The 131825-nt window shown below is 42.5% G+C and overlaps 2 protein-coding genes and 1 long non-coding RNA gene across 12 annotated transcripts; 2 read left to right on the plus strand and 1 right to left on the minus strand.

The window, feature by feature from the left end:
* The first annotated feature begins 4755 nt into the window (after positions 1-4755).
* HINT3 (histidine triad nucleotide binding protein 3) lies at positions 4756-18124 on the plus strand. Of its 2 annotated transcripts, none has more exons than XM_075126718.1 (5): positions 4756-5006; positions 7282-7395; positions 11119-11192; positions 12349-12475; positions 15726-18124. In XM_075126718.1, the coding sequence occupies exons 1-5, from the start codon at positions 4854-4856 to the stop codon at positions 15771-15773; spliced, it is 516 nt and encodes a 171-aa protein (XP_074982819.1). In that variant the 5' UTR covers positions 4756-4853; the 3' UTR covers positions 15774-18124. The 2 variants fall into 2 exon arrangements, with proteins under 2 accessions (XP_074982819.1, XP_074982820.1); XM_075126719.1 differs by lacking the exon at positions 4756-5006 and adding an exon at positions 5283-5411.
* A 2744-nt stretch (positions 18125-20868) lies between these two features.
* LOC125634201 (uncharacterized) lies at positions 20869-32037 on the minus strand. 6 transcript variants are annotated; one of them, XR_007355827.2, is made up of 4 exons: positions 31837-32037; positions 26458-26607; positions 25151-25253; positions 20869-24608 (listed from the first exon to the last, which is right to left on the minus strand). It is a non-coding gene; the product is annotated as an uncharacterized LOC125634201 (long non-coding RNA). The 6 variants fall into 6 exon arrangements; XR_007355826.2 differs by having other exon boundaries at positions 26458-26586; positions 31837-32036; XR_012667658.1 differs by lacking the exon at positions 31837-32037 and adding an exon at positions 31767-31783 and having other exon boundaries at positions 26458-26586.
* A 106-nt stretch (positions 32038-32143) lies between these two features.
* On the plus strand, positions 32144-97949 carry TRMT11 (tRNA methyltransferase 11). 4 transcript variants are annotated; one of them, XR_007355820.2, is made up of 14 exons: positions 32145-32254; positions 35379-35444; positions 40168-40241; positions 42640-42721; positions 42814-42906; positions 44113-44247; positions 52883-53039; positions 58736-58816; positions 63939-64103; positions 67181-67253; positions 68822-68953; positions 70164-70330; positions 71148-71390; positions 77821-77931. XR_007355820.2 is itself a non-coding variant. In XM_048844614.2 (13 exons), exons 1-13 carry the CDS (start codon positions 32144-32146, stop codon positions 88913-88915), a joined length of 1422 nt encoding a protein of 473 aa, XP_048700571.2. In that variant the 3' UTR covers positions 88916-89364. The 4 variants fall into 4 exon arrangements, 2 of the variants coding, with proteins under 2 accessions (XP_048700571.2, XP_048700572.2); XM_048844614.2 differs by lacking the exons at positions 70164-70330; positions 71148-71390 and adding an exon at positions 88784-89364 and having other exon boundaries at positions 32144-32254; positions 77821-77941; XR_007355821.2 differs by lacking the exon at positions 71148-71390 and having other exon boundaries at positions 77821-77942.
* The last annotated feature ends 33876 nt before the right edge of the window (positions 97950-131825 follow it).

Consider the following 131825-nt stretch of genomic DNA (forward strand, 5'->3'; position numbering starts at 1 on the left):
AGGCGCAAGCTGTTACATGATGCAAAAACTGAGTTTGAAAGACAACAGTGGCGGCTCAAAGACTTTTTTGAATAAACCAGATCAGATTTGAGTGCCTACTTTTAAAGTTGCACTACTTTTGGGGAAAGCAAGAAAACCATTCAGCGATGGAGAACTCCTGAAGAAAATTGTTCTGGCCATAGAACCAGAAAGTAAGCTTTTCAGAGAGATACCACTGAGCAACAACACATTACAGGGGAGCACAAGAGATCTGGTGAATTTTCTACAAAATGAAATAGCTGGAAAACTCGCAGCAAGCCCTTTCTACAGTCTGTGCTTGGATGAGAGCCTTGATGTCATGAGGAATCCCAAGGTAATCGTGTGTTCACTTTTTGGACTGTGATTGCCATTGTTTTTCCGAAGGTATTTTATGTCAGGTGCCTCAGAGATAGGCCTACTGACAAATACATTTTTGAATGTGTTCAGATGAGAATGTAGGCGTGCCATGTTAACTTTGACAATCTCTGTGGTTTGACAATTGATGAGGAAGTAGCTATGCAAAGTGGATGAGTAGGGTGTTGAACTGCTTCCAAGAAAGGTGCACTCAAACATTTTCTGTTTCAATGTTTTGCCCAAGAAGTATTTACCAGCAAAGCTTCAATGGAAAGTATGGATGAGGTTGAATCCATAGTGGAAAAAATGCATCAATGCTGTCAACACCAGCAACGTCAATAAAGGAAGATCCACAACTGTGTGTGAAATGGGCTGTGAGACACACACGATGCTGCTGAACAACAACCCAGTCCACTGGCTCAGTTTTAATGACAGTGTGCAGAGGCTCTTTAAGCTCTGGGAAGAGCTCATTGAGGTTTTGAATAACATTTCACCGTAACTGTCCCAAAAACTACAAGATCCAGAAGTACATGGTTGTCTAAATCGTTTTTACCAAAGCTTGCTTCCTTGAACCTGGAGCTTCAGAAACCTCAGCTAACAATATTTGATGATAATGAAATAATTTAATACATTTAGAATGACAATACCTGACAGTCCAGCACCTACAAGAGGAATGGACTTTTCAGTTTATCAGCTTAGTCGGTTGGAATGTGCAGCAAAAAGTCGACTTAGGTGTAACCAAATACCTGAGTATCCTCTTGGAGGATCTGGAAAATCGTTTCAGTGAGGGAAACTTATTCTGTCAGTTCACCTTTGTCACTGACCCATTCAGCAATTCTGGTTCAGCTTTTTTGGCTGCAAACTGCCTTGCAAGACAGATTTGCTTCCTTTGACTCTTTTTGGATTTAAGTTCCTCATGCTGAAAATGTGCAATGATTCAAGAGTAAAAACATACTTCAGTCAGCCTACTGTTACAGTACAGGAGTTATGGAGTAATGCGTACCTGTTTTGAGGACACCTACAATCCCCTAGTTAAAGTTGCTTTGCTTTTCTTGTGCATTTTCGACGACTGTGCTGTGTGAGAGGGCATTCGGTGCACTTCATTTCCTGAAAAACAAGTACCGAAACCGCCTCACTGATGCTAACTTCTGAGCTTCTTTTCTAATCTCACAGGAGAGCCAAGATCCTGCAGACTTTTTCCTTTCAAAGAGCTGCTGAGTTATTGCAAGTACTCTGATCCACCCAATGGATGTGGTAAAACCCAGAACTTTCATCACACTGTATTTCTAACACAATATATATGTTTGTTGTTAATACAATCATTATTATTGGATTTATTTTTTTGTCAGGTTGAAATTTTTTTTATTTCAGAAACAATTTGCAGATCTGTTTTTTCATTATTATTTGGACTTCTATTACATCAAAACATTTTTAACTTTATTTCAGAATTGTTGTACAACCACTTTTACCAAAAAAGCAAAAGGAAACAATAATAAAGACAAGAATGTGAAAAACACATTATTTCTGTTAGGTCCAGTAAAGAATACAGATAATTGCATGTTTATTATTGAGTCTGTAAAAAACACCCCCAAAACCTTACATAAATAATTAATTTACAATGATTTGGGGTGTGTGTGTATGTGTATATATGTGTATATATATATACACATATTTATTAACTTTAAGAAAAAAATAAATTTTAGGAAAAAATGTCAGTGTGGACACCAGGAAGAGTGGGTGACTACACTCTGAGGGCACCAAAAATTTCAGTGAGATCCCTTGCTTTAGGACCTCACCTGTTCTCAAAAATTAATGTTTCTGAGATTGTTTGTTAGTTTCTAATGGAGCCTAAGATGAATTTCATCAAAGGCTCTCCTGATTTGAATACATCTAACTTATCTAAATATTTATCCTGTTCTTTCCTTATTTTGGCTTACATTCCTTTCCCTTAATTGATCACTTGTATATGGGTCACTATTAACCTTTTTCAGCGATGACTGAAGGAAAATGGGCCTTAAACACTTCAGCCTTCTTGATGGCATCAGTTATTAACTCTCCTTCCCCACCAAGTAACAGACCTACACTTTCTTTCATCTTTCTCTCATTCCTACTATATGTAAAGAACCTCTTCTTACTGCCTTTTATGTCCTTTGCAGGCTGTAACTCATTTTCTACCTTGGCCTTTTTGTTGTTTTCCCTGAGTACTTGTACGTGTCTTTTGTTCTCTTTAGCAATTTGTCCAAGTTCCCAGTCTTGGTAGGATTCATTTTTTGGTTTTCAGAGCATTACGGGCCTGCTGCTACTTCTCCCTTTCCTTGGTATCAGGACCGTTTCCAGTTAAGCCTTTTACGCCCATTAGCCAGTTTTCCTGAACGCCACCTTCCTCGGATTTTTCCAAAGGCGGAGCGTTTATGAAATGGGACATGCAATCCATACTGGATTTACCATGGCACCAGGCCCATGGTCCAAAGGGGGCCTAGACGCTCTTCTCCTTGTGCCTGCCCTCCACCTCCCTGCGCTCTCCTGTGGGGGCAGAAGCTTGGTGCTGCTGGCTCCTGGGGCTCTGTCCTGCTGCAGGGCAGGTTCTGCTGGCAGCCAAGCTCTGCCCCCACCTCTTCCCCCTGCGTTCTGCCCCTCCTCCTCTGGGGGTTTGCTGGCAGTAGGGAGGGGGAAGAGCAGAGCCACAGCAGGTTTGCTGCTCGGGGGGGGGGGAGGAGGAGGAAAAGAGGCAGGGGCAGAGCCTTCGGGAAGGGGCTGGAATCTGGGCATACCCCCTCCAGTGAGCACCCCCATGACCCCAGCTGTCTGCCCACCCCGACTCCTGCACCCCCTCACACACCTCCCCCAGCCTCCTGCCCCGACTCCTACACCCCCACCCCCAAATCCCCACCCCAAGCACCCTAAATGGGAGTTCTTGCACGCACACCCCATTCCCACCTGCACCCCTCACACCAAACAGGAGCTGCCCCAGGTAAGGGCTCCACACCTCAACATCCTGCCCTAACCCTGAGCCCCCTCCCTCACCCTAGCTCCTGGCCAGACCCTGCACTCCAACGGTTGTTTAAATTTTTTAATAAAGTGCTCTTATCTAAAGTGCTTTACAATAGTTAGCTAATGGTACAAACAATATTTGGAAAGATCATTAAGTGGTTCACTGAGACCCTCCGCGATTTTCAAGTGGTCTCTGGAAAAATAAGTTAGACTACAAGAACAATCAAGGTACCTCACTTATTTTCATTTACTTCCTATTACTTAGAGGAGGATGAAGAGAAAAAAAATGAAAAATGGGGACTGGGGGGAGAGGAGAGTGTTCTTTTTCTTGGCTGGGTCCCAAAGAGGGGCCCCAAAAATGAAGCTGAGCACAGGGCTGGGGGCCCCACTAACTCTAAATCCACCACTGGCGGTCACGTCACCTTAGGGTGACCAGATGTCCCGATTTTATTGGGAGAGTCCCAATTTCTGGGTCTTTTTCTATTACCCCCCACCCCTTGCCCCAATTTTTCACACTTGCTGTCTGGTCACCCTACATCACCTGGGCTGGAGATACTGTGTGGACTGTACTCCTTTTCTTTTTGTGAATACAGACTAACACGGCTGCTACTCTGAAGCCTGTGTGGACTGATCCCCACAATCTCCAACCTACCTGGGCAGTACAGCAGACACGGCCCTGCCCACTAGCTAGCTCCTCTCCACTCCCCCCAAGGCTTAGCCCGCTCACTCTTAAAAACGATCGCTTGCCCCTCCCCCAGCCTTTTCTGGCAGCCCTGTATCCAGTTTTAGACTGGAAACTCCAGTAGAAAAGGGACCCGAGCGCCTGGTTAGCAGTGCTGGCTGGAAACGAAAAGTCCGGTTACCAGAGTAACCCCATTAGCTCCGCTTCTCCCACTCCCAACACCCACCCCCCGAGGGCTGGAAGGGAACCCGTCCTGCTGCTGCGGGAGGAGGCGCAGCTGGCTGCAGAGAGGGGAAGAGGCCGGGCTAGAACCAGGTCGGTAGGCGCTGGATGTGGGCAGGGGCCGGGGCTGTTTACCCCCTCCCCAGCCCTGCGGCGCTTGCAGTTTACCCCGGCCCCCCCTTGCTCCAGGGACCAACCCTCGCTCCCGCCCCACTGTGCTTTTGCCCCCGGCCCCTTTTACAGTCATTCCCGAGGGGGGGGGGGCACAGATCTCCGGGCGGCCGAGCCCAGAGATCCCACAGCCCCGCCCCCGCAGAGAGAGAGAGCGAGCGAGAGAGCGAGCGACGACCCGAGCCGCTCGACGCGCGTGCGCCTGCAGTCCTCAGTGCCGTTAGCGTCACGCGCCCGATGCCCCGCCTGCTCACGAGCACGCCTAGAGTCACGTGTCCCTGCCCCCTGCTGTATAGTTTCGGGGCGGTTGAGTCTCTCTCAGGCCGGCAGGGGGCGCGGTACTAGTCGACACGGCGGCTGCGCCGGGCTCCGGGAAGCGGGCGGAGGGAGGCGGTCGTAGCAGCACCGCTGAGCGATGGCCGGGGAGGATGGAGCCGCCCCGGAGGCTGCGCAGCCCCCCGCGGACTCGGGCCCTGCTGCCGGCGGCGGCGGCGGCTACGACGCCAAGTGCGTCTTCTGCAGGATCGGCCGCCGGGAGGAGCCGGGCACCGCGCTGCTGCCCTGCGAGGTGAGGGGAGGCGGGCACCGGCGGGCACCAACCCTTCCCTGCCAGCCCCTCTGGGCCCTGCCGCCGCGCCCCCCGCGCGCTCTCGCCCCTGCCGGCCCCGGCAGCGTTGTGAGGAGCCGGGGCGCCCGGGTATCGCCCTGCAGAGCCGCCCGTCGGGCGCGAGCGGCGCAGGGAGCGGCGGGCAGGCTGAGCGCGGGGGGCGGGGCGGGAGAGGCCTGGCTAGTGCCGGGGGGGCGGGGTGTCCGGTGTCTGCCTCTTTGGCTGGCCCGCGGGAGGAGCGGCCGCAGTTGCTGATCCTGCAGTTGAGAGGAGAATTGTCTCATGGGCCTGGGAAACCGAGCCCAGGGCCTCCCAAGGGCAGTGCAGGGGTGCCCCCGACTCGACTTCGCAAAAACACCGCGAAAGGTGCGGTGATTCACGACTTCCATAGGTTATGTTCCGTTCCCATTATTGAACGGTGACGAGCAAATAGGGACGGTACAGCCTGTGCTGCGGAGCCAGTGTTGGGATTGTCCAAATCTCGGTAGTTCTAGTTAAATGGAATGTAATTCACCCAATCTACTGTCTTTTCTAGATAACTAGTCTGTTCAGGGGATCTCTTCATCTGCTGCTTGTGAGTGGCTTGCTGCTTGGAACAAGATTTAAACTGCTTTAATTTAAATAATTCTTCCATGCCTTGCCCAGAAAGTGGGATGGGTGGGTCCAACAGTAGAGCATGAGGGTAGAACTAAACTTTTTTCCATCTTAACTCTGAGGTTTGGGGCGGTATAAGTAGCTAAAAATGTGTATTTGAATTAAAATATGTCTGGCTTATTCTTTATCATTTCACTTAATCTGTAAGGAAATTTTAATTTCCAAATGTAAGTAAATGACAGGTTCTTAGTTTTATCCATAATCATTAAAGTAGATTAAATGTGGTGGTCCTGGATAATACAATAATTCACAAGTTGAAGCCCTGAATCTGCATGGTGGGGGCTCTGTGTAAACACAGGGGTCTGCCTGTACAGAGTTCCCTGTGTGTTCGGGGCCGGCATGGCTAAAAAACTGGAAGACCTCCTCCACTAATGTGATGGAAGTATTAGTGAAATGTTCATCAGAAAGGCAGGCACTCAAATTTCTCACTATTCTGGGCAGTATCCTTCCAGTAGGAGAGCATCAGAACATTGGGGAGGCCTGGATGGGGAGTGGCTGATGTAACTATTTACAAGAATTATTGCTTTTTGTGGACTAATTCCAATGTACATCACTGAGGCCTTGTCTACACTGGGGGCAGATCAACCTAAGATACAGCTACGAGAATAGCGTAGCTGAAGTTGACGTATCTTAGGTCGACTTACCTCATGTCCTCATGACGTGGGGTCGACCTGCTGCTGCTCCCCTGTCGACTCCACTTCCGCGTCTCGCCACGGTGAAGTACAGGAGTTGACGGCAGAGGGATAGGGGATCTACACTAGACACGATAAATCGATCCTTGATAGATCGATCACTACCCACTGATCCAGTGGGTAGTGTAGACCAATGGTTCTCAAAGCCTGTCCGTCGCTTGTTCAGAGGAAGCCCCTGGCTGGCCAGGCCGCAGGTAGGGCCGATCATGGGCCAGCATATCCCTCTGCCCACGCTGCTTCCTGCAGCCCCCATTGGCCTGGAGCAGTGAACCGTGGCCAGTGGGAGCCGCGATCAGCCAAACCTGCGGAAGCGGCAGGTAAACAAACTAGCCCCGCCCACCTGGGGCTTTCCCTGAACAAGCGGTGGACCAGCTTTGAGAATCACTGGTGTAGACGTATCCTCTGAGAAATACTTGTGAAGCTAATGCTACAATTTATAGTAGAACTATAATGCAGGGGTCAGCAACATTTCAGAGGTGGTGTGCCGAGTCTTCATTTATTCACTCTAATTTAAGGTTTCACGTGCCAGTAATACATTTTAAATGCTTTTAGAAGGTCTTTCTGTAAGTCTTTACATAAAACAATAGTTTAGTTATATATTAAAGTAAATAAGGTTTTTAAAATGTTTAAGAAGCCTTATTTAAAATTAAATTAAAATGCGGAGCCCCCAGGACCTGGGCAGTGTGAGTGCCACTGAAAATCAGCTTGCATGCCTCCTTTGGCACACGTGCCATAGGTTGCCTTCCCCTGCTATAATGTGTTTTGAATAACCATAGAGTGTTCCACTGTTTGAATGCCACTTCAGTTCCAGTAAAAGTGATTTTGTTATCTGCTATTTTCTAATGTGTTAATTTTAATAATAGATTAATATGTTGCTATTGTTCCATTAGTCTGAAGGTCTAGTCTGTTTTAGAGATATCAGACCTGGGGCCCCACACCATTATCTAGTAGTGCCGATAGAGCATATGGGAAACTGCAAGACTCTAAAGAAAGAGCACATTCCACTAGGTAAGACTGTAACTATGGCTATTGCATGAATCAAAAGAAAACAGTTGTGGATCATCCTTTATTCCTGTAGAGATGCATGCTGCAGTATATTGTCAATTGCATTGTAGTTTTGAGCATTGTTTATTTTGTGGCTAACTGTGTCAGGGTAGATTGCTGATTTAAGTCATGATTAAAATCTGATTTAAATCAAACAGGAAGCCTTGATTTTAAGTAATTGATTTAAATCTAGTTTTGCAGGTGTACTTTTGGGAGTTCTTTTCCTAAAGAAAAGTTGGTATGATTTGGTACTTCATGCTAACCAGAAGGATACACTATATCTATACATTTATTCAATTTATGACATCACACATTTATTCACATTCTCAATAATTACATTTTTTTTAATGTTAGAAATAGTGAATGATTCACTTCTTGTTTACTAGATGATACATTTTACTTCTGATTTTTCAAACTATTTGGAAGGAAATTGAAATTTAATAAAAATGCACAAACAATATTTTAAAGTTGTTTTAGTTAAATAAAACTACCTTAACTATGCTGCATTTAAAAAAAAAAAGCCTATTACAACAAAATTTTGTATTTAAAATTAATTTTTTAAACAAAAGACAGATTAGCTATAGTTAGTGCATTGAACTGATTGGGACTGGTCACCATGTCCTTCAGGATTTTAGAACTAGTATCTTTTCACACCTTGTTTTTATTCATAGATTGGAAGAAAACATGCTTTCCTGCTTCTTTCAGCTTCTGATTGGTTTCTCAACTTTTGAATGAACTAGTCCTTGAATTGAACAAATTGAATAAACTGAAATGTAGAAAATACTCTCTCTGCACCTGCAGAGGAGGCAAATGCTGTCAAAAGCTGGTTTAGAACATCTTCAAACCCTGCTTCAAGTGGTTAGCGAGTGTATTCCACCAGTTCAGTGGTTTGATTTTTCTTTAAAACTTTGCTAGTAAATATGTACTGCTTGAATATTTATTTACATAAATTTAACATAATCTGTTAAAATAAGGTCAAGGCCTTGACATAGGTTGTCAAAGTTCAAATGTAATTTTAAAAGGTTTATTAAAATAATTAAATACAAAGGCTGATTTAAATTTAAAAAGTCAATTTTTTTTTTGTTTTCTTTTTTTATTAAGAGATCACTGGTTTTCCTCCGTTCTAGTATCAGAGGATTACCGGTTAGTAGTTTATTAGGGTGTGTTTACACAGGGAATTTGACTGACATAGCTATAGCAGAATAGTTCTAATTATTCTGCTGTGGCTATGCTGGTATAACTCCTTTGTGTGGACACTCTGTTTTGGGTTAATAATTCTGCGGTAGCTATGTCAGTCAATTTGCCTGTGTATACAAGCCCTAAGATCCAAGAATACAGCTATTTCTTCTTGTCTGAAGTTGCAGATGTAGTTTAAATTGGTTGAGAATCTGTTAGTGATTTTCATAAAACTTTGTTTTTCCTTTGGAGACTGGAGAGAAGAAAAATGTATGTGAAAGGTATTTTATTACTATCTTTACTACCTGTGCTAAATTGGGATATTCTTTCTTAATGATGATGGAAAGATAATGCAGTTTCTAAAGGTAGGTTAGCTTGTTTTTTGTTTTTTTTTTAAATCAACTTGTAGCATTCATAAAATGTCAAAGGTTTTGTAGTTTAAAAAAACCTGGCCACGCTCCATGATTGCCTTCGTCTGCAAGAAATGTTCTGATTAGCTGTGTATGTTAAGCGTCAGAGAGAGAGAGACTATGAAATGTTTATCCTTGTTAACGTGAACATTAATTTTTGTCCCGAGTCTCTCATTCAACCTAGTTAAACTTCAAAAAAGTTAAACTCAAGAATTCTAAAAATGAATCTGAAAGATCCTGGATTAACAGTCCTAGTCCTTGTCTATTCTGGCATTTTTTCTTAACATCTCTTACTGTTTCACTAACACCAGTGCAGCTCGGAGTACTAGTGTAGGCTTGCCACCAGTGGCAGCTGCCATTTTTACTACCACCATAAGTAACCCTATTTAGTACAGGATTAGTTTACACAGTGATTAAAAATGCCTTTGTACTGCCTGCTGTAGAAAAATGCTAAATCCTAGAGATTAAAGTCCTGCAGATACATCACTGAGGGCAACAGAACAAACTTCCCACTAATATTCCTCAGCATTGGCTTGGAGGTTTTAGGCATGAAGATAAATCTTTGGCCTTGCCAAAAATGGTGCCAAAATATAGGTGGAAGTTTTGTGATGTGGAAGTTTGACCACTTAAGTGTGTGTGTGTATATACACACACACAGAGAGAGAGAACATGAAAAGGTGGAAGTTGCCACACCAACTGTAAGAGGCTAATTACTTAAGATGGGCTATTATCAGCAGGAGGAAAAAAAAAAAACTTTTGTAGTGATAATCAAGATGGCCCATTTCACACAGTTGACAAGAAGGTGTGAGGATACTTAACATGGGGAAAGAGATTCAATTTGTGTAATGATCCAGCCACTCCAAGTTTCTATTCAAGCCCAAGTTAATGGTATCTAATTTGCAAATTACTTCAAGTTCAGCAGTTTCTCGTTGGAGTCTGTTTTTGAAGCTTTTCTGTAGCAAAATTGCCACCTTTAAGTCTGTTCCTGAGTGACCAGAGAGGTTGAAGTGTTATGATTCCTGATGTCAGATGTGTGTCCATTTATTCTTTTATGTAGAGACTGTCCAGTTTGGCCAATGTACATGGCAGAGGGGTATTGCGGGCACACGATGGCATATATCACATTGGTAGATGTGCAGGTGAATGAGCCCCTGATGGTGTGGCTGATGTGATTAGTTCCTATGATGGTGTCACTTAAATAGATATGTGGACAGAGTTGGCATCAGGCTTTGTTGCAAGGATAAGTTCCTGGGTTGGTGTTTTTGTTGTGTGGCGTGTGGTTGCTGGTGAGTATTTGCTTCAGGTTGGGGGCCTGCCTGTAAGCGAGGACTGGTCTGTCTCCCAAGATCTGTGAGAGTGAGGGATCATCTTTCAGGATAGGCTGTAGATCTGATGATGCACTGGAGAGGTTTTACTTGGAGGCTGAAGGTGACGGCCCGTGGCTTTCTGTTGTTTTCTTTGTTGGGCCCGTCCTGTAGCAGGTAGCTTCTGGGTACTCTTCTGGCTCTGTCAGTCTGTTTTTTCACTTCAGCAGGGGGGTACTGTAGTTTTAAGAATGCTTGATAGAGATCTTGTAGGTGTTTGTCTCTGTCTGAGGGATTGGAGCAAATGCGGTTGTATCTTAGAGCTTGGCTGTAGACAATGGGTTGTCTGGTGTGGTCTGGATGGAAGCTGAAGGCATGTAGGCAAGTATAATGGTCAGTAGGTTTCTGGTATAGGGTGGTGTTTATGCGACCATCGCTTATTAGCACAGTAGTGTCCAGGAAATGGACCGCTTGTGTGGATTGGTCCAGGCTGAGGTTGATGGTGGGATGGAAATTGTTGAAATCATTCCTCAAGGGCTTCTTTTCCATGGGTCCAGATAATGAAGATGTCATCAATGTAGTGCAAGTAGAGTAGGGGCGTTAGGGGACGAGAGCTAAGGAACAGACTGACAGAGGCAGAAGAGTACCCAGAAGCTACCTACTACAGGACAGGCCCAACAAAGAAAATAACAGAACGCCATGGGCCGTACTCACAAGTACTCCTATTCATTATTTAGAGGCATTTTAGTGCACTATATTTAGAGTTCACATTCAATTTAACTTCTTTTTCTACCTAGTGGAGAAAATGATGGAAGCTGGAAAGAACATCCTTCAGCGAAATAATTTTACTGACTTGAATGATATAAGGTATATAACTTGCTTTCTGGATATATCTAATACACTATTGACCTTTTCTGATAACAGTACTTGTCTGATAATGGTAGCAAGGGCAGCATCTTTAATTGTCTGAGAGAAATGGCCTCGAAGTTGATTATATTTTGAAATACAGCAGGAGTTCTCTGGTAGAATGCGCACACCTGGGACCTATAAACTGTTACATTTCTAGTGCAGAGTTAATTTGATTTGACTATTTGGTAAAATGTGGCATGATTCTATATGAAACTAGTTTCCTGTTTGTTTTCTAGAAAATGTTGAATGTAACAAAATAGTGTTGCAGTTTGAAGTTTGTCTATGACCAGGTCTTGGGAAAACTTTAAACAAACTATTCAAAAGGCTGCCCTGACCAGGTGCCAGTAGCATGCTTTGGAGTCCAAAGTAGAGATGAACTTACTGGCCCTGTCCATCTGGAACCCTGGGCCTCTGTTCGAGATGAGTCTGAATGTAGTTGAGCTGAGTCTCAAATGCTGTTTTTAAGAATTTTGTTTGAAATGAGTTCGACCTCTGCCATGCTAGCAAGCAAAAGCATGTTTCAAATCATCTTATACTTAAATGCTTTAAAACCATATTTAAATAATGTGGGGTTGAACCATGTTTCCCAGAATGGATAGGGACATATTTTTGTGGCTGAAGAAATTGGAGGGCACCTTTCATTTGGGAGACAGCTTATTGCTGATTTCAGTGCTAGCGGTGGTGCATTTTTGGCAGTATGTTAAAATCTTTTTTTTTCCTCCCCCCTGCCCAAAATAGGAAAATATATTTAAATGCCAACATTAAGTGAGAAATAAGCCCCTACATTGAGATGTTATCTTGACAGCCTGAGTGAAGGAAGGGGTATTAATGTTACTGTATGAGCCCTTGACTTAAACAAATAAAAATACCCCTTAACTTTTATTGTAGCTTCTGTCATTTCAATTTTATGATTTTGGGGGGAGGAGGAAAGTGGTGAAAATTAAAATTGTTTGGTAACATAAATATTTGCTGCTAGATCTGTGAAGTAATTCTGGTACTCCAGACAAAAAGCTACAGTTCAATACAATCAGCCCTTGACATAGTTTTAAGATGTTCTCGCCTATGTCTGAAATAATGCAGCTGATGTTTTTTCCCCTCCCCCACTCTTCTCAAGGATGGGATTCCACTGGCCTCCATTCTGCTCAATATCCCACTTACATCTTCATGTCCTGGCCCCAGCCAGTCATCTGGGATTCTTGTCCAGGATGATATACAGAACCAATTCCTATTGGTTTATCACAGTAAGTGCAGCGCAGTTGATTTGGTAGGTTTCCAGTTGCAAGCATAAAACGTGAAAGCTTTCAAATGATTTGAAATAGTGATCTGCTCAGGCCTAATTTTAAAGCCTGATCCAAATCCGATGGGCCCCATAGCCAACCTAAACCCTACCCCAGCCTCAGAGGGTTGAGTTGTTTTCAGACCAAGCTCAACTTAAATCCAACACTTCCCCCTGAACCTGAATTATTGTCACCCCACGTCCTGGGGGCTCAGTCTGGTGAGTGCTGCTTTTTCTCCCCACACTTGCAATCCATATGTGGTTTAGTGAAGACAATTGCTGTGCTCTGGAGTGAGTGTACCAACAAGTCGTAGAACTTCCCGCTCCTCCTCATACACAGCAAGGTGTCAGTGGGCAGTATGCAGCTGTTGGTGCACTGACCGCAGGGTAGGAGGAGGAGATTAGAGCCTACTCAACCCAAGCCTGAGATGTTTGGACTGTTTTCAGATCTAACCTGACACTTGTAGTCGGGTCAAACCAGGTTCGTGTTGGGTTAAACTCATAGAGTTTAAGGCCATAAGGGATCATTGTAATCCTCTGACCTGACCTGCAGGTTGTAGGTCTCAGAACCTCATCCACTCACTCCTGTAATAGACCAGGGGTGGGCAAACTTTTTGGCCCTAGGGCCACATTAGATACAGAAATTGTATGGAGGGCCGGATAGGGAAGACTGAGGGATACTATGCCTCCCCAAACAGCTAGGTGTGGCCTGGCCCCTGCCCCCTATCCAGCCCCCGGAATCCCCACCCCCCCGCTCCCCACCCCTGACTGCCGCCCAGGACTCCCGAATCCTATCCAAACACTTCTGCTCTCTGCCCCCTGACCATCCCCCCCAGGACACCTGTCCCCTATCCGATCCCCCCCCGCTCCTCCCCTCTGACTGCGCCGCCCTGGAGCACCAGGTCTGGTGGTGCTATAGGCATGCCGCCTGCTGAGGGAACTGGGACTAGGAGGGAGGAGAGCAGAAGGGGAGGGGCCAGGGACTAGCCTCCGCCCTGCTCACTGCGCTGCCAGGGAGTTGGGCTGGCTCCTCTGCAAGCCTGTCCTGACCCACTCTCTGGCAGGAGCTTGGGGGCCAGTGGGAAGGGTCCTGTGGGCTGGATGTGGCCCACAGGCCATAGTTTGCCCCCCTCTGTAATAGGCCCATAGCCTTTGGGTGAGTTACTGAAGTCCTCAAGTCATAATTCAAAGACTTCAAGTTCCAGAGAATCCACCATTTACTCTAGTTTAACCTGCAAGTGCCCCTTGCTGTGCTGTGCCCCCATGCCCTGTGCTGCAGAGGAAGGGTTGCAGGGTTCTAGTTTAAAATGTATAATACAATGCAAAAATCTTTAGTTAACTGTTCAAACAGTTTTAACATAGATATTTTGAGAGAGACACTTGTATAACTTTTAATTCAGGATTACTTATACTTTCCTTTAGCAAATGTTAAGGTAAAACTCAGTGTGCTTTACTTTTACCTTTTACAGCCTTTTCCTTTTTAAGGAAAATATGGTGGTAAAATATTAGTGCATACTATTGTATAGTTTAGACGCAATATATGGCCTATTTTAAAAATGCAAATACACTAAAACTTGGAAACAACAAAAATACTTGTGAGCAGAAGGTAGCCTAAGATTGTTAATAGGATACATAGCATTTCATCAGTTCAATCCAGCTTGAGTGAAAAGTTACTGCCATTTGATAGCTGCTGTTCAATAGCTTATGTGCTGTTTTGCTGGTCTCAGTCCAGTTCACAAATGTCCACTTCACAAAAAAACATTTTTTTGTTGCAGCAGAAATACCAAATAGTGCCAGCTCTCCACTGAGAGGGGCTAAGAGCAGAATTGGCATGGAGACTGAGTAATTCACTAATCTTGAGAAGTTATCTTTTAGGGTTGAGGCATGCTGTCAGGGCAGGGTGGGGAAGGCTACTGGGCTGCAGCTGTGCTGAATAAACAGAAAAACGTACACTTTTAGTACAGCAGCATTATCCTGTTAAGTGAGACAGACCCTCCACATAAGTGCTAGAAAAATCCCTGCCTTGCCATTGGCTTAAGGGAGTGTTGCTGGGACATGGGATCTGTAAAGGTGAATAAAAAGCCAAGAGAGGGCCCCTTTATATATAATTTTTTTATTTTCTGAAATGAGATAAAGATAAATACAAATAACAAAAAATGGAAAATGTACTTGAATTTTTCTTTATTGTAATATGGCTTAAATATGACACTTGATTTGGAAAGAATGGAAATCAAGATTCAGAATTATATTAAATTGTAGAAGTTATATAACTTTTATATAACTTTAAGAGCAAATGAACTGTAAGGCCATTTAACCTTGTTTAATTGTCGTCAGTAGGTGAGCTTTGTAACATGCTAGAGGTCGGGTGTCCCATAACAGTTAGCAAGTAGTATATTAACAACTTGAAGGCAAGGGTTGAAGCACTTAAGCTGCTTGCGTTTTTAGGTTCCAGTACCTAGTGGGTCCCAGTAAGACCTCAGACACATGTTCAAATGGAAAGGATAACTTAATAGGACTAGCAGAGAAGGTGAGAAATACCCTCGGCTCCCAGTACAATTATCAACCGAGTTGCTCCTAGCTTGGCTCTTAGGGGCCATCTAAAAGAGGCTTAGGGCTCCTCATGCCTAACACCTAGTGTGTCCCAGTTTAGTCCATTCCTCTGCTAAAGGAATTTGGGTATCCCTACAAATTCTCTAGTAAGTTCCACGTTATGTCTCACTTGGGGCCCCTCCACATTATCCTTCCATGTTGATGAGTCACTCGTAGGCTGCCCTACCTTTGCTTGGCTAGGTGTCTGAGTATGAAGTCCACAGCAGTACCAGCTACTTGTGCCCCAGCTTTCAGAACTCGGCTGTTTCCAAGCATACTTCTCCTCTTACGTTCCCAAAACACCCTGCCTGGGTGACCCATGCTTGACCAGCTGTCATCCCAATTGTCTCAAAACTTTCTCCTTCTTCTGCTGACCTACTCTTCCTCCAGTGGTGGAGGGAGAAAACTAGTGAATCTGTTGCTCAAGCAGATTTAACTTCTGGTGTACACCCTGGCTATGTGAAGTAAGGAGCGCTAACTGTTCTGCTTAATGTATCTGGTACATATCCACACTAAACTAAATGTGTTGCTTTCAGTGGGATATTTTGGATTTATGAAAGACCAGTTGTTAAACTGGAGCTCCATTGGTCATAGGGTTAATATATTTCTTCCTTTTTTTCCTGCAGGCTGAACAGCTGATTGAACGACTGCAGACTGAAAATACTGCCAGTTGAAAGCACCTTACCTAGTCTTGGATCACAAATCAATTTAGATTTTGTTCTTTGAACTCTGATTAAGATTATATAGTTTGGTGTAACTATTTGTGAAGTTTTAAAAAAAGGAAAAGATTGAGTTGATTGCCTGTTCCTTCAGAGCAAGAACTTTTTTGATTGTCTACCTAATGCTCAGTGTATGTGTACTCAAGTTTACTGATAATAGATGCAAAATATTTGAATGGAAAATAGAGTAATATATAAAACACTAGTTCTAGTAAAATACATTCAAACCATTACTGTTTATAATGTATTAAAACTAGGCAAATTTTCAACAGTAACCGTTAATAGCATGTACACTGTACCAAGTTGAATGCTTAAAAGTGGAATCTAGCTTTTTATATTAACAAAAAAAAAAATGGGGAATGAAATAGTGTTTAAAACGAACAGGTTTCCTTTAGTACTTGCATGAGTCATGCTGGTGATGTCTAGTTCTTAGTAGGTACAGTGCTAAAGATAGATACTACTGTTTTTTGGTGCTAAACCATTTTAATATATTGCTATCTTGCATGATGATGGTCTGTAGCAAGTGCTAAACATAACATATTGTGCCCAGAATATGATAATGCTTTAGAACATAGAATTTAGTTTAAATTGATTGATTGTTACTTGTCTTGAATATTCTCTAAATACAAGATTTTTAAAACATACAGTTAAATTAAAGCGTTTGGATGGATTGAATTAACACACTTGCCTCTGGGCATCAAATTTAACCTAGAACCTAGATTAAGGACTTGTCTACACAGTGCGTTAGTCAGCACTAGAAGACCGGGGTGTAAATTCTAGTGTGCATTACTCTGTTGCATATAACTGGCCTGTGTGGATCCTGCTGGCATGCACTAAAAGATCGTGTGTGTGAATGTAGTCCTGTTTCACAGTACTACATTAACACACACTAGGGAATTTTTAGTGCATGCCAGTGAGGTCTACGTGGGTATTTAGTGTGCACTAAAAGTTTACATCCTTCTTGTGCAGACGAACACACTGGGTAGACAAGCCCTAACATGTGGTTCTACTAAATGTCACTTTGATTTACTTATGCTATGGCTAAATTTGACTCCTAAATATTTAGAGGTCACAAGATAAATTGTTCACTGATGGTGGGTTTTGTTGTTTTTGAGCTCACCACACACAACTACTATATAACCTGATAGGTCTTGGCATATCTGGGACTCAGGCAAAGCCCAAAACTGGAGTATTCATGTGATGTGGTGTTAAGAGTTGCATGAGGAGGTGTTCAGAGTGTCTATCTGCACTACATATGGCTCTAGTCAGTGCTGTCGCTCCCTCATTTTTATGAGCACCAAATTAATTCAGATCATTTGAAAAGAAGATAAAATTTCAGGGCAATAATTTTATCCCTTGGTTTTTTATTTATTTGTTTTTTGTTTTCCACCAACCATTTTGCATTTACCTAATTGAAACCAGTGCCCTTAGCATCTACATGTTAACAGCCAGGGTGGTGGTTATCCACTGCACCTGTAGGCTTCTCTGAGAAGTCTTAAAGTGCTTTCCACGGATCCTGTTGCCTTAGTGATGCAGTGTTTTGTAATGTTTATTTGTGTATATAGTACTTGAAGTGTTAAGAATATGCTGACCAAAGAACAAGATTCCCTGCCATAAAGAGCTTACTTCTGTCTTTTCTCTGAGACATTGCACTTACACTGTGTCTGCAGTTGGAGCTGAGGGTGTGGTTCCTGGACATACCTGTGCTAGCTTTGCTAAAAATAGCAATGGAATTTACGGTGGCAGGGGCAGGTGTGAGCTGTGGCATGGGCTAGCTGCCTTGAATATATCCCACCCAAACCCGGTGGGTACCTACTCAAGGCAGCTAGCCCATGCTGCCACTTGCTGCTGCCTGTGTGACTCTGGCTATACTGCTATTTTTAGCATGCTAGATTGATCAAAGCTAGCACTGGTACATCTATGGGAGCTGGGAAACACATCTCCAGCTCTAAATATAGATGGAGTGTTAGTGTCTTGATCCTCTTGTTAAGGGGGATTGGCATGTAACTTACAATACTTTGGAGTCTGGTTTAGTTCAGATTGGTGCTAGGAAGACTTTGACTCATTCCTTGCAATAATTAGGGAATCAACTCACACACATCGTAACTTGATTAAAATATTAGGATACCAATATATTAACATCTTTTTTAAAACAGTGATAAAGTACTGCTCATGAATATTGTGGTAGTGAATTAATTTATGTAACTATACTTAACTGTGATCTGCATCATTACAAGCTACTTTTATGAGCCAGTTCTAAAATATTATGGAAAAGCTTAATAAAAACCAGAAATAGTAAATGTTAACCTAGGCTTCTTGGAATGTTTTATAATTCTGTCAGAGTGGCTGCAAAGAGGTAATGTTGAATTTAACTGTTTTATTCTTAGGTGTAATACCGTTGCATACTTTTCTAAAATGTGAAAATGAAAAGTAACGTAATTCTGGTATAGAAAATGTAGACAGGGTCACAATATGTGTTTAGAATGAAAGTCCAGTGAAACAGATGGTACTGGAAACTGTTAATGGAAAACAGAACCTTTCACTTCTGGGTTGCTAATTCCAATTCAGACTAGGCTGGTAATGGCAAAAGAACAACAAAAAAACCACATTGCCATTTAATAGCTGTTCAGTGGTGCTTATAAACAAAATTTTAGTTTTTTAATCAAGTTCATAAGGAATGGGTATTTACATCACAAAACACCATTAGCAATTACTCCCTATTTTTGGTAGGTAATAAGGTCAAAGACTGACCTTTTTCAACAACTAAAGACTAATCCTTTATAACTGAGTCATAGTCAGGTTTGTGTGTGGCAATAGACACTACTGTTATACATGCACTTGCCAATACTGTCATTCTTCCCAAGGAAAAATTAAATTGGGAATTGTTAGTGTACAGCGTATGCCCAACTGTACTTCTAATATGAGACTACTCTGGAAAGAGACTATGTATAAACAGGACAGCCTTACCCAGCTGCTGTGTATATTTAGAATTACCTATTCAATTTTAGTTAAGTTTTTACCTCCTTAACCCTGAAAGATCAACACCTCATATCAAGAGTTAGATTTTATTACATCTTGAGCATCAATGGAATTTTGTAAATTCCAACCAGTTACATGTGTGCAAACGTCACTGGACACAATGGGGTTGTAAAGGTGTAAGGAGGGCTTAATTTAGCCTGCAAAAACCTTTTTGTGATGTGCAAGATTGAAAGAAGCCAACTTGATTCTGAGATTAGATTGTTTACAGGGCTGACTTTACATTTAATTGTAAATGGAGCTACAGAAATTGAGACAAACAGAACCTCACATTGCTTTTCTTAGGCCATATTTACACTAGCACTTATGTCAGCAAAATTTTTATCGCTTGGGGCTGTGAAAAAACACACCCTGAGCAACATAAGTTTACCAGCATAAGCACTTGTGTGTACAGCGCTATGTGGGTGGGACAGCGTTTTCCGCCGACATAGCTACTGCCAATCATTGAGCTGGTTTTCTGTCAACAGGAGAGCTCTCTCCTCTTGGCATAATGTGGTTACATGAGTGATCTGAGTTGCACAGCTGTATCACTACAGCTGGGCTGCTGTAAGCTTGCCAGTGTAGACATGGAGAAGTATTTCTCAGTGTAGATTTTCACTTTGTTTTCTTTGGAGGCTGACAAAGTTCTTGGTGGACCTGTTGGGAGTAGTAAGTTTGCTTCTTGAAAGGGGCACTGTCAGTGTTAGTAACTTTTTTATTTAAGATTTTAAAAAAAAGCTTTGGTAGAACTCTTTAGTCTCCTGATTTCTTAAAGCTTCCTGCTCACTGTGGCTATTTATAAGGGTTTTAGTTTCAGTAAAACAGGGGCCAGGCTTGTTCCTTCTCTTCTCCCACCCTCTTTAATAGTACTGAAATAAAGGCTTCCTCCTGTGCCCTAAGAAATGAACACTACTCTAGCTCCCTCAGCTCCTGGGGATGCTCTAAAGAAAACTAGAAAGTGGTCTCACCTGCCTTAGCCACTGTTCCTTTATGGACCCCTGTGGGAGCCTGGAGGCTGAAGCAGCTTTCCTCATGTTAATTGTTCCACTAATGCCTGCACGGGCCTAGGATGTGAAGGGGTTTCCTAGCCCTGGTCCTAAAAGGAATAAAACCACCCTTCGGGCCACAAACTCAGGAAAATCAAAAGCTCTGCTAGCAATTCAGCAACAACAACTTGCAGGGCCTGTGTCTGAGCATATTTTACACTAGAGCTGGAAGGTGTAAATTCCAGCTCGAGGTGACTGCTGGCACAGCTGGGTGCTAGAGCCCTGCCCCCCTTCTAACTCCTTCCCCAAATCTCTGACCCACCTCCTCCCCTGAACACACACCATGTTCCCACTTCTCCCCTACAGCTGTTTAGCAGCAGCAAGCACTGGGAGGTAGGCGGAGGAGGAGGTGGTGTTGGGTGGGGCTGGCAGCTTAGCAGCCCTAGAGCACCCATGTAGTCAGCGCCTATGGAGGTGACATACTGATGCTACTCTGACTGAGCTAGTGTGCTAAAAAGAGTGGAGGTATAATGGGAGGGGGATGGGATAGCTGCCTGAGTACCCGCTTAGGGTCTCTGTGGGGATCGTAGTTGGTGGAGTAGCCCCTCATCCCACTGTGGCTATATGCTTTAGCCTGTTAATTTGATCATAGCTAGAATGGCTGTCTCCTCTCAAGATGGAATTTACAGATTCCGGTTCCAGTCTAGGCATACCCTTAGGCTGCAATGTAAATTTTCCTTTTCCCCGCACGGAGAGCAGATCTTGAGATTAATGCTAAAGTAAGTACCAGCAACTAAACAGTAATATGGTTTAAACACTGTGCATTTGATAGTACCAAGTAAAAAGAAAATATTTTCTTACACATCTCAGTGACAGGGCTGTTTAGCATCAGAAGTACAAAAACTTCCACTAATGTAATTTGTTGACAATGATCCTTCAAGTTATTTTGAGGTGTATGCCTAGCATGCTAATTATAGATCAACACTTTGTCCACATTATTTTAAACTGGTGTTAACAAAAGGTGCTGCATAAGAAAAACATCTCACATGTTCAGCTGTTGCATGATGACCTTTATTAAACTGCTGGCACTGTGCTCAAAGCTTCACAAGATAAAGCCTGTCCCAAAGAACTTACACTCTCAGCTGAATAGCCACAGAGTAGACAGGTCACAACTGGAAGACAAATGAAGGAATGTTTGTTTTTCTTTTGGTAGGTTATGTTAAGTTATTCACTACTTGTGGGGAAACCAGAAAAAGTGAATCTTTTAGGAGGGATTTGAAGGAAGAAAAGAAAGTGATTTGGCAGAGCGAAAGTAGGAATTTTAAATGATCAAAAACAAGGTTTGCTACCGAATGTGTGGCAATTTCAAATATCAAAAAACAGAACCCAACCCAATAAAAATAAATTGTAAAAATTTTCCTGGTAAACTATAATGTATTCCACATGCTCTCTTATGAGTGGTAGTGGTGGTTGTAATCAATTGAGCTGATCATAATGAATTCTGTACCGTTATGTAGTGCTTTTCAAAGGTGAGTTACCCCATGCTATGCTGGGGTACTTAAGGCAAGAAATATTAAGTATTTGGTCTGCATCATACATACAGCTAGTGAATATCAGAGCTGGGATTAGACACCAGGTCTGCATCCATTTTTTCAAGCGTCTTTTAAGATATTAACCATTGCTGAAAGCAAGCTAGCAGGAGCATGTATGGGAATAAAAATGTGTCCACTTCTGGCAGGGCACTTTCTGTGCCCCCAGGCTGGAGGAGTTGTCAGCTCCAGCCCAGGAGCTTACTCTCCCTGACCTGGCCTCTGAGTTCTGTGCCTCAGTTGACTGGGGGGGCTTGCCCACCCTTGTGCACACCCCTGCAGGCTAGTGAACTCAGAGCTATGGTCTGATCCAGTATGGTGATTCTTACATGCTTAGCTATCCACCGCTATCACTCAGAAGGATTTCAACTAGTCTTTAAGGGACTTGTGTGCATAACTTGTGAACAGGAAACGTCTTATTGCACTTAGAATCCCTGATGACCTTCTAAGTTTTGTCTAGTAACCTATGTATGTATGATAGGACCAGCCAATTGTGCTTTATCTCCACAAGACTAGCCTTTCCTGACTCATTTCATTGGGGCTTAACTGGCCTCTATATGCTATCCCAATGGGGCTGGAGCACTTGGGTACCACTTCTAATAGAGGCAGGCTGTTCCTTGCTTTTCCCCAACAATGCTGATCTGTACCATGGGTCACCCATCAGGGCTTGTCCTACCTAAAAAAACACTTCCTAGTAGGAATGATCCACTACTTTAATGAGAAATCAATGGGATTATGGCATTTAAAACTAAGCATGCTAGCTGTAAATGTATTTTAAGAAACTTGATTCTACTATGTGTCCATCTTCATACAATACACATGCACTATTACAGCTAATGAGAAGCACAAGTTTTGATCAATGGCTGTTTAAATATGAAAATGTTCAAGCTTTCTGTATTTTGATTTTCATCAAAACAAGAAATTGTTTCAACTGAAAATTTTCAATTTTCTTTTCCTCTCTCCTCTTCCAGTAGTAAAAGGAGAGAAGAGGGTAGGGGGAATGAAAATTGAAAACCAAACTTTGCATCAACTCAAACTGAAATGAAGTTTTGTTTCAAAACTTCCATTTTGAAAGCTTTCTGACAAATTTTCATTCCTTTAAAAATTTTCACAGGCTTTGACATTTTTTGACTCTCTAATAGCATGATAATGGTTTGGACTTATCAAGTTTCTTCAGAGTCTATCAGAGCACTCAATTAATCCTCTACATCCCTCTGAAGCAGGCGAATAGTCTTCATTTAACAGATGGAGAAGCTGAGGCACCAGACCCATTAAGACACTTGGTCAATATCACACAAGGAGTTGAATCTACAGTGTCAAAAATGGAATATGTTATTCCCAAAGGATGCAAATGCATTGATGGAAAGTGTAGTGTAAATAGGGCTCCTGAGTATATTACAGGTTCCAGGGGTATTGATGCATTGATTTGAATTACAGATTCTAATTTTTCTAGTGTAAAAAAGTCCAGGAACTCCATAGCAGAACCAAAAGTAGAATCCATATCTATTAGTTCCCATTCTTTAACCACAAGACCATTCTTTCTCCCTTTTTTGAAGAATTCTGAACATGCATAGAGTTTAAATCACTGTCTTTCAGCATCTGCCAAATGAGGTATATGATTGTGTTGCATAATTAGCAATTTGGCACTCTACTGTCTGTCACCTCCTCTCCCCCAGGGCTCTTCCTTCCAAAAGTTGCACAATATTGCTATATATTTTTTCAAGTGAATCATCCTCTTTATTCAGTGCCATGAGCATTAGCCTAGTTTACGTTTTCTGCCCTCCAAGGCCCTATGTTATGTGGCAGCCTTCCCTGTGAGGTGGGCTAGATAGAATCCCCTTTACAAGGGCACTTCTAGGTTTCCTGGAAAGGGCATAGAAGAGACTGCCATGTAAACCTCTTGGGAAAGAAGTTAGTTCGAGGAGAACAGAACAGAGACACACACAAAAATTTAAAATAAATGAAGCATAGAGACACTGAAAAGGATAGTGGGAAAGACAGCAAAGACATTTTTCTACACATCAAAAAAATTTGGCTTCCAAAAAATACATAAAGTGGAACACATAACTTGTGAAATCACCAAATGCTCTTACTGGACTTGCAGAATATTTAAGTAAGGAGTATTTCATTAAGTTGGTAGGTTTTGAATTTTTCCAAGTACCTTGTGAAGTTAAGGCTAATTTGCATGTATTTTGTTACAATTTCAATATGTGAAAATAATTAAAGTTGTACCATAGGTACAGCTTTTTTTTTTTTAAATGAAACTGAAGTTTATTAATTCATCTCCAAGCATTTAACTGTGGTTCATTAGCAAGATACCACATTCTGAGATGGATTTTACTCTGCTTATTTCTAAACTCACTGCTACAAGACCCAGTGCAGACTGGTAGTAATTTTAACTTCAGTTATGCAGAGCTGTAAGAGAAGCCCTCTCGCTTGAGACATTTAGAAGTAAACAAGTCCAGGCTGTGGAGGAAAAGGGCACAGGGATAGATTAGTTGACCCATTACATCATTTCTATCTCCAACTTCTAGGACTCCATGAAAATATTTTTCATCCTCTTCATTGGTTTTCCATTCCACCCCTGTGCTGTATAAACCTTTATCAAGCTGACACTTAGATGGTTTATTTTCCTAAATGGAAACATTCATCAGTATTATTCAAGTAAGGTGATGATGACATTGTCATCTTTTCCTTGCCAAAGCATTTCACCTTCAAACTGAACCAGCCCATATTTTCTTGCTCTCAGCAGGATCCCCACTACTTTATTGGAAATAGTCACATATGTTTCAAACAGCTGTCGGAATGTCACTCTTACATTTCCATCTTCTCCTTTCTCACCAATATTTCTCATGATCAAGCATAGCTCTTCCACTTCCTTTCCCACATGTGTGTGGGCAGCTTTCCCTCTTTGCTCTGTTTTAGACCCTTCAGGCGGTCTTCCATAGATGGGATCTCCTCTCTGGGGATGCACAGGCTTGCTATCATTGCTGAATGGATTTTGTCTCTGATAATCAATGTGATCTTCTGCCCAGCTCTGCCAGCTTCTCCTCAGGTCACCTACAGCAGTGAGTTGGGTTCTGGTGGCTCCAGCACTCTGCCCTTTGTTTTCCTCCATCTCTCAAGAATGTTTTGTGGCATCCAAGCAGGAGTCAAAGCAATGCACTGCTGGAATAGCAGCTTCCTGTATGCACTCACAGCTGTGGAGGAAAATAGCACTTTACATTCATACAGCTCTTATCTAAAGGTCCTTAAGTGCTTATATAAAATATAATAAAAAAATGAAATAATAGTTTCTGGGTCTTTTCATCTTCTTATAAACCCATTCATATCTTGTAGCAGATGTAGCACACAAAGCCCCCCTACCTTCACTTCTTTCAATTGTACAACTGCATGAACTGAGAATAATGGTCCTTACTCGGGCAAAAGTCCTGGTATTTCTATGGGAGTTTTGCCTGAGTTAGGGCTGGAGGCTTAGGCCAAAGAATACAGCAAAAATCTGGGCATGTCATTATACCTGCACCTAACTCAACAACAATCAAGAACATAGAAGAAACCTAATTAAATAACTGAAGTCACTGAAATAATGTAGGTCAATAAATTAAACATATTAAACTTTAAGTCTGTTACAGGACATACATTTCCTTCAGTTTCCAGACAGAAATACCATATATCCCAGCAGGCTTGGGATCAATACAGTATAGCCTTTGTGAAATAAAAATGCAGTATAATATTTACTTACTTTTTCATGCAATTACACCTTTTATAAAGCGCTCACCCTTTGTAGCACAGACCATACCCAAATAATCTGTTCCGATATTTGTTGACCGGTTCAGTGGAGCTGCCTGCTGACAGACAACAAAACAAACCAGTCATCAAGCAACAGCCCACCAATAAGTGCTAAGGGGTGGGGATTTTCTCTTCTACTTATACACTTAAGGTGGACACACGAACCATGCTTTGAAGATTCCCAGAGCTGATGTTAGTTACTCTTTATAGAAAACATTATTCCCTCATCTGTGATATGCTATACACTGATGCACAGTGTATTAAGAGGGGTTTCAGTGGTCACACAGGCTGAAAAGGAAACGGAATCCCAACAAATTTTGATATCTACAGCTATGCACTTCAGCTAACACTGAAGCATGTAAGACTAGAGTAGATGGCACTCCCTTAATATGCTTTTGCTGTACAGCAAAGTCACGGATGCCTGCTAAGGAAAATGTGCATTGCAGCACTGCAGTCAAAAGTGTTGCATGTGGGAAATGATATACATGGGCTGTCCTAGATTTCATTTAAAAGAAAAAAGATACATGGAACCAGCTCTTGTGCAGCTATAATTATTTGATATACAGAAAGATAATGTGTAGTTGTACCAATTATAGAGATGGATTAGTCTTTTCTTTATACCAGCCTTATACTTCGGCTGTTAAAATTAACATACTAGGTCCATATAATACAAGAGAAAAGCTGTAGGTGTTTTCCCCCCAGATGGGGTTGGGGTGGATGGATTAATTACTGTTTTTAAATTACAGTAACACAAACCCGATCAGTTTGATAACAATGCATGGGAGGATGTATTGTATGTTCTCCTATAACTTAAAAGTTAAAATTTCATGGCAATTTGTCCACGAACGGACTGCAGTGCGGCTTCTAGCAAACTCCGATACAGAAACACTCCATTAATAATAAGTAAGAATGGCATTCCCAAATTGCTCCAGTGCATTGTAATGTGTAAACTTCAATATCAATTATATTGAATTTATGCTCATAATGAAGTATTTCTGGGTGCAAAAAGAATGACTTCACTAAAATGTTTTTACTATAAATGTTTTTGGAATTATGCATAACACAATGGTTATGAAATATATTTCAGAAAAACAACAGCATGAGTTCAATCATTGTTCATCAGAAGTGTTTTGAGGATTTCTCCCACCCCCATTCAAACTCGTGATCATTATAAGATCCCATGACACTTGCTGCAGGAGAAGGGGTGTTAACTCCAGTGTACTGGTCAAATTCCAAGTTGGGTAATTACATACTGCTTACCTAAAATTCGCCCCAAAGGCTGAAATGAGGGATTGTTCTTCATTTCCCCTCCTAAAATCAATTATGCAATGTTGTTGGTCTAATATGGCTGTCATATTCCATCCTCAAAACAGCTACTTTTCAATAGCACTGTGGGGAAATGGTTTATATCTGAAATATAATATACAATCTAAAATTGTTTGGATTCTTTCAAGATCAAACATTCTGTATAAACCATAGCTACCTTATTGAGGTCAGAATATGTAGGGATAAAGTGAGACAGGCTAAAAGTCAAGTAGAGTTGGACCTTGCAAAGGGAATTAAAACCAATAGTAAAAGGTTCTATAGTCATATAAATAGGAAGAAAACAAAGAAAGAAGAAGTGGGACCGCTAAAAACTGAGGATGGAGTGGAGGTCAAGGATAATCTAGGCATGGCCCAATATCTAAACAAATACTTTGCCTCAGTCTTTAATAAGACTAAAGAGGATCTTAGGGATAATGGTAGCATGATAAATGGGAATGAGGATATGGAGGTAGACATCACCATATCTGAGGTAGAAGCGAAACTCAAACAGCTTAATGGGACTAAATCGGGGGGCCCAGATAATCTTCATCCAAGAATATTAAAAGAATTGGCACAAGAAATTGCAAGCCCATTAGCAAGAATTTTTAAAGAATCTGTAAATTCAGGGGTTGTACCGTATGATTGGAGAATTGCTAACATAGTTCCTATTTTTAAGAAAGGGAAAAAAAGTGATCCAAGTAATTATAGGCCTGTTAGTTTGACATCTGTAGTATGCAAGGTCTTGGAAAAAATTTTGAAGGAGAAGGTAGTTAAGGACATTGAAGTCAATGGTAAATGGGACAAATTACAACATGGTTTTACAAAAGGTAGATCGTGCCAAACCAACCTGATCTCCTTCTTTGAGAGAGTAACAGATTTTTTAGATAAAGGAAACGCAGTGGATCTAATTTACTTAGATTTTAGTAAGGCGTTTGATACTGTGCCACATGGGGAATTATTAGTTAAATTGGATAAGATGGGCATCAATAGGAAAATTGAAAGGTGGATAGGGAATTGGTTAAAGGGGAGACTACAACGGGTCCTACTGAAAGGTGAACTGTCAAGTTGGAGGGAGGTTACCAGTGGAGTTCCTCAAGGATCGGTTTTGGGACCAATCTTATTTAATCTTTTTATTACTAACCTGGGCACAAAAAGTGGGAATGTGCTAATAAAGTTTGCAGATGATACAAAGCTGGGAGGTATTGCTAATTTAGAGAAGGACAGGGATACCCTACAGGAGGATCTGGATGACCTTGTAAACTGGAGTAATAGGAATAGGATGAAATTTAATAGTGAGAAGTGTAAGGTCATGCATTTAGGGATTAATAACAAGAATTTTAGTTATAAGCTAGGGACGCATCAACTAGAAGTAACGGAGGAGGAAAAGGACCTTGGAGTATTGGTTGATCATAGGATGACTATGAGCTGCCAATGTGATATGGCTGTGAAAAAAGCTAATGTCATCTTGGGATGCATCAGGAGAGGTATTTCCAGTAGGGATAAGGAGGTTTTAGTACCATTATATAAGGCACTGGTGAGACCTCACCTGGAATACTGTGTGCAGTTCTGGTCTCCCATGTTTAAGAAGGATGAATTCAAACTGGAACAGGTACAGAGAAGGGCTACTAGGATGATCCGAGGAATGGAAAACTTGTCTTATGAAAGGAGACTCAGGGAGCTTGGCTTGTTTAGCTTAACTAAAAGAAGGTTGAGGGGAGATATGATTGCTCTCTATAAATATATCAGAGGGATAAATACCAGAGAGGGAGAGGAATTATTTAAACTCAGTACCAATGTGGACACAAGAACAAATGGATATAAACTGGCCACTAGGAAATTTAGATTAGAAATTAGACGAAGGTTTCTAACCATCAGAGGAGTGAAGTTTTGGAATAGCCTTCCGAGGGAAGTAGTGGGGACAAAAGATCTATCTTGCTTTAAGATTAAACTCGATAAGTTTATGGAGGAGATGGTATGATGGGATAACATGGTTTTGGTAATTAAATATTCATGGTAAATAGGCCCAATGGCCTGTGATGGGTTTTTAGATGGGGTAAGATCCAAGTTACCCGGGAAGGAATTTTCTGTAGTATCTGGCTGATGAATCTTGCCCATATGCTCAGGGTTTAGCTGATCGCCATATTTGGGGTCGGGAAGGAATTTTCCTCCAGGGCAGATTGGAAGGCCCTGGAGGTTTTTCGCCTTCCTCTGTAGCATGGGGCACGGGTCACTTGCTGGAGGATTCTCTGCTCCTTGAGGTCTTCAAACTACAATTTGGGGACTTCAATAGCACAGATATAGATGTGAGGTCTTTTTTAGGAGTGGTGGGTGAAATTCTGTGGCCTGCATTGTGCAGGAGGTCAGACTAGATGATCATAATGGTCCCTTCTGGCCTAAATATCTATGAATCTATGAATCTATGAATCTATTAGATGTGCAGTCACAAGCAGAATTGAGTAGCACATTCATTACAGAGACTCAGCTTGTGCTTTTGTTTGGCGAGTACAGTGAAAATGTGAAAACAAAATTTTATGAGATAATACTAACAACACGTGTATCTGTGTTCACATGTGCATGCAGTTGGTTCATATTTTAAAATACAATAGAAATATAAAAGCTTATCCAGTGCTATTTACATGAGGTGTTTAAAATTTTAAATCCTCACCCCCACCCCCTCCCCAAACAAGACTGATTGTTTGTTAACTCTCTTAACCCCTGTTTAGAAAACCGTATGATTGGAATACAGTGAAGTGTTCAGAGTTCCTGACAACAGAAGGCAACACACTCCACAGATGAGAAAGCATGTGAAGAGAAAATCATCTCTTCAAAGAGGTTAATTTTAAACAATGGAACAGATAACTCCTACTTACAAGATGCCAAGACAGAGACTAAATGGCTAAAAAGGCTCAAATGGGTCAGATTGGAAAAATAAAAGTGGTGACCTTCCACTAATCTCTTCCTATAATCTCAAACTTTTGTCAACAACCCCAGACTAGCTGGATGTTTCTGCTGAAATCATTAGCAGTGAAACAGTGAACAACATTGATAAAAAAATGTGTCAAAATTAGGTTTCAACTTTAAGATATCAAGACAAAGGGCGATAGCTGACATCTCTCAAAGCCGTTCTGTCTGAAGACTCAGACAGATAGTACTGCCTCAGTTCAAATTTGGAATATTTTCTTTGAGATTACAAGGACTAGACATTTTGAAAGTGAAAGTTTAAATTCTGCAGAAACCAATGAGGTAACCACTGAAGTTCTAGTGTAATGCATCAGCCAGCAGCAACTCTTTCCAACCTCTGAACACAAATATATAAAGAATGCAGTCCATGGAGTGCTTATAAGTCATGAGCAAGATCTTAAGATCTACAAGGAAAGCTATCATATGACAACAACAAAAAGCTGGAAAACATGAGTTAAGTGTTGAGCTGGTCTAGTGCTAATAAAAGGCTTAGTGAAATCTGGATAAGCTAAACCTTTCAGTCAGCAAAACAGAGACACCAGCCAGTAAGGAATTACAGGAGTAGCAGCCGTGTTAGTCTGTATTCACAAAAAGAAAAGAAGTACTTGTGGCACCTTAGAGACTAACAAATTTATTGGAGCATAAGCTTTCATGAGCTACAGCTCACTTCATCTGATGCAAGGAAATGCAGTAATCACACCTAGATGTTGGAAGGGGGAACCCAAAACAAAGGAGAACAAATCTTCAAGAAAAATACAGAAAGAAAGTCTGCCTTTTTTGTCCACTGGGTCTTCATGTCTGTCACAATCCTGAGTATCTCTCCATTTTTTCCATCTCCATTCACTTCCCACCCTCACAACTCTATGCAACAGCTACTGTCATCTTTGGTGTGGAAAAACGGATGCAACTCCCTTCAGAAACTAGTTGATGCTTTCTAGATAGAATCTAGATTGTGTCACTCCTTAGTCAGCTCGAGTGGTCAATGGTGAGCAACATGAGGTTCTCCTGCCCTTCAGAAGGGAAAGCCTCTTGCCCTCAAGAGCATTTCCAACCTCTAAGGTAGTATTATTTTGTAACATTTGTATGTCACACCATTGAAGTGAGTAGTGCTGCCCAAAGCATTTAAAGACAGTCCCTTCCACCTAGTGCTGAAAACAGCGGCCAGAATGAGAAAGCTAGGTAAATGGGTGGGAAGTTTTTGTAACAATTCCCTAGAGTACACAGGGCTTAAGAGAGATAGACATTACTTTACTGGATGTGAAATTGGGACCAGAAATGGAAGTCAGGTCTCCTACACTGCAAGAGTACTACCTATAGACCACAGAAGCTGCCAAAACAATCTTGCTTCTAATTGATTCCCAGACCTTTTTTTTCCTTGGCAGGTCAGAACTGGAGTGGAGAACAATATATAGGTATAAAGCATCTTCCATATTCAATATATTACAGAGTATTTTACAAAACAATATATAGTGGTAGTGAAACAACTACAGAGGCGAGCTTAACAGCAAGAGCTCACACATAATTTTGGACATTACAACCTGCTTCCCTGAGATGGGGAGAGAAGGCTGTTGGCCAGGGCACTAGGCATAACCCATATCTTTTTGAAAAGTGCAATTGGATCTTTAGGGTCTACTTGGACATCCAACCAGGAATAAAAGAGGCAGCTTAGCTTCGTAATTTGTCTTAGACTGTAGGCTCCCTAGGGCATGGCCCATCTTCTTGTTCTGTTTGTCCAGTGCCTAGCACACTGGAGTCCTGGTCTATGACTAAGGCTCCTAGATGCTACCACAATACAATAACAATCTCACATCCGATGAAGTGAGTTGTAGCTCATGAAAGCTTCTGCTCAAATTTGTTAGTCTCTAAGGTACCACAAGTCCTCCTTTTCTTTTTGTGGATACAGACTAACATGGCTGCTACTCTGAAATCTCTATTCTGAAGCTCCTTTTCCAACGCTGTCCTGCAGCAACCGCGTGGCAAGGTCCCATAGCATGGCTTGGCACAGTGCGGCCCTGCACGAGTAACATGTCTCTTCCTTGGGTTCAACTGAGTCCTTACCACCTCCTTTGGCCCTTCAGGCCCAAACCCTTCCTTCCCGAGGTTTCCAGTTTCACCCGAGCCAGCCAGCCAGGGAGCTGTGTCAGACCCCCATCAGCCCCAGGCCTCTCTGGAGAGTCTTTTCCACAGGCTTCCTCCTGCCCGGGGCACTGGACTCACAGCCCCACCCCTGGGAGCTCCCCCGGTCAGGGATTTCCCCGCAACAGGGCTGCGCTGAGGTGCAAACAGGCCCCCTCGTTACAGACCCGCTCCACGGCGCCTCCCCTCGCCCCAGCAGCCTCAGCTGAGGGGTGGCTCCCGGGTTAATGCCAATACCTGCCCCCGCCCCCGCGACCCCCCCGTTGGCTTAAAGGAGTCGCGTCACGGGCCGGGGCTCGGGCTCCCCCGCTTCCCGTCAGATTTCCGTTGTGGCGCTGCCGGCTCTTCCCCTGCGCCCGCTGTACGGACGCCGGCCGGCCGGCCGGCGGCCGCAGACGAGAGCCCGTAACGGGCCACAGCTGGGAGCCCCGCTCGCCCGGCCCGGCCCGGCCCGGCCCGGCCCCGCCCCGAGGCGCGGCGGCCTGCCCGAGCCCCGCCCACCCGAGCAACCCCCGGGCTCCGCCCCCTCCCCCAGCGGCGGCGCATGCGCTGTTGGGCGAAGCAGTTGATGGGCTCCAGCGGGGCCATGGCGCGCGGGTTGCTGCCGCGCTACCTGCTGCTGCTGGCGCAGGAGAACCTGGAGTTCCGGCTGCCGGTGAGAGCTGGGGCGCAGGGGGCGGGGCAGCCCCTGCTGGGCACGTGCCCCCTGCGGGGCTGGAACGGGGGGGGCGGTAGCTCGGCCCTGCAGCGCCATCGGTGTGTGCGAGCGGAGGGGGGCGTGCCAACCTCAGCCCACCCCCAGCCCGCTCCCTCTCTTGCCAGCGGCCCCTGCCCCGCTCGTGGGGCAGGCTCCTTCCTCCCTGTCGCGGGAGGGAGGTTTTGCTGTGACTCTCTTTGGGGACTGTGTCGTCCCTCCTAGCCGGGCATCGAGCTGGCTTGCGTGTGCCCCATGTAGGGTGACCAGACGTCCCGATTTTATAGGGACAGTCCCGATTTGGGGGGGTCTTTTTCTTATACAGGCTCCTGTTACCCCCTCACCCCCGTCCCAATTTTTCACACTTGCTCTCTGGTCACCCGAGCCCCATTGGCTGAGATGACCCCACAAGCTTGCTTGTTTTTTCTGTATGTGGGTTAGCGCAGGGAATCGCCCCAGCTCTGCCCTGCAGTCATTAAATGTGAACCCTGCAGCAGGGAGAGGGGTAGATCCAGCAATGGCTATTAGTCAAGATGGTCCGGGACATAACATCCCCATGCTCTGAGCGTCCCTAAGCCTCTGACTGCCAGATGCTGGGACAGGATGACAGGGGATGGATACTGGGCTAGATGGACCATTGGTCTGACCCAGCATGACTGTTCTTACGTTCTAACAAACATGGAGTATTTACAGAATTACAGATGTACCATTTCTGTTGGGGTCTTGTCTCTAGAGACATAACTGGTTGCAAAAGCTGAGTAAATATAGTAAATTGGATTGAATTATCCTGCTGAATAGTTTTATCAGGTGTTTGCTTGGTGGGTTTTAGTTATCTGGTGCCTTCTTTCAGGCATAGAAGGTCAGCAGAGTTTCTTGTAAATTTTTTGTGGCTAATCTGCAACTCTCTAAAGTGGAATTTGAGGCCCAAGTTTGTATAATTTAGTATATACTCAATTTCCGTGTCTCTATAGTAAAACTTTAGTTTGTTTTGAGTCTTCTTCAGAAATTATGAGTTTTGTTTTCACATGCTGGTCAGCAAATATCCTATGCATTGCAATATGTTTCTGTCTGGTGTATGTTTCTTTAGGGACCATTTTGCATAGTTGATAGTATGACATCCAGATAGCTTTTTTAAAAATTACTACTTAGTTGTTTAATGGAAGTCCTGTGTTTCAGGATTATTTCATTAGAGTTGGTAGGTCATTGATATAGCAATTGAAAATGTCTGAGTTAAGGTTACATCCCTTATTTATTCCCCTTGCTGGAATGAAGAGTTCAGTTTGTATATTCATTTTTCCCAGGCATTTGGTGGGCCTGAAATATGGATAGCTTTTTATATGCATTTACACTTCAGTCCAGGCTGCCCAGTTGAGTCAAAAGTTCTTACTTGCTTTTTTACATGTTTGTTAACAAGTGTCCATACGGTAGAGTTCTGGTTAGATCGGGGTGGGCAAACTTTTTGGCCTGAGGGCCATATCGGAGTGGGGAAATTGCATGCGGGGCCATGAATGTCAGGCTGGGGCAGAGGGTTGGGGTGTGGGAGGGAGTGCAGGGTGTGTGAGGGGGTGCAGTGTGCAGGAAGGGGATCAGGGAGGGGGGTTGGGGTACAGGAGGGGCGCACAGTGCGGGAGGGAGCTCAGGGCAGGGAACTCTCTGCCTGTAGGCAGAGACAGCGCATAGAGCTGCTGGCCGCGCTTCTGCCTAGGAGCAGCAGGGACATGTCTGCTTGTGGGGAGCCACCCGAGGTGAGCACCACCCAGATCCGGCACCCCAAATGCCTGCCCCACGCCCCCTCCCATGCCCCAGCCCTGAGCCTCCTCCCGCACCCAAACTCCCTCCCTCTTAGTTAACTGGAATTTTTGACTTACTGGCACCCCCCCATTCCCCCAACATGCCAGATAACAAACCTTTTACTGTAACTCTAAACTCTCCTTTTTAACATTGTCAGGAAATGTCACCAACCCATATGTAGTATCTACTCATGCACCCATGGGGTCCCAGGACTACTGTGATCATACGGAAACAACTAATGCATTTTATTCACCTTGTGCAAGCTGGCGAGTAACTCGCTTTTGGAAAACTCTTAATATCTATAGAAAATAGAAGGGGAAAATGGTCATAATAGCAGTCCTGCTAAAATAGTGGATGACTAGCATTATCCAGTGATTTTTGGTAATACTGAATGACTTCTTCCTTTTTTCTCCCATCCCCATGTAATTCTCTCTCCATAATAAAATGTAGGCATATGTATTTATAAGGATAATTTTGTGAGGCTATAGGTGGTCATTTGTTAGAAAATGAATGGGAAGTTCATCCTTTCAGGATATTTATTGATATGGATAGATTTCCAAGAGAAGTATCTTGAGAAACAACAGAGACATCAGAGAGTGAAAGCCTATTCTAGTTCATTATACTCTTGTTCCTTAGTACTTAATGTTTGTTCTGGGATCCATAATCTTCATGCTTCAGTTTACAGTCTCTTAAGTTCAGTTATTTTGAAAATGCATCTAATAGAGCATGTTATCAAGATCTCTGTAAGCAGAATGGATTCCTGACATTGTTTTCCTCAGGAGGGGTTTTCCTCGCTAATAATGCACTTGAATCTTTCTCTGACTAGACCCATTACCCAGAATTTAATTATAGTTATAGTGATTGTACAACCTTGTTAAATATTAGCAATTTCAGAGAGGTAAGTATAAAAATGAAAAACACGGGAGCTTGATAAAACTATTAGGCTAATTTTAACCTAATCCCATTGTACATTGGATAACTAATCAATGGATAACTACTATGAGAGGGTACTTGTAGGATGTAGTGTCTTAAAAAAAATTGGCTCATTTTGCAAATGGAATATTTAAGTAAAATTTAATTAGTCATTCGCTACCACAGTGTCAGATTTTTCTCCTCTCCTAAGATTTTTAATAGTTGGCACCTCCTAGAAATTGATATTGGACATAAGAACTATCATAACATTGTTGTTGAAGTCTCTTTGAAATTTTGTTTCTAGTATAAAGTTATTGTAGATGTAGTATGTGAAATTACGGTATGGGAACAATACTTCTGTTTTCTAAAAAATGTTTTGTAGGAGATAAAGTCCTTGCTCTCACTTTGTGGTGGACAATTCAGCAGTCAACAAGAAATTCATATAAATGTAAGTTGAGTCCAAATGTTTTACTTGCAAATTTATATATATGGGCTACTTGCGATAGATTGACTTGACTTATGTATTTTCTCTGTATTATCTTTATTCATTTTGAGTTGCTGATCAAATTTCAAAGATGCTTGGGAAAAGAGAGCATTTTCCAAAAACTGTCATTGGTGGAGTTTGTAGCGGCCTTACATTCAATTTCATAGCATTTCTGTGTGTGTTTTTGTGCATGTAACTCAAAAACTTTTGAAATCTGCATCTAGTCAATACCAAAATTTTAGGGAGCACTCTAAACATCAGTGGTCAGAACCCTATCGAATTTGGGGAGAATTTGGAAGACCAAAAGAGGGAAAATGGAGGGCATGTGGGGCTGCTACTATATTTAGCACAGGTTTCAGAGTAGCAGCCGTGTTAGTCTGTATTTGCAAAAAGAAAAGGAGTACTTGTGGCACCTTAGAGACTAACCAATTTATTTGAGCATCAGCTTTCGTGAGCTATTATTAGCTCACGAAAGCTGATGCTCAAATAAATTGGTTAGTCTCTAAGGTGCCACAAGTACTCCATATTTAGCACAGTCACAGCTTCAAGTGTTCTGCAATTGTCTGTAGATCAGACAACTGGTTGATGGCAACCATCAACACTGTCCAGCATAACAGTACTCCTACTCATCCTCCCGATAGAGTTCTAAATGTTGACTCCCTGAATGACTTATCTCCCAGACAAATAATGGTATCGGGGGAAGAATGGGGGACCCTGCTATAGGACGAGTGGGGGGCACACAGAGCTCCTGGCAGGGAAGAGGAGAATGGGAGACCCAGGAATAAGCGGAGGAGGACACAGAATCCCCAAGTAATGGAGATTGGGGGAACCTTGTATTGGGAAGAGGGCACACAGAACCCCTGCCATGGGGGTATAGAGGTTCACATACAATTTCTGGCATTGAATGGAGGATAATAGGAGATCCTGGTGGGGGAGGAGGGAAATGGGGGGTGACACACAGTCTGAAGTGACTCCCGACCATGAGTGCCAACCTCAGGGCAGACTTTCAAAAAGCAGGGCAGAAACCCCAAACTGATTGTACGTTCTGTAATTAGATTTCACCAGATCAGTAATAAATGTGAACTCCTGAAGCACTGTAACAGTCTTATGATGGAGTCACAGACATTCCCCTTGGGCATTCCAGTCTATCTTGCCACCCAGGCAAGCTGGACTATGTGATAGATCAGGGGTTGGTAACCTTTCAGAAGTGGTGTGCCGAGTCTTCATTTATTCACTTTAATTTATGATGTTAAAACATTACCATAGGTTGCTGACTCCTGTGATAGATGGTAACTTTACACCAAATATAACTAATATTCAGGTTACTTGCAGCCCCAAAGGACCAGTCACTTGCCCCAGGTCAATTGTACTAAATCGCAAATCAAAGTCTTCACGTGCCGGTAATACATTTTAATGTTTTTTAAAAGATCTCTCTCCCTATAAAAGTCTATATATTATGTAACTAAACTATTGTTATATTGTAAAATAAACAAAGTTTTCAAAATGTTTAAGAAGCTTCATTTAAAATTAAATTAAAATGTTGATTTTATGCCGCCGGCCCGCTCAGCTCGCTGCTGGTCTGGGGTTCCGTTCACCTAGACCAGCAGCGGGCTGAGTGGGGCCTGGGGCCGGGACCCCGGCTGGCAGGGGGCCAGGAGCCAGAACCCCAGACTGGCAGCAGGCTGTGCGGGGCCAGTGGCCGGGACCCCAGACCGGCAGTGGGCTGAGCAGCTCAGCCCATTGCTGCTCAGGGGCTCCATCCACCGGCTCCTGCCAGCCGGGATCCCAGCTGCTGGACCCGCTCAGCCCGCTGCCGGTCTGGGGTCCTGGCCCTGTCCACATACGGTGGGTACCTACCTTCTCCCTGGTTCTAGCCCATTCTCTTCCTCTCTGCACTGAGCTGAGGGTGGGAGTGCACTGAGTATAGGGCTGGGGGTGAAGGAGCAGGCTGGGGGTTGGGGTGTAGGGTCTGACCTGGAGCTAGAATGAGGGAGGGGGCTCTGGGTTGGCGCAGGAGGTTTGGGTGTGGGGTGCTTACCTGGGCAGCTCCCATTTGGCGGGAGGGGTACAGGTGGGAATGTGGGGGGGGGGTGCAGGAGCTCCCATTTGGGTGGGGCTGGGGATGTGGGGGGTGCAAGAGTCAGGGCAGAGGGCTGGGGGCCTGTGAGGGGGTGCAGGTGTCAGGGCATGGGGTGTGGGGGGCCTGGGCATGTGGGGGTGCCAGAGTCAGGGCTGGGGTCGTGTGGGGGTGAAGGAGTCAAGTAGAGGGCTGGGTGTGTGTGAGGGGGGTAAAGGGCTCAGGGCAAGGGCCTGGGGGGTGTGCAGGGCTGCAGGACTCAGGGCAGAGGGCTGGGTGTGTGTGAGGGGGGGTCAGGGCAGAGGGCTGGGAGTGTGGGCTGGGGTCGTGGGGTGCTCACGGTAGGGGGCTGGAGGGGTATGCCCCGCTTCCATCCCCCCCTTCTTCAAGGCCCTGCCCCCACTTCTTCTCTGCCTCCGCCAGGAGCAGCAAGCACGCTGACCCCACTTCTCCCCCACCCCCTCGCAAGGGACATCAGCTGATCTGCCTGCAGGGAGGGACAGAGAGGAGGAGGAGGGGCAGGAACCCAGCACACTGCGGGAAGAGGCAGGGGAGCTGGCAGGACCAAGCTTCTGCCCCTTGCCCCCTGCCCCCGCGGGAGGGGGCGGAGAAGGCAGGGCAGGGCAGGATTTTTAATAGCACGCTGCTGCTGCCCTGGCAGGCAGCAGTGTGCCATTAAAAATGGGCTCGCATGCCGTCTTTGGCATGTGTGCCACAGGTTGCCGACCACTGTGATAGATGGTCGCTTTACACCAAATATAACTAATATTCAGGTTACTTCCAGCCCCAAAGAACCAGTCACTTGCCCCAGGTCAATTGTACTAAATCACAAATCAGAGTCTACACCTGTAGCCAATCCTGTGATAAATTAACTAAAGATTTATTAACTTTAAAAAAATAAGTTATTTACAAGGTTAAAACAGGAAATATACACACACAAATGAGATTCAGTCTTGGATTTAAAAAGGTAATATAAGCTTCTGTAATAAGCAGCTCTGTGTCCCCTTTAGGGCCGACCAAGCAGCATGGGGATCTCTTGCTTATGTTTAGGAATCTTTGCCCCTCAAAATGCAGACAGAATAAAGAAACCCAGTTTCTCCTTGTCAGGGATTTTTATCTCCCAGAATCCAAGCTGATAATGGGATGAGTTCATGCACAGGCTTCCCCTTCCTGGAGGGAGTGAGGAATGCAATCAACAAGGTTTCTGTCCTTTGTTACACAATACCTCATTCACCTTCAGTGGGCCATCTTGTGTGCAGGGCAAGCACTTCACTTTAATTTAATGCTTTTCCCCCCTGTTTGATGAGTTACACAATTACAGAGGTTTACAATGCAAAGACTCAATATAACTTTATATCATGGGCTACATATATTATAAGTAGGATTAATACATGCAGCATCCTACAAGCATTTCATAAATCTAAACACTAAACACATTCTTGTAACACTAATATTGATTTTAACTATGCTAACCCATTAGTAAGCCAAACTGGATTCCAGCTGTGCATATGTCTGTATTCAGTGAAGTCCTTGGCCTTGGCATGAGTTGGCGCTTGGTCTGCCAGCATCTCAGGGAGGGGGGTGCGCAAACCCTTGGCAGAGTGGAGTTGCAGGGCGTCCCTGGAATAGAGGGGGATGAGAGAGAGGGTAGCTCATAAGGAGCTTGTGGGGTGGAATGCAGGGATGGAAGGAGCCCCTGGTGGGTCCAGTGAGCTTGGTATACACAAGCTATGAAGTGTTCAACTCCTTAGTTAGTTCTTTCTCACTTTCCAATATAAACCCTAATGCAGCATTATGTTGCTATAATGTCTGCTTTCTACCCCTTCATGTGATGTCTCAAGATAGAATTGTGGAAGGGTAGTTGCTATACATGCTACTGACTATAACCTTAAAAGAAATAGTGCCATCTACTGGAAGTCTGTTGCTTCTTTCTAAAGCAGTTGAGCCATGAGAATTGCTAGCCTTTGCAAAAAGAAAAGGAGGACTTGTGGCGCCTTAGAAACTAACAGATTTATTTGAGCATCAGCTTTTGTGAGCTGTAGCTGTAGCTCACGAAAGCTCATGCTCAAATAAATTGGTTAGTCTCTAAGGTGCCACAAGTCCTCCTTTTCTTTTTGCAAATACAGACTAACACGGCCGCTACTCTGAAACCTGGCCTTTGCAGTAGCTGGAGTCCTGATTGGATTTGAGGTTTTGTCTCTAAAACTAATGTGTGAGTATCTAGAAAAGTGAAGGTATTAAATTTTAGTCTTAGCAGTTAATCAAAACGAAGCAAGCAAGGATAGGTAAATGTAAATACAACTGTCAGGTTATGCTTCTGTGGGATTCTTTGAGGAAAGATGAAGAAACAGGTGGACAGTCTACTATTTTGGACTATCTACATGTGCTAAACAGAGCATGTGTGTGCATGCATTCCAGCTGCTCCTGTTTGACCTCAAACTGAATATTACATCCTCCTATTTATACAACAGTTAAATCAGAACCAGAAAAAAGGTGTTCTTGTACCTTTGATTGCGTATTGTAATTTTATATAAGTAATCTTAATTGTATAGTGTCTTGTGATATCCTCTTCTTAGCACTGGGATTTCTCTTACTGTCTTTTTATTTCAGTCTCCATTTTGGATTCTCAATATTCCTTCAGAAGAGATGGCAAGGGGACTAATGAGAAGGACAGTATGTGCAAAGTAAGAGTTACAAATCATGTACAGCAGGGCAACGATTTTGTGGCAAATATTTTTACATGGAGTCTTTATTTTTTTTAATTTCACTGTTGAAACTTTGAAAATGTCTACACATTGTTGAAATGAAATACGATTGATTGAAAAGAATCCGTCTTTATTCTTTAGTTTCAGATCTCTTTAGCAGTCTTATCCTGTGTTCTTCATTGCAGAGTACAGTACTTATTTCTTCATGTGAACAACCTTGTGGCAAAGTTGTTTGGACACCTTGTGTCATTTTAAGTTAGTGACTTTTTTAAAGGAGAAAGGGGAGAGATTTTTTTAATCCATTGGGATATATTTTTATTTTTACATCAGTTGTAAGTGATAGATAAGTGTTAAACACTGAATTTTAAAAAAAAGGGGTACAGAGTAGCTGCTTCCTGGCATCGCTTTTCCACTCCTGAATGCTGAGTCCTCAGCCTCTGGAGTTGCAGTAGAGAGCCTTCCAGCGGGTCCTAGGAAAGGGGAAATGTTCCAGAGAGCTAGTGCCTTCCTCCCTTAAGATGAGGTCTCCTTGTTTTGGCTCTGGTGGTGGAAGCAGAGGGGAGGATACAGCCCTATATGCTTTTCAAACTGCAGAAGGCTGTGTCCATTATATGGCACTTTGCAGACCAGACTCAACGGTCTGAGGGCTGAAAAGGAAGCCTCGTCGATTGCATCATATATTCAGTTTAATCTATGCTAGGCTTTGAGTGTGCTCATGCAAATGTGCCTTTATATGGTAAAATGTAGTTGTATTTTCTCTGGGGATAAATTGTGCTCTACTTCAAACAACAATGGGAAAGGAAACTAAAAGGTATGGCATTTTCAGCAAAATGTTTTTTGAAATTCACCTAAGTGGTAGTGATCTTTCATAAAGGTTGCCTTCAAAAAATATATTTCTAATATTCAAGAAAAAAAGAATAATTAAGGATATCCCTTAGAAAGAATGAACCTAATATAGCTGCTCATTGTATTTTTTTCACCCATTGTGCCCACACATTAGTTTTATAATATATATAATAAAAGTATAAGGTTGTTGATGATTTTTCAGGTTGCTAGCAATGAAGGTGTTTAAGTACTGCGCTCTGAAGCACTATTAAAAAAAACCCAACACCAGCAACAACAAAAGAATGATGTGGTCTTTGCCAACAGATAGATAAATAGGTGAGATGCAGGTCTAACAACTTTTTTTAAATATCCCTCTAACATTAAATCAAAAGTCAAAGATTAATATTCAGTTCTGCTTAATGCAGTTTAGACTGCCAGCATTTATGTAGCTCTTACTCTGAGTAATTTAAAATCTCCCAGTAGATAGAAACACAGATGCTGTGAGAAGAAATAACAGACTTCAAAAATGTCCTATTTTCCAGGGGAAATGCAGATTACAAATTTAGCTTTAAATAACACTTTCAGGAACTGAATACATTAATAAAATGATTTATTCTGAGTGGCTTTTGTTGTTACTTAATAAAATATAGCTCATTGGCACGTCCATTTGAGCTAACTGGAACCTTTCAGCATTTTGAAGATGTTAGACCCTCATCTTTGAAAATTAAAGTGCTGCATAGTGACTAATCCTTAGATATTTCATAAGAGTTTTTAAAATATGGTGTACTGCAAGTACACCATAAGAACGTATAGCAATATATGATGCCATTAATGTTCCTGGTACTGAAAAAGGCCTTTTCTGACATGAAAAGGCCACTGGATTAGGATATTTGAATGGGAGAAAAGGCAAACTATGGTGTATTACTATAACTGTTCCAAAGGAAGAGTTTAGCGTAGGGTGTCAACTCTCATAGCTTCCAAGAGGGGTTTTGTTTTGTTTTTTCTTTCTCTTAAAACTGGCAGTATAGAAAGCAAAGGAAATCCATAAAAAGTTGGTGGTGGTAATGCTGGTGATGTGTCTCAAAATGGCATAAGAAAGAACATCTTAAAAATGAGACAGAACCTCTGATGGTAGCTAGTCCCATTGTAGCTTGGGCATTACAGCACAGTATAATTCTCAAGTATAATGATATCTAAACACCTTGAAATAGGTAAAGAACAGAATTTCAGCCTGAATGCTCTTTCCTGAACATTTTAAACATGAGTGAGGTTTTGTTGGTGAATCATGCCTGGTAGCATGGTAGTAATTAATGCTAACATTGTTATATGAAGGATGTTTTTTTAAGGGTCCCATAACCCAGGGACTAAAATTTGCATCTCCAGCTGAGACCCAATTAACAAAACAAAACCCTATTCAAGGCAGCACATAAGCATGTGCTTAAGTGCTTTCCTGAATATGCTGTGAAAGAAGACTGAATATAAAATAGGATGCTTATTTTATAAGGCATCGTTTTCTTCACTGACAGCAATCTAATAATCATGGAATTTCCAGGTCTATATTTGAACTGTGGGGTCAGGGAAAATCTGCAGAGGAGCTGTTCACATCTCTGAAGAACTACCCAATGGAGAAAATGGTACGTTTCTAAAAATCTAGGCAATTAATTTCAGTCACACAGGATAGCGTTGCAATTTGTACTAACCAAAAGGTGTTTTTTCTTTATTTTAGGTTCCGTATCTACAGTCAAACTCAACATACAAAATACATATTCATGCATTTAACAAAACACTGATACAAGAGGAAAAAATTAAAAGGATAGATGTAAGTGATTTAAAAAAAATCTTATTTTCAACTTCATGTATTCATAAGAATACTATAGTGTTAATACATTTACACTTGAGTTGGGATTTTCAAAAGGGTTTAAGGGAATTAGTCATCCTAATTTCGTTTGAAATTGAATGGGAGCTGGGTGCCTAACTCAAAATCCATTGAAAATCCCACAGTTGGTACTTTTCCTAATAGATCTCACTCAAAACCTTTTTATGAGGAAAAACAAAGTATCAATGTACCTATTTTACAAATGGGGAAACTGAGGCACTGAGTTGTTAAGGCCAGAATGTTGAAAGTCGGATGGCTAAAGTTAGGCAATGGACTTCTGGACACAGCACCTCTGAAAATCTGGCCACTTTCAGGTGCCTTTACTTTAGGCATTTGTGTTTGGAAAACTTTGACTTAAGTGGCTTGCCCAATGTGATGCAATGAGTTAGCTGCGGAGCTGGAAATAGTCTTCTGATTCCTGGTCCTGCGCCCAATCTGCTGGACCGTGCTGTCTCCTCATAACTAGAATAGTGTTTTAATCAAGAAGCATTGGTAAGTGAATGCTAATTTTTGTATATTCCCATGATCTTTTAGAGAAATAGTGACTACTGTACTTATGCAAAATATTTTGTAGTCTTTATAGCCACCTATTTTATATGTCTTGCTGAAATTTTCACTGTGAATGTTGATTCTCATTTTTGTGGTGTTGGGTTCCAGTGAGGAAGTTTGAGCAAAATTCCTTCAGCTGTTTCTCACTTACAAGGGAGCTGAATCTCCTTCTCCCTCCACCCCAGTTATGGCTAGAATATTTTTTTAAGTGGCTACATGAAAAATGTCTGAATTTTGAAACTAGACACTTGGTGTAGCCATAGTCCTTACTGAGAGCAGGTACTTTTTGGCTTGACTTGAAAAAAGCTTTAATTTGAAAATTCCATATTTAGTATTCACAGTAGATCTCTTTTAGAAGTGAGCAATGTACATGTAATAATACACACAATGGCTCCTGACCTATCTTCAATCCAAAACCATTCAGCCTTTCTTTATACATCAGAAAGAAGCTAAAGAGTGAAATCTCAATCTTCTTTGTCCCCTTCCCACTTTTCTGGTAACTTTTAATGTCTAATTAACAGATGAGTTTTGTTTTTCTTGTCCTGACTATTTAAAAATTTGCCCCAGGAAGTCTAGAATTTGTTTTTCCTATTTATACAGGCTCTGGAATTTCTGCCATTTGAAGGAAAAGTGAATTTAAAAAACCCAGAACATATCTTCTGGATTCTGGAAGATTATGGAATGGACCCTAACAACATTCCAGAAGAACCTCTTGATTTGTATTTTGGTAGATGGGTGAGTGGTAAAACTATATCACATCTTAGTAATTTGCATAATCCAAAAAGACAGATTCTAGCATCATTACTTAAACTTTATTTTTTTAGAAATTAAATGTAAGAAAATTTAAAGCTTTAAAAAAAAAGTGATAAATTCTCTGCTTTTTAAAAATTTACTAGTTGTTTATGCCACCATATACAGTATAATGCAATGATAGTGCAGAATTCTGGGAATCCTTATTGTGAGTAAGAAAAGACAGGTTAATTCATCAGTCCAAACAAAAATGAAAAGATTAAGGTGTCTGTAAAAAGAGATTAGACATGAGGGACCCAATGAATTATTGTGCCACTGTACATCCCCTTTAAGGCAGCTCTGCCAGCACAGAGGAGCTGAAAACTTGTCCACTGGGGAGTTCTCCAACATAGGGACAAGTTTCTGCAAGGCACAATACTGGCTTAATAGTACTACACAGCCTCTTCCCTACACCCAGAGTAAAGGTGTGTGGAGGGAGGTATGTGGCTGAAGCACCACTCTCTAGCTGTTCCAGGCTCTCTGAACAACATCCTGAAGCTATAGGCAGCTGGATCCAAATTAGGGCATCCCTGCGGCTGTTCTAACCTGCCGTAGGGACTTGAAGTGGCCCCAGATGACACCTAAGTAGGTAAAGAAAGGTAGTTTTCCCATGGGTCCTATCCCTGCAACTTCACAAGCTAAATATGAGACAGCAGTGTAACGCTGTTGCAAAAAAGCGAACATCATTCTGGGATGTATTAGCAGGAGTGTTGTAAGCAAGACATGAAGTAATTCTTCCACTCTACTGTGCGCTGATTAGGCCTCAGCTGGAGTATTGTGTCCAGTTCTGGGTGCCACATTTCAGGAAAGATGTGGACAAATTGGAGAAAGTCCAGAGAAGAGCAACAAAAGTGATTAAAGGTCTAGAAAACGTGACCTAGGAGGGAAGATTGAAAAAAATGGGTTTGTTTAGTCTGGAAAAGAGAAAACTGAGAAGGGACCATAATAGTTTTCAAGTACATAAAAGGTTGGTACAAGGAGGCGGGAGAAAAATTGTTGTTCTTAACCTCCGAGGACAGGGCAAGAAGCAGTGGTCTTAAAGTGCAACAAGGGAGGTTTAGGTTGGACATTAGGAAACCTTCCTAACTGTCAGGTGGTTAAGGTGGTTAAGCACTGGAATAAATTGCCTAGGGAGGTTGTAAAATCTCAATCATTGGAGATTTTTAAGAGCAGGTTAGACAAACACCTGTCAGAATGGTCTAGATCAGGGATCTCAAACTCAAATTACCAGGAGGGCTTCATGAAGACTAATAAATTGGCCCAAGGGCTGCATCACTGACACTGCCCGCCCCCACTCCACCTCTTCCATGAGGCCTGCCCCGCCCCTGCCCTGCCCCCATTCCAACCCCTTCCCCAAAGTCCCCACCCCAGCTCCGCCCCGTCCCTGCCCCATTCTAACCCCCTCCCCAAATCCCCGCCCCTGCCGTGCCTCTTCTCCGCCTCCTCCCCTGAGCACGCGGCTCCCTGCTCTTCCCCCCTCCCCCCTGGAAACCGCTAAGTGCTGCCAAACAGCTGTTTGGCGGTGGGAAGCGCCTGGAGGTAAGTAGAGGAGCAGGGACGAGGCGCGCTGGGGGAGGGGAACTTGGCAGCTGCAGGAAATAACTGGTGCGGGGGCGCAGGGAGCTTGGCGGGCCATAGCAAATAGCTTTGCGGGCCTCATGTTTGAAACCCTTGGTCTAGATAATATTTAGTCCTGCCATGAGTGCAGGCGACTGGACTAGATGACCTCTTGAGGTCCCTTCCAGTCCTATGATTCTATGAACTTGGGACCTCAGAAGTTATTGACTCAGTGTAAATCGGAAGTTGACATTTATGGAGCAGAACGTTGGAAGTGCCGGACTTTGGCCCCATCTACACTATATAGGAAGTACGGCCATGTTTTTTAAACTGTCTGGGACATGTTCATCTGATCCAAGTACAATAAACATGATTGATTTGTGTTCATACAGCAATGTCTTTCACAATATGGCCATGGTTCAGTCACATTGGCATGTCCATATTCTGCCTACCTAACTGTATTTGTATCAGTGCATCCTGGGAAAATCTGAACTAGTGTCTTGTACTGCTTCAGCAAGGATAGAGCATCCAGAGGTCATGTTCACAGGTAGGACCAGCAGTACCTGGGGAAATGCACTCTTGGATGTCCTAGTGCAAAGAAAACTAGAAGGAAGGAAGACCAGCCAACTTGTTTACACAAACTTTGATATCTGGACAAGGTCCCTAACCAAGTAATAAGAGCTGGTTACAAGAAGACAATTGTGACCACCTGGGCTGCTAGCAAGAATGATACTTGGTTAGCTCTTAGTTACTAAGAGTATTGTCCACCTCTGTCACTAATGAAGAGAGGGCCTTGAGTTGCTGCAACTCTGTGAAAGGCCTAAAGTCGTTGTCGCATCTGCACTGGCTTTTTAACAATATTTAAACATAGAAACCTGTTCATAGATTCATAGATATTTAGGTCAGAAGGGACCATTATGATCATCTAGTCTGACCTCCTGCACAACGCAGGCCACAGAATTTCACCCACCACTCCTACAAAAAAAACCTCACACCTATATCTGTGCTATTGAAGTCCTCAAATCGTAGTTTAAAGACTTCAAGGAGCAGAGAATCCTCCAGCAAGTGACCCGTGCCCCATGCTACAGAGGAAGGTGAAAAACCTCCAGGGCCTCTTCCAATCTGCCCTGGAGGAAAATTCCTTCCCGACCCCAAATATGGCGATCAGCTAAACCCTGAGCATATGGGCAAGATTCATCAGCCAGATACTACAGAAAATTCTTTCCTGGGTAACTCGGATCCCACCCCATCTAATATCCCATCACAGGCCATTGGGCCTATTTACCATGCATATTTAATTACCAAAACCATGTTATCCCATCATACCATCTCCTCCATAAACTTATCGAGTTTAATCTTAAAGTCAGATAGATCTTTTGCCCCCACTGCTTCCCTTGGAAGGCTATTCCAAAACTTCACTCCTCTGATGGTTAGAAACCTTTGTCTAATTTCAAGTCTAAATTTCCTGGTGGCCAGTTTATATCCATTTGTTCTTGTGTCCACATTGGTACTGAGCTTAAATAATTCCTCTCCCTCTCCAGTATTTATCCCTCTGATATATTTATAGAGAGCAATCGTATCTCCCCTCAACCTTCTTTTAGTTAGGCTAAACAAGCCAAGCTCCTTGAGTCTCCTTTCATAAGACAAGTTTTCCATTCCTCGGATCATCCTAGTAGCCCTTCTCTGTACCTGTTCCAGTTTGAATTCATTCTTCTTAAACATGGGAGACCAGAACTGCACACAGTATCCAGGTGAGGTCTCACCAGTGCCTTGTATAACGGTACTAAAACCTCCTTATCCCTACTGGAAATACCTCTCCTGATGCATCCCAAGACCGCATTAGCTTTTTTCACAGCCATATGACATTGTCAGCTCATAGTCATCCTATGATCAAGCAATACTCCAAGGTCCTTTTCCTCTTCCGTTACTTCTAATTGATGCGTCCCTAGCTTATAATTAAAATTCTTGTTATTAATCCCTAAATGCATGATCTTACACTTCTCACTATTAAATTTCATCCTATTACTATTACTCCAGTTTACAAGGTCATCCAGATCCTCCTGTAGGATATCCCTGTCCTTCTCTAAATTGGCAATACCTCCCAGCTTTGTGTCATCCGCAGACTTTATTAGCACACTCCCACTTTTTGTGCCGAGGTCAGTAATAAAAAGATTAAATAAGATTGGTCCCAAAACCGATCCTTGAGGAACTCCACTGGTAACCTCCCTCCAGCCTGACAGTTCACCTTTCAATAGGACCCGTTGTAGTCTCCCCTTTAACCAATTCCTTATCCACCATTCAATTTTCCTATTGATCCCCATCTTTTCCAATTTAATAATTCCCCATGTGGCACGGCATCAAATGCCTTACTAAAATCTAGGTAAATTAGATCCTCTGCGTTTCCTTTGTCTAAAAAATCTGTTACTTTCTCAAAGAAGGAGATCAGGTTGGTTTGGCACGATCTACCTTTTGTAAAACCATGTTGTATTTTGTCCCGTTTACCATTAACTTCAATGTCCTTAACTACCTTCTCCTTAAAAAATTTTTCCAAGACCTTGCATACTACAGATGTCAAACTAACAGGCCTATAATTACCCGGATCACTTTTTTTCCCTTTCTTAAAAATAGGAACTATGTTAGCAATTCTCCAATCATACGGTACCACCCCTGAGTTTACAGATTCATTAAAAATTCTTGCTAATGGGCTTGCAATTTCATATGCCAATTCCTTTAATATTCTTGGATGAAGATTATCTGGGCCCCCCGATTTAGTCCCATTAAGCTGTTTAAGTTTTGCTTCTACCTCAAATATGGTAATGTCTACCTCCATATCCTCATTCCCATTTGTCATGCTACCATTATCCCTAAGATCCTCTTTAGTCTTATTAAAGACTGAGGCAAAGTATTTGTTTAGATATTGGGCCATGCCTAGATTATCCTTGACCTCCACTCCATCCTCAGTGTTTAGCGGTCCCACTTCTTCTTTCTTTGTTTTCTTCTTATTTATATGACTATAGCACCGTTTTAATTCCTTTGCAAGGTCCAACTCTACTTGACTTTTAGCCTGTCTCACTTTATCCCTACATGTTCTGACCTCGATAAGGCAGCTTTCCTTGCTGATCCCTCCTTTCTTCCACTCCCTGTATGCTTTCTGCTTTTTCTTAATCACCTCTCTGAGATGCTTGCTCATCCAGCAGTCTACAACTCCTGCCTATGAATTTTTTCCCCTTTCTTGGGATGCAGGCTTCTGATAGCTTCTGCAGCTTTGATTTAAAATAATCCCAGGTCTCCTCTACCTTTAGATCCATAAATTCTTCAGTCCAATCCACTTCCCTAACTAATTTCCTTAATTTTTGAAAGTCAGCCCTTTTGAAATCAAAAACCCTAGTTGCAGATTTATTTTTGTTAATCCTTCCGTTCAGTTTGAACTGAATTAGCTCATGATCACTTGAGCCAAGACTGTCCCCTACAACCATTTCTTCTATGAGGTCCTCACTACTCACCAAAACCAAATCTAAAATGGCATCCCCTCTAGTCGGTTCAGCAACTACTTGCTGAAGGAATCCATCAGCTATCGCACCTAGGAAAATCTGAGCCTTATTATTATTACTAGCACTCGTCCTCCAGTCTAAATCTGGGAAGTTAGTCTCCCATGATCACACAGTTTCCATTAGTATTTACTTTATTAAAAACATTAAAAATGGCTCTATCCATATCCAAATTAGATCCCGGCGGTCTATAGCACACCTCAAGCGCTATCCCAGGGGAGGCCCTAATAATTTTCTTCCCCAATGTAATTTTTGCCAGACAGACTCAGTCATATCCATTTCATCACTTATTTCTTTACATTCTACCTCATCATTGATATACAATGCTACTCCACCACCTTTTCCTTTATTTCGGTCTTTCCTAAACAGCACATACCCATCAATACCTGTAGCCCAGTCATGACTACTACTCCATAATGTTTGTGTTATCCCTATAATATCTGGTTTCACTTCCTGCACCAGTAGCTCTAGTTCCTCCATTTTGTTACCTAAGCTCCTTGCATTAGTGTACGAACATCTTAATTTTTGCTGTTTGGCCTCACTCACATTCTGTACCCTATTAGGCACGGTCATTCTACAGCCATTATAACCTATTAGACTAGTATCTACACTGCCCTTCCTCCTCCCCACGGCTGTATCCTTTCTTACTTCGTTTTCTTTCCTCTCAATGCTAAAATCCGTCGTGGAGATTACCTGGACATCTCCCAACCATCTCCCCCAAATTCCTAGTTTAAAGCTCTCTTAATCAGTTGTGCCAGCCTCCATCCTAGAAGTCTATTTCCTTCCCTACTCAGATGAAGTCCATCCTGAGACAACTGTCCTCTGTCCATGAATGCCTCCCAGTGGCCATACACCCCAAAGCCCTCCTTATAGCACTACTGCCTAAGCCATTTGTTGATAGTCATAATCTTGTCACACCTTTGTTGCCCTTCTCTAGGAACAGGCAGAATCCCACTAAAGATCACCTGAGCCTCGATTTCCTTAAGCATCTTCCCCAGCCTAGCATAGTCTCCCTTAATACTTTCCAGCAAGAATCTAGCCGTATCATTTGTTCCCACATGAAGGATAATTAGGGGATTCTTTCCTGCTCCCTTTAGAATCCTTTTCAACCTCAGGTCTACATCCTGTATCTTAGCACTTGGAAGACAGCACACCCTCCTATTCTCTGGGTCAGCTCTGGTTACAGCTCTGGGGACTCTTTACTCAGTAAAGAGTCCCCAGTCACATAGACCTGCCTTTTCCAAGTGACGGTGCTATTCTCCAGTCTATCCCTTGTTCCCTCTGGCTGCAAATTCTTTCCATTCCTATTCTCCCTTGTAATCCTCTTCAACCCATCCTGTATCCTCCTGGGGCTCATATTTGGTGTAATCTCCATTAACTCTTCTCCTTTTCCTATAGGACTAGCCGCTCTTCTCTTCTTCCTTGCCCTTCCACCTTCAGTGACTACCTGCTGAGCCCCTTCTTCATTTTCCAACTCTGCAGACCTATTCTTGAGCTCTGTTTCTCCTTCACTAGCCCATCTTTTCCTCTGCCTGGTTCTTTTAGTCACATGCTTCCACTGACCACTTTCCTCACCCAGTCTCCCCTCAGAATTCCCCAGTCCTGCTTCCATCTGCAAGTCTGAGCTTTTCCCTTCAGATACCTCATGTCTTTGCTCCATAATCTGCTCAAACCCCTTCCTAAACTCAACCAGCCTTTCCACCTGCATCTCCAAACCTCGGATCTTTTCCTCCATCAGCTCTAACAGACGGCATTTCATACAGACAAAACTCTTACCAGGTACCCCCTCCAGGATCATGTACATACCACAGCTTCCACATCCAGTCATCTTCATTGTGTCTTCCACAACATGGGTCACTCCCACTGCTGCCTCTGTGTCTGTCATAGCCTTCCCACCTAAATCCTGTTAATCTGGGAAAAACAAACCACACCCAAAACACCACCCCCCACAGAAAAAAAAAACAAACAAAAAGAAAACCAAGCACCGCAAGACAAATTCCCCTTTCAAACTCCCACTCAAACTCCCCTGTTTACAGCTCTGTTTGCTAGCTCCTGTGCCGTGCAGCTGTCTGTTTTTGATTCTACTATGGTTTGGCCAGCTAGTTGGTATTGGATCAAACTATGCTGGCACATGATGGCAGACGAGTGTTCTAACGTGGTTTGACCCTGCCTACGTTGGTTCTGTTCAAACTGTGTTAGAAACATGATGGTTGAAATTCTCATTAAAAATGTTTGCTGAGTGTTGCTTTTAACAGTACTTAAACATAGCTTATAAACCTAGCTGGAAAATCAGTGTAGCTAGGACCTTAATGTAGAACTTAAGTGGTTTGTGTAGCCATGCGTTTACATAAATACATTAATATATTTGAATTTTTAAGTTTAACTTTAATTCTGAATTTTCTGGGCTTAACAGGGAGGCCCAGCCCGGAGCCCCCTCCCGCACACCCAGCGCAGAGCCCGTACCTCCTCCCAACCCCCTGCCTCAGCCCAGAGCCCCCTCCCATACTCCAAACCCCTCGGCTCTATCCCCAAGCCTGTAGCCCTCTCCTGCAACTCAAAACCCTCATCTCTGTCCACAACCCCAGCCGGAGTCCTCACCCCCTCTCGCATCCCAACCCCCTGAGCCAGCCCAGTGAAAATGAGTGAGCGACTGGCAGGGAGGAGGTGTGATGGAGTCAGGAGGGGCGGGGCATTGGTGTTTGGTTTTGTGCAAGTACAAAGTTGAAAACCCTACTTACTAAGGAGGCCCATCTGAACAGAGATTCCCCTATAAAAAGTAACCGGAAATGGAAGGGGGTTGGTGAGAGAATTTCAGGGACTGCCAGAGAAAGCAAGCCTGCCCGTGGCTTTCGGAGATACCTGAGGCCAGAGATTAAGGCCACTAAGGTAATTGCTTAATGTTTTTGTATTTTTATTTTTGGTTTGTTGTTTTGGGGGGTGGTGCGGGAAACCAGAAGTGCCTGCAGGACTGATCTGGTTTGACTTTCTTTTTCCCTGAAAAGAAAGGAGGAAGATTGAAGGTGGAGGCCTGCAGAGTGAACTCAGGCCACAAGGGGGTGCCCCAAAGGCAGCTAACACTATAACAGTTGCGTCCGATGAAGTGAGCTGTAGCTCACGAAAGCTCACGCTCAAATAAATGGGTTAGTCTCTAAGGTGCCACAAGTCCTCCTCTTCTTTTTGCGGATACAGACTAACACGGCTGTTACTCTGAAAACTATAACAGTTGGTAATTGCAACATCCCTGTAATTGATTGAGAGCCTCAAGCCTAAAGTCTGGGAATTTTACTAATAGGCCAATTCTTTTATAGAGAAATCTCATTTCTATATTTTCTGTGGATTCAATCCAAGTGGCATACTACTCAATGAAGAGTGCCTGATATTCTGTTTGTGAAGTAGTATAATTAAGGCTGTTTATTAGTCTACTTACCTATTATATCCAGTGCCATCGCATTGACTTTTTCTAAATGTTTCTACAGATAGCGGATGGGCAAAGGGAGCTTATTGAGTCATACAGTGTAAAAAGGAGGCATTTTATTGGGAACACAAGCATGGATGCCTGCTTGTCTTTCATCATGGCAAACCATGGGAGAGTAAAAGCAAATGATGTCGTGTTTGATCCATTTGTTGGAACAGGTATTTCTTTTTCTACTGCTGAAAAAAATTAGAAAATTGGGTATTGCTTTCTTTATATATATTATGTGTGTGAAAAGTAAGTTCTTTAGGGGAGGGACTGTCTTTCTGTTTGTTTGTACAGTGCCTAGCACAGTGAAGTCCTGGTTCATGACTGAGGCTCCCGGTCCTGGTTCATGCCTGGGTGCTGCCACAGTACAAATAAGAATAATTACAAAATCAACTGCTTGGTTATTTCCCAAAGTGCTATAGGGGAAGTGGTTACAACTTCAGATGGACTGGGTAGATTTGCTGAAAATGTAGAACAAAGTACCTTCTCAAGTCTTTATTTACCTTGAGAAACATTTTTGAAAGTGCCTAAGTCCCATTTTCAGAAGTTATTTAACTGCTTAGGAGCCAAAGTCACTCTGACTTTCAGTAGAACTTAGGTTCCCAAATGATGTGAAATTTTGAAGTTAGGTTCCTATGTCACTGTAGGAACTTTTAAGAATGTTGCCCCTTGTAACATTTTTGTAGGGGAGTTGTTAGGAAGGTATTGAAGGGCAGAGAGCATCCCCGACTGAACACATTAGCATGGCAATTGTTGGACCATATTCTTCAGGGGTGGAAGTAATGAGCTCTTCCTTGTGTCCTAGGGAAATGTGGTGACAAATTTGTGCATTTCTTTCTCTGGATGAGTGTTTTTTTTTTTCCCGTCTGTCTGTTTGTTTTTTTCCTGATAAGTCAGTAGGGGGAGCTTTTATTCCATTTATTGGATCACTTATGAGGCATTCAAGTACCTTTTCCTGCGCCTTGTTTGAATTTGAAATGGAAAAGCCTATGTTTCAGAATGTTCCATTTAAGTAGATTATGTCAAGATAATTTCATCAATTTCTTCAAAGGCTATAGATGGAGTGTAGTGGATGTGACTTAGTGAAATCCAGGTAAACTTTGATCAGGTATCCAGAAGGAAGTAGGGGAACAAGAAATGATCTAAAGGTATCTGTGCTAATGTAGAGGGGAAGGGAGGGGAGAGGAGGGGAAGGGAGTGTTTAGTTGGCAGGAAGGGTCCAGAGAATGAATGGCAGCAGGTCCTCATTGAGAAGTTAGGAATGGGGAGGAGCAGGTCCCACAGTTCTGGGACTGATTCTCTTTTTATTATTTGTAAATGTGACTTGGAAAATATCCTGTTTTGATGGCATCAGTGTTTTTCAGATGATACAAAGCGTTTATCAATTCCACATTTTATATATAATATCGTTCATGTGCAAACTGAAATTTTCAGTCCACACTATAATCTTTTCAGAAACTTCTTCTCTTTTTCTTGTGTTTTTTGTTTGTTTTTTCCCCCTTCACAGATTGGCAGTGCTTTTTGGAAGGTCAAGAAAATTCATTTCGGCTTGTGTTCTGCTTCTCTTGTCAGATTCATTTAATTACAATATTTGTGTTTTAAATAAAAACTAAAGTTACAAAGCAACTTTGTCATGGAATTCATTCTCTTAGGAAATCAAACTTGGAGAGAGATGTAGGCAAGGGGGGTAAGGTTAGAATGGGAACAATTCATTGTAATGGTGGAAATACAGAAATTGAAGGCAGTGTTGTATGTTCTTTATTATCATCAATATTTTAAAGTGTGACTATTTGATATAGGTGGGAGGTAAAACCAGAGACTTACTGAGTGGTCAGTTCATGTTTCCTAACTCTCTTCCTTTTCTGCAATCAAGAAATAATTTATTAGATGAGCAAAGTACTCTTTCTTGCTCTCTTTATAGGACTGGGTGGTATATCATACTTGGGGACAGGGCTAGCTAAATTTGTCTTGACTCTCTGGAGGCACTGCCCATCTGTTCTGAGGGATTACAGTCAAGAAGGGAAACGGGTGACTCCTTTCGGGTGAGTAACCTTGTTTTTCCCGGATCCAATTAACAAAGAAAAGTGGAGGACAATTATTTTTTTCCTCTTCATTTTTACTTAATTTGAATTCATTAATTTATAAGTGTAAGAGTTTTTTTTTTTTTAAATGCTCTGAAATGGCATATTTAGCATGCATATTTAATAAGTGTTAAGAATACACAGATGGTGATGGGTAGCATTTGATGAATGTAGCTGTTGATAGATAGCCTCAAGCCTAAAGTCTCGCTTTACTAATCTAAACTCCTCTTCTGAGTATGGCTAAAGTAAAAATCTGTATTATAAGCACAAAAGGTCAGATTGTGAACCCCTTACTCACGCTGGTGAGCTGTTGACTCTTATGGAACTGTTCCATTCACTAAAATGGGATGATCTGTATGCATAACCACTCATCACTGAGGTCGCAGGTTTAGAGTCTGGTCTATAGTTGCAGTGTAAGGCCTTATGCTATTATGTTAGGTTTACTGTCGTGGACATCTCCTTAGTAATAATTTAACCCAGTAATGCAGTTTCTCTTTGGAAGTACATTACTGCCATCCTTCTCTTTATTTTGAAAGCTGTTCAGGGCAGAGAGGAAACACTTGAATCCCTTTTATGTACCATTCAGATGTAGCATGATTTCAAGGGTAAATCATACATAAAGCTTTTTACTAAGCTAACAGATCACAACAGTAAGGGGAAACAAATACTTAATTTACTTCTTAGTTTTTGTTGTGTGTGTATAGGACACCATTGACATAGTAAAACAAGAAATGTTATATACCCAAGAAAAATGCTAACTGTACACAGTCCTATCCATCGCAATAACTGAGGAAGTAAACTGTCTTCGTTCTGGCCATACTTACATAACTTGAAAGAGACATTGTCAATTTAAAATCTAACTATAAAAATGAGTTAGAAATTATTTCAAGTACTGCATCTGACACTGTCAATTGTTGTGCTTTTTACAATTACATTTTCCTAATATTTTAGTTTCTCTCCCCTGTTGCTGTGTGAAGCATTCCCACAAACAGACACTGAATTTACACAAACTGCTGTGAAATGGACAAAGTAAACTAGGAGAAAACTTAGAACCATATTTTCCCCACTCTAATATTTTACTTTAATTAACCTTTTAGGGATAAGTTGTAACAATAGAAAGTTTAAAAGAAACTATCAGACAGAAGTGATTTTTAAACTGATGTTCATTTAATCATCTTATGGTAACCGGAGGGGAGTGTAAGTGCTGAACAAACCAGCTCTTCCTGATGTGGCTCCTATCCTCTGGGTGTTTATAGAGGTGATGAACAGTAGAACTCTTCTTCCTTTTAGAAACTGTTCTTCCACATCTTCAGATGTATCATCAGTACCTCTTGAGCTGTAGAGGAACACTGCTACCCTTGACTGTCTCTTATCTCCCTCTCAGTTTAAACCCTCCATTGAATCTCAGATGTTTATCCTGCTGGGTTAGAGAATCATAGAAACGTAGCACTGGAAGGGACTTTGAGAAGTCATCAAGTCCAGCCTCCAGCACTGTGGCAGGACCAAGCAAATGTAGACCATCCCTGATAGATGTTTATCCAACCTGTTTCTTAAAACCTCCAGTGGAGTGGGGAGATTCCACAACCTCCGTTAGAAGCCTTAAATTCCAGGAGATTCCACAACCCTTAGAAGCCTTATTTTTTTTCCCCAATATCTAATTTAAATCTCCCTTGCTGCAGATTATGTCCATTATTTCTTGTGCTACCTTCAGTAGACATGAGGCACAATTGATCACAGTCCTCTTTAGAACAGCCCTTTGCATATTGGAAGACTGTTCTCAGGTCCCACCCCCCATAGTTTTCTTTTTGCAAGACTAAACATGCCCAGTGTTAGGGGGCTTATTCCTTCACCCACTTACTTCCCTGGTCCTTCTCGCATGAACAGAGAGCAACAATACCCGAAGTCCAAAGGTGCAAACAATTCGATGTTTATTGGGGTGAACTTCCAGCAAGCATGATTCCAGTTTCCTTCCTTAGTATCCTCCTTCCCAGCTCTGACACCACAGAGCCTTACACCTGTGTCCCTGTTCCCATTCCTACCCTTAGCCAAACATGATTCCAACTTCCTTACTCCCATTCCCTGTTCCCATTTCCCCCTTTAGCAAAACATGATTCCAATTTTCTTACCCCCATTCCCGGCTCCCATTTCCCACACCCACATGCCCATGCCCACCCCCACCCACACCCAGTCACTTCCTCATTGACTACAGATTATATAGTAAAACTTGAGTTCTGCTTAGCTATACCTTAACCAATCATTATCCTGAAATTTAACTAACCAATCCTAACATATTGTAACATGATTATGTAACCAATTATATCCCACCACCTTAATTAGTTTACACCCAGCAAAATTAATTATACAGCAGACAGGAACAATCACAGAACCAGACAGAGATTATACAGACAAACAATAGCAAAGTGGGAACTACAATGACAAGACAACACAGAAGTGAGGATTTCACATCCCAGCTATTGATAAGTGAGTTCTTGCCAGACAGGATGCTATCAAACTAAGTTTCCTTTTACATTTTCTAGGCACTTCCCTTTCTCTGGAGGTGATAGGAATACAATCCTGTCCTGATAGTGCCTAACAGCCCAATAGCACCTTATTTCAATGTGACTAGTTTGGAATGTGAGGATGTGACCGTTCGCTTCCCAGCTTATGGCTGCCTCTGCTGCTTAGCCAAAGGCCTGAGCCTAAGCACAGGGCCACAAACTGTCACAGTAAGAGAAGGCCCTTACACTGTCAGACAGTGGTTTTGATTCTTTCTTTTATACCTCTATAACTAGCCAAGTGATAAGAATACACCTAAATTCTTAAAGTACAGGCCTTTGCAGACAGGCCTGAATATCTATATCCTAACACCCAGCATTTTTAACGTTTCCTTATAAGTCAGGTTTTCTACACCCGATATCATTTTTGTTGCTCTCCTCTGGACTCCCTCAAATTTGTCCACATCTTTCTTAAAGTGTGGTGCCCAGACTCAGTACTACAGTTGAGGCCTCACCAGTGTCAAGCAGAGTGGGACAAGTACCTCCCATGTCTTCAATGACACTCCTGTTAATAAACTCCAGAATGATATTGGCCTTTTTCACAGTTGCATCGCATTGTTGACTCCTATTCAGTTTGTGATCCATTATAACCCCCAGATCCTTTTCAGCAGCACCACCACCAAGCCAGTTAGTCCCCATTTTGTAATTGTGCATTTGATTCTTTCCTTCTTATGTGAAGTACTTTGCACTTGTCTATTGCATTTAATCTTGTTGATTTCAGACCACTTCTCCAATTTGTCAAGGTCATTTGGATTTCTAATCCTGTCCTCGAAAATGCTTGCAACCCCTCTCATCTTGGTGTCATCTGCAAGTTTTATAAGCATATCCTCCATTCCATTATCCAAGTCATTATCTTGGCTACTGCACAGTATCCTCTTGTGAGAGTGGCCCCCATCTGATGGTTTTCATTCCATCACATTTTAAGGCAATGCACTTTAGTACATGGGAGTGGATGCCTGCCTTGCAGAAATGGGCGCCCTTGTGTGCAGACCGTACGACCAAACTCCAAAGTTAAACTAAGGTACAGTGAAGAGAATAAAAGGGAAAATAGTGTTGGCATACAAGGGACCTCACAGTAATATTATTTCTAACTATAACTAGAAAGGGGCAACTGCCATTTGATTGTAACCCAGAGTGGTACATGTGTTTTCACATTCTCATGTTCCTCAGTAGAGACTCTCAGGTAGCAATATCCATGACAGCAGACGATCCACTTTTATTTTTCCTTTGCAGGCGGCCTTCTTATATCCTCTGCACGTTTTGGAGCATACGTGTGTGGTACTGATATAGATTATAACACTGTCCATGGATTAGGTACGTTGTATATTTTCTTTCTGAACAAGTTAATTCTAACTCTTCAGCATTTAAGTATCTTTTATAGCAGATACTAGTAGATCCGGGTATGAAAGGAGCACTCCTCTTCACAGGGTTTGTTTTGTGAAACGTCTGTGATATACTAACACATTTACGGATATAGCCTAACTAGGCAGTACTCTGAATATTAAGGGTCAGTAAGATATAAAGATTTTTATTTTTTTATTTTAAAGTTTTCTAGTATATGTAATTAGTTTAATTGCCAATCCAACAACAACTGAATTATGACACCTGGAGTGGCAGTGCCTGGCATGGTTCAGTTTAGTGGTAAGATTAGCAAGTAGATTGGTTTGGCTAACAGCGATGCCCCAGAGCCAGTGGGTCATGGGCACAAGCATAGTGAGTTTCTACCCAAACTTCTCAAACGTGACTGAATGAGGAGGAATTGGGCTTTGAGATGGGCATTTTCTTTGCAGTGGGTTGGAACTCACTAATGCTCAATTTTAAGTATTTTGGCTTTAATACCAGTTTGTATTGGCAGTTTTTGTGACTAAAAACGGTTAAACTTTTTTGAACTTCTTTTTAGAGTTGTCTCGTTATATTGATAGTGCAGTTTAAAGTAGTGGAAAAAGAAAAGGAGGACTTGTGGCACCTTAGAGACGAACCAATTTATTTGAGCATGAGCTTTCGTGAGCTACAGCTCACTTCATCGGATGCATACCATGGAAACTGCAGTAGACATTATATACACACAGAGACCATGAAACAATACCCCCTCCCACCCCACTGTCCTGCTGGTAATAGCTTATCTAAAGTGATCATCAAGTTGGGCCATTTCCAGCACAAATCCAGGTTTTCTCACCCTCCGCCCCCCCACACACAAACTCACTCTCCTGCTGGTAATAGCCCATCCAAAGTGACCACTCTCTTCACAATGTGCATGATAATCAAGGTGGGCCATTTCCTGCACAAATCCAGGTTCTCTCACCCCCTCACCCCTCTCCAAAAACCACACACACAAACTCACTCTCCTGCTGGTAATAGCTCATCCAAAGTGACCACTCTCCCTACAGTGTGCATAGTAATCAAGGTGGGTCATTTCCAGCACAGTCCAGGCTTTCTCACCCCCCCCTCCCGGGAACACACACACACACACACACACACACACATAAACTCACTCTCCTGCTGGCAATAGCTCATCCAAACTGACCACTCTCCAAGTTTAAATCCAAGTTTAACCAGAACGTCTGGGGGGGAGGGGGGGTAGGAAAAAGCAAGGGGAAATCGGCTACCTTGCATAATGACTTAGCCACTCCCAGTCTCTATTTAAGCCTAAATTAATAGTATCCAATTTGCAAATGAATTCCAATTCAGCAGTTTCTCGCTGGAGTCTGGATTTGAAGTTTTTTTGTTGTAAGATAGCGACCTTCATGTCGGTGATTGCGTGACCAGAGAGATTGAAGTGTTCTCCGACTGGTTTATGAATGTTATAATTCTTGACATCTGATTTGTGTCCATTTATTCTTTTACGTAGAGACTGTCCAGTTTGACCAATGTACATGGCAGAGGGACATTGCTGGCACATGATGGCATATATCACATTGGTGGATGTGCAGGTGAACGAGCCTCTGATAGTGTGGCTGATGTTATTAGGCCCTGTGATGGTGTCCCCTGAATAGATATGTGGGCACAGTTGGCAACGGGCTTTGTTGCAAGGATAGGTTCCTGGGCTAGTGGTTCTGTTGTGTGGTATGTGCTTGTTGGTGAGTATTTGCTTCAGGTTGCGGGGCTGTCTGTAGGCAAGGACTGGCCTGTCTCCCAAGATTTGTGAGAGTGTTGGGTCATCCTTCAGGATAGGTTGTAGATCCTTAATAATGCATTGGAGGGGTTTTAGTTGGGGGCTGAAGGTGACGGCTAGTGGCGTTCTGTTATTTTCTTTGTTAGGCCTGTACTGTAGTAGGTGACTTCTGGGAACTCTTCTGGCTCTATCAATCTGTTTCTTCACTTCTGCAGGTGGGTACTGTAGTTGTAAGAAAGCTTGATAGAGATCTTGTAGGTGTTTGTCTCTGTCTGAGGGGTTGAGCAAATGCGGTTGTATCGCAGAGCTTGGCTATAGACAATGGATCGTGTGGTGTGGTCAGGGTGAAAGCTGGAGGCATGTAGGTAGGAATAGCGGTCAGTAGGTTTCCTGTATAGGGTGGTGTTTATGTGACCATTGTTTATTAGCACTGTAGTGTCCAGGAAGTGGATCTCTTGTGTGGACTGGACCAGGCTGAGGTTGATGGTGGGATGGAAATTGTTGAAATCATGGTGGAATTCCTCAAGGGCTTCTTTTCCATGGGTCCAGATGATAAAGATGTCATCAGTATAGCGCAAGTAGAGTAGGGGCTTTAGGGGACGAGAGCTGAGGAAGCGTTGTTCTAAATCAGCCATAAAAATGTTGACATACTGTGGGGCCATGCGGGTACCCATAGCAGTCCCGCTGGTCTGAAGGTATACATTGTCCCCAAATGTGAAATAGTTATGGGTAAGGACAAAGTCACAAAGTTCAGCCACCAGGTTAGCCGTGACATTATCGGGGATAGTGTTCTTGACGGCTTGTAGTCCATCTTTGTGTGGAATGTTGGTGTAGAGGGCTTCTACATCCATAGTGGCCAGGATAGTGTTATCAGGAAGATCGCCGATGGATTGAAGTTTCCTCAGGAAGTCAGTGGTGTCTCCCAGGTAGCTGGGAGTGCTGGTAGCGTAGGGCCTGAGGAGGGAGTCTACATAGCCGGACAATCCTGCTGTCAGGGTGCCAATGCCTGAGATGATGGGGCACCCAGGATTTCCAGGTTTATGGATCTTGGGTAGTAGATAGAATATCCCAGGTCGGGGTTCCAGGGATGTCTGTGCGGATTTGATCCTGTGCTTTTTCAGGAAGTTTCTTGAGCAAATGCTGTAGTTGCTTTTGGTAACTCTCAGTGGGATCATAGGGTAATGGCTTGTAGAAAGAGGTGTTGGAGAGCTGCCGAGCAGTCTCTTGTTCATATTCCGACCTATTCACCAACAACCACACACCACACAACAGAACCACTAGCCCAGGAACCTATCCTTGCAACAAAGCCCGTTGCCAACTGTGCCCACATATCTATTCAGGGGACACCATCACAGGGCCTAATAACATCAGCCACACTATCAGAGGCTCGTTCACCTGCACATCCACCAATATGATATATGCCATCATGTGCCAGCAATGCCCCTCTGCCATGTACATTGGTCAAACTGGACAGTCTCTACGTAAAAGAATAAATGGACACAAATCAGATGTCAAGAATTATAACGTTCATGAACCAGTCGGAGAACACTTCAATCTCTCTGGTCACGCAATCACCGACATGAAGGTCGCTATCTTAAAACAAAAAAACTTCAAATCCAGACTCCAGCGAGAAACTGCTGAATTGGAATTCATTTGCAAATTGGATACTATTAATTTAGGCTTAAATAGAGACTGGGAGTGGCTAAGTCATTATGCAAGGTAGCCGATTTCCCCTTGCTTTTTCCTACCCCCCCTCCCCCCCAGACGTTCTGGTTAAACTTGGATTTAAACTTGGAGAGTGGTCAGTTTGGATGAGCTATTACCAGCAGGAGAGTGAGTTTGTGTGTGTATGGGGGTGGGGTGAGAACCTGGATTTTTGCTGGAAATGGCCCACCTTGATTATCATGCACATTGTAGGGAGAGTGGTCACTTTTGATAAGCTATTACCAGCAGGAGAGTGAGTTTGTGTGTGTGGTTTTTGGAGGGGGGTGAGGGAGTGAGAGAACCTGGATTTGTGCTGGAAATGACCCACCTTGATTTTCATACACGTTGTGAAGAGAGTGGTCACTTTGGATGGGCTATTACCAGCAGGACAGTGAGTTGGGGGGGGGTGGAGGGTGAGAAAACCTGGATTTGTGCTGGAAATGGCCCAACTTGATGATCACTTTAGATAAGCTATTACCAGCAGGACAGTGGGGTGGGAGGGGGTATTGTTTCATGGTCTCTGTGTGTATATGATGTCTACTGCAGTTTCCATGGTATGCATCCAATGAAGTGAGCTGTAGCTCACGAAAGCTCATGCTCAAATAAATTGGTTAGTCTCTAAGGTGCCACAAGTACTCCTTTTCTTTTTGCAAAGACAGACTAACATGGCTGTTACTCTGAAATCTGTTTAAAGTAGTGGAATTCAATATTGCAACTATATGTTCCCATTGAGATATTATGCCTTATGCCACAGGTGTGTATTTCTTAATCTGCAAATATTCAAGATGAGGGAAAGTTATCTTCATATTAAAGTTAGATACAGATGTGTTCTCTCTTCCTGTTAAATCCCGGAGAAGTACCTTCATGGTGAGAAATGCCTATTGGCTTTATTGAATCCCTTTTGTTTTCTGTGTTAAATTAGGATAAAAGATTAGCCATTGTTAGTCTACCAAAGGGATTAAAAAAAAACAGTAGACCTCTGCTAGTACTGGTGGCACCATCCTGTTCTGTCATACAGTAGTTATTTTCTTAGCAGCTTTTGAAACCCAAAGTTCTAACAATATTTTTGCTACTCCGGAAGATTCTTGTGTAGATTAAATTTGATGTATGAGTAGGGTTTTATGTGGTGTGTATTAGCATAACATGAGTGCCTTGTAAACTTTAGTAAACTTTCCTCACAATATCTCTGTGAAGTAGGGGAGTTTTATTGAACTGTTTCTTCCTCTCATTTGCATTTATGGAACAACATAATTGTGAAATAGAAGGCTTGACTAGAATAACTTCTGATACTTCAGAGAATCCCGACAGCCACTTTCCACAATAAGTAGGACAAGTCTGGTGACAAGAGATCTTAAATTGTTTTTATTTGAGGCAGCTACTCAAATATGAATCCTATGAAGTGTTGTGAGATCTACTGTTGAAAAGCATTATATAAGAGCTAGGTGACCTCCTTATTCTCTTAAAATAATGAAAAATCAGAACACTTTTGCCACATCTAATTTGCCTTAGATCAACCTTCAACCTTTTTTCATTGGCAGACCCTGTTGGAAATAGACATAGTCTGTGGACCACAGGTTGAAAACCTCTGCCTTAGACTATGCCCTTTTTATTTTCTTGCAGGCAAGGCAAGCAGGAAGAACCAGAAGTGGAGAGGACCGGATGAGAATATCCGAGCTAACCTTCGGCAGTATGGTTTAGAGAAGTACTATCTTGATGCACTCATTTCTGATGCATCAAAACCTATATGGAGGAAGGGAATGCTTTTTGATGCAATTATTACAGATCGTAAGTTGATTAATGTCCTAAATATTTGATTCATAACAGCCTAACTGTGGTATCCAAAATATTATATATTGTATGTGCTGGGTTGGCATACAAACCTGAGACTGATATTGGCACAGGGTCATCAAATCTTTGCCTAACCAAAGGATGTGTGCTTGGAGCACACGGGACAACACACAGAGCCAGAATGTAGTATTTTTATGTTGAGTGCAGCCTTTCTACACAAGCAGTCTCATTGACTTCCATAGAACTACTTCCATAGAACTATATAAGGTGCTTTTTAGTATGTGTAAGGGCATTGGAATCTGGCTCTTAATTTGTGCAAAACAGAGAAGTTTGCATCTACCATCTTGACATAAGCATGGCCTACTGAGACCACAAGTCTGCTAATAGAGTGTGCTGGAATCTGTGATTTCCACATTAGAAATGATGAACATCACAGGCAGCATTGTAGAAATTGGGGCTACATTTTCACCACCTCTACATTTAATCTGAGTATGTTAAATACCTAATGAAATATGGACCACTGTATTAAAGCATTGTAACTATATAACATTTTGTTTTTTGTTTCATTAACTTATTTCCACTGAAAGAGTATTTGGTTCCTATTCAGAAATATATCTTCTTGTCTCCTATACCTTTACTGAGTCACACTCCTTTCTGCATTAGGAGAGGTTTCTGTTCAATTTTTAAGTTGTACTGCATTGCTCTTGGGGCTGGATTTAAACACTATTGAAGTCCATGGAAAGGGTCCGACCGACTTTCATCATGCCCTGAAGTGCTCACTGAAATAATTTCAAACAAACTCCTAGTGCATCTTCTGCATGCTTGACTGCCAGCAATGTTAAAGATATGAAAGGTTCTCTGCTCTTTTAAATCTCTTTATTAGACACCATTTGTCATGAGCAGGAGACCTAAAAGGCAGCACAGTCTACTAGACTAAATGTGGGATGGGGAGTCAGGAACTCCTGACCTCTACTGTGGCTCTGCCCTGACTTGCTGTGTTACTGTGAGCAGATCAGTTAAGACTCTATTCTGTTGCCTTTGTTCCTGGCGAGTGTTACTTTGCTCTAGGAGCAGCCCCATTGATTTCATTGGCCAAACTAGGTAATGCACATTGTGAGTAAGGGTGTTAGAATCAAGCCCTTAATCTCTGTGCTTCAGTTTCCACTCTGTAAAATGGAGGTGACACTTCCCTGATGCCATGGTGATAAGAGCATTAGGAAAGCTTACAGAAGTGTTGAAGGTGAATTAATGTTTGTACAGCATTCTTAACGCTTTGCGGAGATATGTAAAAATAAAGACTTGTGTAGTATTTTTAGGATTTTTTTTAAATGTAGAAAATTACAGCCATTTTGAAGTATTCGTTCAGATTTTCTAGGTGCATTAAGTGGGGGTTGGTTTTTCAGACTTTTGTTGTGGGTTGGCTGCTTACTGAGCACCCTCTTGTGGCCAGGTGTCGCTTTGCAGGCACTCTGCCCCTGTTAGCCCCCCTCTTGTGGGTCCATTAAGCCCCTCCTCCCCCCGCAAGTCTCTTTTCTGGCTAACAGCATCTCCACCCGAGGCTGGTTTAATAATAGAAAAGCTTCAAAACAATCCTCAGTCCTTAATAACCAAATAGTTCAAACAATTGTCAGAGAGTCCCCAAAATAAAGTTCATAATGATGACACACAAATTCATATTCAGCCCTGGTTCTTCTGCCACACACAAAACTTTGCTCTACCCAAGTCTGTGCTAACCAAATCTGCCAGTCCTGGACCTTTCTGGTTGGAGCTCTGGCCCTGGCTTTCTTTTCTTGTCAGTGTTTCCCCTTATCTTGAGGGAGAAGCCAGTGTATATACTACCCTCCTCCAGAGAGCTGATCCCAATGGACTGAAAGAGAAGGGAGCCCTGCTCCGCTCTATACTACAGGGCTCCTGATCCCAAAGTATTCCAAGTATTTTACAAAGCAATAGATAGTGGTAGTGAAACAGCTACACAGGCGAGCTTAACAGCCATAGCAAGAGCTCAGACATAACCTTGGACATTTATGACCTGTTTCCTTCAGATGGGGAGAGAAGGCTATTGGCCAGGGCACTAGGGATAACCCGTATCTTTCTGAAAAATGCAATTGGATTTTTAGGGCCTATGTGGGCATTCAACCAGAGATAAAAAGATGAACATTGGCTACATCCATTGTCCTATACTTAGATGATAGAGTCTTTGGACCAGAGACCACCTTTTTGTTCTGTTTGTCTTGTGCCTATCACACTGGGGTCCTGGTCCCTAGACACTACCACAGTACAATAACAATCTCTTTTCTAAAGCTCCCTTTCCCAATGCTGCCCTGCAGCATCAGTGTGGCAGAGTCCCATCCCAGGACATACCCCTTCGAGGCACAGAGGGGCCTTGCAGGTATCCTGCCCTCAGTTCCCTCTATGACATATTGCAGGCAAGAATACTTAAAGTAACACTCTGCCCAGGGTTCAATATATTGGCCCAAACCCTTTCTGAGGTTTTCAATTTCACTCACATTCTGGGGCATCTGGTTCCTAGTTTCCCCCCTCCAGTTACTTCTGAACCCCAACCAGGGAGCTCTGTCATTCCCTCATCAGCCCCTGGCCTCTCTGGAGAGCCAGGCCGTTTCCTGGGCCTTTTCCAATTCAACTTCCTGTTAGAGGGTCTTCTGGCCTCCTCTAGCCTTAAAAGAATCATTAAACCCCATTACAAGACGAAACAAGGGAAGAGGATTAACAGCGTCATGTGTTGTTGGAATTATAAAGAAGATCTTTTAGCCAACAAAATCATTTAAAAAAAAAAAACCCAAAGCACTTCAGCACCATATTAAATAGTTTTTAAGTGGTTAATGTGCTGTTACACTTGACTATTTAGTGTCCTACTGATAAGAGACCTTTTTGAAATAGCTTTAAAAAAGTGAGCCTTAGGAGCAAGATAAACTTTTAATGGATACACCTTAAAGAAGTTAATTTTATAAACTCTTTGCAACTGCTACCACATGTACACTATTGTAGAATTTCATGACGTTATTTGTGTAAAGGGTGAACTCCTGATCTCGACATTATGTACTTACTCTGTATAGCTCCATATGGCATACGAGAAGCTACTAGACGAACTGGTTCACAAAAAGAAATACTTAAAGCAACGGAAAGAGGGTAGGTAAGCCTTTTATTAATTGTAAATATCAGTGTGTTAATAGAAGGCCAGCCACAGTTTTAGAAATTTACTTCATTGCTGTCCTTTAACCAAACAATTTTAAAAAGTACCACCGTCACTACATAGCTTGCAAAAGTGACTGTCAGTGCCCGTCTTCCTAAAATCCTCCTCCTCGGCCATGTAAGTTTTCTAGTTTCTAAGTCCCAAACTCCCTCTCTTACATTTACAAAATAGCTTCACATCGTCATCCCTGTCCTTGAACAGCTCTACTTAATCCCCTGAAGGCTCCAGCGTCCAGTCCAAAATTGCTTACCTTTGTTTTAAACCTCTTCATATACCGTGTCTAGGGCCCTACCAAATTCATGGTCTATTTTGGTCAATTTCATGGTCATGGGATTTTTAAAATTGTAAATTTCATGCTTTCAGCTATTTAAATCTGAAATTTCACGGTGTTATAATTGTAGGGGTCCTGACCCAAAAAGGTGGTGTGGGGGGGAGGGGAGGAGTCAGAAGGTTATTGTAGGGGGGTTGTGGTTCTGTTACCTGTACTTCTGCGCTGCTGCTGGCGGCGACGCTGCCTTCAGAGGTGGGCAGCTGGAGAGCAGCGGCTGCTGGCTGGGAGACCAGCTCTGAAGGCAGAGCCCCCGCCAGCAGCAGTGCAAAAGTAAGGGTGGCAATACCATAGCATGCCACCCTTACTTCTGTGCTGCTGCCTGCAGAGCTGGGCCCCCAGTCATCAGTAGCCACTGGCCAGCCGTCCAGCGCTGAAGGCAGCAGCACAGAAGTAAGGGTGGCATGGGATGGTATTGCCCCCTACTTCTGTGCTGCTGCTGGCAGGGGTGCTGCCTTCAGAGCTGGGCACCTGGCCAACAGCCGCCGTTCTCAACCACCCAGCTCTGAAGGCAGTGCAGAAGTAAGGGTGGCAATACCATGACCCCTCTAAAATAACCTTGTGATGCCCCCTGCGACTCCCTTTTGGGTCAGGACCTCCAGTTTGAGAAACGCTGGTCTCCCCTGTGAAATCTGTATAATAGAGGGTAAAAGCACACACAAGACCAGATTTCATGGGGAGAGACCAGATTTCATGGTCCATGACGCTTTTTTCATGGCCATTAATTTGGTAGGGCCCTACCCATGTCTTTTAGTTTTCCTTGCCCCCTCTTTGTGCTCACCTACAATAAGCATTCTCTGTCCTGGCAGACAATCTCGCCATTGTTGGGATGACAGCATTTTCTGCTGCTTGGCCTTGAGATCTGAAAATAGAAGAAAATCATCTCAAAATGTCTCATTCTCCTTTGATTTTTATAATAACTCTTATGAAAGACACGGTACAAAATAGTTGTATTTCAAAAGTGATTTTAGTTGAGTAGTTTTCTCTTTAAATATTAGGGATGGAATTTGCAAAGCCACTGGGAAAGAGTTTGGATGCAGATTTCTCATTAATTTTAGTGGGACTTGGTCATCTAATACCCATACCTGGCTTTGCAAATCTCAGACTATGTTGTTCAGAAAATAAAATAAAATTGTGGCTATTACCTGTTCAGTATTTTTTTTTAATATTGTTTAGCACAGAAAATCACATCTCCATTTCCTCGAACTATCATCTGAGTGATATCTTTTTTGACCTGTTAAACTCTGCGGCAGAGTACCTGGTGATGGGAGGAAGATTGGTGTACTGGCTACCGGTTTACAGACCTGAGTACGTACTCTTCTAAGTGCCTTGATATCTAGTGTGTAGTAGATAAAAATTAATACTATAACTTAGCCATAGTTTCTTCCAGAGTGGGATGTTTCTAAAACTTCCTACTGGGGTTTAAGAGGATTCCTATGATTTTTCATATATTGAAACTGGATGGGTGCGGGAGAAAAGAGTTTGGAACAATTTTTGAAAGGAGAGAGAACCATGTGCTGCCAGTTAGAAATCACAACTTTCTTATATTTTTGCAAAAATGCATGCTGTTGATAAAGGAATGGTATGTGACTGGAAAACCAGAATACTGGAATCCAGGTAAATGTCAAAGCTAAATGAACACCCCTTTAAGAGCAGGCAATATTAGTTTGCCTTTTTACTGGGGCTTGACCCTTTTAAAGAGAGAGATTCTGGACAATGAAATTCTCCAGGAGAGTCCAGAGGTCAGCTGACCAAGAAGAATCATGACTGCCAGGCTATACAAGAAGCTGCCTGTGGCTCAGTTAGGGGAGAGACAGACTTGCAGGGAACAGGAAATGCTGGCTGTTCAGCTGCATAGGTATGGGTTATGACTGTGGTCGACTGGGAAAGCTTGCCAGGGATCAGGTGGTTCCCTGTGAAGAGAGTGAGCTGGGATGGAGTTTGCCAGAGGGGCTTGGCTAATGAGGCCTGAGAGGGGTTCAGGAGAAGACCAGTCTCTCTTGTCCCTCCACTGCACCACCAGGAGAGGGCGAGCTGGCACACCTGCCATGAGAGGGAAAGGACTGTTGAGTCTCAAAGCCTGGAGAAGGCTGAGAAGAGCAGAGAACCCTCTGCCTAATAGGGCAAGGAATCATTTGGCCCTGGGAAGAGGGTATGTGACTTAACTGGGTATGGAAGGGCAGTCATGAACCAATGTGGGTGAAAGCTGTAGCCTATGGAGCAGGAAGGCACTGTAGCCCCAGGAAAGCAAGCCTGCACTAACAAGGCAGAAGGACTATTCAGTCTGGGAGGAGCTAGAGAAATTAGTTTGATTTGATTTGGCCTTGCGTGATACTTGGAAGGGGAAGTATTGACCACAGGTTAAATGCCACCCCGTCCATCTGCCTGGGAAAGACTGGGACAGCTGCTAAAGAGGGGGAAACTGAGACGTGACTAGATGCAAGGAGAAATAAGGACTCCGTTACAGGACATAGGACAGACAATAGTTGGGGAAAAGAAGTATTTTCTTTTCTTTCAGATGGGAACTGAGGGACAGAGATGGACTTGCCCAGGGTAATACTGGAAGTATGTGGCAGAGCTGGGAATTGAATATTAGTCTCTTAAGTCTCGGTCCAGTGCCTTAGACGGAGTTACACCCTGAGCCTCTGGAGTTACGGCATGTCAGGGAAACTTCTCGTTATGTTGGTAAGAGAACAGAAATTGCATTCTGAATGCCAAGACCCTATATCCTTCACAGCAAGCTGAAACTAAATTTTGTGGAAGACCCTTTGACTTCTGTGACATGCCGTTGCAGCAGACTGGAAATTTTGCACAACTTATTTAAATTAAAAACATTGAGTCTTTTATTGAATTGAACATGAACAAAAATGCTGCCAGTATAATAGGCCGTGTTAAGTAGAATTCATTTTATGCTGTCCCACACTCAGTTTTCAGTTTTTTGTGAGGGCAATATATAGTTGTGTCCTGGAAATTTAGTTTGGGAGGGCGGTGGAAGCTGGATGTGTTTGGCAGCTGGATATTTGAGGCTTTTGGAACCCCGGAAGGGTATGGGAAGCAGTTTGGGATTGTGGGCTAAGCACATGAGTTGGATGTTTGTGATAAAATGATCAGCAATGACATGGTTAATTGGAAATATAGACATTTAAACTGTCATCCTTAGGTTGACTAAAATGGATCATACTCAAGGAACAATATTGTATTGTTATACATTAGCTCACATTTTAAAAGCCTTCTTTGCAATTAGGAGTGGAAAAGTGGTATAAGTGTTTTAATATGAGAGCTTAGATTTTAAAGAGCCAATCTGGGGCAAGGGTGTGTTTTGCAGCCATGGAATACATGGGATCCTGTCTGTTATTCACAGGTGTCAAATATGTAACCTAACATGTCAGCCTGTAAGAGGTGTTCCTCACAGGTATATGGAAGGGGGTAGTATACAGATATGTTTACATATCTTAGTCAGCACCAATACAGCTTGTACATTGTCAGAAGCTTCTTTCTTCAGACACCTCAGTTCCAGGCTACCGCGTGTGGTGGGATTGGAAACCACTAACAATTGTCCAAGGTTACACCACAGTAGTAAAACCCTGTGGCTTGTCAAGTTGTGACACCTCAACGCTAACTCTGGGCATCAAGTGATTATTACCAATGAGATCATTTTAACACTTGGAAAGACAAAGAATCTAACATCAGACCTCTCTCTAGTTGCTTTGTGATGGTGAAATCACTACAAAAATGTACTTCAAAGGTGAGTTTAGCGGATCTGTATCATGTAGCTTGCATGTCACTCTTTTTGAATGATGGAATAAATATTTTTGTGACTACTTATTAAATAGTTCTTGCAAACTAAAAGGTGCCTTAACCAATGGAAGTTTTTAATTCGTTACTTCAAATGTCTACGGCAGCTTATCTCTGATGGCATTGTGTATGCTTGTGAATTCCTAGATTGCCAAAATGTATGGCTTGTGCTAGTATGCTATTTGCTTAGAATTGTCAAGTCTATTCTGTTTGTCACGGCATCACGTTTCCACCCCGGCCACAGCTGGGCCCGATCCAGCCGTGGCTGGGTCTGGACCGCAGGCTGAGTTAGGGCCCAGGGAGGAGCGCCTCTCCCGTGGCAGGTTAGGGGCCGGGCTAGGTGGGGCTGAGGGAGGGGCACCCCTTCCCTGGCCGCGGCAGATCCTCGGGCGGGTTCTCTGAGCACCTGCGTGGTGCTAAATAGGTTGCTGCATGGCCACACAGCTTACAGGGAACTTGGGTTAGAGCAGGTGACTAGGAGTTATGAATTCTGTGTTCTGTTGTAGCTGTGCCACTGACTTGCCTTGGGCAAATCAACCTCTCACTTCCTCAGTTTCCCCGTGTGTAAAATGGTGCTGACTACCTACTGCTGTGAATGTTTTGTTCGTAGTGCAGTGTGAAAATTTCAGATGAAATGCACTATGGAAATGTGAAACCTTAATATATTAACACATTGAGTTTTCAGTTCTAATCCTCTGTGCAGGTTCTTACTTGAACAAAACTTGCTAGCAAATTTGTGGGCCAAAGCGAGAGAAGCTAATGACTAATCTGTTGAGCTGTCAGGTGTTCACTGACGGTGTCTCCCATCCTATTCTTCTGTAACTTATGGTTACCATATGTCCTCTTCTTTTAAATTTAAAAACAAAATTGGGTAAAATGGATTTTTGTTAAAGCAATTGCTACTATACTTCATTTGGCAACATTCTGGGATTTACCTAACGGAGTAATCATTACCTGTAGAAAGACCTGTCTGCATTAATCAATCCTAAAAAGACAGGAAGGTGTTTTAGCAGAGTGATAACACCTCTCATTCTGAAAGATAACATTACACTCCAAAGTAGTTTATTGTTTCAGTCTGACATTGAAATCATTGTTGGGCCTGAATTCTTTTAATTCCTTTGCTGTCAGGCTTTTACACAGTTATGAAGAAAAACTTCTAAAATAAGTGGTGGCAGAGTGCCTATCTTTGTAAGTTGTTAAGAATTCTTTGGCCCTCTTCTGTCAGGCATTTCCTATTGTAAGGCGTTACCAAATTTCAAACCGTAGGTGCATTGGGAGAGTTGTTTGAGGTATTGATTTGGAACCTCTAAAATGATGCACACAGAACCAGGTCATTTACTTGATAGGACTTGTGTTGCATCATCTTAATTCTGGTTTTTTTCAAGTAAGAAATTTCAAGATCTTCCTCCTCCTCTACACCTTCCTGCTTTTTCGGATGGTTGTAGTCTCTTGTAGGAGATGCTTCGGGTCTGTCTTTAGCTTTCTGTTGTTCAGATTTTGTGGACTGGTTTGTTCACAATCACAAAGTGCTCCACCCTGGTAACATTGTGGCTGAAGCTCTGGTGGTGGTTGGTTTGATGTCTGTTTTGGGAAACAGAAGTGCAGTTTGGTTGGGTAAGAAATTTAAAACGGGGAACATAAAGATTATCAGAGAGCTTTTGAATGAAGACCTGGTAATAATACTTGTTGCACCCGAGGCATGGCTAAAAGAGTACGGGGCACTTTCAGTTATCGGGGTTTCCGATCACATTATGGGTAGCAAAGACCTCGGCAACTGGGTAACTAAAAGGAAGTGTGGGGGGAAAACAGTAGTAGAGTCTGCTCTTCCAGCTACAGTGTGAGTTGATCTGTGACCCTTTTCTGTGCTTGTGGTCATAAATAATGCTAGCTAGATTAATTTATTAATGATTAAAATGTTAGTTTTGTATCTCTGAGCCAGGGTTAGCCAAGAGTGTCCGTCCCTCTCCCTGCCAGTCTCTTTATGTGAAATGTAGTAATATTTGCTGAGGCTACTAAACTCTCTCTTTCTTAAAAAAGCAAAACCCTCAGAACGGTTGTCTTACTTAAATTATAAACTATTCAGAGCAGAGCCCATCTCCGTTATATATCTGTACCATGCCTGGCACAATGGGGTTCTGATCCAGGACTGGAGCCCCTACACACTACTTCAATACAAATAATGGTAGTGTGTCCTGTCAGGTATATGTGCATAAGTGAGTCTCTGATTTAACATTTGCATTCTGCAAACTAAAAGTTGCATGAGACCTATTACCTTCTGTAATCAGATCTCCTAGGCATCAAAACAATATTTTCCTCCTGTCATGCTGTCGGGAGTGACACTCAACTGTGAGTGCCTCTCTCAGGGCAGACTGTCAGAAAACAAAGCCCAAGCTGGTGATATGTTCTATAATTAGATTTCACCAAACCAGTAACAAATGTGAATGCTGGATCACTATATCAGTCTTACCATAGAGTCACAGACAGTCCCCTTAGTCTCTCCAGTCCATCTTGACACCCAGACAAACTGAACTTTATGATAAAAGGTTATTAAAACAAAAATTCACACTACATCAGGTTTCTCCCAGTCCCAAGAGCGCAGTCACTTACCCCTGATTAATTGGTACTCCAAGTCTTACACCAAAGATAACGCTGACAGCCAATTCTATAGTAAACTAACTATAAGTTTATTAGCTAAGAAAAAGAAATGAGAGGTATTGAGAGGTTAAAGTAGGAAACATACATTAACAGGTGAGTCAAAGTTTGTAAGTCTGAAATGATAGCAGAGGTGTTAATAAACTGCCAGTTTCCAAATGTCTCTCGGGGTCCCCTGAATAACTCTGGGGATCTGTCATCTTGTTCAGTTATTCCACCCTGTTAGAATCCAAACAGTCCAGGGACACAGGACTGTTCCTTGAATCCATATTTATAGTTTCTTCTCCAGAAAACAATCTGAATAGTGTGTTTACCCTTTGACGATGAGTAGGAAATGCAGAATGAGTCTGTGAATTCCCATTGTTGACCACAATGGCCCTCGCTTTGAAGTTAGCACCGTTCTTCATTTACATTTCCAAGACTCCAATTGTGTTTGAGTAATTTAATTATAGTGATGTATATAGCCTGCCATTACATTATGATATAAATAGATAAGTGAAAAAATACAAGTAAGAGTCCATTAATTTTCATGATATTTTAACACCTGAATACACTCTTACATTAACACACCTTTTGATCTAGGAGAGTGATCACTTTAGATAAGCTATTACCAGCAGGAGAGTGGGGTGGAGGGAAAGAAACCTTTTGAAGTGATAAACACCCATTTTTTCATGATCTGTGTGAACCTATCACATAGGGGTTATGTTTTCCAAAGTAGCAGTTTTTGTCACTCCCTGTGTTGCTATCCAGCCAGGCTAGGACTAACCAACTGGGCATTTGCCTTTGTGTCACCTGCTTCTGACGTTCAGGCCTAGTCTGCCTCACCCACTCCTGGGCTTGCTTGCTCTGCACCCTGCACTGCTTTGACCAGAGAGCTGCATGCAGCGCAGAAGGGGTGACCTTGTTGGTGACTATTGCTGTCTCTTACACTGGCCTCAGACTGTACTGCTTAAACCGCTGCCTTGCTGCAGCCGCCTCCTGTGAGCAGACTAGCAATAGGGGAAGAGAGAAAGTGGCCTGTTTTCTTTCCCTTGCTTAAGGAGTGGAAGAAACTTTCATTGTTTAAGGAACTAAGGGAGAGACTACTGCCAGCTCCCTCTCCCCTATCCTCAAGTGTTCTGAGTCTGGTTATTTTTCATGCCGTCTGTTGTCCAGAAGGCGTAGTGTTGCTTTGGCTGTCATTTTTAATTTTTTTTTTTTTGGATTTATACAATAATAAAACAGGGCACCTATCAAAGACTCAGCATTCCGCCACAAATCACAAGAACAAAAATAAAACTAAATAGTGGCTTACCTGCCAGCAGAACACATCTCCCTTTCCCCACATGCATCAAGCCCACCATCCTCTGGAGCAGCCTGCACAAATAAATGTGCCTTTCGGCTTGCCTTGAAGTTCAACAGATCAGAGCTAGCTTGGGCCAGGAGGAAACTTGTTTCAGAGCTGAGAGCCTCTCAAGGATAATTGTATTGCCAGCCCCCTCTAATAAATCAAGGGGTCTCCTGGTCAAGCACATTTGCTGATTGCAACTGTGGTAGTAGAGCAAGAAGAGAGAGGCAGTCTCATAAAAAGGTCTTGAGTGATTTAGGGTTTTATATAGGTCAAGACCATCCCCTTTTATCCATTAATTGACTGAAGCACAGTTTATTGGGGTGCTACTTCAGGTAGCAGATAGAAATTAAACAAGTTCAGGAGTTCTTGGGCATCATAGTAGTCCCCAACGCAGAAAATGGAGAATAAATGCAGCTCAAGAGGCAAGAGGTTTATTGCTGCTTTGAGCTTTGCTGAAGACACACACATTTGTACAAGAATGAAGGAGTCTGGAACTTCTGTCATTGACATTCCATTTTCCACTTTCCTGTGAAATCTTGTAGCTGCTTGGTATGTCTACGTGTAAAACGCCACAGCAGTTGCAGCTTCGCTGCTGTAGCGCCTCACTGTACGCTGACAGGAAGGCTTCTCCCGTGCTCGTCAAAATAAATCTTCTGTTGATCTGGAGCTGTATACATCAGGCGTTAGGATGGTATAGCTGTCTCTCAGGGGTGTGGATTTTTCACACGCCTCAGAGACCTAGCTATACTAATGTAAATTCCTAGTACAGCCCTAAGATACTCTCGTTCTATTTTGGTTTGGTTTGTTTATGCAGGAGGTGGAACTCCCCTTATTGGAAAAAAATGCTGCAGTGTCCTGTATTAATGGCCCCCAGTTCTTTACCAGCATTACTGTGAGGGTTAGTGTCTCTGGCTGTTATAGCAGGCTTTCTAATACAGTTGAAAGAAGCAAGACTTGCAACATAGGTCACATTGTTCATAATTTTTCAGCAAGCAATGCAAAAGTGTACACGTATATTCTGTCTTGAGTGGCCACATTACTGTAGAATCTGAGCTGTCTCTTAATGTAGTTATCCTTACAACAACCCTGTGAAGTAGGGGATTGCTATTATCTTCATTTTACAGTTGGGGAAACTGAGGCACAGAGACTAACTGACTTGCTCACGGTCACACAGAAAGTGTATAGATACATAGAAAAAGTATTTTAAAAAAACAAACAAACTTGGGAAGGTGCCATCATAGGTGGTAGTTGGTGGTAGGAACTGCTTTTGCATTTTTTGTTTTTGTTTTCCCTAAAATTTATTTGCTTTTCGATACATGTTCAGAAATGCCTCCTTGTCATAGGTAAAATATGGAGTGTCTCCCTTGTGCCTCAAGTACTCCTTGCCCTTCAAGGAATGTGTGTGGGTTAGTTTTTTAAAGTCTGACTCAGCTGCATGGTGAAGATGCCTCATATTCACACTTTCCTTTATTATATATTATAGGCTGTTAAATGAGTCAGACATATCCCTCCCCCCCCCCCCCCCCCGTGAATCTTTTTAAACCCTATTTCAGCTTTTAGCATTTTGAAAAATAAGTGGGGGAATGCAATTTTGCAGATGAAGATTCTTGGAAATTAGTCGTCTTCATATGGCTGGTGTAGATGTAGTTTTTCTGCCAGATAGAAGTTACTTAAAATATTGTGGAAGCTTACTCTTTACCCACCAGTACAGAAGTTTTAACTGAATTAATTTTGGTACATTTGGTCAGCCAGCCAGTATTATTGCCCCCTGTCAAAGGGCTATCAGACCAGATTTTCTTCTTTAAGATATCTTGCCCTGTCTGACAAAGGAAGTCCAATATGCTGCAGTCTGTTTATAACACCAGTCTCTGAATCCAAAAGATTTCAATGGCTATTAAAGAGGTTGTGTTGTAATATAGATTGAAGTCCAAGTATAATAGTGTCCCATTGGGGCGCATCAGTAAAAATACACAACCACCTAAATCAGTTGATTATCATTGGATGTTTGGGAACTACTTATAAAAAGCACAGTTCCTGATTGGCTGGTTGGGGGAATTTTCCCATGATACTTGACATGATGCAGGCATCTACACATAGAAATGTATGGCTGGAAGGGACCTCAAGAGCTCAATTACCCATTTGTAGAGAGCCCTATAGGAACTATTCTTCCTGTTTACAGCTAGTTCATCTGCACCATGTCTTTTATTTGTGTCCCAAAAAGATGGGATATATGCTTATGATTTCTGAAAACATTGTTTCTGGAAACTTAGTATGGCTATAAAATGTGTGGAAGCTTATAGCATAAGCCAGTTTGAATAGATCTGTATAACTGTTGTGTTTCAGATACACATGTTACAGTTCATAGGTTGACAGCCTTCTGACTGCTTATTTCTTCCAGATACACAGAAGAGATTATACCCCGGCACCCCTGCCTGAAACTTATTAGTAACTGTGAGCAGATGCTTTCCAGCCACACGTCAAGGCGCTTGATAACCATGGAAAAGGTGAAAGAATTTGAGGTAAATTGTTCTTGGTGTGTTGTGCGAAATTGCGGCTGTCAAATATGTGAAAGGTTTGCTCTACTGTTTGAACTGCAAAAGGGAATTTATTGTATTACCACCACCACATTTGGTATTCAGCACTGGATTGTCAATTCTGCTGCTGCTAAGATGTTTTTATGACTGGAATTAGAGGCTTTGAAAAATGCCACATCTTAAAGACAAAAAACAAGCCTGTTGTGTTGCTCACTTAATCTGCAATGATTTAAGGTAGTTTTTTAAAATTTTTGATAAATTTTTCATCCAGGGCAAACTGGTTAATACGGGTGAGGGCAGGATCTTTGAGGGCAAGATATTTTTTCAGACGTGCTGACTGCGTGCATTTCCTATTGACTTCAGTGGGGGTTGAGAGTGCTTATCTCTGAAAATTGGGTTCTAAGTCATTATATATACAGTACAAATGTCTGACATTAGTTCAGTTATGTGGGGGCCTCTTGACAGTGGTATTTAATCTCCAGCTGTCCATGCAGGAAAAGTAATATGTTTTTTTAAAAAATTCTTCCTCAGTCGTCTTCCTTCTGAGAAGGATCAGAGTATGGTATCTGCAGGTCTCCTCATCCTCTCACCTCTTCCCCTCAGCTGCTTAAACTGTTAAAGATGACTAACAAAAAAATCAGTCTGGAAATATACCATTAGGAAAGAGATACTTAGACATGGTAGGAAAGCAGAGGCAAGTTAATAAATAGGACGTTGTTCTTAGCTAAAATATGTAGCAGGTGAGTAGGCGCTTCCAGTATTTTCTTAATTTATCTGTAAAAAGCCGCTATTTTAAACAACGGAGGTGGTTTGAAACAAGTTAGTGCTTCAGCATGATGGTATACAGTAACAACCCAGCAAGCTTCCAGTCTGGATTTCATAATGCAAGTGATGACTTAAATTGTCAAATAGCACTTAGGTAGTGTAACAAATTGTATAATTTGTTCAGAGCAGGTGCTGTTGACTCTGGCGGTAACAAACCATCATTTATAACTTAAAATTTTGACATGTATCTCTTTCCCCTTCCCCCCACGCCAGTTTTATTTTTTATATATTGACAGGTTTGACATTAATAGTATTCTTGGACTACATGTTCTAATTTAAACCACTTCTTCACCCTTCTGTATATAGAAAAGGAGTACTTGTGGCACCTTAGAGACTAACCAATTTATTTGAGCGTAAGCTTTCGTGAGCTACAGCTCACTGAAGTAAATTGGTTAGTCTCTAAGGTGCCACAAGTACTCCTTTTCTTTTTGTGAATACAGACTAACACGGCTGTTACTCTGAAACCTTCTGTATATAGGCTTCAGTCATTTAGCACTTTTGTACATCACTTATTCTTCAGTATGAATCTTGTCAGTTCAGTGGTTAAATACTTAGTTTTGATCACCTGATTTTAGCTGGCAAATTTACTACTTAGTTAAAAATAGCAGGTGCCTCTGCCCAGGGATCCAGAGACCTTTTATATAACTTAAGGGCAATGAAAGGCTATGTCCTGTTTCTACTGAAAAAGCACAGGTCTAAGTAATAAGTAAAGCTGTGTATTGTTTAACTCCTTCTCTCAGCAAATGCATACCTGCTGTTGAGTTTTTTGACATAGGGTATGTTTGGCATCACACTGTTTAGTTCCTTTTACAGGGATTTCTTAATCGACATTCTTCCTACTTTTTTTTTCATATCAAACAAATGTTTTGTAGGGACATTATGGTGTCCAATAAAAGCAAAGAAGTGACACGAAAAGAAGTTGTTTTGGAGAACTGGAGGTCTGCCCATTTGTCTTGCTGTTGTGCGAATGAGGGTTTTTTCATATTCCAGCATCTAGTGTACTTTTTCAGGCATTGTTCAGTATAATTTCATTTAATTAGGACCTAATTTTCTAGTGTGTGTGATAGTTCAACCACAGTGCACAGTGTCCATGAATGACGATACATTTTTATAAAGATAGTAAGTTTTCGATTATACCTTAAGGCTATTCTTTAGTGAAGGATATTTTTAGTGAAAGTCACAGACAGGTCATGGGCAGTAAACAAAAATTCACGGCCCATGACCTGTCCCTGACGTTTACTAAAAATACTCATGACTAAAACTTGGGGGTGGGCTGCCCGGGGCTCCCACGGGTGCTGGGGGAGGGGTACCTGGAGGTGGCGGGGAGGGGTTTGGCAGGGCCGGCAGGCTCCTTACCTGCCTCCATGCCTTCCCCCACCCAGCAGCAGCAGAGTTTGGGTGTGGGTTGGGGCACGGGAAGGGGTGAGTCGGGCTCTGGGCGGTGCTTACCTAGGAGGCTCTCCGGAAGCAGTGACCTCCCCTTCACTCAGCTCTGTCCTCTGCCTGCGGGCACTGCCTCCGCAGCTCCCACTGGCCGCGGTTCCTGGCCAATGGGAGCTGTGAAACCAGCGCTCTGGGTGGAGGCAGGGTGCAGAGCTGCCTGGCCATGCCTCTACCTAGCAGCTGAGCAAGGGGGATGTCACCACTTCCAGGGAGCCCCCAGGTAAGCGCCACCCAGAGCCTGCCTCATCCCATCCCATGCCCCTGCCCCCTCCCACACCCAAACTCTGCTGGTAGTTGCTGGGGGAGGAGGCAGAGTGCGATGGTCGGAGACAGCCCCAGCAGCGGCTGGCGCACCTGGTGCAGGGGCTGCCTGAGCTGCCACTGAGCCAAGCGCCCCGGCCACTGCAGAAGTCACGGAAAGTCATGGAATCCGTGACCTCCGTGACAAACTTGCAATCTTAATTATACTGCATAATCATCATGCAGTATTGCCAGGAGTTACAAGTACTAGCAGTAATGAATAGATTGTATATATTTATGTATAGTATAAACACTCTCAAACCCTGACTCCACTAAAGAAATTGACCTGTTGTTGAAAACACTCGTCTACAATGGGTCCAATTGAACTGGTGTTGAAAATTGGTTGTGTTTATAATTTCAAGAAATTAGTGATCTAAGAGACCAAAGTAGACATGAATCCTGTCCAAAAATATTAATTGACATACACCATAATTTTATCATAAGCAGAAAGACCACAAAACATCCTAGTAATAAACCACTTGAGTTATTTTTATCTTATTAAGGTCAATAGGAATTCCTTTTATAGCTGATAAAGATTTTATTTTTTGTAAATGTGCAGTAATGTACATACTTACGCAGAGCAAATTGGACAAAGTCTATAGAAAAAATGTACTCCAGTATGGCACACGATGGGTGGGAAATTTTAAAAGGAAACATTTTGAGGCTTACTTTGGGCCAAGGTGTCTGTTATTAATTACTTTGCCCCTTCCCCATAATAAATGGGTTATGGCCCTTTTGGGGGCAGGTTAATAATAGCTAGTTAATATCTTATGAATCTGTATGAAATAAAAACCAAGAAGGTGGAAGAACAAGAAGGAAAGGAAGTGGGGGAGAAGTAAAGTTTGAGGGATATGAGGTGAGTATTTGCTACCCTTGGTAAGGACCTAAAAGCATTATTATAAAGGGGGCCCTTTACAGCATGAAAGTGTTTTAGATTCATAGAATATCAGGGTTGGAAGGGACCTCGGGAGGTCATCTAGTCCAACCCCCTGCTCAAAGTAGGACCAGTCCCCAACTAAATTATCCCAGCCAGGGCTTTGTCAAGCCTGACCTTAAAAACCACGAAGGAAGGAGATTCCACCACCTCCCTAGGTAACGCATTCCAGTGTTTCACCACCCTCCTAGTGAAAAAGTTTTTCCTAATATCCAACCTAAACCTCCTCCACTGCCACTTGAGACCATTACTCCTTGTTCTGTCATCTGCTACCACTGAGAACAGTCTAGATCCATCCTCTTTGGAACCCCCTTTCAGGTAGTTGAAAGCAGCTATCAAATCCCCCCTCATTCTTCTCTTCTGCAGGCTAAACAATCCCAGCTCCCTCAGCCTCTCCTCATAAGTCATGTGCTCCAGCCCCCAATCATTTTTGTTGCCCTTTGCTAGACTCTTCCCAATTTTTCCACAACCTTCTTGCAGTGTGGGGCCCAAAACTGGACACAGTATTCCAGATGAGGCCTCAGCAATGCCGAATAGAGGGGAATGATCACGTCCCTCGATCTGCTGGCAAAGCTCCTACTTATACAGCCCAAAATGCCGTTTGCCTTCTTGGCAACAAGGGCACACTGTTGTCTCCTATCCAGCTTCTCGTCCACTGTAACCCCTAGGTCCTTTTCTGCAGAACTGCTGCCTAGCCGCTCAGTCCTTAGTTTCTTGTAGTTTCTCCCAGGGTCGGGGAGGGATTTGGTTGGATGTGGATACCTCCCATGTCTCAGTGATATTCTTTGTTCAGGGTAAGTGCTATTAGAGCAAGCTTTTTCCACATAGGGGGTATGAGCCTGTCCTCATCCAGGCTGATGAGGAGGCAGAGCTTAGAATTTGGCATGCATGTGGAAGCACCATAGTATGTCTGACGGTGAAGCATATGAACAGCTGCTTCTTCAGCAGATGCAGGATCTGTGAAGTTTGTGGTGTATAATCTGGTTGGTGTCCAGTAAAATTGGTTCAGTCTTTTGTTTTAGGTTAGCTGTAGGTTGAGCCAAGTTGAAGTGTACTTGATGTTGCACCAGGTTAGTTTCCAAGTTTCATAAGCAATCTGTTTACATGACACTGGGAAGGAGGAAACAAACAGCTAGTTTTATGTTGCATACTTTGTATTTTTCTAATTCCAAAGTACAATCAGATGGAAACTGTAACTGCAAATGTATATGAGACAAAAACAATTTCCAGCATTATTATAGGAAGTATTCTTGAGGCTCCATATCTATTCTTGAAAAGATTGACTTGTTTTTAAATTCCTGTTGTTGTTAGTTTTTTTGGAGGGAGAAGGGGGAGAATCTTTTGTCTATTCTACATTTTTAATAAAACTGTCTAGCTTCTAGTTTTGTGGGGCTTGTTGAGTCACCATGAAAAATATTTTGATGACTATATACTCACTTCCACTTTGTTTCACTTCTATTCTCTGACTGGTGTCTTTACAGAGTAATTGATATCTATTTTGCTAGTGATTGTTCTTGTTCTGAAACTTTTAATCTGTACTCCTGAAATATACTGATCTCTAGAGTTCTAGAGGAGAGTGCTGTTGACCACACTTGAGAAATGTGCCTATGAATTGCATGTCAAGATGGGAACAAGAACTAGACTGAAAAGTGCATTCTGAACAAATGACTGCCCATGAAAAGACTTGGGAGTGAAGTGTTAACGGATTTGCAAAGCTGAAGGTTTCCAGCACCTCCTTGTCACATGGTCATTCTAGGCGTCTTTATTGGTGTTGAGTTTTTCTACTGTATTTAGCAGCATCAGTTGCTAGACTTGACCCTTTTGTCCTGTTTGAACAGCTAGGTGATGTTTATAGCTGTATAAAATTTGTACAAAGGTTTCTGTAGCTACTGTCCGGTTCCGGATGTAGAACATTGGGAAGCTGTGATAAGGGTAGGAGGATTTTTTAAAACAAAAAACTGACATGAGTAATTACCCTGAGGCTGAACTCAGGCCCACTAGATTCAGTATAAGCTTGTACATTACATTTGATAGCTGCACAGCTGTTAAACTAAACAAAGCTCTTTGTAAACTTCAGTTCTTTTCTCTCTTCCCCTGCCTGTTTTATTATGATAGAAATATATTGCACCATTTTTAGATTATTCTGTATAAGCAAAACTAATGTGAAGTTGCAGGATCAAATAAGTTGTAAGCACTTAGGTGGCTTTCACTTTGACATCAACCTTTCTGGCTTTCATTTATTGTAGGATGCATCATAAGCCATATGTGGGTAAACGTTTATGTAAAACAGCAGTTTAGTTGAAAATTGGTGCCATTGAGCAGAAGATAAATATATCATGGTCCATAGCAATGATATGGAAGAAATCCTTATCAGAGAATGAGAGTAGGCTAAAGGATGGTAGAAACCTGACTCTTACAAACAAAGGAGAAAGTTACTTGCTTTCCTGAGCTGATATCATAGTAGTGATAGATTTTTGTCAAGTTAGTGTCTATAGTTCATAGTTGGCCACTCTTGGTACCTGACCCAAAGCAATGGCTTCTAGAGGAACTTCACCCGCTTGTGCAGAGTAACCAGTTAAATGTTTTACCTCTAATACCAACTTTGGGCAGTGGTTACAAAGGAAACAAAATGACAACACTTTTCCTATTCTTTTTCCTCCTCTCCAATTTCAGATCTGAGGAACAAAACAGAAAGAGGGGTGGAAGATGTCATTGCAGTGGATTAGGCAATGTTAGGGAGAGGAAGGGGAGCTTTAAGGTGGTAGTTCAAATGATAAAGTTCAACTTTTGTCCCCAACCTGTTGCTTTGCTTAAAGAGCGGGAGCTAGGGGAAGAAAAGGTGCAATATCTGGAAACTGCAGCTGACCATTCAATTGTACAAGAGGATTTGACACCAACACTTTAATTGTGTGAAATCTGCTGTGCTGCAGATTTCATTAACTAGTGTGGCCCACACACCTACTGTCAGGCAGAGAGAGCCTTTTGGCAGAGATACTTCTGCAGGATTAGAGCTTGTATAGACCTGCTGACTTCAGCCATTATTCAAAAGGCATATTTTAGTTAACCAGTATACTCTGCTCATTGTAATTACCTAACATCCAGCAAAAATAGTAGAGAGTAAATTATTTCCAAAAGATCATGCATGTATTTGTCATTTTATATGCCTAAAGTCAAAATATCACTACTATTCAGATTCTACCTATTCAGCTGGCCATTAGGTAACAGGTTGTCATGCTGCCTAGCATGGGACAGAGCTAAGAGTGCCGATTTCAGGTCAGACTGCCAGAAAACAGAGCACACCCCCCAAACTGGTGGTTTATTCTATCATAAGACTTCACCAAGCCAGTAACAAATGTGTGCTTCCAAATTACTATACTAGTTATTATGAAGCTGCTGATAGCCTCGTCAGGCGCTCTATCCCCTCATGCACCATCCAGACAAACCAGACTTCTGTGATAAATGATTATTAAAACCAGAAATCACATCTATTTGGTTCTTCCAGTTGCAGTGAACCAGACACTCACCCCAGGTCAATATGTACTGCAGGATCTCACCAAATACCACACTTAGGGTTGCCAGGCATCTGGTTTTTGACCGGAACGCCTGGTCGAAAAGGGACCCTGGTGGCTCCGGTCAGCACAGCTGACCGGGCTGCTAAAAGTCCAGTTGGCCGCAGTGAGGTAGGCAGGCTCCGTTTCTACCTCCGTGTGGCTCCTGGGAAGGGGCCCACATGTGTCTCAGACTCCTGGGCAGAGAAGTGGCCAGGAGGGCCCTGTGCACTGCCCCCACCCACAGGCATCACCCCGAGTGCTGGCTCTGCAGCTCCCATTGGCCAGGAACCATTGCCAATGAGAGCTGTGGGGGGGGGGGGGGGGGGCACCTGCGAGGCGGGGGCAGCAGATGGAACCCACTGGCCACTCCTCCGCCTAGAAATCAGAGGGACATGTCGCCACTTTCCAGGAGCTGCCTGAGGTCAGCCCCACCTGGAGCCCCACCCCAGCCCCATTCTGTGCCCCAACCACCTGCCCCAGCCCTGAACCCCCCCATGCACCTCACCCCTTGCCCCATCCCAGAGCCTGCATCCCCAACCCAGAGCCTCAACCACCTTCCCCTTCCTGAAGCCCCCTCCCACACTTTGAATCCCTCGGCCCCAGTCCAGAGCCTCCTCCTGCACCCCAATCCCCTCATCCCCACCACTACCCCAGAGCCCACACCCCTAGCTGGGGCCCTCCACCGCTCCCTTACCCCTGTGAAAATGAGCAAGTGAGTGAGGGTGGGGGACAGCGAGTGATGGAGGGAGGGGGGATGGAGTGAGTGGAGGGCAGAGCCTCAGAGAAGGGGTGGAGCAGGGTGGGGCCACGGAGAAGGGGCAGAGCAGGGGGCAGGGCAAGATTGTTCAGTTTTCTGCAGTTAGAAAGTTGGCTGCCCCATAGTTAGTGTTCTAATCTTTAGTAAACTAAGTAAATATTTATTAATAAAAAAAGAGAAGAGCGTTATTAAAAGGTTAAAATGAATCCTATACATTACAGTTGATTTCAGAGTTTGTAGATCAGGATAATTGCAGTGATGTTAAATCTGTTAGCTTGCAATAAGTCTCTCTGGATCATCCAAAAGATTGGGGATATTTGGTCCTTTGCTCAAAGCTTCCCTTTGTTAGAAATCATAGTCCAGAGATGTGGAGCAGGAAAGAGGCCAGGAGATGTCACAGTCTTCAGTTTATACCCCCAGTCCATGTGCATGGAAAATTACTGTCTCAAATATGGAGTCAGGTATCATATGCCCTACAAACCCTATTGAGTCACTGGGCCTTCATTATTCATATGCTCTTTGGGGCATCCTAAGGAAGGGCCCACTGGAAGAGCTGATTCTCCTTAATGGCCCATCAGCACGTGGCTGGCTCATCTTGATGTAAATGTCTTCTGGGTGTTACCAAGGAACACAACGTGTTTGAGATACAAACACATAGCAAAGAGTCTTAACTTCATATACAATGATAATACATGCATATAAATAGGATAACATTGTTCAACAGATTACATCTTTTTTAATGATACCTTACAAGGTATACTTTATATAAGATTTTTCACAGTTGTGCAACAGTGGTGAAACATCAGTGGTTGTAGAACAGTGGTGATGCCTTAGTGTAAACATAGTCATCTTTCTTTTTACAGTGTCACACTGGTGTTCTAGGCAAAAATTAAATAGACAACCTAAATGCACTGACCTGCCTATTGAGTGTCTTAATAAAACAAAAGAAATGTTAAAATAGGTTTTAAATATTAGTATCTGAATCTGAAATCAGGAATGAATTTGATTTTGATCATTCCAATTCTAGTTCTTCCCTACAGGATTATGTCCATTTTGATTGGTAAATTATTGGATTCAGAATAGTTCAATGTTTGACTTTTTCCTTTAAGAAGAGAGCAAACCATAATTAAAATGTATGGTCAATGGGTTGACTACTTCCTTTAATCTCTTATGGATTTACCCATGTCATCTTTCTCCTTCTCTCTCTTCTCTGTATTTAAATAGACTTGTTAGCACCTGGAGTTTAATGCTGCTCTATTTGTGTGTTTTCACATTACATTTCCTTAGATACCTTTTGGTTTTGGTAGCCTGAGCTAATGGAATTGACTGGTAGAGACAAACTATAGGCACGTATACAGGAATATATTTAACTGTGTCTAGTAGACTAGGGTAGTTGTACCCGTACACACAAACTAGTATTACAGATCTTAGTTTGTCTTTTAAAATATGCATTGTAGTTTTTCTAAGTGTCATGCATTCTGAAGCCAATGGGATTCCTTGCAGTCACAAAGTTCCAATTGTGTAGATTGCTTTATAGGCTTAGAACCTAAAAGATTTGCGTAGTGGGGGAAGCTTCTTTGAATTTGACTATTTCAACCTTCTTACAATCTGGTGTTGAAAAATGTTCCACATTACTATCAAGGTATTTAATATTAATAAAAACAAATGTCCACTACATCATGGTCTCCACATGGTATCGACTAAGGATTGGAGACTTTATTGTGTTGAGTGTAAATGTTGCCTTAAATTATTTTCATCTTACTGTTTGCATTTATGTGACAAAATCATCTTGAGAAACCCTAATTTCAAAGCAGTGGGGGAGGGGGGGATAAACCTCTACTGAAAATTATAAACTGAATAACTTGCTGCTTTGCTTTAAAGTAAAGTACAATAGCAAACCTCATATGTATATACAGAAGAAACACTTTCCTGGACTATTTTCTTGTTTTGTTGAGGTTTCTTTGACTAATTCAAGCCTTGCTGCAAGCATGATCAATTTAATGGCAGTCTAACATTTATAGTTAGTGTAAAGTAGCCAGCAAGTTTATTCCCAAGCAAAGTTGATGTGTTTTAATGTATAATATAGATTTGACAGGCATTTTGAAACTTAATTATGTGCCTTTTGAACAAAATCTCTTGGCCTTAAAAGCCAGTAAATGGCTAAAATGACATTTCTTTTAATTTGTGTGTGCGCGCACATTAAATTAAATGTCATTTTAGCCATTTACTGGCTTTTAAGGCCAAGAGAGTTTGTATATATGTATGTGTATGTATATGCCAACTTAAGAAACTGTATTCTTGGCTAACATAACATAAGATGTATATAATTTTTAAGGATATCAGTCAAAATGTTAACATTATAGTTGAGTGAACACTGCAGAAAACAAAACAAAAAGCCCAACCACCCTTCCACCAATACCTGTAATTTTTCTATGAATTCACTCTGGCCGTTCTTGTGCCTCTTCTGTGTTTGCTTTCACAAATATTTGTGTGGTTAAGTGTTACTGGTAGCAACATTTCCAGAAACCAAACTTTAAATTGCTGTCTGATTAATCATCATGGTGAAAGTGCCTGCCAACGTCTCCAGTCAGGAGACAGCTGCATGCTGCTGTTTCGATCTGAGAAATTGCAATCAAACAGCATGGCTCACTTTTCAAATATCGGGTATCAAATACTCACTGCAAACTGTTCAAGATTGATGCACAGAATGGAAAAGGGCAAGAAGATTTGAATAATGAATACACTTGAAATGATCTATTAGCTTTTCTGTTCAAAGAATATCTGCAAACTCACATCAATTATTCATTGCAAATTATTTCTCAATTCTATTTAGTATTGAAATTTGGAGAAGACTATCAACGTTCCTGTAAATTCTGATTGAAACTTGAGTTATCTTTGGACTATTTTTAAAAAAAACAAAAAACTCAGAATGACTTTTTGTTGACTATATTTACCTTCATTTGCCATTTTTTGAATGAGCTTTTGGGACTAACCTCTGTACTTTTAATGCTATACAGGACAAAGACCAGTATTCTCACTTGTTGGATTATCAGTCTTTGCTATACAAGGGTCACAATTCCTTCCGTGAGAAGTATTTCAGTGGTGTGACAAAGAGGATTGCCAAGGAAGAAAAAGACAACCAGAAGTAAAGAAAAAATAAAATGAACAGATTAAAAATGAGGAAAGTATGAAGATTGTATTTCTTTGTAAAGACATCTGGATGCTTCAGAAAGCAAATACTGTTTTTAATTTTAAAAAAGTCACAATGAAAACCACAACATAGGTTAAGAACAGTTCTTTTTAATTAGCTTTGTTTATAGCAGATTTATTGTACAAGTTTTTTGAGCCTTATTTAATTTATATTAGTACTTTCAAGTACTAATGATGATTGACTAAAACCATTATTATTATTCTTTTACCACTAACTTTTACAGAAAATAGTAGTATTGTTTGGCTTCTTAAACTGTGAACATCTGGATGCTTTAGAAACACGTACTAGATCAAGGTTTGCTCATTAGGAATATTGCTTTCATTTGTTTTGTTTTTTTGTAACTGATACACAATAAAAACCAACAGAGCTTGTTGTGACTTTTTAAAATTGTGTTGCATGCAACAGATTCTCATGTGAATTCTTACTGCCATGTACTAGGCCAGCTATGTTTAAAAAACAAAACAAAAAAACAGCCTCTAGGAACTGAGGACTTGACAAGGCTTGGAGAGGCTATTAAACCCCATAAAGCCTGTCCACATCCGAAGTTCATCTGTACCTTGGATTTGCTGTTGCATTCCTAAACTTTGACTGCTGGTCAAGCCAACTGTCTGCAATTTTTGATTCAGAAACTGATAGTTAAAGCAGTAAGAACAATAAAAGATTTGGTAATGGTTTCTTAATGGTATTAAGTCTGATCAGCTCTTTGAAACCAAAGTTGTATTTCTTAACGGGAAAACTTTGCTGGACCTGCGTTGTATCCATCGTGAAAATATCTTGCTTGAAAACTACTAGACACATTAATGGAGGATATTAATGGCTTTACTTGCTTTTGGTGGTCAAATATACCTCAGTAGGGCATTGGTATCTATGTATAGAATGTATCTATTTGTTCCAGGTAGATAGAGCCCCATTTCTTAATTTACTGCAAGCTGTTGTGGTCATAGAATAGTCTTCATATAGTGGTGACCTCCAAAAAGCCAGTGATACTTAGGCAGGCAAGAGTCTGCATCTCTTTGGTTCATTGACTTATTTCACCTTCCCTTATGTTTGATTCTGAGGGCACGGCTACACTGGAGAGTTTACATCAGCGCAGCTGTGACAGTGTAGCTACATGGCTGTGAGCTTTCTAATGTAGCTCCAACAGAGCGCTCCTGTCAGCTTAACTACTCCAGCCCTGCGCTCCATGAGCAGCGGTAGCTATGTTGGCAGGAGAAGCTCTCCCACCGACATAGTGCTGTCCATGCCGGCACTTTAATTGGTTTAACTTGTGTTGTACAGGGGGTGATTTATTCACCAGCAATGCCCCCCCCCCCCGCCCGGAGCAACATAAGTTATACTGACATAAACTGTAGTATAACATAGCCTAAGTTCCAGCAGGGAGAGGTCACGTTTTCAATGACAATTTTGTCTAATCTTCTACATATAATTTTTGGTGTTTGGGTAATTTCTAAAGTAGTGATTTATTTTCAGTGTTTCCATTATAAACTACTGTGTTTTAAAGTCTCAAAGTGTGCCATAACAGCTGAACTAGTAGTAAAAAAACAAAAAAACAAAAAAAAAACTTGTCTAGAAGTTTTTTTTTAAACAAAATTTGAATTGGCCATTTTAAAGTATTGCACCAAAAATTTACTGCTTTGAAAAGTTGTCTTTAAGTAACTAAAATGGCTTTAATTTTAACAACAACATTTGGTATTTAGTCTTTATTTTAAAATTTAAATAACTTAGTGTTTCCTCTTCATAGGTAGATACTGTGATGTATTTGCTGGTCTAAATGATCTGATGCATTTAGAACTTACTGGTATCTTCATGATGAAAGTTACACTGGAAAGACATGATAAATAGCTGTACAAGATATGAGGTCAGTGGAGAATCAGGCCCCATATATGCGAGAGAGCGCTTTTAGTGTCTCCTCCACTTGTCCCAAAAGAATGACCTGTAGCATCCATTTAGCGTGTGACAGACTGGTAATATCCTGAGGAAATTTTGTGGAATTAAGGTAACTCAATGAAGAGTTAAGTCAGACCTTATTGAATTAGGGTTAATACCTTTGGGGTACACTGTATTTAAAATGCAGTTGTTATTGTTGCATAGTATGTGCCTTCTCTAGTGGAAGGAGGTACTTTCTCTATCAGCCCTTTAAAGCCATCTGCCTGGAGAGGTTTTCATATACTAATTCAAATTGAATTCTCCAGGGACTAACAGAAAAAGATGATTTTTGGATTAATAACCTGGTTTTAAGCTGGTTCCAGCACCTGTGTCACCATCTAAGATTGGGTGCCTGTTCTGAGCAGACGCTATGATGAACTTGTTACCGCAAAGGAAACCCTGTGGGTGGGGTGTTGAAGGACTGCTTCTGCCAGAGAGCAGCCCCATGTTAGAGTTAGGATGGTGTCCGGTAAGTTTATGAGCATGTACGTAGGTTCTTCTGTTGTTTTTAACATGGTTTTTCTCTGTAGTGCTTTTACCTTCAACATAAAGTCGGCTTGCAGAGAAAACTGTGTGGTAACTTATAACTGTAGCAATTACACCTTGGGCAGGCTGTCCTGCTGGGAATAACACAGTGAAGGGAACTGTGCAGCCTGGCAATACGCTGGGAGAAGGGTGAGATGGGGGCTCTACCCGAGAAAGGCAATGGCTGGAGGCCTGAGAGTGGGGGCCCTTGCTGGGCCACTGAGGGGAAGTACAGGTGCAGTTGCCCTGAAATGAGGCAAGCAGTTCACACATCACGTTAAGTCACTGAAGAGTACCACATTCCAACTGAAAGTACAAGTGGAATTTTGGCCCTGGTGTTACATCCACTGTTTCAGAATAGTACAAAATTTAAAAAGTCAGCTAAAGAAGCATCTCTCTACCATCTGTTGTCTCTTAGGAGCAGCCTCAATTGTCTAAGCTCTTTGGTCAATTTTTTTCCTTATCTGACATCCCTGTAGCAGACTCTCCAATTATGTACCCAGTGTATGGATGCTGCTGTTTTGACGGAGTGAATGCTGTGATGCAGCTGCCATGCTTTCTGTAATGAAGGATCCTTTCAAGTTTGTGGACTGGGGTCTCCTCTCCATTATAGATGGATGGATTGTCCTTCCTTGGAGGAATCAGCCATTAATAGCAGAGGTTTTTGACATCCTCCACCCAAGCTGGCTCTATCCCATCTCTCTTCCTCAGATTCCAGTTAGTTTCCTGCCTTATCATTGATACACCTTTATTAGTCTCCTATAGTAAATGTAAAGGGATTGTGAAAACTTTTGTCTTTGAATAAGGGGTAACCAATCTGAATAAGTTGAGAAACATTGCTTTAAGAGAAGGGCCAACATCCTCACAGAATGGACCTGTACAGAGAACTAGTGAATGCTGGTGTGGAAGAAAACAAGTTCTCGCTCTGCGTTTGTTAGCAACAAGTCAGAGACCGTTTACTACGAGCAATTGAAAGGGAAGCTGCAGTCGGACAGGTGGTCCCCGACTTTAGGCAGTTCCTCCCCCTACAAGCAGTGTAAGACAAGTATTTATACTTTCCTGTTACATACATCAACGGCTAACGATTATTCTTTGTTTATGCAAATTCCCTCGAGACGCTACTTTATTTTAAGGTTTCTGCTTAAGTCAGCATTTTATCCTTATAAACTAAAAGCAAGGCGAAAACAGCATCTCTTACAACTCTCACATGATTAGGGTTACCTTTCACTCTATCCTTAAATTGATTAAGACATCTACCCCAGATCCTCCTTTTTCTGTTTTTCTGCTTCCACACTGGCTATTATGGAAAGAGATCTTACTGCTCTTAGTCTCTCTTCTCCCCCACCCCCTCACTAGTGGTTATTTCCTCTATGCCCAGGGCTTTTTCATAACCTGTGGATTATGAGCTTGAGGTGTGTGTGTGTGTCACAGGTGAACATACTAAACCCTACATAATGCCCCCTCCACACCACTTATCAGGAACAACGCTGGTCCTGCCAGGGCAGTTGAGGGACAGGAGGGGGAAGTGTTCAGTCTGAGGCTATTGCTTTTATGCAGTAGTGCTCATCTAACTTTCCTCCCCCTGCCAGTAAGTGAGCAGCTGCTGCGCTCAGTCATCAGGAATCTGCAGCAATGTCCTTTCAGCAGGGCCACACTGCAGCTGGGTTAGTTCCCTTCACGGCTATGCTGTTGCCTCCTTTCTGAGAAGCTCAGAAGCTGGGGAGGAGTAAGAGTCTAGTCTAGCAGGAACGGAACTGACCTGCTGCCAAGGAACACCACCTGTAGCCGCTCTTCCTTTTCCTGCCACTGTCGTGCTGGAGATAAGTCCATGGGAGTTGGCTGGTTTGTAAAAGACGTAAGATGGGCACTTCAGGGAGAGGGACGTGAGTACTGGGGAGTTTAGGAAGGTGGAGACAGTAAACATGGGAGCAAATCTGAGAATGAGACTTGGGGCACTTGGAAGCCAAAAAGAAAAAAGGGTGAAAACATCCAAAACTGGCCCCAAATGAAATGAAACTGAAAAAAAAATTCCATTTTGGTTTGAAGCAAACAACTTTGGGGGTATTTTTTGTGGTTCTCAGCTCTAACTGTAACCAACCACAGCAGGGCTGAGCATTTCCCCTATACAGGGCATTTGTGGCCTGAGCTAACTTCAGCTTTGGGTATATGAGATGTGAGGACCACCTGTCTCCTCCTCCTCCTCCTCCATTGTAGGTGTTCGGCTCTGAGTTGCCCGTCTGCCATACTTCAGATGGATCTGGCTGTGATGCTGGCAGGCCAGGTGCCAGTTCTTGCCCAGGCTGCAGGCATTAACTAAGAACCGACAAATTTATAGCTGGAGACCAGACCAGTTCACCTGTATATTAGTTTTACTCAAAATAAGTATGAGTCTTCTAAGAATGGATTTAGTCTTTAGCCTCTGTGAAATGCCTGTAAATTGCTGCATGCATTATTCTCACTTGTAATGTCTGTATTCCCTGCTATAAGAAATAATGTATGTTTCTTGCTTTATAACTTTGAAACTGCTCTGAACTTGTGAACTGAGGCATGGAAATCGTCCCCCCATCTAGAAGGACTATCAAAATCAGATGAACCATCAAGGAACTTCACAAAACAAAGGATTGGTTAACGGCTCTATTGCACCTGGAAATGCTACATGCAGGGAAGCTCGTCCTGTGGGCTTTGAAAATGAATGAAGGAAATGAAGCAAAGCAAAGCCACAAGAAATTTTTCCATTTTCTTGGCTGTTTGAACTTTGAAGGACCAGAGACGGTAAACTGAAGCCAGAGATCCTCAGAGGCTGCCTCCTAAATCCACCGTGAAAGACACTTTTTGAATTGACAGATCACTACAATTCTTTCGCTCTTAGGGTTTAGATGGTAACTCTGTGTGTGTGTGTGTGTGTGTGTGTGCATGTTTGCTGGCTTTAATCTGTAAATAACTCTTATTCCTTTTTCCTTGTTAATAAACCTTTAGATAGTTTATTACAGTATTGGCTACAGGCATTGTCTTTGATGTAAGATCAAGGATACCAGTTGATTTGGGGTACATGTTTGGTCTTTTGGGACTGGAAGCAACCTGAATGTGGTATGATTTTTGGTGTACGTGACCATTTATCACTAAATCTAGTTTGGCTGGCAAGATAGATTGGAGAGTCTAAGGGGACTGTCTATGGCTTCCTAGTAAGGCTCTCATAATGATCAAGGAGTTCACATTTGTTACTGGCTTGGTGAAATCTAATTAAAGAACACACCACCAGTTTGGGGTGTCTGCCCTGTTTTTGACAGTCTGCCCTGAAGTAAGCGCACTCATGGTCGTGAGCCACTCCTGACAGCGTGACACTGGTTGTTGTTCGTGTATGTCCAAACCTTAGAGTTACTTAAACATATCTCTAGTTTTCATTAAGAAATATGTATTTTAGTGGGACTGATACTTTCCCACAGAAGTGAGGTATCAGTCGCAATGCAAGCACACGTCCATTAATGCACAGTTGAGAGCAAATGAACAGGAATACCAATCATAATCTTCCCATCAGTGTAGTACTTCTGCCCCAGAATAGGTTTTTTTCTCTGAATAGAATAGGGCAGCTACCCAGTGCCAGGGTAACTGCTCTTAGCAAATTCCTCATCATTCTGTTTTGAGATTCACTGCAAACCTGGGGCCAGATGCTGCTCCCACTGAAGAGAATGGAGTTTTTGCTATTGACTTCATTGGGAGCAGGATTAAGCCTATAAATATTAGTATCAAAAGGAACAAAAGGCATCTGCAATTCTTATAATCTACTGGATGGATTTGTGAAATAAATATGGTGGATAAATTCATCATGGGATGTATTCATTCAGCTATGAAAATACTTTGGTTAGTGGGTTTGAGTGACTACAGATTCTTAGCAAAGGTCAAAATAACCTTTGCGTACATATAAAGAATTTTCCACTGAATGCATCCGATGAAGTGACCTGTAGCTCACGAAAGCTTATGCTCAAATAAATTTGTTAGACTCCTTCTTTTTGAGAATTAATTGGGTAATTCCAAGTAATTTGGAAGGGCATTTAGATGTCCATATTTATGCAGTCTCCTGTATTGAGTTCTGTTTCTATCTCTGACAGGAACTAGTGTGATCTTGAGCAAAGTCACTTCTCTGGCCCCAGTTTACTCATATGTAATTTGGGTTTAGTGCCTACTTCATAGGGGTGTGTAAGGGCTTAATGTCTGTAAAGAAGCCTTGAGATCCTGAGGTGAGAGGTGCTAGGTAAGTACAATATGGTCTATATGGTAATAAGGCACAGACTGTGGATACACACAGTCAGAGCTAACATCATGATCTCTACCATGTAGGATACCCACTTCTATCCCTACTACAGCTGATAAAAATAAAAAGATTGCAGGATGTTTTTGAAAGTAGTGGCTGTTCAAAACTGGCAGTAATATTAGACAAGTTCTACAGCTGGTCAACCTCTCACCCTACCCCTACTGCCAGACTTAAAAACAAACAAACAAAAAAAGATGAAATTGGGGGGAGAAGGGGGATCAAATTAAAAAGAAATTCTGAAACTCAAAATTTGGAAAAACTTCAGCCTTCTCTAGTCTCTATTGCCATTGGAAGTAGCTATTGCATGTTTCGGAATAGAGGGTAGAAATCCTCCCCCCCCCCCCCCTAAAAAAAAAAATAAACCAACACAAACCCTCCTCCTTGGGTCACTGGGTCTTGTTACATTTATTTCTTACTATGTTCACAGGCTTGGGGAGATACTTCCCTGAATTGGTTCCTGCTCTCTTGCTCTCCTAGTTTATTCTAGAATGTAGTTTGTAAAATGAAGGAATTTGTGTGTGTGTTTTTAAAGAGGGAGAAGACATTTGTATTAAACAATCCCTTGTCCCTAGGGGAAACTGAACCAGTAGCTCTGAAATTCAACACTGTAATTTCAAGAGCCTCGGAGCATTGTGTTACCTTTCAAATCTTTCCTCTTCACAGGTCTCAGAAGGACAGGTGTATGACTGGCCAATGAGGATGCAAGGTGACACATGTTAAGGAGAGCTGCTGGTGAAATTGATGGTGCATTAAAGTTACTTGCTATTAATTATTTGAAAGTAGATCATTTCTGTTTATTAACACAATGGATCTGGTCAGCCATGTCACTTAAAGCAGTTGATAATGACAATGGCTTGTAGATAGGCTTGGAAGGATTAGATTTTTTTTTATCAATAAATGTTGATAAACATCAGCTTTTGCCATAGAGACACACACTGATGAAAAAATATTTCCATTGATGCTAATTGAAATGTACAGATAGGTACAATAAGAAATATGCTGCTTGAAAACTGATTTAAGGCTATTTAGTTTGTATATTTTGACATGTAATGTTGACAATTTGTGTTGTAATGGCTATAAAGCTTTAATTTTTTGATCAATGTCTACTGTCATTAAATAATTGTCTAACCCCTCTCCCATTGTCCTACCTCCTCCCCACAATTTCCCATACCTGAAAATAGTATTAATCAGAAAAAAAAGCTTAAAACCCATAATTTTGTGCAACTGTCAACATTTCAATTAATAAGTATAGAAAAATGCTTAACTGCTATGAGCTAGGATGGGCAGGGATGGTGTCCCTAGCCTCTGTTTGCCAGAAGCTGGGAATGGGTGACGAGGGATGGATCACTTGATGATTACCTGTTCTGTTCATTCCCTCTGGGGCACCTGGCATCGTCCAGTGATGGAAGACAGGATACTGGGCTAGATGGACCTTTGGTCTGACCCAGTATGGCCATTCTTATGGTCTTATGTTAAACATAGCTATTATCCATTGAAATTATTTAAAAAATGGAAATCTGCCAAGCCTACTTGTAGGTCAGTTGAGTCTGCCTGAATGATAGCTCCACACAGAGTAGATTGGGTTTTTATCTACTCTACGAGTTCTGCATGGTTGGTTTGTTTCCGAATAGTGGAGTTCTGTGAAGCAATCCTAACAAGCCACAGTTTGAACTTGATAAACTACTTCTGTTTGCTGCAGGAAATGACCTGCCAGAAATGACCCAGGCCTACATCACTGTTAAGGGAAGGGAACTGGGGGAAAAAAGCTCAAACTATTTTTCCTCCTCTTTAAAATTTAGAAAATTTCCCCCTTTTTAAATTAAATTATATAACCATCTAATAGATTTTTTGTGCCATTTCATAATAATTATGGGGTAGGCAAAAATATGGAACATTCCTTAATTAAATCTGGATTTTCATTTGTTTTTTTATTTAAAAAGAAAACACTTGTGCCAAGAATCTTTATTCTCCCCACCCCCCTTTTTTGTATTTTCTTATATACTTGGCAGAATTAATGACAAAAATCTTTCTAGCTGTGACGTTGCCAAAATCCTGTTCTGAGGCTCCTACTAATTTGGATTAAACTGGATAGTTGAAAGCCTCAAACAACAAATCCTGGCAGTGGATTGCTGAGGCCCCACAACCGTGACATCAACTGTTCTTATCTTCAGAGGGAAAATAAATAAGCAAAATATAACTTTGTAATCACACAGTTGTTAGCTCTGTCTTTTCCATGGGCTTGGGAATTCCAACTATGTGTGGAAAGATCATGGACTACAAAAACAGGGACAGCCTTAATCTTCTGCTTAGCCCCCTTTTGCAGGCGATGCCTGTAATTTGCACGGTGAGGTGCTGATTTAACTTGTGTAATGCTGGAAGGTGTTTTTATACCTTGTGCCAACTACTGTGTGCGTGAACATGGAAGCTGCATTTTAAAGCCTGGTTCTACTCTGAAAATGATTCTCTTAATGTGGCAACTCTGAGGTTTTAGGATTGTGATTTCTTTAAGCCACAGGATCTTCACCAGTCCCGACTGTTGGGTACCTAGCTCCCTCCAGCAGTTCCAGGGGTAGCTGATGCTTTGTTGCCTGCTCCCCTTACTGTCCAGGTTTTCTGCCTCTGGAGTTAGCCGCTGTAAGTACTCCTACTGTGACCAGTAATTAAGTTAGTTTCTTTCAGTTGGGCAGACCAACCTCTGGCAAGTTGCCTACTACATTTCCCCTTCCCTCTAAGGGAGCTTTTAGGAAAGCTTTCAAGCTTGTTAGGACCCTGCTCAGTGTGTTTCTCTTCAGCATTCCTTATCCACGCTGAGTGTCCTCTAGGGGTGAGTCAGGGAAAATTCATTACTATAAATCTCGGCAAGTCCTGCCTGTGACGAACACCCACAGACCCTTGTTCTGTCAGAGAAAGGGCCTTTTATTCCCTGGGATGGGATGGCACAGCACCCTGGCCCAGGCAGATTCCTCCCATAGCGAGCAGATTCCATAGCGAGCAGATCGAGGGACGTGATCGTTCCCCTCTATTCGACATTGGTGAGGCCTCATCTGGAGTACTGTGTCCAGTTTTGGGCCCCACACTGCAAGAAGGATGTGGATAAATTGGAGAGAGTCCAGCGAAGGGCAACAAAAATGGTTAGGGGTCTGGAACACATGAGTTATGAGGAGAGGCTGAGGGAGCTGGGATTGTTTAGCATGCAGAAGAGAAGAATGAGGGGGGATTTGATAGCTGCTTTCAACTACCTGAAAGGGGGTTCCAAAGAGGATGGCTCTAGACTGTTCTCAATGGTATCAGATGACAGAACGAGGAGTAATGGTCTCAAGCTGCAGTGGGGGAGGTTTAGATTGGATATTAGGAAAAACTTTTTCACTAAGAGGGTGGTGAAACACTGGAATGCGTTACCTAGGGAGGTGGTAGAATCTCCTTCCTTAGAGGTTTTTAAGGTCAGGCTTGACAAAGCCCTGGCTGGGATGATTTAACTGGGAATTGGTCCTGCTTCGAGCAGGGGGTTGGACTAGATGACCTTCTGGGGTCACTTCCAACCCTTATATTCTATGATTCTATGATTCTCCCCTACCTTAGTGCACTGTAATAGGGTTGGAAGGGAAAGGCGGCTGCTCTGGGTGCCTGTGCAGGGATCCCCTGCTCTGCAGCTGTTCAGAGCACAGAAGCATGTTCAGGAAGGTAGGAGAGCAGCTCCTCAGACAGGGGCAGGAACTGCAAGCTGCTCAGCCAGAATTCCTGAGCTGCCTAGAGTTCTGTGTGTGAGCATAAGAAGGATTAAAGATAAAAGCAGCTCACAAATGTGGCAGTTGAGAAGCTTGGATACTTGCAAAGGAAATAGACCTTGGTGTGAGACTCCTCAGCATTCCAGGTGGAACTTTATAGGAAGCTATATTCTTTGTCTTCAGGCTTCCACTGCTAGCACCAAATGCAGCAAAGAGCTGCCTAACCTGTACCTGGAGATGGACTCCTTGCAATGCTTTTCCAGCTCCCTGGCACGCCCTCTTCCAGCTGGACATATGTGTGTAAGGAAGAGTCTCTCCTGGCCACCACTGGTGGGTTTTTTTCCTCTGGCTGTTGAGAAGGCTGGAGGAAGATGCCCGATTCCATTCCTTGCCTGGCCCAGCGCCTCTAAAGGGACTGGGAAATAGAGAGCCTGACCCCCTGCCCATCCCCACCCATGGTGTATTGAGGTAGGGGGTAGCACTGTGGAGACAAAAAGGGGAAGGCCGGGGCTGAGGGCAATCAATGACTTCAGGAGAGAGGAAACTCAGTCGAGATTCAACATAGCGGGGCTCCATAGTTGTCACTGTCTCACCGATTTCCTTATCAAATGTGCTCAGTTTGCAAGTTAAAATATTTTTTTCCCTTAACTGCTTGCTCTGCAACCTCCCCTAGACTCTGACAGTCCAGCTAGGTTATTTCCATCTCATGGTTCATCACCAGTTGTAAGAACTTTTCAGGCTAAATTGTATGCTCAATGAGACCTGTGCAACCCCATTATTTCCAGATTATGTCTTTGGTTACACCTGCCACAGCCCATGTGTTTACATTATTAGGCTATAATGAGGTCTAAATTTGGCATTTAGTACTTCATAACACTTTCCCATCTGTACATGCTTTTTAAAAGCTACATTGTTTAACAACCTTAGAAAAATCAAAGATTAATACATGTTGATTTGGCTGAAGTCCACTGGTTCCAATATGGAAAATGTGCCATAATATGCTGCCTTACCTTTCTATCTAATTGTAACACCTAGATTGCCATATTAGGATACAAGAACATATAGCACGAAACACTAAGGGTATTCAGTTGTGCATGCATGACTCCCATTCCACCAGAGAACAGTACTTAGCTTTAAGACAATATTGGATGTCCTTTGTCCAAGATAAGACCCTAATTGACAAGTAATAGTATTGAGGGCTTGAACCTAACTACATGACAAAGCAGTGAAATTTAAAAGAAAATATCTAGGCCTTTACTGCTTATATCATTTTAGTTTAATATGAAGAATTTTAAATTCATTTGACTCTACAAGAATAATAGAGGGAAGAATTTGTAATCTTCCCTTTGATTCTTCCTTCATCCACCTACGAGAATCACGTGTCCCTTTGAAATGTATACCTAACAAAAGAGAGCTGTCTATTTAGTTCACAAATGCTGTCACCTTCCAGGATACAGTGGTGCACTGTTTCCCATGATACACTTTTGGTTCATGGGGATCTGGTATGTTTGTGTTTCCTTAAGTGATACTTCTAAAATTTCAGGGTTTTTCTTTTAATCACATACAACATTTTGTGGTTTTTAAGAATTTTAAACCACAATTTTTTAAGGGACAGATTTTCACAGAAATTTAGATGCCTAAAATGCAGATGGGTACCTAGGAGGATATGCATAACACCCTAAGCAGGTTAGATGCCTAATTCCCAATGAAAGTAAATAGGCACCTAACTCACTGGGTCTGGCCCAATCCTGAGTTTGTGTTCAGTTATGATGGCTCCTAAAGTGTCACTTTTGCAAATGAAGCTCTCTCTGCAGCCATACTTTCCCTAGTCGATGGTGGCAGAGAGCTCCTTGCCCTCTAGCACTTCAGGGGGCTTACCTATGTATATTAGATACATATGGCCCCTCTTACCATGGTATCTGAGCATCTCACATTCTTTAATGTATTTATTCTCACAATATCCCTGTAAGGTAGGTAGGTAGGTAGGTATCCCCAGTTTATAGCTGGGGAATTGAGGCACAGGGTTTGTCCAAGGCCAGGCAGGATGTCTGTGGTGGAGCAGAGGGTTGAAGGTCTTCCAAGGTCCAGGCTAGTGCCCAGAACACTACATCATCCTTCCTCTCTGGGATTGACCACAACCAGCTAACGGTGGCATTATCCATTAGAATTTTCTCTGTGCCAAGAGACTGGAGCAACCAAACCTTTCATAGTTGTAAAGAAGCATAAAACAAGCCCTTTTATATTGGCTGTATTGTAGTATCTTTTAATGTTCATGTAGTTAATTTTCACCAAAATGTTAGCAATGTAAACATTAAAAGTAGCAGCTTTATAGAAACTTGTCCAAAAGTGTAATGCTATTAGGTAATGTGTACAAATCTTCTAACTGGGAGGAACGGATGACCCTTGTGACTGTTCTGAGCATATGAGTGAAAGAATGAATGACTGATCTGTAATTTAGCAAAGGAGTTCATGCTGGTCTATGATGTAAACATGCACACCATATTGCACATTTTTAAGTCATGTAAACTGAATCACACAAGCAACACGCAAACTAATTTTTTGATGAAAGTAACTTAAATATTTCTGGCCACTGAATAACCACTGTCTCCAGGGAAAAGTTGAAAAGCTGTAATCTGCACCATTGGTTTCAATCATTCAAACCTGTGATCAGTATGGGAGACTCTCTTTACTCTTATGTTTTGTGTAGAACTAGAGCAAACAGGTCAAGACTCAGGAGACTAGGAGAATTAATCCTTTATTATAGTGGTTATCTTCAAAGCTTGTCTTCAAGATCTTGCTCACCAAAAAAAGACAGGCACAATGGGTTTTCCAAAGAAAACACTGCATGTCTGTGAGTGCTAATGTCAAGAAAGATGAATTCATCTGCTGAGCTGCGGTATCCTCTGAACACCACAAACATTGCAACTAAAATAGGTAAACAGTTCTTATTACTCCAGTGAATGTCTACAATGGGTTCCTCTTCTACCTTACAAGCCCATCGCACTGATCGAAGCAAAATAATTTTCTGAACAGTCTCCTAAATTGGTTTTTATTTTTAACTTAATCTTATTGGTGGCACTCCTGCTGAAAGCATGACATGAGAATTGAAATGTCATTTGAGACTTATTGCTCTTCCATATCACCTTTGGGCAAGTTTTGCCAACTCTGAAATCTAGAGCAGTGTTGACACTAGTTTCTGCAGAGAGAATAAGCCATTCAGAACCTGTTCCATCACTCGGCAGAGATGTGACAAGGTGAAGATAAACATGTCACAACATTTCAGTGGGTCTGTCTTAGCCTTTCTCACAGGATACAGCTCATCAGCACATGAAGAGAGGACAACCAATAGGGTACCTCCAGCATATGAACAGATTATTTTCAAAGTTTTCCCCCTTTTTTTTTGTTCCTCTAGAAATTAAATTCCTAGTCTATGATGATGGATATTTTCTATCTTAAAGATGAGAGGTAATGCAATATCAGATTACTGACTTCTGGATATGGACAAAACTCTTGTGTTGGCTATTACAGTAGCTTGCGTGTTGTGTGTGTGCCTCGCTCCTGCTAGTGGTTATTGGCCTGCTGTTGCTATATGAAGTTAGAATAATATACATTATAGATGGAAAAATACCTCATAGTCCATGCCCCATAAAGGCCAAATAGACCGTATAAAAAGTGCAGGCAATATACTCCATGGCAATCTTTACCATGAAATACTACATCCTCTTTCTCAGTCTGGACAGAGACAGGAAATGTAACCATTTCTTGTTTTAAGATTTTGCCAATCTGGGTGTTTGGGTCCCCATCCCCATTTTTTTTTATTATTATTTTTTTAGATACCAGATACTTGTTCCGTCATATTTGGAGGGGGCAGGAAGTTTGAGTGGAGGAGTGCACTGTAAAATACTTTTGCAGCATACAATAGTGTTCATGCCCAAGTTCTGATACTGACCACAGCGTCAAGAATATTCGTTGTTAAAGACATTAAATACCCAATTCCACATGTGGCTTCATTTAGAACTTGAAACAACATAGTGTAATTTGGGGGTGGAGAGGCTCAGCTGGGGCTTTGGTAGAATGTGGGTCCACAGTTGTGGACTTTGTGCCAAAGTGAAGCAACAGAAGACTGGAAAGGGTTAAGGGATCCCTGCCTATCACATGGTTGGGTGGGATATAGAAGGAAGTGGAAGCTGGGCCCAAATGGCAGAGGAATATTCTCTTTTCTACTGGCTAGCAGAGGCAAGGCAAAAGCCTTTGGCAGAAGTGGATTAAGATATATTGAGGTCCTGGGCACAAAGAACACCCACACCATTGGGGCCTGCCCCCTGCTCCTCCCCTTGTCCCCAAGGCCCTGCCCCTGGCCTGGCCCAAGCAGTGCTCAGCCAGGGGTTAGGGGGGGACTATGCATTGCTCACCAGACACCACCTCCACAGGCTGCCGGCTGGACTGGAGGCGGGGCCTCAAGAGGAAGAGGAGGAGCAGAGGGCACGGCTAGAGTTCTGGCCAGACCTCTGGGGCCCTCAAATTGCCCAGGGGCCCTGGGCATGGGCCCCACTGGCCCATACAATAATCCGCCACTGGCCTTTGGGGACTGTAGCTAGCATTGATCAGTTGAGTTGCATTATTTATATCTTTTGTGTTCAAACAATAAATTGTGCCCTGAGGCAATGGCCTTGTAGTGGACTTGGGTGGGATGTTTGCTTTGCTGCAACCAATGATCCCCCCCACAAAATATACAAAGGGACTGCATTTGCAAGAAACCCTGTTCTCTGCCATATAGTTCCCAAAGAATTTCTTCTCCAGAACAAAGAGAGCGGGATGAGGTGGGGAAAGAAAAACAAACACCTTTAAGCAGCCAGTGAAATTACTCACCCTCTTACAGGAGCCCTGTAAGTGGCAACAGCTGACCCCAGCCTCTGCTAGGCATACTCTGGCCTTAACAACCTCAGTTGTCCTAACGATTATCATGCCTCTTGTGAGAAGTTAGTGAAATCTGTTTATAAAGTACAAAAGAGCAACAAGGTAGAGTGGGCTTGAGAAACCATAGGAAATGGGCTGTATTTATATGAATTGGAGCAGAGTTTGAAATCCCAAAGCCCCATCTTGGTTTAGTTTCTTTGTGGGTTTATCTTCCTCTTTTTTTTTAAACTCATTAATAAAGACCAAATGAAGTTTCCCCAAAGGCCTTTCATTTTCCTGACTCCTGTCCCAGAAGCAAAATCTCAAGACAAGGTAGGAGCCTCACCAGCTTCTTTACTATCCTCTGTTGGTTGTCATATGAATTTTAATACATCACTCTGTATGTAATACTGTGTCTATTCCAGAAAAGGATACACAGAATAAAAACTGGATTTTAGTAAATAATTATTTTATTTATTATGGAAAATGGTCTTGCATGTTATCATTGGTTTAAGATGTGACTAATCAACTGGACAGATCCAAAGGGATTTGGCTATATGGTTGGTTAAAAAGAATATATTTTTAAGAGTGAATTAGCTGATCTTGATGATAAAAATGTGCTTGAATATTGTTACAGTTGTGGGTGCATGAAAATTGGGGATAAACTTTTTTTCTTTTGTTGACCAAGTTCTTGGTTTCTTTGGCTAAGAAAATTGCTGTTTCAAATTGATCTAGCAAAAAAATTGTTCATTGGACATCTGTAATTAGTTTTACTATGGTAGCACTCAGAGACCCTGATAAGCATTGGGGCCTGTTTGTGTTGGGCACTGTACAAACATTATAGAAAGTAGGGATGTAAACACTGTTTAAAAAGTTAACTGTTTAAACGATTTAAAAATATCATTAAATGGTTAACCATTTAAGTGGCTGGGGCCCATCTGGCTGGTGCGGCTGCTCCTGCCAGGTGGCGTGGCTGGGCCCGCTCTGGCCGGGTGGCACTGCACCAGCCAGGTGCTGCAGCTGGGCCTGCTCCAGCCAGGCGGCGCGGCTGAGACCTCTCCGGCTGGTGCAGGGCTGCTGGGCTGACCGGTGTGGGAGTTAATGGTTAAGATGGTTAACTGGTTTTTGGAGAGTGTTGGGGACAACTTCTTGGTGCAAGTGCTGGAGGAACCAACTAGGGGCTGTGCTCCTCTTGACCTGCTGCTCACAAACAGGGAAGAATTGGTAGGGGAAATAGAAGTGGGTGGCAACCTGGGCAGCAGAGACCATGAAATGGTCAAGATCAGGATCCAAAGAAAAGGAAGAAAGGAGAGCAGCAGCATACGGACCCTGGACTTCAGAAAAGCAGACTTTGACTCCCTCAGGGAACTGATGGGCAGGATCCCCTGGGAGGCTAATATGAGGGGGAAAGGAGTCCAGGAGAGCTGGCTGTATTTTAAAGAAGCCTTATTGAGGACGCAGGAACAAACCATCCCGATGTGCAGAAAGACTAGCAAATATGGCAGGCGACCAGTTTGGCTTAACAGAGAAATCTTCGGTGAGCTTAAACACAAAAAAGGAAGCTTACAAGAAGTGGAAACTTGGACAGATGACTAGGGAGGAGTATAAAAATATTGCTTAAGCATGCAGGGGTGTAATCAGGAAGGCCAAGGCACAACAGGAGTTGCAGCTAGCAAGGGATGCAAAGTGTAACAAGAAGAATTTCTACAGCTATGTTAGCAACAAGAAGGTCAGGGAAAATGTGGGACCCTTACTGAATGGGGGAGGCAACCTAGTGACAGAGGATTTGGAAAAAGCTAATGTACTCAATGCTTTTTTTGCCTCGGTCTTCACAGACAAGGTCATCTCCCAGACTGCTCCACTGGGCAGCACGGTATGTGGAGGAGGTGAGCAGCCCTCAGTGGTGAAATAACAGGTTAAGGACTATTTAGAAAAGCTGGACTTGCACAAGTCCATGGTGCCAGATCTAATGCATCCAAGGTTGCTGAGGAAGTTGGCTGATGTGATTGCAGAGCCATTGGCCATTATCTCTGAAAACTTGTGGTGATTGGGGGAGGTCCCGGACAATTGGAAAAAGGCAAATATAGTGCCTATTTTTAAAAAAAAGGGAAGAAGGAGAATCCGGGGAACCAGAGACTGGTCAGCCTCACCTCAGTCCATGGAAAAATCATGGATTTCTCAAGGAATCCATTTTGAAGCACTTGGAGGAGAGGAAGGTGATCAGGAACAGTCAACATGGATTTACTAAGGGCAAGTTATGCCTGACCAACCTGATTATCTCCTCATAGAAGGCAACTGGCTCTGTGGGTATGGAGAAAGCAGTGAACGTGATATATCTTGACTTTAGCAAAGCTTTTGATATGGTCTCCCACAGTATTCTTGCCAGCCAGTTAAAGTATGGATTGGATGAATGGACTATAAGGTGGATAGAAAGCTGGCTAGATTGTCGGGCTCAATGGGTAGTGATCAATGGCTTGATGTCTAGTTGGCAGCCAGTATCAAGCAGAGTGCCCCAGGGGTCTGTCCTGGGGCCGGTTTTGTTCAACATCTTCCTTCATGATCTGGATGATGGGATGGATTGCACCCTCAGCAAGTTCACGGATGACATTAAGCTGGGGGGAGAGGTAGATACTCTGGACCCTATCCCTACCCTCCAGTGTGACCTAGACAAATTGGAGAATTGGGCTAAAAGAAATCTCATGAGGTTCAACAAGGACAAGTGCAGAGTCCTGCACTTAGGACGGAAGAATCCCATGCACTGCTACAAGCTGGGGACCGACTGGCTAAGCAGCAGTTCTGCAGAAAAGGACCTGGAGATTACAGTGGATGAGAAGCTGGATATGAGTCAACAGTGTGCCCTTGTTGCCAGGCATATTGGGCTGCATTAGTAGGAGCACTGCCAGCAGATCGAGGGAAGTGATTATTCCCTTCTATTTGGCACTGGTGAGGCCACATCTGGAGTATTACATTGTTTGCCCTCCCCACCCCACCCCACCCCCATCGAAAGGTTGTGGAGAGAGTCCAGCAGAGTTCAACTAAAAGGATTATGGGGTTGGGGCATGTGATCCATGAGGAAAGGTGAGGGAATGGGGCTTATTTAGTCTGCAGAAGAAAAGAGTGAGGGGGGATTTGATAGTAGCCTTCAACTATCTGAAGGGGGGTTCCAAAGAGGATGGAGCTAGGATGTTCTTAGTGATGGCAGATGACAGAACAAGCAGCAATGGTCTCAAGCTGCGGTGCGGGAGGTCTAGGTTGAATATTAGGAAACACTATTTCACTAGGAGGGTGGTGAAGCACTGGAATGGGTTACCTAGGGAGGTGGTGGAATTTCTAAGGCCTGGCTTGACAAAGCCCTGGCTGGGATGATTTTGTTGGGGTTGGTCTCGCTTTGAGTAGGGGGTTGGACTAGATGACCTCCTGAAGTCTCTTCCAACCCTGATCTTCTATGATTTCGTGGGAATCAACTTTTCTATTTTTGCAGGATTTTTTAGCACCCAAAGCTGCACGTTGGAACCATGGTGCCCTGATACCAGGTACCTCTGGGTATTAGGAATATGTCCAAGAATGAAACTTAAGGGGCAGGGGTCCAACTCAACATCCAATATCAAAGTGGTTCTTTGAACCCCTCATACCAGAAATTCTTGGTACAGGGCACCCCCCAAAAATGAGCTAATGTAGCTCCAAGGGAGTTACATTTCCAACAGCGGTCAGCATTTATGGTGGTTGTTTCTTTCCTTTTTTTTTTTCTCTCCTAAAGCTAACTTGAATCTGAAAAACTAAAACCTCTGGGAATTATATGGCAGAGAACAGGGTTTCTTGCAATTCCCTTGTGTATTTTGTGTTACCAGAGCTGTTGCTGGGGGAAAGTAGGAGCTCTATTCCTTCTTTTTCTCTAGAACTCTTGCTCTCCCTTCCCCCCCCCAAAAAAATTACTTGCCCGGGGCAAGTAGAATGTTGCAAGGCATGTGAGTCTGGGAGTATCATATATTTGAATATATGATAGGTATGGGATATATAACTATCCCTCTAAATCACTGCCATATTCTCTCCCTGCAGTCCTTTCTCACAGCAGAAAGGAAATTGTTGTATAACAGCCTCACTGCCAGGGTTTAGCTCAGTGTGTAGGTTAGATCCTCTTACACTAACTCAGACTCTTTCCAGACTTGGGGGAATCTCAGATTCTCTTAGCTACTTACCATCACTCTGCCAATACTACAGGGGAGTTTTGGTGTCCCTTCCCTGCTGATGAGCTGTGTGATAAAGCTCTGTACTTGCCTCCAGGGGTCCCATGTTTCCTGGCGGATTTCACTAGCCTCAGAGGCTCACTTTGACCCTCCACGTAACCCTTCTCTCTCTAGAGACAAGGGTCACAGTCTACTGAGCCATTTTCATCATAAGCCAGAAAGGGAGGTGAAGAGAAGTTATCCTTCTTTGCACAGTCTCTGTTGTCTCCCAGTCTCAGTGATTAATCGGGGGCAGCCCAGGCCCACCCTCTACTCAGGGCTCAAGCCCAGGGACCCTAATAGTATTAGCTATGGTAGCTGACCTTTTAGAAACATGACATGTACAATTCCGTGGGCTACTTCCCCCACAGCAGCCCTCACTTCTTCAAGCTCCACTTCACCCTTACCTCAGGGCCTCCTTCCTTGTGATATGGTGTGTACTACTCAGCCTCTCCCATAGCTCCTGACATGCACACCCACCTGACTAACTGGGAGGCTTTTAACTAGTTTCAGCCACCCCCTGATTGGCTTCAGGTGTCCCAATCAACCTAGCATTCTCCCTGCCTTGTAGAAAGTTCTTAATTGGCCCCAGGTGTCTTAATTGACCTGGAGCAGCTGCCATTTCACTTATGCTGGTACCAGGGATTTGTTTAGCCTGGAGCTAATATATCTATCTCCCACTACTTTTCTATAGCCATCTGGCCTTGCCCCTGTCACAGCTGGAAGAAGAATTAAGAAGATGTAAGTAAAATAGGGCTGGGATAGCTTTAATGTGTACCTCCTTCTAGATCCTCAGCATGATGTCGGTAGACTGGTTCAAAGGGAGCCTGAGGTAGCTTGAGTGTAAGGCCATCTTAAGAATACATGTCTCTGACTTTGGCCTATAGAGATTGGCTGTACATTGCATTTTGGGCGATTGTAATTCATCTGTATTTTGTTTTTCCTATTGTTAAACATGATTTTGTCCTATCTATTTTTCTTTACTTGCTCTTTGTTGTCTCTTTGCTGCCTTTTCCCAATCACTTAGGCAGTGACAGATTAGAAGGCAAAGATGGAAATGACCAGTTAGATCATCCAGTGCATTTCCCTGCCAATGCAGGATTGTTACGTATATTTGCTATTGTTTTGTCCAGTATACTTTTAAATGAACTCCACTGCTTGGACCAAATTCTACCTCCATTAACACCCTGTGCAATCCTAATTGTGACAATGGAGTTGCACAGGGCATAATGTATAGAGACGAGTGAAGGACCTAGCTAAAATTGGCTGCCTAGAAAAGATGGGCTTTAAGGCTGAACAAAATTTCACTGGTAACCACAAAAAGAGAAATCAGCTGAAGACTGAATACTAATAGAGTATTACTTGATAGGAGAACATTAGTATGAAAAGAACTTGGTATGAATGGTGTATGCATTTTGGTAACCTGAACTTTCATAAAGAAAATCCACAGTACAGGTCTGAACTATACTTAGCTAAGGTGGTTTGAGAATAATAATCTAGGGTTGTGGTAGGGTTTATTTTAGAGAGATTCTGTGAATTTCTGACAAGATTTTTATTAAAATAGTAATTCTAGCTTTCCTTCTTTTACTTGCTGTAGCGCCAAATGCTTCAGTGTTTTCAAGCCTGATCCAAAGCCTAAAAATTACCTGGGATCATTCCACCGCTGCCCAGAAAGGTCAGTTGCTGGGTGAATATTTCTACAAAGTACTAGACTAAGGGTATGTCTATATGGAGAGCTAGTGTGCAGGAAGCCAGGATGTGACTGTACGGTGGTCTAGCTTGCCACTCACTAACTGGCCATGTGGACCCTGCTACTGTGCACTAAAGGTTCCCTAGTGGACATTGACATACTCCCTTTTCAAACAGGAGTATGTCAATTTGCACTAAAGAACTTTTCATGTGTTTGTAGCAGGGTCCGTACAGTCAGTCAGTGCATGGCAAACTAGTGCACTGGAGAGTCAAATGCTGGCTTGCCATGCAGTAACTCTGTGTAGACAAGCCCTTTCAAATAATTCTCTGGTCTTGTTGGAGATACAGTAGCTTGATACGCTGAATAATTGATAAAACCACATGGAGCTGCTTTAAAGTGATTAATACGGGTATTAACAGGCATGTAGCTGTTACAGGAGGTTTCATTGTAATATTTAAGGCTGGCACAGTGATCTCAATAAGGAAGCCGAGTTAGAATGAGGAGGTAAATCTCTCTGGTAGGATTCAACAAATGTGGCATCCACTACAAAAGGTATGTATGGCTGCATTGCTCCTTCTCAGTTACAGCATGGCTCGGAATTGCTAACTGTAGCGAGGTGATGTTGATAAAGAAAGATGATGATGACGACAAGTTAAGGTGGGAAATATGGCTCATCTGTCAGTATTCAGCAGTTACTTGTTACAGTGACTGACCCAATGCTGCCAGTTTGATCTGCAGCTCTTGCTTCTCCTGTTACCTGCTGACAAACAGCCAATTGTGAAACTTTTCCATGGCAGCTATTCCAAAGTTCAGTTGTGTTCCACAAGCTACTATTGGTTGCTGATTGCTATGGCAATAACTATTTCCCTGGCAGACAAGCCTATCTGTTTACTTATGGAAATATATTAATGCATCTTTATTCAAAAGACACACACACCTTTTTATTTGTAATATTTAAATGAGATTTATTTTAACAACCCCCTTCCTACTATATTAATTTGATGTGATCAGCTGTGTCCAATCACGGTGTTGCTAATTTCATCCAGTTTCATTCCCTCTTTCTCCTACTCCACAGTCTTCTCAGCTCTCACTGTAACTCAGCCAGCAACACTCTTGTTCCTGTGTAAGAAGAATGTGGTTTCAGGTCCCATATCAGCAAGAGCTGATTAGAGTTAAATGGGATTCAGATCCCCAATCCCCTAGATTTGGGCCTCCACCTCCTGGGCTGGCTCAAACCACCCACTCTGGGGATGGTTTCTCCCTTCTCCCTCACTAGATCAGAGGGATTCTTATCTTTCTGTAGCTCAGGGGTGGCCAAACTGTGGCTGGCGAGCCACATGTGGCTCTTTTACCGTTAAAGTGCAGCTCATGGAGTCGCCCATGCCCCTCCCCCATTCTATACTTGGGGGGTAGGTGGAGCTTGGGACCTCTGCCTTGCAGTGGGGTGGTAAGGAAGGGGCTTCAGCCCTGCAGGGTGCACCTGCTGAAGCCCAAGCCCCGGCAGGTGCCTCCCAGTCAGAGCTGAAGCCCTGAGCCCTGGCAGGCCCTCCTTCAGAGCTGAAACCCCTTCTGACGATTGTCATATGCGGGTCGGAGGATCAGTAAGTTTGGCTACCCCTGCTATAGCTCCTGTGTCCTTGATATTCCTTTCAAGTGAAGCAAACAAGCCCTTCCCACTAGGTAACTTGCCTGGAGCAATCAGTTGTACACTAGCAGCCACCTACTACACCGTTTCTGATTTACTGCCCTGTCCATGGCCCTCCATTTGTGGGGCCTAGATTCCAAGACTTTTGCCCTATTCTTCCCCTGCACAAGAGGGCAACTGATCATATCCAGTCATGCTAATTCAGTACCAAGTAGGAGTTGCACTCCTGATGCTGTTCTCTATGGGAGGTGTTAAGCTAGGGTCCCTTTGGTATAAATATTTACAGACACTTGCTACCATAATATCTAAATGTCAAATATTCTGGCTATATGGGTAGGTGTTTAAAGATCCCACCACTTCTTTTTGAAAAGATGAGAGGTAATCACATGTTCTAGTCCACCTTTTTTCTCCTGTTAAAACAAGTTCTGATGTCCAAGGCTTGACCTGTGGGCATTATTGCCTGCTGTAACAGGCTACTGGCATTGAATAATTTATTTGTATAAATAGATTGAGAATTGGCATATAACTGGCTCTTCATTAAACTTAACTCCCTTGTTCCACTGACTAGAATTTGATAGCTTGACAGTGTTAGAAAACAGACAATAGTTCATTGAACTGCACAGGATTTGAGCATCTTTACTTCATTTCTGAAAGAACACAGGCAATGAAACCACCAGCTTTATACATAAGTCAATATGAGTTTATTCTTTCCTTGGAGTTTACCAATAGTGTTCACTAACATCTCCATTTCTGCTAACATTTTCTTTATGACTACTTAATGCTGATGCTCCTGGGTGAGTCATCACGAACAGGGATTACACCAGTGATCACCAGGTCTTAGTGTATGAGACTCTCTAGCCTGAGCTGAAAGAACCCATTTTCTTAGCCAGGGCTGTTGCAGGCTCATCAACCTCTATGGGATTTAGTCACCACTAGAGGGAGACAGAGCACCACAAGATGTGGGCATGGCTTGCAGCTGTTAAAGCTGTAACAAAAATTTTCCATCAGCAAGATAGCTGTCACCACAACAATTAGCTCAGAAAGGTCATTTGTAATAGGCCTTTTATTTTCAATTTTATTTCAGTACATTGGTGCTCAGAAGTGTTTTTGAAGAATTGAAATGCTTCCTGTTTCAGTTGTTGGTCTGAGTCCCTTTATATGCCTCAGGTCCTTTTCTATTAGTGGGTCTTTCTGGGTAGGCTGCCTTTGATTGAAAGTCACACAGGCAAACCTGTTTTTCATATCTTCTCCAAAAGGATACCTAAGTCATAGCATTTACTGTCAGTTTTTTTCCGTTTCTGCCAGAAAGTGGTGTGCACCTTCCTGCCATTTCAGACTGATTATATATTTCTCTGCACTACATGGGCGTTGTGGATTCAATACATTTTGCCTTCAGAGTCTGTATCTAAAAACTCTGCAATACTTTGAGATTGAACCACTGATCTTCTCGTCAGGCTTCTGACTTTGGAGTCTGTCACAGCACTCCCACTTTTGTGCCTGCACCCTGTGTTCAGGCTGGTATAATAAAGAGTCCCACCACCTTCTTCTGTGGTTTCACCTTTGTGTTTTTATTTACAGTGTTCTTGTGCAGTCCCAATTCCCACAACAACAATCACACCGCAGACCCCTCCCAGGGTCTTCTGGCCCTTGAGGTTCCTTCTAGTAGGTAAGGAGATAGAGAAACAGCCCTCCTGTCTCCTCCCCGGCCACCCCCTCACTGAGGTTTTCCCAGGGCTTTTCTAGCCCTCCCAGTCTTTAGCCCAGCTGTTCCCACTCGGCCCAGCTTGTTGCTCTGAGCTAGCCCTCATTAGGGCTTACAGCTGGGCTCCCTGCTGCATACCCATGTCTCTCTACATGGCCTTTTGACCAGAGAGCCGTCTGCAGCCAGCATTTTGGCAGGGCTTTAAAGGGGGTTTTACCCCTGCCCTGCCACAGAGCCATAAACTGAACAGTGTTCTATTTAATCTGTAGCCTCACTGGCAACAGAAATGCGCTACTCTTTGCACATATTGAGCCAGATTCCACCCCAAACAGCAGCTCCTTTATGATCACAGAATCATAGACTTTAATGTCAGAAAGGACCATTATGATAGTCTAGTCTGACCTCCTGCACAATGCAGACCACAGAATCTCACCCACCCACTCCTGTAACAAACTTCTAACCTATGTCTGAGCTACTGAAGTCCTCAAATCGTGGTTTAAAAACTTCAAGGTTCAGAGAATCCTCCAGCAAGTGACCTGTGTCCCACGCTGCAGAGGAAGGCGAAACCCCCCCAGGCCTCTGCCAATCTGCCCTGGAGGAAAATTCCTTCCCGATCCCAGATATGGCGATCAGCTAAACCCTGAGCATGTGGGCAAGACTCATCAGCCAGACACCCAGGAAAGAATTTTCTGAAGTAACTCAGATCCTACCCCATCTAACATCCCATCACAGGTCATTGGGCATATCTACTGCTAATATTTGAAGATCAATTAATTGCCAAAATTAGGCTATCCCTCATATCATCCCTTCCATAAACTTATCAAGCTTAGTCTTGAAGCCAGATATGTCTTTTGCCCCCACTGCTTCCCTTGGAAGGCTGTTCCAGAACTTCACTCCTCTGATGGTTAGGAACCTTCGTCTAATTTCAAGTCTAAACTTCCTGATGGCCAGTTTATATCCATTTGTTCTTGTGTCCACATTGGTACTGAGCTTAAATAATTCTTCTCCCTCCATGTTATTTATCCCTCTGATATATTAATAGAGAGCAATCATATCTCCTCTCAGCCTTCTTTTAGTTAGGCTAAACAAGCCAAGCTCTTTGAGTCTCCTTTCATAAAACAGGTTTTCCATTCCTCGGATCATCCTAGTAGCCCTTCTCTGTACCTGTTCCAATTTGAATTCATCCTTAACATGGGAGACCAGAACTGCACACAATATTCCAGATGAGGTCTCACCAGTGCCTTGTATAACGGTACTAACACCTCCTTATCTCTACTGGAAATACCTCGCCTGATGCATCCCAAGACCGCATTAGCTTTTTTCACCACCATCACATTGGCGGCTCATAGTCATCCTGTGATCAACCAATACTCCGAGGACCACCTCCTCCTCTGTTACTTCCAAGTGATGCACCCCCAGTTTATAAAAAAAATTCTTGTTATTAATCCCTAAATGCATGACCTTGCACTTTTCACTATTAAATTTCATCCTATTACTATTACTCCAGTTTACAAGGTCATCCAGATCTTCCTGTAGGATATCCCGGTCCTTCTCTGTATTGGCAATACTTCCCAGCTTTGTGTCCCGCAAACTTTATTAGCACATTCCCTCTTTTTGGCCAAGGTCAGTAATAAAAAGATTAAATAAGATTGGTCCCAAAACTGATCCCTGAGGAACTCCACTAGTAACCTCCTTCCAGCCTTTCAGTGTGACCCATTGTAGTCTCCCCTTTAACCAGTTCCTTATCCACCTTTCAATTTTCATATTGATCCCCATCTTTTCCAATTTAGCTAAAAATTCCCCATGTGAAACCGTATCAAATGCCTTCCTGAAATCGAGGTAAATTAGATCCACTGCGTTTCCTTTGTCTAAAAAATCTGTTACCATCTCAAAGAAGGAGATCAGGCTGGTTTGACATGATCTACCTTTTGTAAAACCATATTGTATTTTGTCCCAATCACCATTGACTTCAATGTCCTTAACTACTTTCTCCTTCAGAATTTTTTCCAAGACCTTGCATACTACAGATGTCAAACTAACAGGCCTGTTGTTACCTGGATCACTTTTTTTCACCTTTCTTAAAAATAGGAACTATGTTAGCAATTCTCCAGTCATTCGGTACAACCCCTGAGTTTACAGATTAATTCAAAAATTTTGCTAATGGGCTTGCAATTTCATGTGCCAGTTCCTTTAATATTCTTGGATGAAGATTATCTGGGCCCCCCCCGATTTAGTCCCATTTAGCAGTTCAAGTTTGGCTTCTACCTCGGATGTGGTAATATCTACCTCTATATCCTCCTTCCCATTTGTTGTCCTACCATTATCCCTAAGCTCCTCATTAGCCTTATTAAAGAATGACGCAAATTATTTGTTTAGATATTGGGCCTTGCCGAGATTATCCTTAACCTCCACTCCATCTCCAGTGCTTAGCGGTCCTTCTTCTTCTTTTTTTGTTTTCTTATTTATATGGCTATAGAACCTTTTACTATTGGTTTTATTTCCCTTTGCAAGGTCCAACTCTACATGGCTTTTGGCCTTTCTCACTTTATCCCTACATGTTCTGACCTCAATAAGGTAGCTTTCCTTGCTAATCCCTCGCATCTTCAACTCCTTGTAGGCTTTCTGATTTTTCTTAATCACCTCTCTGAGATGCTTGCTCATCCAGCTTGGTCTTCAACTCCTGCCTATGAATTTTTTTCCCCTTTCTTGGGATGCAGGCTTCTGATAGTTTCTGCAACTTTGACTTGAAGTAATTCCAGGCCTCCTCCATCTTTATATCCACAAGTTCTTCAGTCCAATCCACTTCCCTAACTAATTTCCTTAATTTTTTAAAGTTAGCTCTTTTGAAATCAAAAACCCTAGTCACAGATCTATTTTTATTTATCCTTCCATTTAGTTTGAACTAAACTAGCTCATGATTGCTCGAACCAAGGTTGTCCCCTACAACCATTTCTTCTATGAGGTCCTCACTACTCACCAAAACCAAATCTAAAATGGCATCCCCTCTTGTTCATTCAGCAACTACTTGGTGGAGGAATCCATCAGCTATCGCATCCAGGAAAATCTGAGCCCTATTATTATTACTAGCACTTGTCCTCCAGTCTATATCTGGGAAGTTAAAGTCTCCCATGATCACACAATTGCCATTAGTATTTACTTCATTAAAAACATTAAAGAGGTTTCTATCCATATCCCGATCGGATCCCGGTGGTCTATAGCACACCCCAAGCACTATCCCAGGGCAGGCTCTAGTAGCTTTCTTCCCCAGTGTGATTTTTGCCCAGACAGACTCTGTTTTATCCATTCCACCACTTATTTCTTTACAGTCTACCTCATCATTGATATACAATGCTACTCTACCACCTTTGCCTTTATTTCTATCTTTCCTAAACAGCACGTACCCTTCAGTACCCATACTCCAGTCATGACTACTATTCCACCATGTTTCTGTTATCCCTATAATATCTGGTTTCACTTCCTGCACCAGTAGCTCTAGTTCCTCCATTTTGTTACCTAGGCTCCTCGCATTAGTGTACAAACATCTTAATTTTTGCTGTTTGGCCTTGCTCACATTCTCTACCTGATTAGGCACAGACATTCTACTGCCAGTATCACCTATTAGACTGGTATGTGCACTACCCTTCCTCCTGATGTCCATTCTCCTACCCACAGCTGTATCCTTTCTTACTTCATTTTTGTCCCTCTCCATGTTAAAATCTGGCGTGGAGATTATCTGGGCATCTCCCAAACCATCTCCCCCAGATTCCTAGTTTAATGATGCTCTGGTGTAAAGAGGATGGAAACAGCCCCTGCAGAATCTCTCTCCTTGTGGGGAGATTCACTGCCTGGCATTGAGCTGATGTCATTGCTTCATGCCAAACCTCCTCCTGTAACCCTAATGTGGGATACTATAAGGATATGCCAGAAACCAGAGCCAACAGTGACTTAAACTACCTTTGCCCCATCCATCTGGTTCTGCTCTCTGTGCAGAGGAACCTGGCTTATTCGTTCCATTTAGCACCATCACCAGATTGCTCCATCTTCAAATGGAACCATTGTTTTAATTTCATGAAGATCCAGACATTCATAGAAGTACAATATTTATTGGCTTTTCCATTTTGATTGAGGTACCTATGTCAGAAAATCACTGCACCGTAGGAAACTCTGATTAGACTGTAATATCACATATTCGTGTTAACTTCCATATGCTGCTAGCTCTGTGGAGGCCAAATTATGTATGTTCCTGGTGAAAAGGTTTCCTTCAGCCACAGAGTGCTTTTGTGATATTGGTCTTTGCACAATAACCTTGCGCATCTTTGTGAATCCCAGCACGCAACCTTCTGGGGTGGTTTTCACCATACACTAGCATACTGGAAATCAAAGAAAAGCCTGTTGGAGAATCAGTGTTATCAGAACTTGTTCAGGGTTCCTTAGCAATAGACTCTGGAGATACTAATCAGTAAGGTAGGGGAAAGTGATTGCCTGACTAGAAGAAGTGTGCATTCATCTGTTAGGCAGGGAGTTCAGGACTTTTGAAGGATGGCTGGCTTAGTTATTGGCTTGGCAGGCAGTAAAAGCCTAATAATAGGGCAAGATAGGTAGGTTGGCTCCCATAATCTATATGGCTAGAAGACTGACGATGAATTCCAAGTTTAAAGAAACCAGAGCTGAACCTTGGGAATAAAAAGTTGTTTACAGTACATAAGGTACAATTTATTGAATATGGTCATTAGTCGTAGAATAACAACTTAGTGGACTGTTTCCTGGCCAGTACCAGGCCCCATCAAAGATCAAGAATATTGTTTGCGCATTCACAGTATTGCCTCATTCTTTCTGCTTTCATATATATAAATAGGTTTTTATATCCCGCTTCTCTGACTGTGCTTCTTTTCCCATGTCTGCTTTCTTCCCACTCTATCCCCTCCTCCTTTTCCGCTGGTCATTGTGTTAACAAACTTAATTGTTTTGTGCTGAACTCTTAAAATACAGATTTATAAATAGCCACAAACCAACCACCATTTTTTTGCTTCCAAATTCTGGGCCAAATTAACTGCTGGCACAAGTAGGCACAACTCCACTGAGTAGAGTGGAATTGCACCTGCCTATGCCAGCAAGTGCAATTCTGGTCCTCTGTCTTGGAGGAAAAAAAAGCATCTTTCTGCTGACACCATCCAGCGGAGAAAAAGGGGCAGAGATTAGGCCTGTAGAAAGCCCAGACCATCATCAGAATATTGCCAGCAGGACCAGAACATAAATATGCCCTTATTATTGCAGTGCTGACATCTAATCAGTTAGAGCATACTGAGAGATAGATGAATGTAAGATTGTCACTTGATCGGCATGTTGTGTGTCCTGTCCATAGTGTCGAAGGGCAAAAGGATGGTGGCTGCTGGTGACTGATCAAGTGGAGTGGCAGGTGCAGTATTCCTGGTGGGAAATCACCCCTTCAGAAGGATGAATTCAAACTGGAACAGGTACAGAGAAGGGCTACTGGGATGATCCGAGGAATGGAAAACTTGTCTTATGAAAGGAGACTCAGGGAGCTTGGCTTGTTTAGCCTAACTAAAAGAAGGTTGAGGGGAGATATGATTGCTCTCTATAAATATATCAGAGGGATAAATATCAGAGAGGGAGAGGAATTATTTAAACTCAGTACCAATGTGGACACAAGAACAAATGGATATAAACTGGCCACTAGGAAATTTAGATTAGAAATTAGACGAAGGTTTCTAACCATCAGAGGAGTGAAGTTTTGGAATAGCCTTCCGAGGGAAGTAGTGGGGGCAAAAGATCTATCTTGCTTTAAGATTAAACTCGATAAGTTTATGGAGGAGATGGTATGATGGGATAACATGGTTTTGGTAATTAAATATTCATGGTAAATAGGCCCAATGGCCTGTGATGGGTTTTTAGATGGGGTAAGATCCAAGTTACCCGGGAAAGAATTTTCTGTAGTATCTGGCTGATGAATCTTGCCCATATGCTCAGGGTTTAGCTGATCGCCATATTTGGGGTCGGGAAGGAATTTTCCTCCAGGGCAGATTGGAAGGCCCTGGAGGTTTTTCGCCTTCCTCTGTAGCATGGGGCACGGGTCACTTGCTGGAGGATTCTCTGCTCCTTGAGGTCTTCAAACTACAATTTGAGGACTTCAATAGCACAGATATAGGTGTGAGGTCTTTTTTAGGAGTGGTGGGTGAAATTCTGTGGCCTGCATTGTGCAGGAGGTCAGACTAGATGATCATAATGGTCCCTTCTGGCCTAAATATCTATGAATCTATGAATAAGAATAATTTACAATGATTATATTGTTAATGGCAATATTATTGTCTGCCATTTTGCACCTATAATAGATAAGCATGGCTACAGTTCTCTATGAGGGTTCTGGTCATATTATAAATCGTGAGTGGACTTGATCCTGATAAATGACCCTGATACTGAGCACCTGCGGTGCCCACTGATTTTAAATACTTCTCAGGATCAGATTCTTATGCCAAAATCCTGATCCAGTTGAAGTACGTGTCAGTACTCACACACAGAATTCAGTGCGAACTTTAAGAGGTGTGTCACCAAACCTCACTCTGCATAGTTTAAACATATTGTTAGTACGTAAGACAACTTCCTGCATAGCATCTGTATATACATCTCGCAAGGCTCATGATGACCAATGTGATATAAGCTTTTATTTGATACTTTACATGATATGATTTATAGATAAGTACTACAAAAGCAATGTGTTAGGTGTAGTGAGTTTGTCAGGCCTGGCAGGAGGTGTTGTTACAGAAGAGTGAACCACCAATGGGCCTCTGCATCATACAAGCCAATTATTGTACTTCAGAAGTAGTGAAATGAGATTGATTAAAATTGTTTTGTTTTCACACTCACAGCAAATATTTTAAAGAAATAGTTTTTAACAAAGTTTGAAAATCCTACATTAATTAAAGAGAAAATTAATGATTTTTAAAAGAACATACCCATAAAAATGGTAAATAACATTAGAGTGGTTTCCATTATAGCAATAGCTCTGTTGCCATTTTCATGACCATCAGTTTTATTCAGGGCTAACACTTCAGAAACAAAAAGAAAAAGGAGTACTAGTGGCACCTTCGAGACTAACCAATTTATTTGAGCATAAGCTTTCGTGAGCTACAGCTCACTTCATTAAATGCATTCAGTGGAAACATGTACTCAGACCAGAAACAAACATCGTTCTGTGAATTAAAAAAAAGCTGATTTTTAAGTTGCAGAAGGCTGATTACAAAGTAATAGATTTTTCCTGGGCACCTGTGTGCGCGTGTGCTCCTGTGAGAGACCTGGTTGTTTTGCATTTGGAAGTTCTACTTGAACACAAATCGCTTTTCAAAGTTATTTCCTAAGGGGTTTTGTGATACTTACATTCTGTTCTGCTCTGGTAGTATGGGATAATCTGGGTGCCAAAAATATGGTAGTCAGATTCTGATCTCAATTACAGTGGTGAAAATCAGGAGTAATCCTATGGAGTTAGAGCAAGTGAGATCAGCATCTGGCCTGGAATTTGCATGAGAGAACTCCACAGCTTTTTTGGAAGACAAATAAATATAGTGCCAGATTCCCAGCTGGTGTAAATCAGCATAGCTCCATTGAAATTAATTAAGCTTTGCCGATTACTCAGGTTGATGATGATTAATGCCATAAAATCTATTAGCTGTATAGTGCATGTTCTTAAAATTCTCTAGTTTCATATTTCCAAAAGTGATAGAGCTCCCCCAATCCCAGATGACAATACAGCTAACATTTAATACAAAGAAAAAAATCAAAGGAAGTTTTGTAGGATAGGGCTAGGGGGTTGGAATGAGGATGGAGATTTTAGAGCTAGCTGGATTTCCTGACTTTTATCAGGATAAGTGAGACTTTGCATGTTACTGTAATTTAGACATTTTCAGTTTGTGATTTTTCAGGATTATTTCACTAAAACCAAAGGCAATTGAACCATTTTGTAAATAATTAACATTGCCCTATAATTCAATGTAGCTCTGCTGCATAAACAAGAGATTCTTCTGTGTAATTTAGGTCAAATTTAACATGTAATACGAGGGGCCCAGGATATAGTTCAAGGGGTGTGAACTGCATCAGAAGGAATGGATTCATTTAAAATTAAATTTGATCCAAAGCATCTGATTTTAATAATTGGAAAATTGCAGACTGAGACCTAGAGTTACAATGTATTGGCAACTTTTGTATTTTTATGCACAATTTTGCTAGTATAACAAGTTCTGATGTGCAGCTTTGCCTGTCCTTGAATCCAGGGAGCAGGATATGTGCACCCAAAGGCTCAATTAGTGCCCCTTGCATTTACTATGTATAAAGTGCAGTCTTTACTTGCACTAGGCAGACCTCTCAAATACTTACATTCAAAATGTGCACTATCAAAACTACATGTTCATGAATAACGTCCATTTATCATCAAGCTGTATAAATTTATAGCAGATAACAGTCTGGTAGATAGTATATTATCTGCTTTCATCACTGTCACATATTGATCTTGTGAAATGAAAGCCTTGCCATGAATACGGATATGTCATAAAAATTTGCCAGGCATAAATTAACCATGAGCAATATTGTGAAATGGCTTTCAGTACAGCTAGTTACAGCTTGGTTGTATGACATGCACCTGGTACAAAAACTTTATTTTTAACATCTTGCCAGTTTAAGTCATACCGTATCTTCACAAAAAGGAAAATCTGAACATAATATTTGGGGTGTATTAAATTATTTTTATATTCTTCATTAATTGTGTGTGTAAAAATGGAAATCTTTATAGCTGGAGTAATTAGATTTATGTGGCACATTATAAAATGATAAGCCTTTGAATTAAGGACCACACTAAAATGATTTAAATCTGAACCTTGATAAATTCATTTTCAATAGACTCTCAAACTTGGGGCCAAGTAATTTTTATCTTGATTTTAAAATAGCTGGTCAGTTTGTTTGTTTTTTTCCTCAGAGAGAACTAGAAAATGTACATCATCTTAATCAGGTAATTTTCTTACAGTGCAGGATGGAAAAGATCAACACAAGTTTAAATCTTATGTAAAATAAATAATAACCCAACTCATGTTACTTTAAATTATTCGGTTCTGTGCTTTGGCTCCCTTGCCTGACGGTGACACCTGCTGGGGCAAGCTAAGTCTTGGGATTGTTGGCTTGGAAGGTCCTGTCAGCAGCAGTTGAGCCCTGGGTGAATTGGAAACAGAAATGTTACAGTTTCACCAAAATTCTATTGTTTTTGCCAAATGGTGGATGGAAAAGAAATGCTACCAGATGTTCTTATGTTATTAATATTATTACAAATGATACTCCCTATGGGCTAGAATCCAGCTCCTGGGGCATCTGGATTGCACATGGCTGAGGAGAAAGTGCAGGGAATGTACTTCCTCCCCACATCTTGCATATCTGTGAAGGAGGCCCAGCAGATTCCTGGTGTTTGAGCTCTGGAGTGCCAGTTGGAGGGGGCGTGCTAGCACTACCGGTGGGCCCAGGTGTCGTAATGTGGGGAGAGCCTTTATAAAGGCCCTGCTTCCCACCTCCCCTCACACTGGCTAGTAGCTCACTGGTAGCGGGGAATGCTGCATTCTTGCGGGAGGGTAGAGTAGTTGCAGCTTTGGAGTGCTTGACATCAGTACCTCAGAGGGATTCTGCCTGCCTCCATCTTCTGAAGATGGTCACTCATCTGGGCCTCTGTTCCAGTTTCCTTTCTTGAACAGTGGTTGATCCTTCCCTTTGTGGCCCTGTTAACAGAGCGCATCCCTGGGTGTAGTTCTGGACATTGGCAAACTGCTGAAGACCGTCCACCTGAAGGAGAATCCCTCCCCCCGCCCCCACAAGGCCTGTCCCTTGTCAATACCCTGCCTGTCTCCACAGGCCTTCCACATGAGCTTCCCTCCTCTTGCAAAAGATAATGAGCCATCCACTTTCCACACACAGTCAAATCCATGCAGTGGTGAGGAAAGAGAAGAGTGTGTGGTGGGGAGAGCTGGGGAAGTTGTCTGAGGTGAAAGGAAATGTTCAAACCCCCTTCTCACCCTCCCATTCACACATCCCTGATGCCCATTAAGACCATCTTCTGGGCACCTTCTTTTCCCTCCCCTCCATGTAACAGCTCTCCTGATTTTTCACTTCGAAATTCTGGGCAGCCTAATCACTGAGGGAGCCAAGAGGACATGTTAGTGAGCCTGCAGGTTCTCTACAGTATAGCTGTAATATTACCGTACTTCACGTTATCATGGATATGATTATCACAGTTGGTTGTGCAGAGAGATATTATTCATCTCTGCTACTTCTGCTCTCACTTCAGGTCTTTTTAAATTAGAGACAGCAGGGCTGCATGCCAATATCTTGAAGTACCAGAGACAGAGAAAAGTAGGGTGACAATTAGAGATGGAAAATCCTCGACTATTTGCTAAACTATGTTATCCACCATTTGACAAGACCTAAGGCTCTGTGGAAAATATTCCTATTTCATGGAAAGTGAAACATTGTACGGTTTCACCTTGAGTGGGTTTTTTTATTCTCTCCAACTGGACAGTTTTTGCTGGTGAAAATAGGATAGTATGGCACAGCTCGCATGTGGGTTTCCCCATAAACTTCACCATACTTGAGACATCAGGGATGCACCAAATGCTACATAGTATTCAGTGTGAACGCCAAACCATTGCTGCAGTGGCAATTATCCCATTATCTCCAAGCTAAGCCAGCTGTCAAGGAGCAAAGAAAGAATTAAAAAAACATGACAAGAAGAGCTGATGACATTCGTGCATTAAAAAGCAATACAAGCACTAGGATGCTAATAACCACAGGATACCAGTATCTGTATATCTATAAAATGAGCTGTCATTATCTCCAATGTAAACAAGTGGAGCTAGGAAATTCAGACCATTGCAGCTGTGACTATTAAATGTTTAAGACTGTATATTAAGACAGTGTATTAATAATGGTTATTAGATTGCAGTGCCATCCAAAATGTGCTAAGCCCTTCTCATGCACAGAGGAAGGCATAGTCCGTGCCCCAAATAGCTTACAGTCTAAAAAGAACAAAACATTTTGCTCCAAGGTCAGTTCTGATATAAGTGTATCCAACGCCACTGACTTCAGCCAAGTGGCACCAGTGTTCCAGGTCTGAATTTAGCCGGTTACATTGTTTGGTTCCATTACCAAATGGAAGTGTTTAACTAAAGGGCATTAACTCGCGTGGAATATCTTTTCTCCTGAAACATTCCACTCCACTTGACCTTCCAAATGATGACTGCCCTTGCACATGTGCAGTGCAGAGGAATGGAGGGAACAACTTCCCTCACCCCAAAGCATCCATAACATAGCTGGTTGAGCTCTCGCAGCACAGGGTGGGGACCAGCTAATGCTGCCAGCAAACACTACGTACCCCAGAGGAAATGAGTTTCAGATTTGGGAGCATGGAGCCACCTCATCTAGTGGCTTCTGACCAGGAGGCCAGTGTTGGAGGAAGCACATGATGTATTTAAGTGGTGTAGCAATGGCTTCTATTGAGCATGCCCTCCCTAGTATCCCAGGAGGCATTGTGATACCACTGTTCTAGCCCTGTGTTTCCTCTCCTCCAAATCCTGCACACTAAGAGTCACAGCTGAGCCCTTAATTTTAAAACTTAAAGGGTGAAATCCTGGCCTCTTGAAATCAATGGCAAAGCTCCTATTGACTTCCACAGGGCCAGGATTGCACCCCAAATATATATATTGACAACCACTTATTGAAGAAACATAGCTTTCGCAGAGCATGCCTTTCTGTGCTATAGATATCTATTGGGGGGTGTGTCTATCATACTACATATAATAATAATAAATAATAATGTTCTGGGAGAGCACATGCCTTTCTACTTCTTCCTCTCTCCTTTGCTACATCGGTGTGCAAGGCTTGTCCTGTGAAAAGTTCTGAAAGGTGATTCAAATTGAAGAGTCAAGGGAGTAGAGGTCTTGTCTTGTCTCACTTTCTTCTTGTGAAAGAGGGAGGGTATCTTTGGGAACTGAGCTACACTAGTATAGCTGTCTTTTTATTCTTTAATAAAAGTGATTTCAAATCTGCCCTTTCCTGCTCAGATCATGGTTAGAAGTGGAGCCAGTTTTGGTCCAAAACCATGATGAATAAAGAAATTGGGGTGAAATCAAGGCCCAGAAGGCAATAGGAGTTGTCCCATTGATTTTGATAAGGCCTGGATTTCACCCACGCTGGATTGAAAGATGGTTCTTTTTCTTTCAAGGGTTGGGTGAAAAGATTAGGCTACATAACAAACAAATGGAGAGATGCAAGTTTTTGCTCCTTTCTGCCTCGTACCATTGCCTAAAAATGCAGTAGTTTTCTGCTCCAAGTGGAAAATGAGCATCATTAATCACTGCCTGCAGCCTTGTCTTCTCTGAGGGTTTTCTTTTGGATTCATATAAATCTTGCTAATTAGCTGTAAAAATCATGAAAAGTTGACATCATGTTTTAATCATAAACTGCTCGGGCTATTGATGTTCATGTCACCTCTCGAATCCTTATTTCTATGTACAAATTACCAAGTCTCTGAAACCTTAGTAACTCCTCTCTTATGCTAGCAATGCTCAGGGTTTCAAACACAATGAATTGTTTTCAATAACTAAGTCATAACCATACACACATGAAAAAACAGCGACACAGCGACAGCAGACATAGCGGCAGTTCCCCTGTCTGTTACAGAATATTAAAGATCCTTAGAGATAATTAAATGCAGGTTTCAAGTGTAAAAGCTGGCAGTCAGATCAGTAAACTCGTTTTCTGTTTTCTAAGAAGCTAAGGAAGTTCTCCAATCAGTTGAGCAGGGAGGATATGGAACTGTAAGCACTACATTTAGACACCAGTTCTGACATGCTGGGAAGTATTTCTGAGGCAGCTTAACAGGTCCAAGACATTCAGGACACAGCTGTGAAATCAAACCTCAGTTGAATTCTTATCCAAATCATCATAAATGTGGTCAGCATCTGCTAAGATACTGGATAATAATAACTTGCTTAATTATCCTTTCTGTCTGTAATTTAGTCCGGACCAGCTTTGCTAGTGTTGGTAGCTGGTTTTTCCCAGCTCTTTTATGTTACTATAATCAATGAGTTAGGACCTTGGTGTTATGTCTATGCATCTAATTTTCACTCTAAGCTTTAATGCTATTTTACATTGTCAAAATAAACATTCTTTGCTTTTCCAAGTTTTGTTTCAATACTTTCAAAGTAAACATTTTGCTTATGAAAGTGAAAGACTGTGTCCTTTTACTGATCCTTTCTCCTCATAACAGTTCAGTTTTGCAGAGCTGCTTTCAAATGTGAGAGAAAACATTTTTTTTAAATATGACTTTTTTTAGTGCTCTTTAAAAGTCCTGTTTTAGACACAGAGAAGGCGCAACCCAGTAATCTGTCAGTGTAAGATTTCTGTGGAAGTACTTCAATCTGAGCTGGTGGCGCTTCAGATCTTGGTAAAAGAAGATATTTTAGTCCCCATGTCCATTCAGTCCTTGGCTTCTATGCTTAAACTCCCAATGAGGGTGCCAGTTAGTGCTATCTGCGATAGCATTGTGTGATATGAGCACTTGTCCATTGGGAACTGGACTGTAATTGACAGCATCACTGAGCAAATTTCAAAAAGGCCTTTGAACAACTGTTAGGCAGCTGCCAGTGTGGACTGGACTTGGAACAGGGGAAAATTTCCACAGGTCTCTAGATCCACTAGTTCAAATCCATCTCATTTCAGCAATGATAGAATAAATCTAAATAAGCTAATAGGCTATATGAAATGAATTGCCCAGTTCCTAACGAACAGGTATGCACATAGCAGAAATCACCATAGGGAGTAATATCTTGGTTAGCAGTCTCTGCAGAAAGGCCCTAAATTTTGAATGAGCATAGATGCTAATCTGCCATCAGTCCTAAGGGTGCATGCTCCAGGCCAGGGGAGGGAGAGGCATATTAGTAAGGCAGAATTGGGGATGCTTGCTGTAATCATTCTGTGGATAAAATAAGAACATCCTTCTCTAGGGAGGTCATTTGTGCACCTTTCATGCCATATTTGCATATTTTAGCCATATTTGCTAAAAATTTGATTTTTTTTAAAAAATCACCCATCATAGATTATTGGTTCAGTTTTATTTTCTGAGTTGTTTTCAAGCAACAGTGAAAATTAAAAGCTGTCATCGTCAGATGATCAAGAGGCTTTACTTTAAATGACTCACCAATTAGTGTGTCTGTGGCTTTCAGTAACATTGAATTCTTGCCAATCACACTAGGTTTCAGCTTTCCCTCATATATAAATTACATACCCACAGTGATGTGTTTTGACTTATCCAACTGCTCCAGCTGAATGTCTTTGGATGAAATTTGGGGATAGATGAGAGCTACCTGACTCAGGATCAAGTCAGAAAAGACTGAGGTAATGATAGGTTGAAGAACCAACTAAGAGCTAGGAGAGTCAGTCTCTTTGAGAGTGTGTACCCGTGATTGAGTTCATGACTTTCGGGGGGGGTGGGGTGTCTTATTAAACGTACAGCTGCCTTTAGATGATCGAGAAGACACTGTGGTCAGGACTGCTTTTTTCCCATCTGTCTCTGGCTAGCTGGTTGTGGGTATTTTTTTTTTTTGGATGCGACTAACTAGTATCATCAGTGGCTTTGTCATCTTGTGATTAAACTACTGCAAAGTGTTTAATACACTATAAGGGACTTTGCTGTAAATTTATTTGGAAATTGGAGCTACTGCAAAATGCAGCTGACAAATTGTGTTGAGTATAGTACTGGAAATACAATATACCAGTGCTCTGCAATCTGCAGTTTTTGCCTGTTTGGGTTCCAGGTAGAGTTTAAGATGTTGATTTCAACTTTATAAAGCTGTAGATGGTCTGATGCAAGAGATCGGTCTCTCCTTGTGAGACAATGCTGAAGCTGGGGCCTGTGTGCATGTGTACCTATTCAGGAGCAACTTTGATGTATGAGAGAGGGAGCTGCTGGTAGGCTGTTCTCCATGAAGGCCCCCTCAGCTCTGGAATTCACTTTCCTCAGTCTGAAATAGCTCTGGTTTATAGACCTTTAAGTCACACTACAAATCCCATCTGTTTTTCTGGGCATTTACAGAGGGTTAAGGGCTTAGGGAATATAGGGTTAAGAGGCAACAAAGGCATTTATTTATTTGGCTAGCTGGTTCAATTGTATTTTTTTGAAGTATAATGTAATACTTGTAATTGCTGTGGAAGTGCATCTGGCAATTGGATAGGCACTGTTCTGTGTGCAATAAATTTAAATAAACTAAATAAAGAATGTTTGAGGGACTTATCACCTCATTTATTAATCAAATGAAACTTAAGAGCAACATAGTGTGACAAAGCTCTGTCCTTGTCTCCATGGGTCCCCCATTCCCTGGGAGATTTTGTAGCCTCAGGGGCTCACTGTGACCCTCCACATAGGCCTTCTCTCTAGAGGCAAGGGTCACAGCTTACTGAGCCATTTTCATCATAAGCCAGCAAAGGAGGTGAGGAGAAGCAACCCTCCTTCACAGTCTGTCTCAGTGATTAATTGGGGAAGGGAGGGGGGAGCCCAGGGCTGCCCTCTACTCCAGGCTCCAGCCCAGAGACCCTAATAGTAGCAGCTAGGGTAGCTGACTTTTTGGAAATAGGATGTGTACACTTCCCCACAGCAGCCCCCCTCTCAATAGCTCCTTCACCATTACCTCAGGGCCTCCTTCCTTGTGCCTGATATGGATTTGTACTGCTTAGTTCCTCCAACAGCATGGCTTCCTCCTACGGCTCCTGACATGAACACCTCACTGACGAACTGGGAGGATTTTAACTAGTTCCAGCCAGCCCTTGATTGGCTTCAAGTGTCCCAATCAACCTAGCTATCTCCACTCCTTTCTAGAAGGATCTTAATCAGCCCCAGGTGTCCTGATTAACCTGGAGCAACTACCATTTGGTTACTAGGGTACCAGGGATTTGTTTAGCCTGGGGCTAACATACCTGTTCCTCACTCCTTTACTATAGCCATTTCTACCTATGTCCGGTCTTGAGGTATTTTCCCCAAAAAGTGGGAAAACCCCAAGACCAGGTCAAAGCCCCTCTCCAACCACTCCCCATCATTGAAGTTCCATTTCAGCGAGTAGCTGTGGATATTCTGGGTCCTTTTCTGAAAAAGACACCCAGAGGAAAGCAGTACATACTGACTTCCATGGATTTTGCCACCCGATGGCCAGAAGCAGTAGTTCTAAGCAACACCAGGGCTAAAAGTGTGTGCCAGGCACTAGCAGACATTTTTGCCAGGGTAGGTTGGCCCTCCGACATCCTCACAGATGCAGGGACTAATTTCCTGGCAGGAACTATGGAAAGCCTTTGGGGTAAATCACTTGGTTGCCACTCCTTACCACCACCAAACAAATGGCATAGCGGAGAAGTTTAATGGAACTTTGGGGGCCACGATACGTAAATTCATAAATGAGCACTCCAATGATCGGGACCTAGTGTTGCAGCAGTTGCTCTTTGCCTACAGAGCTGTACCACACCCCAGTTTAGGGTTTTCACCATTTGAACCTGTATATGGCCATGAGGTTAAGGGGCCATTACAGTTGGTGAAGCAGCAATGGGAGGGATTTACACCTTCTCCAGGAACTAACATTCTGGACTTTGTAACCAACCTACAAAACACCCTCTGAACCTCTAGCCCTTGTTAAAGAAGACCTACAGGATGCTCAAAAAGAGCAAAAAGCCTGGTATGATAAACATGCCAGAGAGCATTCCCTCAAAGTAGGGGACCAGGTCATGGTCTTAAAGGCACTCCAGGCTCATAAAATGGAAGTGTCATGGGAAGGGCCATTCACAGTCCAGGAGCACCTGGGAGCTGTTAATTATCTCATAGCATTTCCAACCGAAAGCCTAAGGTATACCATATTAATTCTCTAAAGCCCTTTTATTCCAGAGAATTAAAGGTTTGTCAGTTTACAGCCCAGGGAGGAGATGACGCTGAGTGGCCTGAAGGTGTCTACTATGAAGGGAAAAGTGCTGGTGGCATGGAAGAGGTGAACCTCTCCATGACCCTTGGGCGTATGCAGTGACAGCAGATCCAGGAGCTGTGCAGTAGCTACATGCCAACATTCTCAGCCACCCCAGGACTGACTGACTGGGCATACCACTCCATTGACACAGGTAATGCTCACCGAATTAAAGTCCAACCTTACCGGGTGTCTCCAAGCTAAAACGGCTATAGAATGGGAGATCCAGGATATGTTACAGATGGGTGTAATCCGCCCCTCTGGCAGTGCATGGGCATCTCCAGTGGTTCTAGTTCCCAAACCAGATGGGGAAATAAGTTTTTGCGTGGACTACCGTAAGCTAAATGCTGTAACTCGCCCTGACAACTATCCAATACCACGCACAGATGAACTATTTGAGAAACTGGGACGGGCCCAGTTCATCTCTACCTTGGACTTAACCAAGGGATACTGGCAGGTACCACTAGATGAATCTGCCAAGGAAAGGTCAGCCTTCACTACCCATGTCGGGCTTTATGAATTTAATGTACTCCCTTTCGGGCTGCGGAATGCACCCGCCACCTTCCAAAAACTTGTAGATGGTCTCCTAGCGAGATTAGGACAATATGCAGTTGCCTACCTTGACGATGTGGCAATATTTTCAGATTCCTGGCCAGAACACCTGGAACATCTAAAAAAAGTCTTCGAGCGCATAAGGGAGGCAGGACTAACTGTTAAGGCTAAGAAGTGTCAATAGGCCTAAACAGAGTGACTTACCTTGGACAGCAGGTGGGTCAAGGAACTATCAACCCCCTACAGGCCAAAGTGTATGCTCTCCAAAAGCAGCCTGTCCCACAGTAAAAAAAAACAGGTTCAATCCTTCTTAGTCTTGGATGGTTATTACAGATGATTTGTACTGCAATACAGCCAAATCGCCGCCCTACTGACAGACCTAACCAAAAACAAACAGCCAAATGCTGTTCAGTGGACCGACAAGTGTCAGAAGGCCTTTAACCAGTTTAAAGCGACACTCATGTCTGACCCTGTACTAAGGGCCCCAGACTTTGACAAACCAATCCTAGTAACCACAGATGTGTCCGAGCATGGTGTGGGAGCAGTTTTAATGCAGGAAGGACCGGATCAAGAATTCCACTCTGTCGTGTTTCTCAGCAAGAAGCTGTCTGAGAGGGAA

This window comes from Caretta caretta, chromosome 3, assembly GCF_965140235.1.
Source record: "Caretta caretta isolate rCarCar2 chromosome 3, rCarCar1.hap1, whole genome shotgun sequence".
NCBI classification, from domain to species: domain Eukaryota; kingdom Metazoa; phylum Chordata; order Testudines; family Cheloniidae; genus Caretta; species Caretta caretta.

Bases quoted from the DNA above. Each gene is read 5' to 3' on its own strand.
- TRMT11 (XM_048844614.2), top strand. From the start codon at position 32,144: ATGCGCTGTTGGGCGAAGCAGTTGATGGGCTCCAGCGGGGCCATGGCG. The intron at 35,445-40,167 runs GTAAGTTGAGTC...TTTTTATTTCAG, and splicing joins AACAAGAAATTCATATAAAT to TCTCCATTTTGGATTCTCAA. The intron at 68,954-77,820 runs GTACGTACTCTT...TATTTCTTCCAG, and splicing joins CTACCGGTTTACAGACCTGA to ATACACAGAAGAGATTATAC.
- HINT3 (XM_075126718.1), top strand. From the start codon at position 4,854: ATGGCCGGGGAGGATGGAGCCGCCCCGGAGGCTGCGCAGCCCCCCGCG. The intron at 7,396-11,118 runs CTAGGTAAGACT...TTCTTTTTCTAC, and splicing joins TAAAGAAAGAGCACATTCCA to CTAGTGGAGAAAATGATGGA. The intron at 12,476-15,725 runs GTAAGTGCAGCG...TTTTTCCTGCAG, and splicing joins ATTCCTATTGGTTTATCACA to GCTGAACAGCTGATTGAACG.